At 38.7% G+C, this 144,179-nt stretch overlaps 1 protein-coding gene across 1 annotated transcript; it reads left to right on the forward strand.

Annotated features, from left to right (window-relative positions):
• The first annotated feature begins 24,316 nt into the window (after positions 1 to 24,316).
• On the forward strand, positions 24,317 to 114,057 carry MOXD1 (monooxygenase DBH like 1). Its single transcript, XM_066373212.1, has 12 exons — positions 24,317 to 24,624; positions 45,658 to 45,804; positions 47,821 to 47,988; positions 48,120 to 48,203; positions 90,326 to 90,505; positions 90,787 to 90,889; positions 92,318 to 92,484; positions 94,414 to 94,605; positions 96,585 to 96,644; positions 99,976 to 100,118; positions 111,821 to 111,989; positions 112,493 to 114,057. The coding sequence occupies exons 1-12, from the start codon at positions 24,364 to 24,366 to the stop codon at positions 112,658 to 112,660; spliced, it is 1,842 nt and encodes a 613-aa protein (XP_066229309.1). The 5' UTR covers positions 24,317 to 24,363; the 3' UTR covers positions 112,661 to 114,057.
• Positions 114,058 to 144,179: the final 30,122 nt, after the last annotated feature.

Raw genomic sequence — 144,179 nt, forward strand, 5'->3', positions numbered from 1 at the left:
GAGCATCCTTATAACCAATGTTTTGAACTCTGCATCTAACAGATTGCTTTCCTCCATTTTGTTTAGTTCTTTTTCTGGAGTTTTGTTCTGTTTTTTTATTTGGGACAACCCTCTGTATCAATCAGCCTCAATGTGCTCTGATTTTTGACAGAGAAGTTGAGGGGACTTCCCTTGCTGGCACTGGAGCCCTGGGCTGAGGGGCTGGTTTGGGGCTAGGAACCATCATTCTTCAGGGGAAACTTCCATAGCTGAGATACCCCTCCTGGTTTTTATCCACCACACACAATAATAGGACTAGCTGTTCTGGCCTGTACCCTTCCTACCAGTCTTAATGTGGCTTCTTGGCCCTGGCCAACTGGCTCAGTGGATAGAGCATTGGTTGGGGTTTGATTCCCGTTCAGGGCACACAGAAGTGACCATCTGCTTCTTTCCCCTTTCTCTCCTTCTTTCCCTCCTGCAGCCAGTGGCTCATTGGTTTGAGTGTTGGCCCTGGGCGCTGAGGACAGCTTGTTGGAGCATCAGCTTCAGGTACTAAAAATAGCTCGGTTGATTCAGGCATCAGCTCCACATGGGAGTTGCCGGGTGGATCTCAGTCAGAGGGCATCACTATCTCCCTTCTTTTCACTTGATGTGGCTTTCTTTTTATATCCTTAGTTGTGGCAGTTATGAATGATGTTTGGTCTGTAATTTAGCTGTAATTTTTATGGGGTTGTGAAAGGAGGTGAGTACCACATTTACCTACACTGCCATCTTGACTGGAATCTGAGCCATGCTATATATAAATTCTTGCATTAGCTCATGTAAAATAAATTTAGCTCTGATGTCCTGGAAGACAGTAGCCAGAGTAGCTACTGGAATGGAAGCATAAATGCACTGGGGAACCGTTTTCCAGGAATTTTGCAGACATTTAGGTTTTGTACCAACTCAGTGAAAGGTGTTCCATGTTCTAAAAAGATAGAAGCCTATCAACTTGATCTCAGGGCTTCAGGGAGGATAATAAATGAAAAGGGTGCCAGCCAGTTCTCCCTCCCTCTGTGTGTGTTCACATCCAAGCTTTCATTTGCTCTTTTGCACACCCTGAAAAACTGCCCTCTAGTGACCTCATTTCACTAAACTCATTTCAGAAAGAATCTGAACTCACTTCAGAAGGGGTGAGTTGGTCTCATTAAACAATATATGACTGTCTCAAGAAAAGGAAAATTTAGGATGTTTTATATGTAACTAAGAAGTATATTAAATCTTCCATCAAAATTGATAATAATAATCATCATCATTAGAGTGCACTGTGGGAAACTGGTCCATATTTTCCTTTCCAACATTATATATTCTTATGATAAAAACCTTGAGAACTATTCTTTTTTTCTGGTTTGATGGGAAGACTGTTTATTCCAAGTGATTCTTGTTTCTCTGGCATATTGCTCCACCACCTTGACAGCTGAATTAATCTGAAACCAACAAGAATTTTAGTGTAATTGGCTTGGTTCATTTGCCATGTGGAGATCTGACATTAGTCAGCCAAATAAATAACAGACTCATGGCTTATTTAAAACATCCATATGTACTAGAGATCAGGAATAACCTTCTTCTCCATACTTGAGTCAAGTAAATATTTTTTCCTAGTAGCATTTGTCAAGACAATATTGCTTAAGTTAAAAACCAACTGTTTCTTTGTTTTTTCTTTAATACAATAAAAGGACATGCTTTGATCAGTGTTCTTCTGGCATAACAAAATCTGTAAGAGGAAAGAAGGAGTAAGTCTAATTAGGTCTCATTTTTCTTATTTGGAAATAAACATTCTTCTCCACTTTAGTATTTAGTAAGAAACACCACTTTTCTTTTCTTTTTTTTTTTTTAGTAAAGAATAACCAAATAAATAATCTTTGTGTGTGTGTGTGTGTGTGTGTGTGTGTGTGTGTGTGTAACTTAAACTAACATAAAAAAGACCATTTTGCTTAAGTATTCAAGGAGAAATAAAATTCTTAAAAGCCTATGCAGTCAGATTTTTTTCTGGAGTTTTCTAATATTACTATGTGTAGGAGTCTGAATTTATTTAAATATTTTATGTATTGATTTTAAAAAGAGGAGAGAGGGAAAGAGAAAAAGAAAGGGGAATAGGAGCAGGAGCCATCAACTCGTAATAGTTGCTTCTCGTATGTGCCTTGACTGGGTAAGCCCGAGGTTTCGAACTGGTGACTTCAACATTCCAGGTCAACGCTTTATCCACTGTGCCGCCACAGGTTAGGCTAGGAGTTTGGTTTCTTAAATTTAATACTATGAGGAGCAGGGTTCAAATGTCTAAGTTAAAAAATTAGGTGAGGTGATGGAGGAAGTGCTAAACCCAGATAAATGGGTGTAGTTGTAAAATTTGCACCTCTTTCTCCATCTCAGAGATCTTAAAAGGGATTCTTTCCAATTGGAGGGTTTGTTTTATCTAAATAAGATTTAAGAAGTAGTTGAGAGCCCTGGCCGGATAGCTTGGCTGGTTAGAACATTGTCCTCATAAGCAAAGGTTGCCAGTTTGATCCCTGGTCAGGGCACATAAAGGAACAGATCGATGTTTCCGTCTTTCTCTTTCTCTCCCTTCTTCTCTCTCTAAAATCAATAACTAAATTCAAAAAATAAAGGCAAGGTCTCAGAGTCCTTGTGTTTTTAAAAAGAAGTATTTGAGAGATATTCAACTTGAACCAAAGCAAAACCTGTCTAGAAAAATCGGAAAGTTGGGGAATTTTACTAGCCCCAAATTTTCAGTGATGAATAGTCAGAAGCATGCTATCAACATTAAGAGGAATAGTAGTGAATGGTAAGAAGAGTGTGGTACACTCCATCTTGAAATCTGGAGACCTGGGACTCCATAGTTAATATAATTGGGACACATGGAAGTTTTAGGGAGATAGCAAAGTACAATAGAGGAAGGTTTAGTCAAGATAATATTGAAGGCTAAAATATCATCTATTTCTTTCCTAATTCTACAAATACTTGTCAGATACTATTTGCCAGCCACTGTTCTTGGGTCATAGGACACAACAGTGAACTAATGAGAACAAAATCATTGTTCTTAATAGAGTGTAGGTTATAGCTGGAAAATACACAATTTAAAAATAAATAAAATTATTAGTATGTTTAATAGTGATAAGTGCTAAGGGGGAAAAACAAGGAAGGGGGATACAAATATGAGAGAAAGGCTTGAAATTTTAGATAAGATGAAAAAAAGTTAGCAAGTGAAAAGAACTTGAGGCAGGAGGGTATCTGTGTGTGTATGTCCAGCTACTCATACGAGTCACCTTGCAAGCAAATCTCATTTATGCCACTTCTGAACTCCTGATCTACAAAAAAGTTTGCAAGACCATAAATGGAAAGTTGATGCTGGAAAGTTGATGCTGCTTGTAATAGAAAGCCTCAGTGTATCCCCACGTGGGCCTTTCCACAGGCCACTTGAATGTCCCTACATGATGCTGATTTCTCCTAGATCAAGCAACCCTTGAGAGAAGCCAAGAATGAAGCTGCGAAGTTTTAGGACCTACACATCATCAAGAGGCACATGGGTCGAGCATGATGCAGTGTGGGAGGGAACTACACAAGAATGTGAACACCAAGAAATGAATATCATTGGAGACCATCTTGGAAAATAGCTACAGCATGGCTCTATATACATAGGTGCATACTCAAGAAATAAAGAAAGGCAGAAGCTAAAAAGTCTTAGTGCTAAGCAGCATGGAATTAATAGATACCTCAAAAGGATTTGCTAATCTTCATCTTCCTGACTCTGAAGCACAATCTTCTAAGTTATTAATAGCAAGTATTAATAACTAAAGCTTAGATCCCCCCAATATATATGTATACCTCAACAAATTAGAAATAGGAAGAGACTCTCTCAACTTGATAAAGGGCATCTATAGAAAACCTACATCTATGACATCGGATCATTTACAACAACATGGATGGACCTTGATAACATTATACTAAGTGAAATAAGTAAATCAGAAAAAAAAACTAAGAACTATATGATTCCTTACATAGATGGGACATAAAAATGAGACTCAGAGACATGAACAAGAGGGTGGTGGTTACCAAGTGGGGGGGATGGGGAGGAGGGGCACAAAGAAAACCAGATAGAAGGTGACGGAAGACAATTTGTCTTTGGGTGAAGGGTATGCAATATAATCCAATGTCAAAATAACCTGGAGATGTTTTCTCTGAACATATATACCCTGATTTATCAATGTCACCCCATTAAAATTAATAATATATAAAAAGAAACCTATATCTACCATGGTACCTGATGAAAGACTGAATGTTTCTGCCCTAAACCCAGGGACAAGGCAAGGATATCCACTCTATTACTTCTTTCAACATTGTATTAGAGGTTTCAGCAGGAAGTAAAAGGTATCTAGTTTGAAAAGGAAGAATACAATTGTATTTATTTAGATGACATGATCTGGTATTCAGAAGACCCCCACGTGCCTTGGCTGGATGACTTGGTTGGTTAGAGCATCGTCTCAAACCTCAGAAAATCTCAATGATTCCATTAGAACTAATAAACAAGTTTAGCCACATTAAATGCAAGATTAGTATACAAAAATTAATTTTATTTCTGTGTACTACAATGATCTGAAAATAAAATTTAAAAAGTAAATTCCACTCACAATCTTATTATAAAGAATTAAATACTTAGAAACAAATTTAACAAAAGAAGTATAAGATATATACACAGAAAATAATAAAAACTTGCCTGAGAAAATTTATAGCTCTAAATAGGTAGAGGGGCATTTCATATTTATGAATTGGAAGAGTCAATATTAAGATAAAAATTCTCTCCAAATTCTTTATTGCATAATAATTACAGAAATGGACAAACTTACCCTAAAATATATATATGAAAATGCAGAAGTCCAGAATAACTAGAACAATTTTGAAAAGGAAAATAAAGTTGAAGAATTTAGAATTTCTGATTTCAAAAGTTAGTATATTGCCTGACCTGTGGTGGCGCAGTGGATAGAGCATCGACCTGGAAATGCTGAGGTCGCCGGTTCGAAACCCTGGGCTTGCCTGGTCAAGGCACATATGGGAGTTGATGCTTCCAGCTCCTCCCCACCTTCTCTCTCTGTCTCTCTCTCCTCTCTCCCTCTTCCTTTCTCTCTCCTCTCTAAAATGAATAAAAAAAAAAATAAAAAATTAAAAAAAAAAAAAGATTAAAAAAAAAAAAAAAAAAAGTTAGTATAAACCTACAGTAATTAAGACAATGTATCCCCCTCCCCTCCCTCTCCCCTCCTCTCTGTCTCTCTGGAAATCAATGCAAATTAAGTCCTGGCCAGACAGCTCAGTTGGTTGTTGTCCTGCAGTGAGGAAGTTGCAGGGTCAGGTCGATTCCCTGCCAGGGCATGTACAGGAACAGATTGATGGTCCTGTCTCTCTCTGTCTTCATCAAATTCTTGGGGGCAGCTCTTCCTTCTTGTCTTCTATCTCTGAGACCATGATTGACAGCGCCATAATCATCCTCTTTCTGGCTCTATTCCCTCCAGAAATGTCTGGGATACATAGGAGATTTTGCAAGCCTGGAAGTCTTTTATTTGTACCCTCACCCTTAACTGGTTATTTGATTGGGTTTAACTTTTTTAGGTTAGAAATAATTTCCCGTAGGAATTTGATGTCTGCTCTAATGATTTTAGGCTTACCGTGAGCTATCGGGAAGTTCAAGCCAATCTGATTCTCACATTAAAAAATATATATATATATTTTTGCAAATTTTTCTCCTCTGAAAATTTCCAGATTGTTTTCACAATGTATAGTGATTTCACCATGATGTTGTTTGGTGTAGCTTTATATTTCTCTTGGGCCCATTGAACCAACTTCTACATTTCTGGGAGTTTTTCTTGAATTTTTGGGTAACTTTCTCCTCCCCAAATTATTCTGCTTTCTTTTTCTGGAACTTCTGTTATTTGAATAGAAAGTTTTTATTTTATTTATTTATTTTAAGTGATTTGTTGTTATTAAAACTAATTATTTTGCATCTTATTTTTATCTGAGTATTTTTTTCAACATTATCTTCCCTGTTTTCTTTTAAGCTTTTTCATTTGTGGTATTTCAAATCTCCCAGACTCATTTTATTATCTGATTGCTCCTTTTTTTATGGAACCCTGCTATTATTTCACAGATTATATATTAATTATTAGCTCTCTGACCATGTTAATGATAGATTTTTGTTACATTTTATTTTTTCAAGGTAGTTTCCATTTCCTCAAGTTGCATTTAAAAATTTTCTGATAATTTGTTTCACTTTTGGGGACAAGTCTCTGACTTGTATTTTAGAACAGGAGAGGATTTCCTCAAATCCCTTGGGATTCTTTGCAGTTCATTTATTCTAAAGAATGTAATGGAAAGTTCTAGAGCCTTGTGGGACTTGTACACTGTAGTCTTCATGGTGGGGTGATCTGACATGCAGTTAGACTGGGGAGTCCCCAAGAACAATTATCTTTAAGCTGAATAGATAGTCCAGTGAATACTCTTTTGTCTGGAGGGTTAAAGTCAACTCTCAGGGTTCTAGAGCTAATAGAGAAGGAAGGACTGTAACCTGACGTTCTATATTTCACTTAGTCCCCTTCTTGCCTCCCAGGACTCCTGCCCTCAGTGCTGGCTGCCCCCTCACCCTTTCCCCAGTGAGAGTTTTTCTGTTACCCTTTCTGGACAATAATCCTTCAGTTTGAGGCGGGAACAGATGAAGATCATTGGCCCAGGTAAGTGGCATATAGGGGACTTTAGTTGCTACCTAAGTTTTCAACCAATCTTGCTATTTTCATTTGTCTTCCACACCAATCACTTTCACTAACAGCGGTATCTGGAGTCCTCAGTGCTGGGTCCTTTGGAGATGCTGTGACCTAAATCATTTTTCTCCTGCACTTTCTCTGTTACTAGGTTAGGATTTGGTTTTCTCAGGCTTCTTAAGTTGGTTACCATTATTGGTTTCCAAAAGTTTGCTGTTCTTGCCTCTCCTTAACATTTCCTTTTTCTTTGTGTGTTTAAGGCCTTGGAAAATTATCCAAGTGTAGTAGGTTTCAGGAGGAGCTAGATCAGGCAAACTAAGTGTTTGGCTGATCACCTTTACTCAGAAGTGTGTTATATTATTCTTTATATCTTTTTTGCGTGCCAAAAACTTTTCACAATTTACATTAATTAATTAGACTTTGTGCTTTAAAATGGATACTTTCTGGACAAAGCTGCTGGTTGACTATTGGTGGGGACAGTTCTGTACCCCAAGAATGATACTGTGGTGTCATCAAGGACCTATGAATGACTTTTCTCTACCACACCAAGAAATAACATTTCTCCCGATCTCAAGGGAAATTACTTACCTTTTTCTGATAAGTGTAAATAAAAATGTGTAGACATTATTTTCTTGCTACATATTTCACTTTTCCATTTTCTTTATTTTTGATTATAGATATTAAAGAGTAATTTAGTAAATCTAGCAATTAAGGATCAATAAAAATAACTCAAGACATTCACTTTTTAAATTTCCAAAATTAATGAGCAGTTCAAAATGATTCCTTAGGTCCACAGACTTGTACTCTAACTCTCTTACAAATGAACAGTTATCTCAGAGCTCTTTCGGGAACTAGAATTTGCCATTAGGTCAGAGGGCAACATGATGCAATGAGTGCTTTGCGAGTGATGTCAAAGCCTCTGGGGAGGCTGTGAGGAGCTTTATTCGTCTGAGCCAAACTCAAGTCAGCACTCAAAGAGACAAGGGAATGAAAGGTCTGTCTCTAATTTCAGTGTGTGCCTTGATCCCCAAGAGTAACTGCCTGTAACTGTACTTGCAGGAGTGTCTGCTAGAGTTGGGGAAAATTTACACTTAGGGTTAAAGCTGCTGGTTTGGTTAGTCTTCTGGAAACTGATGTTAAACCCAGCTCATCCAGGGAGGTTAGGTGGGGCCCCTTCTCCCCATCACACTTTCTCTTTGCCTTTCATGTTATTTGTCCTGGAACTCTTCACCTCTGTGTTTACGGTTAACGACACGCTGGAGTAGACTACTTCTCTTATTGGAGTCAGCCAAGGTCAACAGGACTCTGCATGCTTCTAATTACAGCGTTTGAAAATGTTTTCTTCTGCTGTTTTGTATGTCACTTATAGTCACTTCTTTACTTTTCTTTCTTTCCACTCCTCAACTGAGATCTAATTTCAGAAACTGTCCTGCTTTTTATTGAATTACCAATGGGATGCAAACAATCAATCAATACTTTTTGGAATTTTTATTTACAAATGTGAACTAAATGGACAAAAGGAATCAATTTCAATTTTGTTAAGTAGAATATATTAGTCATACAGGAACAGGTGCAATGAGAAAAACAGGATGATTTGACTAATGTCCATGATTTTGTTCTAGAAAAATTATTTCTAGGAGTAAAGAGCACTTTTATCTTTAGGCTTATTTATTTAAGTTATTTAACATGTACTTATACAGCACTTCCTAGTGCCAGGCTTTAAGGACTTTTATATGAGTTCATGTAATCTTAACAATCTTATGAGCTAACTGTTAATTATATTTATATCTTATAAGTGAGGAAAAAAATGAAACACAGAGAAGTTAAGTAACTTTCCAAAGTTTGCTTGACTGGCAAATGGCAGGGCTGGAATTCGTCTCCGGGTCATCCTCTGCTCCAAAGTCCATGTGCTAACTTTTCTAAAAATTTAAACCTGTATCCTGTTACCTATTGGTATACTCTGCAAGTAGAAAGTAAGCAGGATGGTAGGAGAGGAGAAGGCAGGAGAGAGAGAAAGAGAGAGAGGAAGAAAAAAGGAGAAGCGAAAGAGGAGGAATGATTGTGTGTGAAGCAATTTGAGTAAATATAAAACATGAGGAGATAAAAATATTTACATAAGAGAGCTAATTCAAAATGTCATACTCAACATTCATTTGGTTGACTGAATTTGCTTCTTAATAGATTAATTTGATAACTTGAAACTTAAGCTTCGGAGTATCACATAACAAAGTGCATCAACATTTCAGACCTCCGTGAACGTTATACTTTAGTCCTGCTTAGAAGGGAACATCTCCAGTTGTTTCTTTAGTGCTTGGACGCATTATTTCTTTATGGTGGTTTAAACTTTGTGTCTTGGCTCCATGAAAAGTATTTTGATGCAGTTGTCTCTTATATAAATACTCTTCCCCCAAATTTTTGCTTTGTTTTAGTTACTTTCCATGTTCCGATAATTCTTACCACATGGAACTAAACATTTCAACACTATTTATTTAGGAGAATGAGGGCCCTCCCTTACTGTGTTCTTTCTTTTCAAGGAAATCAAAATAAAGTGATAATATTTTGAAAATGGTCTTATATTAAAAATAAATGTGTTTTATAGCTAACTCAAAAGGGAAAAAAAAACCTGTCAGGCTTTGACTACATATAATTTGATTCTTCTTCTAATACCTGAGTCACTTAAATCACTAGAATGCAAGCTTCATGATTGAATAGATTTTTTTTTATAACTAAGTTTATTTAGCAAGATATCCCCAATGTCTAGAAGTATGGCACAAAAGTATCAAAAGTATTTGTGGGCCCTGGCCGGTTGGCTCAGCGGTAGAGCGTCGGCCTGGCGTGCGGGGGACCCAGGCTCGATTCCCGGCCAGGGCACATAGGAGAAGCGCCCATTTGCTTCTCCACCCCCCCCCCCCTTCTTCCTCTCTGTCTCTCTCTTCCCCTCCTGCAGCCAAGGCTCCATTGGAGCAGAGATAGCCCGGGCGCTGGGGATGGCTCCTTGGCCTCTGCCCTAGGCGCTAAAGTGGCTCTGGTCGCGGCAGAGCGACGCCCCGGAGGGGCAGAGCATCGCCCCCTGGTGGGCATGCCGGGTGGATCCCGGTCGGGCACATGCGGGAGTCTGTCTGACTGTCTCTCCCTGTTTCCAGCTTCAGAAAAATACAAAAAAAAAAAAAGTATTTGTGAACAGATGAATAAAACAATATCTTGGAATGCAATCTAAACGGAAAAACTCACAAATTTAAAACAAAAAATTTATTCTTATTTTTTTAGTGTGTGAGAGAGAAAGACAGACAGGGATAGACAGAAAAGGAGAGAGATGAAAAAGATCAACTCATCATTTCAGCGCTTTAGTTGTTCATTGCTTTCTCATACGTGACTTGACCGGGGGTCTCTAGCTAAACTAGTGGCCTCTTGTTCAAGCCAGTGACCTTGGGCTTCAAGCCAGTGACCTTTGGGCTCAAGCCAGCAACCATGGGGTCATGTCTATGATCCCACACTCAAGCCGGTGACCCCGTGCTCAAGCTGGTGAGACCACACTCAAGCCAGCCACCTCAGGATTTCAAACCTGGGCCCTGAGGATCTCAGGTCGACATTCCATCTGCTGTGCCATCACCTAGTCAGGCCAAACAAAAAAGTTTTTGAAGGGATTAATCCTAACAAGTTAAATAACTGTTCTTTTATAGGGCTGTGTAAGCATGATGGTTTCTTAGAAAGCTTTTGCTTCACAGTACATGTAAAATTTTTTTCCTGTTTTCTTGTTTGGAAGTTTTCATGTAAATCAACTGCTCTAATAATTTTTAATCATTGGTAAAAAAACAGAAGGTTATAAATATCTATAGCTATTCACAAAAGACTGAATGAAAAAATTATTCATTATAGAATGTATACTTGTGAACATTTCTATTAAACAGTTGAGTAGTTTTTCTTAATTGTAAACTGTCCTTTCTATAAAAATCACTAGACTTTCTAATGTTAAAGTTCTGGTATTCCTCAACCTAAAATTTGTCCCATAGATGGTGACCTTTCTTCTAAGCAAAACTACACAGAGGACTCCTCACAAATCAGACATCATATCTCATGCATTCATTAAATTTTCTTTTTAATTTTTAACTTTCTTTTCAGGATGAATCTTTAGATAAAATATAATACTATTATCTTTTTGTACTAGCTTGTCTTCTTTCTCATACATAATATCTATGCTAGTTGGGCAGAGCTGTCTCGGTTAATCAATTCAAGTTTCTGTTTTCTGTTGGAACACCTCAAGCTTCTGCTCTCTCTTGGTTTCAAAGCTCTATTGTGAAATACCACAAACGAACCAAGTGAAGGCAATGGCCATGATCAGGGGGGAGCTTCCTTGGACCAGGCTCTCTGGAGGAGGGAGAGCTAAGGTGGGCTGAGGCCATGTGCTTGGCATTCTGCTGTCACCCTTTTCCTTCCTTTTTCAGATCTCCTACTCTCCTGACTCATTCAGTGGGATTCAGTCTGTTGCTTTTTCTAGTTCTCTCTTTTCATTCTTGGCCACCAAAGGAACATACAGAACTCACACTAAATTAGAAAGTTTAAAATTGTTTTAAACAGTTTAAAATTTTAAAATACTGTTTAAATATTTAGTAGGAAGAGAGGTTTACAGTATGCATTCTATAATGAGGTTTGTTTTATTCTGCCTTTTGTGAATAGTTAACAGTTTATTACAAGCTTCTGTATTTTTTACCAATGATTAATATATTTTAGGTAATTTCTTCATATTAAAGGGGCATAGGGAATTCCGAATTAACAATAAATATACTTTTAAGAAATCATTATCATGTGGTTTATCAGATTGCCTAACTTTGCTACCCCCAAATGATGTGCATTTTTATCATACAGTGTTTACTCTCACAGGGAATTAGAAAATTAAAATTAATGTTCTTAGGAGAGAGGGTTGTCAGTACATGCGAGGAGAGTACTTATAATACAGGGGTTGAAATTTTTTTCTAATAAAATTAATGTTCTTTACTCAGCATGAGTAGTTATTTTCTTGGCAAATATATTGACCCAGAAATTTCTGCCAGACTGAAGTAAGGCATCATTTTTAAAGGGGAAGGAAGAAGAGGGCAAGAGATGGTTCTGATCACTGGACTCCTCTTTGTGGCAGGCAGATCAAAGTGATCCCACAGGTCAGTTCAGTCCCATCTTTGGAATATTTAGGCCTGCTATATGGATACATTTACCACACAACGGGTAATATTTTTGAAATATTTTTAAACCAAAACATTCATTATGCTAGTCAAAAACACTTTTTAACAATATTGGAGTTGCAAAAATAATATTTTTATTTCTTTGGTTTATAACCCAAATCATAATAATTTTAATATCCTAGCCTTTTTTTTTCTGACTTAATAGTCTAGCAATGTAAGTAGCAACAATTAAACATTATTTGTCAGTTTTTTTTAAAGAACATGTTTTCTTTTTTTAAATTATATTTTCAAAATATTTTGTACCCACTCACTGGTTAATGTTTGTAGTCATTGTGTGACTTATCTAAATGTCTTCACTCCACAATGTCACAAGAATCACAAAATAAATCTACAGTCTGAATAAATGTGATCATGGCAATTTTCTGCAGAACATTTTGCTGCTGTGTGTGAATTCTGAGCACTGATTATATACTCGAGAAAGAGAACTATTCACTTATATTTTTCTAAGTTCTTTACATCTACTCTAATTTTATGTTGCATGAAGTTTAAATTTTCAACATGTTCATGGTCAATAGACATATGAAAAGATGAATATATAGATGATGAATTGTAGAATTGTGCACCTAAAACTTCTATAATTTTATTAATCAATGCCACCACAACAAATTCAAAATTTTTAATCTTATTAAAAATTTTTAACATGTCTAGGTTCTCTTTTCCCTAATATCTGAAAAAAGAAGAATTAATAATTATTATTCCCCCTAATGAGAATAATTAACTCTAATATGTGTATATGAGAGAGAATAATAGAAAAATAAAAAGGTGACGCACTTTATTCAATTTCATTCAAACTCACTTCCCCTTTTCATATGATATCCTCAGTGGACTTCCTAACATTAAATTTTCATATGTCCCATTACCATATGAACAACTTTGGCACATAGCCACTTCTCTGGGAACTCAGTAACCACATAAAATTTTAGAAATTTGTATCAAGGAAAGGTCCCAACATCTGTAGCAAATTGGCTTCCTGAGGGGTTTTGTTCTGTTTATATGTATTCGATAAAAATACTACTAATAGTTGCGTGGTAGGAGATGTAAATTTTTTTCTAAAATATATGTTTATGGTATTCAAAATTTGATATTATAAGAAATGTTTTCCTTTGTAGTTGAGAGAAGATCTTGTTGTCTTTGCTCTTACGTAAATTGAAAAGCAATTTTCTTCTTGTGTCCTCCAAATGGGGAAAAGATAACACTGACTTCATAAAGTTATGATAAAGATTAAATGAGACAATTCAGGAAACATACTGCAGCACTCAATAAATTTATTCTTCTTTTTCTTCCGATTATTATTATGATTATTATTATGGTTTTACTACTTAAGATGACAAACATCTGGCTCCTTCCACGTCCTCCTTTTAACAGTCACCCTTTCTTTTGGTTTCTCAAGCTCTCTGTTGGAACTGATTTTGTTGAATATTAACTTCCACAAACAAGCTGGAAGAAGGAGTCAGGAGGAAGATGACATACAGTGAATACAATGATATTTTCCCAAGTTTAGGGCTTCCTAGAAATTACCCATCTTGTCATGCTCCTGTATTCTCATTTTTATTGATAAGTTTACTCTGAAGGCTAATTTTGTACTGGCCTGGGGCTTTGAGAGATTCTGTTTGGGCAAACTCTACTGCATGAGAGGTGATGGCAATTACCTGGTCAATTTTAGCAGTGACATTCAGTCTATTATTTGGTTTAAAATTTAGACTTTTGTTTAATTATCTAAGTAAGGTAAAAGATGTCTTTTAAAAACCAAATTGCATTATGCAAAGCTAAATTAATTCATCTTTAATTTCTGATTTGGATTTTTAAATGGAGAAATTTTCAAAGAGTGAAGACTAGAGCATAGATTTAAAAACAAGAAAAAATAGCCTTGGCTGGATAGCTTAGTTGGTTAGAGCACTGTTCCAAAGCACAGAGGTTGCTGGTTCGATCCCTGGTCAGGGCACATACAGGAACAGATCGATGTTCTTCTCTCTTTCTTGCTCTCTCCCTTCCTTGCTCTAAAATCAATAAAATAAACATTTTAAAAACTGGGAGGAAATAAAATCTTGCAGCATAAAAAATAAATACATATTTTTCTTTTTTATTCTAGTATTGATTAAAAAGTTTCCATGCTCTGTTTAACACTCATTCCCAAACTGTGTCTTTTATTTGTCAGTTCCTGTATGGAAAATAATTGCTAATTATTCCAGTTTTTCATCGAAGGGAACCTCTTTTTCATATGTATTATGCCTAGTAATAATTACAATGACTTTAATTAAATTTTTATATTTATATTTCTAATTTTATGGGGGTTTTTTGTTTGTTTTGTTTTTGTTTTTTTACAGGGACAGAGAGAGAGTCAGAGAGAGGGATAGACAGGGACAGACAGACAGGAACAGAGAGAGATGAGAAGCATCAATCATCAGTTTTTTGTTGTGGCACCTTAGTTGTTGATTGATTGCTTTCTCATATGTGCCTTGACCGCGGGCCTTCAGCAGACTTAACTCTTTGCTCGAGCCAGTGACCTTGGGTCCAAGCTGGTGAGCTTTTGCTCAAGCCAGATGAGCCTGCACTCAAGCTGGTAACCTCAGGGTCTCGAACCTGGGTCCTTCTGCATCCCAGTCCAACGCTCTATCCACTGCGCTACCGCCTGGTCAGGCTAATTTTATGTTTTTTAAAATTACAGTAGAAATTTCTTTAAATTTTTCCAAAACCACATGAGAAATTTTAGAATCAAGTAGTAGTGAATCATTTCATTATTCTCAGTGTGGAGTTAAATTTGTATTTGGTTTTGGTGACGGTTACTCATTTTAGTTAAGCACTTAGACTTTTCTTCAGATTGATTGAGAACCATAGAAGTATAAACTCATAGGAGCACATGTAGTTAAACATCTAATCGACTGCATAACCAGAATGATACTATTAAGGGAGCCCTACATTTGGGGAGACTATCATTGTATTCACAGTGCCTTCTTTTTTACTCTTTCTCCCAAAATGTTTATGTAAGTTAAAACTTGGTGTGACCTCATACCAGTGGTGAACAGGAGACATCCAAAAGAATAACTGTTAAGAGGAGGAAGTGACAAGAGCCAGACATTGTTGTTAATTGCACCAGGCAACCAACCTTCTTGCTTGTGTCTGTTTACATTGTAACCTTGAACAAGTCACTTCTCTCCAGGACTTGCTTTCATCATCTGCAAGGTGAAAGCAAGGACCAGAGAGCAGGTCCCTAAGGTTCCTTTCAAGGCTAACTTCCTTGGGACCAACTCAGCACACTTGATCAACTCTTGTTTCTTCTCCCATAATTACTGACAGCTTCAGTTGCTTCATCCTTACAGAAGTAAAACTGGATAAATTGTTGAAGACATGGTAACTTTTCACAAAGATCACTCTGATAAAGAGCACAATGCCGGGGCCTATTACTCTCATTGGTACCCAAGCAAGTTTATAAACGTGGCTTTACAATAATACACGCTGAATACTAGTATGAATCAATTTCTTTCTTATCATGTAATTCATATACATAATGGCTTGTTATAAAGGAAAATTCTAACAAATGATTATTAGCGATTGCTGGGCAAACGAATTTGTAAAATTTGTGTTATTTAAGTTTGCTCACTTTAATTGTTAAAAATGGCGCTAAGCAGTGCCAGGTATGTGGCCTGTAAAACTGCCAATTACCTTCCTGCTTGGGAAGTGCCATTATTATGCTAATGTTGCTGGAAGAGAGGTTTTCACGCCAGAAAATTTTAAAAGGATAAAGAAGGAGCAGAGGGAATACAGAGTGCTAAAGGAGAAGCCAAGATGGGATGGCAGAGAAAGAGAGAGAAGCCAGTTTTGAAGAGAAAGAAGCCATGTTGGCAGATGGGAAACCAGAGGTGAGGGCATTGGGACTGGTGAGGCCTTTGATTCTAGGAGAAACCGGAGAAGTTCTCCTGGTTGTGGAACCAGAGAATCTGTCAGTGGCTTTGTGAGCTCTGAATGAAGAGAGAAGTCTTTTCCTTGTGTGTTTTTTCGTCTGCCAGTACGAGATTTTTTTTTTATTATTTATTCATTATAGGGAGGGGAGAGAGAGAGAGAAGGGGGGAGGAGCAGGAAGCATCAACTCCCATATGTGCCTTGACCAGGCAAGCCCTGGTTTTTTTTTTTGTTTTTTTTTTTTTCCATTTTTCTGAAGCTGGAAACAGGGAGAGACAGTCAGACAGACTCCCGCATGCGCCCGACCGGGATCCACCCGGCACGCCCACCATGGGGCAACGCTCTGCCCACCAGGGGGCGATGCTCTGCCCATCCTGGGCGTCGCCATATTGCGACCAGAGCCACTCTAGCGCCTGAGGCAGAGGCCACAGAGCCATCCCCAGCGCCTGGGCCATCTTTGCTCCAATGGAGCCTTGGCTGCGGGAGGGGAAGAGAGAGACAGAGAGGAAAGCGCGGCGGAGGGGTGGAGAAGCAAATGGGCGCTTCTCCTATGTGCCCTGGCCGGGAATCGAACCCGGGTCCTCCGCACGCTAGGCCGACGCTCTACCGCTGAGCCAACCGGCCAGGGCCAAGCCCGGGGTTTTGAACCGGCAACCTCAGCGTTTCCAGGTTGACGCTTTATCCACTGCGCCACCACAGGTCAGGCCCAGTACGAGATTTGAATAAAGAAATGGCCCACCATTTTTTGGATACTCTGTTTCTTTTCTATCTGTCTAAATTTTTTTTTTTTTTTTTTTGTATTTTTCTGAAGCTGGAAACGGGGATAGACAGTCAGACAGACTCCCGCATGCGCCCGACCGGGATCCACCCGGCACGCCCACCAGGGGGCGACGCTCTGCCCACCAGGGGGCGATGCTCTGCCCCTCCGGGGCGTCACTCTGTCGCGACCAGAGCCACTCTAGCGCCTGGGGCAGAGGCCAAGGAGCCATCCCCAGCGCCCGGGCCGTCTTTGCTCCAATGGAGCCTCGCTGCAGGAGGGGAAGAGAGAGACAGAGAGGAAAGAGAGGGGGAGGGGTGGAGAAGCAGATGGGCGCCTCTCCTGTGTGCCCTGGCCGGGAATAGAACCCGGGACTTCTGCACGCCAGGCCAATGCTCTACCACTGAGCCAACCGGCCAGGGCCTATCTGTCTGAATTTAATGAGAACCTACATCTGTATCTGAATGGCCGTAATGGCAGTGGCCCTTGGCCATACAGCAATTTAAAAAAGTATTATTTTTTCTTTCCTAGACTTTAAGTTGAAACACTTTTATTTTAGAACATAGCTTACAAATAACATCAAAGTGCAGGTTTTGCACAGAGAAAGTGGTTTGCTTGCTGTTATTTTCGTATGGAAGAACCTAAGAGTAGTTTTCAATACCAACTGGCATTCAATTTCAAAGTAACTTCAAGAACTCAGTTCAGCTTGACCTCTGGTGGCACAGTGAGTAAGATGTTGTCCTAGAATACTTATTTTATTTTATTTTATTTTATTTTATTTTTACAGAGACAGAGTCAGAGTGCGGGATAGACAGGGACAGACAGAAACGGAGAGATGAGAAGCATCAATCATTAGTTTTTCATTGCGCGTTGCAACACCTTAGTTGTTCATTGATTGCTTTCTCATATGTGCCTTGACTGCGGGCCTTCAGCAGACCGAGTAACCCCTTGCTTGAGCCAGCGACCTTGGGTCCAAGCTAGTGAATTTTCGCTCAAACCAGATGAGCCCACGCTCAAGCTGGCGACCTCGGGGTCTCGAACCGGGGTCTTCCGCATCCCAGTCTGACGCTCTATCCACTGAGCCACTGCCTGGTCAGGCTGTTGTCCTAGAATGCTGAGGTCACTGGTTCAAAACCCTGGGCTTGCCTGGTCAAGGCACAGATGAAAAGCAACTACTATGAGTTGATGCTTCTTGCTCTTCCCCCACCTCTCTTTCTCTCTCTCTCTCTTCTCCTTAAAATTAATAGATAAAATCTAAAAAAAAAACCAAAAACCAAACAAACCCAAAAACACTCAGTTAAGCTCATCTTAGTTTCCTGCTAATAAAAAACAATGCACTATTGCCTCACCTTCTTTATGCATACTGCCATCATCATTAGTATCACCTGTTATTAAAATGAGGAGTATAATATTGGATCACAGCATCTTGCTCCTGGGAAAAAGTCAGCCCTACTGAGAAATTGTTTCATGGTGATGACCTGCTGGCTTTACAAATTATTATTTTTTATGGGAGATGAGGTGACAGCTAGAGAAAATATGCAGTTAAAAAAAAAATAAGAGGAAAGAAACCAAAGTTCTATTTTTGGCTTTTCTGCTGCTGACTCACAGTATTAACTTGAACCAGTCACTATCCACGCCAGACGTATAGTTAATAGAGGAGAAAGGGCGAAAATGCTTCAGCTTCCCTATTTTAATGTTGGAGACCTGCTGAGATCACTTATATAAATATTTCCTTTTTAGCTCCCTAAAGGACAGGAACTTTCTAAATGTTTAGTATTATTGTTACACCTTAGGTACAAGTAGACAGAAAATTATGGTACTCCCATACTTACATAAGAAGTAACTTATTGCAGACGATCCTAGCACTGGCCTGTTACTGTCTACTGGGCTTTCTTTATTTCCCCTTCCTCCCCTTGCAGTTGATGAGTGTAGAAATATAAATAAACCAAGGTGAGGAAGCTCAGCATGGGTGCAGTCATACTGGCTGATCTGAAACTGTGTATCACGAAGGGTAAAGATTACAAATAAACATTACATTTGAAAGTCCTGATTGAAAAGTGTGAGAAAATGATTCATTTTAAGAATGAGTCATTTGGTTGAATGTTCCGAACTTAAGTAAAAAAACCTCACTGAATACCTAGCTTTGCCTGCTCTGTTTCTGTTTTAGATGCGTGTGGAGAGAAGAAATCTAAAAAAAATATTGTAGCTGGAATGTTTAGAGTCCCTCACTCTGTTTCAAGTTGAGTCTTACAAAATTAATTCACCTGCTTTGTTGTAAATTTTTGTTCAACAGGCTGTTTGTTCCTCTATGGCTTTAATGGAACTGGATTCTGGAATGACATTCTTAGTTTTTAATTTTTTTTTTTTTTTAATTTTGGAATGACATTCTTAGAATACACCCTAGAGTTATTATTGGATGATGTAATTTCAGGTGGGTTTTTTTTTTAAGTTTAATTTCTTATTCATACTTTTTTTTTCTGTACATTTACACAAAGGAATAATACTCAGCCATAAAAGAGTATAGAGGCTCTGAATAAGAAAGTAGAACAGGAACAGAGTTCAGTGCCCCGAGGAAAGGCCACAGTGGCTTTACTGACAAAAATACTGAATGCAGTGCTCTGTTGAACACAGCACAATAGGGATAGAATTAGCAATTCTGATTAATCAATAGGTGAGGACATTTGAACTACTTCGCTTGCACCTTATTCTGCTCTAAAGAAGTTCCCCTTTCTGACTTTCTAATTCTCTTCTCTGCTTCCTGACTTCCTCATTCTGATCCCTGCTTCTATTTTGTGCGTATCAATAAATACCCATAAGGACTGGAGGTGATGGAGGCATTTCATGAAACCTGTATAGGGGGGATTGTGACATGGTCTCCCCTAGGTCCTTGGAGCACACCACGTGGTCTTCGAGTAGTCATTGCCTCCATGACAAAAGAGAAGGAAATCTTACCCTTCATAACAGGATGGACCTAGAGAGCATTATGCAAAATGAGATAAACCAGTCAGAGAAAGACAAATATTGTATGATATCACTCACATGTGGAATCTAATGAACAAAATGAACTAACAAGCAAAATAAAGACAGATTTATAGAGAGCAGGCTGATAGCTATCAGTGGGGAAGGGTTGAGGACTGGGGGTGGTGACAGAATTGAGAAAAAAAAAAGAGGAAAACCTCATAGACGTGGACAACAGTGTGGTGATTGCCAGGGGACGGGGTGGGGCAAAGTGGAAGAGGATATAGAAGTAATACATGGTGACGAACGAAGACTTGACCACACAGATGATGTGCTGTGGAATTGTATACCTGAAACCTGTATAATTTTGTTAGCCAGTGTCACCACAATAAATTCAATAAAAAGGAAAATAATAATACTAATATACTGTGTGTGTTTCAGCTTAAGGATAAATTTCTTGAAGTAGAAATTCTTTGTCAAAAAGCATACTCAACTGAGATTCATGGACTCATTTTAGATATTGAAAAATATTGTCAAATAAGGGGTATGATACTATTATTTTTTTGTGGCAGAGACAGAGAGAGTCAAAGAGAGAGACAAATAGGGACAGTCAGACAGGAAGGGAGAGAGATGAGAAACATCAATTCTTCATTGTTGTTCATTAGTTGTCCATTGATTTATTTCTCATATGTGCCTTGACGGGGGCGGGGGGGGGGGGGCTACAGCAGACCGAGTGATCCCTTGTTCGAGCCAGCAACCTTGGGCTCAAGCTGGTGAGCCTTGCTCAAACCCGATGAGCCCACGTTCAAGCTGGCGACCTTGGGGGTCTCAAACCTGGGTCTTCCACATCCCAGTCCGACGCTCTATCCACTGAGCCACCACCTGGTCAGGCGGTATGATACTTTTTGAAGCAGGAAAATCTATTGTTGAATATTTATAATTGCTATAAATTTTTTGTTATATAAGAATTGGCCTTATTATAAATTCTATCTACTAGTCCTGTTTTTTTTCTTTGGAAGAACAAAAAATAAATATTTTCCCTTGCCAATGTAAAAACAAAAGCAATGGTTTCTTAAAAAATATATTTAAAACCTCTTACCACTGATTTTATTCTTTTTTAAAAATTTCTATTAATTTTAATGTATTGTGTTTACATGGATTCAAGTGTCCCACTGAATATAACTCCCTCACCCCCACCCCTGTGTCCCTTTTTATATGCTTTTGCCCCACTTCCTCTAACTCCCTCCCCCCTTCCCTCTAGGATTTGCTGTCCTGTTATCTATATCTCTGTGTTATATATATATAATTTAATCCCTTTACCTTCTCTGATCCCATCCCCTCACCCCCATTTCCTCTGACTGCTGTCCCTCTGGTCCCTGTGACCCGCCCGGCCTCTGCCTCTATTCCATTCCTCATTTCACTTTGTTTATTAGATTCCACATACAGTAAAGTGAGATCAGATGATAGTTTTCTTTCTCTGCCTGGCTTATGTCACTTAGCATAATAATCTTCAATCTGCCATATACCCCAAACTTTTAATATCTATGCTCATTTCCTGCTTTTCTTACCGATTTAAGACAAAAAGTTACATAGTAATTAATTTCCAAATTGGGAAACTGAGCCTTCTATGCAACTGAGTGGGGAGTTGGCTTTCATCTAGGGAACTCAGGCAGCTTAAGAAGCACACTTAAATACAGTTTTCTTTTTTGTTTTCATTTCCTGTAGTAGTTCAAACCAAAGAAGAGTGGGTCTCTTGAGTATGAATTATGCTAATAAAATTCTGTTTGTTGACCAATTCTTTTTTTTTTTTTTCAGTGAGAGAGAGAGAGAGAGTGAGAGAGAGGGACAGACAGACAGGGAGGGAGAGAGATGGGAAGCACCAACTTTTCTTATTGCAATACTTTAGTTATCCATTGATTGCTTTCTCATATGTTCCTTGACCAGGGTGCTCCACTGAGCCTGTGACCCTTTGCTCAAGCCAGCAACCTTTGAGTTCAAATCAGCAACCTTTGGACTCAATCCAGCAACCATAGGGTTATATCTATGATCCCATGCTAACCCGGTGACCCCACGCTCAAGCTGGGGAGCCTTGCTCAAGCCAGATGAACCTGCGATCTCAGGATTTTAAACCTGGGTCCTCAGCGTCCCAGGTCGAGGCTCTATCTACTGCACTACCACCTGGTCAGGATGTTGATAATAATTATAGATACATAATATTAAAATTATATAATTTTAATATTTCTTGAGTACTAGATGCAATACCGGTGTTTTAGATGCAATTCCAGTCACAAACAAAAGACAAAACTTTCATACTCAACGATCTGATCTTACTTAAAGAAAGAAAAAAAAACATTATGAATTTTTTTTTTTTGTATCTGAATGAGCTGTCTTCTTTCATGGTTTTTCCTCATATGAATGCAGAGAATATTCCGTCTTAACTGGGGGCCAAGCTTTCCCTCCATAATCCAACTTTGTTAAGCGGACTCTTCCAAGAGGATCAGGAAATGCACTTACTCTTCCTACAACTATTTCTGAAGCCCCTCTTGCATGCTGGTCTATATTCTCAGCAACGGGGTTAAAACAAGGAACCAGAAGCTGCTCCTGACCTAACAAGGCTCCTGGAAGAAAACAAGCACACAGACAGTGAAGTGTAAGGGTCCATCACGAGGTCTGCGCAGACCGTCCCACAGGCACCTCTGTGAAGGGTGGGCAAGAGGACCGCAAAACACTCCAAGGAGCAGAGGGAAGGAAAGGCACCCTTTGCAGACTGCGCAGTCTGAAAAGGCTCATGCTGTGACTGAACCAGGAGGATACTGTTTGGAGAACTCTTGAGGTGATTATCATGTGTCTAGAGGGAAATGAGTGAGTGATAAAAAGTGATAGAAGGTGAACCTAGAACAATAAATAAGAGTAGATTCTAGATATGAATATTGATTTTACATAACTAACTTCAGGAAGCAGATCTAGCCAGGTGTTCCAGGCTCCCTTATGCTAAGAACAAAGGAAGTTTGCCTTTGACTACTCTGGAATAATTTAACTCCCCTGAAATCCTGTCCAGTGTGGTGAGTGTGCCTCACATGGTACCATAAACCATTCTTCTTGACTTCCATGTCCACTATTTGGTTTCTCTCTCCATAGTCTCCTCCTCATGGCTGGAGCCAGCAGCAGCAGCAGCAAAGCCTCTGATCTTTGTAGACACTCAGTTCGAAGGTACAGCTCTTAGATTGCTGCAGTTGATGCTGTTGTCCTAATGTCTGCCCAAGGGTCCTGTGGTTGTTGATAGTTCCTACTCTCAGTGCCTCAGTTCTTTTACGGCTTCCCAGATTCTTTTTTTTTTTTTCTTGCCTTTTCTCATCACTCTTCTTTTCATCATCACTCTTCTCTGTTAGCCTATTGTCTTTGGCTAAAACTGTGGACGCAACCCCCTCTCTCCTTGAGATGAATTCCTTCCTAGATAACTCCTTGAAATCCCTGGTAAACAGATTCACTGGCTGGCTTCCTTCTGGACACTGTCAAATATACCGGAAACTTTGGGAGAACAAAGTTTTGATGCATGCTGGTAACTTTGGAAAACTTATGGGGAGAGAAATGGGAGAAAAAACGGGCTGGAATATATCTTGAAGAGAGAGAATAAGAAGTATAGGTGACTTGTGTGGAACCTCTGAATCCAGAGTAAATAGTATACATTTGTAGTGCTCATCTAACTTATATTTTGATCTATTCTCTATTATATTTTTTTCTACTTTGTATTGTTTGTATTTCCATAAACTAGCTTAGAACTTTTTTTTTAAGTGGCAGAGTATAAGTAGGCTAATAAAAAGTAATTTAGAGTTGCCACGTTGAGTAATTAGTCTTCTTAAGACAGGAGTGAGATGATCAAAGGTAGAGAGAGGCAAAAACACTTTTTGATAAATATGACTATGGTCAGAACTTGATATAGCAAGAAGAGAGGATTTCAAGTTAAAAATCTAACTGCCAGGTGGTGCTTTAATCCCGACCTACTCTGCTGATTGCAAAGTAGTATGGCAGAATCGTCCCCTCAACACGAAACGGCACCCAGCCCAACCTAACCAAACCCAGACAGAAGGCAAGCATCAGGGTGCTGAGCCCTGAGGTCAAGAACAAGACTTTCCCACACTTGGGGACCCAGCAGGGTGCAAGGGTGACAGCAATGCGCTGGAGGTGAGCCACGTCCCTCCACAGGGCAGGACCGTCGCTGGGTGTACAACGGCTCTGGAAAATCAACAGCAATGGATAGAAAGACGTTCAACAGTTAGTTACCTGGGAAGGACTTTCTCCCGCTTTCCCTCCAGCAAACCCAGGATTATGCCCTTTCACACGCTCGACTCCTCCGCTCGTTGGCGAGGCTACACTCGCCCCCTCGCCCATTCTCCTTCTTTCCGCAGGGATCCCGCACACCCACGCCCTCCCCGCCCCGCACACCCACGCCCTCCCCGCCCCGACACGCTCCCTCCTCTTCCTCTGCTCCCCTTCCCCCCGAATCTAGACCTCCGGGACCCGGTCAGGGGTGCGCGGCAGCAGGTGGCTCGGCGGCCAGGGCGCGCCGAGGCGAGAGGGGACAGGACGCGGGCCGGACGGGCCGGGGCGGGACAGCGGGCCCTGCCCCTCCCGCAGGCGGCGGGCGGCGGGCGGGCGCAGGGGCGGTCCCAGGCCGGCGCTCGCGCCGCCGCCCCTCCTGTCTCCGCCTCGCTCCGCCAGGCGGCGGGAGCCCAGGTGCCCGCGGGCAGAGGCGCGGAGGATGAGCCGCTGGTGGCTGCTCGTGTGGGCGCTGCTGCCCTGCGCGGCCGCGGGGGGCTCGGGCCGGAGCTTCCCGCACCGCGCGCCCCTCGACCCGGAGGGCGCGTACTGGCTGAGCTGGGGCCCGCGGGACGGCCGGCTCGCCTTCCGCCTGGAGGTGCGCGCCGCCGGCTACGTGGGCTTCGGCTTCTCACCCACCGGGGCCATGGCCGAGGCCGACATCGTCGTGGGCGGCGTGGCCCGGGGGCGACCCTACCTCCAGGTAAGCGTGTCCCGTCTCGGAGCCGCGCGTCCCGTCCTGACCCGGGAGCGGGCGCCGTGCGGGGCCACCGGGGCCACCGCGGTCTCTGGCCGCGGGCGCACGCTCCGGGTTGCGCTCAGCTCCTGCGCCCCCGGAGCCCGAGTCCCCCGCTGTCCCTCTCCCCGCCTCCGAGTTTTCTCCAGGGAAGCTGGTCACGGGAGACTCCGGGCAGTGTTTCGTCTCTGAACACTTTCCTGTCCCCAGAGCCTCACTTGATAGACCCCCTCATACACACCTGCCGCGCGTCCCCCCTCATTCCTGATGGGGAGGGAGAAGGACCCGGTGTGGGGGACCTAACGGATCGCTTTCAGGGTTGGAAGGGGCAGAGGGTTTTAGACACTTGACTGACTTGCTGCCTAGGGTCGGGGTCTGCGACAGAACTGCACAAATCACGGTTATTTAGGAAGCCCCAGGCTCGCGGCTGGTGTGGTGTCAGTTGCTTCGGAGAGATGAAGGCAAGTTCCCTAAGAATCATTTGGGATCTTGGCTCTTAAGAAAACCGCTCAGGAAGCCGCTTTTAAAGATCTGCAAAACCTAGAGCCCCAGGCAAAATCCCCTATTAAGCGGCAAAACTTTTCACTTACTTTAATAGCTAACAAAGCTAATTTGACAACTGGCATTTTGTTTTGAAAGAGAGACTTTGCTTGTTCATAGATGTCTTTATGAATAGGAAAAAAGAATTGTGAGATGACCGGCATGATTAGGGAGGTTAAGTTTTATGGACCTCTTTGTTTTATTTGATCTTGACCAACATCTGGACACTTTTCCATGATGATATAACAACGTTGTTACTTATCAAAGTTCATCCAAAGATAATTCCCTTTGCTGAAAGTCTCTGGATTCAGATGAAATCTAGTTGTTTTGGCATTGGGTTAAGCCTTGATGGTATTAAAATCAATGTATCCCATAGATTTCAAAGTGCATTTCTCAACAATTTTATTCCTGGCTTGTAAGTTTGATTTCTACAACGTTCTGACAAGAGATGCCATCAAACTTAATTCTGAACCTTAATTCTGGAGCTGAGCTACTCACGTTGGCCGGAAAGAAAGAAAATGACAGCAATTAAAACTTCAAAATCACCCTCTTTATTTTTTTCTCATAAATGAATCCTTCCCTCCCAAACTAAGTACTCTACAACTCCAATGAAATAAAATTTTATGAGATTACACTTTGTTGAAGTCATTGATGTATAAATTTTTTTTGCTGCAGCGTTTCAGACATTAAATTTTGTAAGCCATGAATTTGACCCCAAACACAAGCCTCACCAGCTGAATGACTTAACTCTCTTGTGATATGAAATAGCATTACCCTATAGAAATACCTATTTGTGCCAAATCTTTTTGTTTGTTTGTTTCTTAGGGTGGGACTGGTAAATATGCTCCTTTACTATCCTTGCATGTTTTGTTGAAGGGGGCATGGGAAATCTTACTAAGTTAATGTCTTCAAACAGAGGATACTATCAAAGATAACTTGATATTGTTTTTCCCAAAAGAGTAATGTTTCAAGAAGACCCACACAATTTGATATGAAGTGAAAGGCCAAGAGTAGAATCCTGTTTCAACATGCCATAATGGGCCCACGACAAACGGTAGACTTTGTCAAACTAAAGGGTGTTTTCACACTGCTGGTGGTTCTTTATAAAGATTGCATAAGAATTAATTAAGTGCTATTTAGGTTGATTTTGAATCATAGAACTTTTGTTAAAATAATTAGCAAATACATATCACTATGAGATAAACCTTAGAATAGGCACTTTCCAATATATTTAGGAAATAGGATTTTCCCTCTATTTTTGTTCCTAAGGGAAAATCCTTATTTTTATATAAAAAGATAATCATTTTCTTAGTTGGCTGATATTCTTTAGTATTCCATTTTCTTAAACAACCTGATCATTTTAGAACATATAAGATACAATTAAATTATGCTAAATAATTAAGTTCAAAGGTCATTTGCTAAAATCTCTAATAAAATTAAAAACACTGAAAGACTAAAAATACAAAGAAATGTATCAGTTCCAGCTCATTTATCCAATTTAGCCGGGTGATTCCATTTTCCAGCAGTCGACATTGAATCTTCTCCCTAGAAACTATTTGAGAGTCTTCATGCAGTGGTGTGATAAGGGTATTCTCAGCAACTATACCCAAAGGTAAATAGCTTTCCTCATCATATAGCATATGCGATTCCAATAGTAGACTTTAAATTTTGTGTAATTTTACTTCCAAGAAGAACAAGCTTTACCTCAAATAATGAAACAAAAGCATTGGTTTCTGGGACATCTTTTCGTGTGCAGCAGCTCCTGAGATTTGGAGACAGCATCAGGCTGTAGGATAACCTACACTGCATCCCAGTCACCTCCTTTTGTGGCTTTTTCTCATTACTTGTATTCATCCTTTCTTAAGTTTTACAGGCTTGACTTTTCTTTTCTTTTATTATTCTAAATTGTATTTTTCTGATTATTAAAAATTTTTTTTTCAATAGGATGTTAACTTAAGAATAGGTCCCAACCAACCAGGTAGAGAATTGTTGGCTAAAAAGATATTACAAACCCAAATGCCTATGGAGGTCAGGCAGCAAATGTGAAAGAGGGTTGGGGCTTGAGTGGATCAAGCAGGATGGAATGCAACAGAGAGGAGAGGGGATGGAGGAAACCAGAGTTTCTGCAGGTGAATTACTGTAAGGTGCGAATGCAAATCAAGAACTGCCAGATCTCTTTTGTTTTGTTTTTTGAGACAAGACAGAAATTTAATTGTATGTGTGTGTATATATCAAAATCTGATTGCTAAATACTGGCCACAATTTAAGTTTGTACAAAGCACCATGTAATACACATATACACACATGTTTTCAGATCACCTAGATCCCCTGGACACCCTAATCTGGGACCAAGAGGTAAAAAGTTAATGTTAATGAAGAAACAGCCCCAATTATGAGAATCCATGAAAGGCAAAGAGGTGTGTTCCATTTCTTTTCCGGCCAGATTTATTCTGTTCCAGGAACATTCTGTCCAGTGTCTCCTTCATTGTTTTGGTTCTCTACTGTTGTGTAACAAGCTACCCCAAAATATAGTGTCATAATCCAAGGATAGCACTTTTGTTTATAAATCTGCAATTTGAGCATGGCATAGTGGGGACAAATATTCACTGTTCCACTTGATGTCAACTCCGAGGTGAGTGGTCGGGATCATCCGAAGCCTTGCTTCACTCACTTGCTTGACTGGCAGTTGATGTTGGCTGTTGTCTGGGACCTCAGCTGGTGCTGTGGTGAGAATATGGCCCCTGCATGTAGCTTCTGGGCTTCCTCACAGAAGAGTGCTTGGGCCCTAAGAGTGAACATCCAGAGAGGCCCTTGTGAGAACTATATCACTTTTTTCAAGTTAGCCTTTGAGTATTGTAGTTTGTCTTCTGCTGTAGTCACAGTCCCACTGTAAAGAAGTCACATGCTAATGAAATATACGTATGACCATCTTCAGAAAAAATATTCTACTACATCCATTCTCACAGACTTGCCACTGTCTCCTTTTGAGTATCTTTCTATAAGCATTCACTCTCTCCTGACACAGCCAAGATTTGGAGGCAATGTTTAAGTATTCACCTTTTCTCCCCCCCCCCCCACGTCTTATAAGAAGTTAATGAACAGTTGATAATTTTTTCGTTGTCCTCCTATTCTGTACTCTCTCCACTGCTCTCCACTCCCCAAAATGAATTCTGAACTTTTATAATCCATGTTGTTCAATGATTGCCCATCACCCAATGAGACTACCTCTAAGGGGCAGTATGACATTCATCTGTTGGTTCATGAAATGAAAAAAAAACAGATTTAGTAAGTTCCTTGAAGGGCAACAGACAGGAAGCATTATGGGAATTTGCCCTGCCCATTTTATAGCCTTCTGACCCTGTCTGAAGATATTCCTGAAAAGATGAATAACAGGTACTATCAAAATGGGACGAAGAAGAGAGAAACGTGGTTGTGAAGTGAAGCCTGTGCCAGTGTACTCTACCAGATAAACTGTTCTGGAAAGGCTTCCCCTCTGTCACTTTCTACACTGTCTTCCACAGAATTGCCAGGGGTAGGGATGGGAAGCCGTCCTTCCTTTGGCATTGGCTTTTGAAAACCTCACTATTTTGCCTCAATGAATCAATGCTCACTTCTCTGATGGATTGTGTCCTTTCCTTGTACTTTGCCCCTTTTTGACACAGAGCGATCCCACCCCCACCCAAGCCACTTAGCAACTCTGAGTCCCCATTTGAGGCAAGTGATCCGGGTTGATGAATGCCCAGTTTGTGTGAGTTAGAGAAGAGGGCAGCATTGTCGGATGTGCTGTTGAATTTGCACAAAAATTGGTTCCCTCTTCCTTTGGGGGTGTAAATCGCTGGTGAATGGAGACCGAAATATGTCATCATTTGTTACAGCCTCGCTCGTTGGCTGTCTGTCTAAAACTGAAGCCTCTCTGTGAGGAGAAGTATGTCTTCAGCAGCAGGGTAATTGCTGCCGGCCTGCTCGCGGAGGAGCTGAGGAAGTGCTTGGAACTGATTTGAAATCACAGAAAACAGTGAGCATTCTTTGTGGTTAACGATGTGCTTCTTTTAAGTGCACCCCAGCCAACGGCAACAAAGAAATGTTTGGAAAGCAAATTGAAAAGCTGTAAGGGAATGATGAAGAGAGTATGCAACCCTGACACAGCTCAGCTAGGGCTTTGTTAAGAGATATTTATAAGTCTTTGGATTATGCCCCCCCCCCCATTCACCAGATGACAAAGGGACTTCTCCAAGCATCATGCTTTGTGCATTAGTAATACAGACACATGACCAGTGTGATGCTCAACACACGGTGATAGTCTTCAGTGTGTGGCCCTCCTTGGCAGAGCAGATGATTTCATAATGCCAGCCTGGGGAACCGGTGGACCTCCGAGCCAAGGGAACAGTGCACCTGCATTGCCTGGCAGAGTTCAAGGCTTCAGGCGACCAAGGGCAATTTCCGAGTTCTTGAAGGAGAGGCAAGATTCCACTTCAAAGAAAGTGAATGGTGGTTTATTGATTCATCATTTGTAATAGAGCCCTATTAAAATAAAGTTGCTTGCAAAAGGAATGAATTCACTATACGTCATCATGTTTCTGGAAATGTTTGATCCATATGTTAAAAAAAAAACAACTGCATACAGATGCCTCACAAAGCTGTTTATGGTAACTTTGAAACAATAACTAATACAGGAATTTCAAAAAGAAAAATATTTCTCCAAGAAGCTTCTTCCAAATCTATGTCTTTCCAACTTGTAGAATTCTAGAGTAGACAAAGAAACAAAGGCTACACTCCTAGGACAGCATGCCACACATAAGCAGATACTTTTACAAAATAATTTCAAATAGATAATTTTGTTAACTGTAAAATTGGGATTATAAGTCTGAGTGCTACACAAATAAGAATAGACCAAATTTAGTTTACTATTGAGGTCTTCCTATTGGTCTAATGTAAACAAGAATTACGAAGAAAATCTTTAAACAGTTCTTGCTTTTACAGGTTAAATGTTGATGTTTTATGTATTCACTTGCTGCCTCTTAGGAGCTCAGAATTTGGTTGATTACCCTCAAATCTCCTAATTACCCCTCTCCCATTTTAAAGGTGAAGAAAGTGAATTTGGGGTAGCTATTAAATAAATGGCTTGTTGCCCATCTGAGTTGCAGTTTGATGTTCTTTCTTCTGCAGGCAAGTTGCAGCTTACAAAAAACATTCCAATTTTTCTTCCTCAATGGTGAAAGAATGATATAATAAAATGCATTTTAAAACAGACTGATAAAATAAAATCTCAGTATTTTTTACTACCTTTGTTTCACTATAAATGTCACAGATACACGTTTCTATGATATGATTTTTTTGTTTGAGTTCTTAATATAACCAACCATACATTATGGTAAGTCCTTAAAGCGTGCTATCTCATGTAATTTTCGCAATAACCCTATGATGTAAATATCTTACTTCTTCCATTCTGTAGATGTATGGTCTAGATCCCACAGCTTGGGGATCATTTGTGACTTTTACTACTTCAGTAAAGTATTCAGTTATAGAAAGAGAATGTTGGAATGTTGAATGAACCATTCATTCAATCAGTCAATTGTTTATTGAAGGTATATTGAACAGTTCTAGATGCTGGGGACACAGTATTAAGTGAGTTGAAGTTAGTGGTATTATGGAGCTCATATTTTTTTTTTTTTTTCATTTTTCTGAAGCTGGAAACAGGGAGAGACAGTCAGACAGACTCCCACATGCGCCCGACCGGGATCCACCCGGCACGCCCACCATGGGGCGATGCTCTGCCCACCAGGGGGCGATGCTCTGCCCATCCTGGGCGTCGCCATGTTGCGACCAGGGAGCTCATATTTTGATGGGAGCTAGGAGTAGACAAATAAATAAATGAGCAAGAAAAATATCAGACAGTGGTAAGTGTTGTGCTGAGAATTAAACTAGGGTGATGTGATGAGGGGCTACGTGGCTATTTTAGACTAGGATGCTTATAATCAAAACATGAAGGGATAGAAGAATCCCAAATTTTAAAGGTTGTTTTCAAGATTAACCATAGTGTTTACAATTTAAAATGTTATATACTATGAAGAAAATTACCTGGTTTGGGCATCAAAGAACTCTGTAGACCTTGAATATAGGAAACTGTCTACCTGGGGGAAATATAATTAATGCTTTTTCACATGTGTCTGAACCACATGGGCTCTCTCTTCTATTTCTGTGGCATTGTTACACAGATGTTTAGTAAGCTCAGCTAGAATCTTTCAAGCTTTGATCTAGAGACTTGATGATTTTATAGAAGTTTCTTAATACTAGGTGTGAATGTTTTTCTCTTATACTCTGTGTTCTTTCTCATCTTCGGTAATCTTAGAGAGCTCAAGGATTTTGAGAAGCTACATCAACAAAACCACATATGTCTGGGGAAGATTTCCATGTTTTAGGCAATTGTAAACTAAAACTTTCAAATCCTAGTTTCTTGGACAAAATTAAATTGCTACCTCCCCCTCAACCCCCACTCCCTGACAAAGTTCATGCATCGACACTCACTCATACAAAGACACTCATGGTCCATAAAACCCTATAGAAGCTAGGTCTCCTGGTACTTTGGACACCGTTGGTCAAGTTCGAGATGGATTTTTGTATGGCAGATTATAGTCTAGTGATGGGTAGACAGAGTTCATAGAGAACTGAGAACTGGGAAAATACTTCTTATGTCAGATGTTCCAAAATTTGTCTGCATCTTAGAATCACTTGGGTGTCTTTTAAAATTTTTTTGTGTCCAGGAAATGTTATCCCCATTATCAATTAAACCACAATCTCTGGACCTGGTTGGGGAGGAACACAAGCGTTAAGAAATTTTTAAGTTTCCCCAGTGATTCTAAAGTTCAGAAATGACTGACCTAAGGTGGTCAGGCTCTTTGATAGGAAGAAGGTGATCCCTTTGATGTTCGCATAGTGTAGCTTAGAAGAGCCCAGGCATAGGGCGTGGTGATACAAAGCAGGACTCCATACAAAGCAACTCATAGTCACCATTTGGTGCATTTGAAGCAAGGGCTAGCTTTTGGTATTTAAGATTATTTTGTAAAAAGAAAATTAAGTGCTTTCTAGAATGGAAACAATTGTGAGATAGGTTTAATGAATTCATTGATAATTCTGCATATTTTTTCAGATTTACATGAAACAAGAGCAGCAGTGAAAGAAATGTCGTAGTAATGTGTGTCAAAATACGCTGAACCAGAAACCTCTCTCCTCCTTCTAGCCCTCTACCATTCCTACACACTTTTCTTTTTTTCTGTTGGTACTAGCTGCTATACTTCTAAGCAACAAGATTATTTGCCCACACAGAGTTTAAATATGTGTTATATATGATCACAGGGCATCAACAGAACATTAATAAAGGAATGTCCCGGATAATTATCAGCTTGTATTTAAGCCAAGAAAAGTGTACTGCTCTAAAATCTTTTATTAGAATTAAGGATAACAAGATGGAATCCCTTTGTCTTTGGAAAGATTCTCAAGTGTTTCTTCAGTTATATAAATACATAGCCTATTCCTTTCCCTCCTGCATTCTCCAAGGTTATTAATAAGCAGTGAAATGCCCCACAGCCATAGTTGCAGAAGGGAGTTGGAGGAAAGTAGCAGAAGCAGTAGATAATTGGTATATTGTTACAAGTTGATGGCTGTGTCAGTGCTGCCACATCTTTTCATGGTGCCAAGAACAAGTCTATGTTCTTGGCAGGTGTACAAGACATACTTGCTGGGTAACTGCTGAGCAATGTACAGCAAGAAAGTCGCGGTGGAAATCCCAGCACTGCTTGCTGCTTATTCTTTGTGTCACCCTCAGCAAACTAACTTCACTAAGTGACAGTTAACTTTATGAAGAAGGGAGTAATGGTATGTAATGTATGGGTTTTTGTTGTTGTGTTTTAAACCTGACTCTCTGGCCTATTTTATTTATTAAAGTATAGTTGACGTACAATGTTATATTAGTTTCAGGTGTACAACATAATGATCCAACATTTATATACCTTATGATGTGATCACTATAGGTCTAGTGGCCATCAATTACCAAACAAAGTTATTACGATAAACTTGACTATATTCCCTGTGCTGTTTCAGTGATACAATAAATAAGTCACAGCGGAGGTAATGTAACATCACGCATGGGGTGTTTGTGAGGAATAAATTAAATAGGCATGTAAAGCTCTTAGCACAGTACGTGGCACATTGAAAGTTCTCAATAAATAGAAGATATATTATAATGAATCAATCAATTAGTGAAATGTTGTCAGAAGATTACATGGAGACTAATGTTCTAGCTTTCAACATGGGAAGGGGTGTCTGTTAAATGTATAGATGGGGGAGAAATTTTTGTGAAAATTTGAGGAAAAATTTTAAGCAATTGGTTTATGAATATTTTGCAATCCTTACTGACTAGAGGTCAGCATGGTTTTAATAATCATAGATTATACTGACAAGACTGCACTTTCTTTTGGATTTGATTTGCTGGGCCAGTAATTGGGGTATTAAATAAATGATGCATCTGAAGGATAGTAGGTAATTATCAGGGGTTTTCATAATGTCCTTATAAAAGATGGCCTAATGAAGTTGAATTAGTTATAATCATAGATATTGAAACATGCATACCCAAAATATGTTGATAACAAATTGACTACATTAGGTTGCAGAACAAGGAGTCAAAAGACAGTAATATATTAAAATAATGAAAGGAAACTATAAGTTAAAATTTAACCAGAATACAAATAAAGTTAAATACTTAGTTAAAAAATTAGTTGCATATGCACAAAAAGTGTAAAATTTGACTTAATTGGAATTCATATAATAATATAAGTATTAGTTCATTTTAATCTCAAAATATGTGCTTTCTATACATACAGGTGCAATATTATCCTGTAAACTCCACTGTTTTGCTATAGTACTCTGTTCTAGGCTAATTACACTGGAGGAAGATACCTTCTAGAATAGCAGTTTTAAAGGATGTGTGGGTGAACTGGAGCAGTGTGTAGGGGAGTTACAAAGATGGTTGACATCTCTGGAAATTGGTACCTGAGTAATGGGAAATGGCTAGCAATTGTTCTTGGAGGAAGAACGATTAGAAATGACATGGTGCCTGACCCGTGGTGGCGCAGTGGATAAAGCGTCGACCTGGAAATGCTGAGGTCGCCTGTTCGAAACCCTGGGCTTGCCTGGTCAAGGCACATATGGGAGTTGATGCTTCCAGCTCCTCCCCCCCTTCTCTCTCTCTGTCTCTCTCTTCTCTCTCTCTCTCCTCTCTGAAAAAAAATAAAAATTAAAAAAATTAAAAAAAAAAAAGAAATGACATGGTGATTGAAAGAGTGGACAGTATTCCTCAAGGAATATGGTTTAGAGGCTACCTATCAGACTCCAGAAGGAAGAAAAGAAAAGGCCCAATTAATATGCTTTAAAGGGTAGAAGACTTTAGCTTTATATAAGAAATGCATTTCTGACATTCAGAGATATTAAATTTAAGTGATTTGCTTTGTAAGGATTTAAGTTTACAAGCTTTGTCACTGGAGCCATTCAATATTGTGAAATATTTTTGAGAGAAATCCTCCTTTGGTGGGAGTTAGGATTTAGGTATCTTTCAGGCTGTCTTTCAACTTGAGTGTGATGCTGAAAATAATTTTACTCCACATTCATGCATTACATTATTGAAGAAATTAATAGGAAGGAAGACATTAGCAACTATGCAACTGTCTTATTTTTAACCTGCCCCCACTCTAGCTGGAACCACTGGGATGTCTGTCTTCCTGACCACCGCTCTTATACCATCTCCTCGTCCTTTTCTACACTGTAGCTACAGTAACACACACATACACACACACACACACACACACATTTTTCAAGTTGATCAGAATATGCCATTTGCTGCTTAAAGCTCCAATGAAGTTGGAAATGGGGAGGCAGTCAGACAGACTCCCGCATGCGCCCGACCAGGATCCACTGGCATGCCCACCAGGGGGCGATGCTCTGCCCATCTGGGGCATTGCTCTGTTGCAACCAGAGCCATTCTAGCACCTGAGGCAGAGGCTGTAGAGCCATCCTCAGCGCCCGGGCCAACTTTGCTCCAATGGAGCCTTGGTTGCGGGAGGGGAAGAGGGAGACAGAGAGGAAGGAGAGGGGGAGGGGTGGAGAAGCAGATGGGTGCCTCTCCTGTGTGCCCTGGCCGGGAATCAAACCCGGGACTTCCGCACGCCAGGCCAATGCTCTACCACTGAGCCAACCGGCCAGGGCCTCAAATGACTTTTATATAAACTTAGTATCTGACCTACAAGGGTCACCATATTTGGGGTCTCATCTGGTCCTTGTTCACTGCATTTACCCATCCTGAGCACTACAGTTCAGCCACACCAGCTTTCATTAGCTTCATCAAATTGGATAAACCAACCTTCACTTCATATTCTTCCCAATAGCTTCTCTGTCTTCCTGGAGTCTACTTCCCTCACATTTTTTGTGTATGTTTGGCTTCTAATTCTAGTTTATTTCTCAGAATAAGTATCATTGCCTCAGCAGTGACTTTTCTGATCATGCAACCTGAAGACACTCCACTCCCTCTCTATAATCTGTTCTATTTTCCTGTTAGCACTTACTATCCAAACATTTTTGGTTATATTGTTATTTAAATAAAAAGAAAAACCTGTCTGTACCTTCCACATTCATGCATTTACATTATTGAAGAAATTAATAGGAAGGAAGACATTAGCAACTATGCAACTGTCTTAACAAAGGGGGACTTTGTTAGTAGGGACTTTGTCACTCTCCTGTGCAGTCATGTGCCTTCAGCCTTACAAAAGGGACTGGGGAATAGTAGTCACTCAATAAAATACGTGTGGAAAGAAAGAAGAGACAAGAAGGAGGGAGGGTAGAAGAAAGGAATTTTCTTCTCAGAATTTATTCCTAGTCATAGACAGTTAAGAAACATCACCTAATTTTTTTTTTAAATAAGGTGATGAGATAGGATGAGAGTCAAATAATATCTTATTTCAATGGTAAGATCTGAAGTTGCTTTGTCCACTGAAGTTTATTGTTAATTTTACACTGTACCTCTAATACTTCTGAAATTAAAGCAAAGTATTAAATTACAATCAAATGGAGATGCAATGATGATCTGTGGTAGAAAACTAAGGATGCTTATTTTCAGAAGTGGCACTTACTAATGAACAGATTGCTCAGGTGGGCCCCTCAACAGAACGCAGGCTAACAGGGTTCATAGTTTGGCATTCTGGTAGCTGTTCAACAGTTACCTTTTTAGACCTTGAGTTTCTGTTTTATCCAAAGTGGTTTCTAGGACGTAGGCGCCTTCTGTCTTGACATATTGTTTAATTTGTATGAGTGAAGAAATAACTTATTAAAATGGGCTTATCTTGAAATTCTGAAGGTTATGTTTATATAGTTTTTTCCTGCAGTTTTATGATTTTTAGACTGAAAGATTCTCTTTAACACAAAAATATTTCTTATTTTACTATCAATATTATTTAACCATCATAACTCTTATTATAGAAATTGATATTACAAACAACTGTTTGAAGGAACAAGGCTTTCGAGATGTAGATGAAGAAAGAAAAACTACAAGCACCTGTTGAAGAAAATGATGACAGATGGCAGCGTTTTTCTCAAGGTTTCCCCTGCAGCTGTGCTTACATTCAGTTCTCCAGGCTGAACTGGAGTTTATTCATATCTTTTATTACACCCATAGAGTTTTCACTTTATCCTCTTTAACACAGCACCAGTCAAAGCCCTCTTCTGTTACAGAGATTTTATTCAAGAGAGAAAAAAAAAAGGCTGACAATGAGTGAAAACCAATTTAACATCTGTGTAATCGTGTTTTTTAACAAGAGGTCATAGGGACCTTGTCGAATATAAAGCTAGCTTTCGGGGTGTGTTTTCTTAGTTTGAAAGCGGCGCCAGCGTTATTGCTCTCACGCTTCACAATAAATGCCAGCTTCTGCTCACGCAGACTTTTCTGTTGCCACACAGCATTTTGAAACCTTAATGATATATTTCATAACTTTTTCAAAGCATAAAGTTGTTCAAAAGAAAAAAAATATCCTGTAAGAACATGTTTCAGGAGTAATTTTTTTTTAATGACACAACTGCAAATTCACTTTATTGCTGGAGTCTAATTATTAACTCAGATTTTCAAGGGTAATAGGTAATATTGTATCAAGAGTCCAAAAATCAAACCACATCTATATGGGCAAATAATCTTGGACAAAGGAGCCAGAAACACACGATGGAGAAAAAAAGAAAGCCTCTTCAATAAATGGTGCTGGGAAAACTGGAAAGCCATATGTGAAAGAATGAAACTTGACTACAGTTTGTCCCCATGCACAAAAATTATTTCAAAATGGATCAAAGGCTTAAATATAAGATCTGAAACAATAAATCACATAGAAGAAAACATACATACTATACTTATGAACCTTGGCTGTAGAGAATTTTTTATAAATTTGACCCCAAAAGCAAGGGAAGTAAAGGCAAAAATAAATGAACAGGACTATATTAAACAAAAAAGCTTCTGTACAGCAAAAGAAACCAACAACAAAACAAAAAGACAACCAATTAAATGGGAGTTGATAGTCACAAACAACAACTCTGACAAGGAGATTTAAAAAAAAAACACAAAAGTATAAACAAGTAAAATAAATAGTTAATATAATAATTCACAATAAAAATATCTAAATGTCAATTTATATTGAAGCTGATCTTAATGCAGATACTTGTATTAGAATGATTGAAATCTACATAAAGCTATTGATATAGGATAACAGTACATCACATTTCACTTTATAGAACATTAAATCTGAATAAGTACAAAGAAGAATGGCTTCTGCTTATCAGCTTTTATATTTATATAATTAAAACAGCTAACATTTTTATTTTATTTTTTTGTGACAGAGACAAAGAGAGAGACAGAGATGGACAGATAGGGAGAGACAGACAGAAAAAGAGAGATGAGAAGCATCAGTTCTTTATTGTGGCACCTTAGTTGTTCATTGTTTGCTTTCTCATATGTGCCTTGATGGGGGTGGGGGGCTACAGCAGACCTATTGACCTCTTGCTCAAGCCAGCAACCTCGGGCTTCAAGCCAGTGACCTTTGGGTTCGGGCCAGCAACCATGGGGTCATGTCTATTATCCCTTGCTCAAGCCAGCAACCCCCTGCTCAAGCTCATGAGCCCGTGCTCAAACCAGATAAGCCTGTGATCAAGCCAGCAACCTTTGGGTTTCAAACCTGGGTCCTCTGTTTCCCAGTCCAATGCTTTACCCACTGCACCACTGCCTGGTCAGGCTAACATTTTTATTTTTAAAGTCTTACAAAAATCTCTGCAGAATTATGAATCTTCAAATCCCCCTCAATGCTCTTACTTTCAGAGTTCATTTTTAATGATACTTAATTGGAGCCTACTTTTCTTTATCGATATTTTATATTTACAAAATATAAAACATATTTAAGACATACATCATACAGTTAGATTTTTATAATGGCTGGCTGTGCCATGACAATGAACATGCACTGTGATCAAATCCCCATTTTTATTTTTAAAGTCCTGGAATATCAAGCACTGGCCTTCTCCATGGATTTACAGTAGAGCTAAGCTGCACCTGGTCTATTTGCTAAAGGGGTCTGGGAGTGGGGGTGAGGGATGCCATTTGGTTCTAATTCTAAAGGTGAAAATCAGCAAAAATGATTTGGGGAAATTTCCTTAAATATTTCTTAAGTACTACAGTGTGGTTTGGCTAATATAACTTTCTAGGTGACATTATAGGTATTCAAACTCTTAGTTGGCTGATGTTTTACTGTCAATTTCATTCCACAATTTTTTCCACCTAGAGGATGATAGATACAAAATATTCTATTTAATTGTCCACTTGAATAACATTTATTCCTTTGTCACACTGTCAATAAACTCTTTAACTCAGTGAACATACTATTTTTAGGTTTAGCCAGTCTGCATGAAGGATTGATAGGTCTTCGAGTGACTTTGTGTTTGTTTGTTTTTAAGATTTTATTTATTGACTTTTTAGAGAGAGAATAGAAAGAGAAAGGCAGGGGGAGGAACAGGAAGCATCAACTCATAGTAGTTGCTTCTCATATGTGCCTTGATCAAGCAAGCCTGGGTTTTGAACCAGTGACCTTAGCATTCCAGGTCAATGCTTTATCCACTGTGCCACCACTGGTCAGGCAAATGGTTTGTTTTCTTTTTCTTTCTCTTTTCCTTTCTTCCCATATTTTTCTTCCTCTGAGCAAAAATACTTGAATGATAGACAATTTGGGACCCAGCTTTTTTTTTTTTTTTTTTCCTTATTCTCTCCTCTTGCCTTATTTAATTTTCTTTTAAGATTTGTTAATATGCTATTTTTATTATATAATATCAACACCATTAAGATTGTGTTTGATTATAGACCATGTATTTTATTTACATAAGATGAAGGAAGAAAAAATGGTGCTGCTGAGAAAGTTTTGCTTCCACCAAGTCAAACTATTCCTATACCACAAAACTGTGAATATGGGAAGATGGTTCTCGGATTCTTATCTTCCATTTTCATTTAGATTTAGCAAAAATAAAAGCATTATCCGATGCTCCATTTAATATTACCCATATTTTATGAACTTCTGCCCTGAGCAAGTCACTCTGTTAGACACTGAGGATATAAATTAACATTAGAAAACATTCTGAAACATGGTTTCTTTCTCTCAGGTCTGTTTTTTCTTTCCTTTAAAATAGGTAGAGAATGCCCTCCCAGTGTAAAAGGATTTCAAAGAGTGTTTGCATGTATAAACTTTTTCCCCGCTAAATGCTGATGTCAGTTTTGTAAGATTCATGTCTATTTAAGAGCTAAAAGGTTGTAACAACATCCCCAGAGCTCAGTGCCAGATGTGTTTGCATGGTAGATCATGCAGACCCAAACTCATTCTAGCATCTGGTTAAACACATTCCACATCCGATCTTAACCATATGTAAATACAATTGAGAGCAAGGGAGAAAATAATCTGTTGTCTCCCTCCTTTTGTTCTATTTACAATGTAAATGTAAATTAGTATTCTAAAGTTACAAAATTATAATGGATTAACAAGATTAGGTTTCTATTTTTAGGCAGTTACCACATGGTTGAGAAGATGATTCTGTGTCTAGAATATATTGCATGCTACATGGGAATACAGGTAGAGGAATAAGGACTCAGAGTGAATGATCACATCCATTCAGAATGAGGAAAGGAAACTGTGTAGAGGAGATAGAGTCATCATGAGTCTGGAAGAGAAGGAAGTGTTTCAATGGGTGGAGCTAGTGGAGAGGATATCTCAGTGGGGTGAGGAAAGCAGGGGAGATAAAGAGGCGCAACGTGAACAAAAGCAAAGAATTGGGAAAAGGCAGAGTATTTAAGGGGAATAGTAAATAGATAATGAGATCAATGAGAGACATCCTGGAAAACCAAGGCAAGCTAAATTTTAGAGAAACTTGAATCTAAATTATAGAACTCTGTACTGTATACTGTTGAATAAAATGTATTGACACAGAGTGATTTGAAGGACGAGCTTGACAGAAACATGTAGGTGATCAAGTCTGAACTGAGAGGAGAGAGGAGACATAATGCAGTAGAAGTCAAAGGTTTATTTTTTCAAAGTAAGACATAATAGGAACAGGGACTATCTGTGAAGTTGTGAATAATAGAGGAAGAAGTTCAAGACTGTGGTTTTAAATTTGGATGGCTGGGAGAATGGCAGTATAAGGAAAGAAAATCAAGAAAACTGGTCTTATTGATTAAAAGTGAACATGATTTTGGATAGATTGCTTTTGATATGACAGTGAGACTTCCATGAAGGTATCCAATAGACTTTTGGACATGTGATACTGAATAAGGCGATGATGAGAAACTCTTAGAGTAAATGAGATTCCCAAAGGAAGAAATAGGAAGACAGAGGAGTATAGTGTCATAGAGAAACTTTGATATTCATGTTAGGGGATGGGAATGACAGAGACCAATGATCAGAGACGGGCAATTAACAGTGGAGCCTTCTCCAAGTGAGGAATGTGGACATCCTTGTCTTGTTCCCAGGACTTGTTTCCAAATTTAGAGGGGAAGAATTCAGTCTTTCATCATTAAGAATGATGTTACCTGTAAGGTTTTTGGATGCCCTTTAGAAGTTTGAGGCAGGACCTTTCTATTGCCAGTTTACTGAGATATTTAACCATAAATGAATGTTTCAAATGGTTTTCTATATTTATCAAGATGATTGTACGGTTTTTCTTTTTTAGACTTTTGATGCAATGATTTGCATTGATAATTTTCTAATGTTAAACCAACTCTCCATGGTCATGATATATTATCCTCCTTTTTTTTTATATCACTCAGTTCTATACTGCTCACAAAAATGAGGGGATATTTGCCAATATAGATATTTAAGAAAATTTGCATGTAGACAGGCCCATGAGAGAGTGATCTGTAAATATTCTCGTAATGTCTTTTTTGGTATCATAAAATACTAGCATCAAAAAATGAGTTGAGAAGTGCCCTTTCTTTGTTTCTTTCCTAGAAGAATTTGTGAAGGATTGATACTATCTCTTCCTTAAATATTTGATAAAATCCCAAGTGAAAGTACTTTGGCTTAGAATTTTCCTTATAAGAAGGTTTTTGCCAATGATTATAAGGCTATTTAGAGCAGTGGATTTCAACTTTTTTAGTTTTGGGGACCAGTGAAAATAGAATTATTTGGGGAACCACTGTGGATGAAATAACCCTGACAGTAAGCAAATTTAACTAAGATCATTGGGTCTATAATCTTCATACAACATTAGGGTGGTTAACTTTTTCATGGGTGAACACAAAACTTCTGATGGACTGGTCCGTGTACTGATGATTGAAAAACACTGATTTAGAGTGTTTGTTTTTCTGAACAAGTTTCTGGCTTGTGTCTTTTGAGGAGTTTGCCTGTTTCTCATCTAAATTATCCAAGCTTTATGCATCAGGGTGTGCATAATATTATTAACCTTTTGATGTCTCTTTCATTTCATTTACATCTATTTGTTTTCTATTTGTTCCATCTGCACTTTGTTTCAATTTTCTCTTTAGACTTTCTTTTGGTTTGAATGCATTTTATGATTTCATAAAGTAGATATTATTTAGGACAGAAAGAAGGCAGGATGTGAGCTCTTCCAGATTATAACTGAAATCCTCTCAATAAAGTGAGAGGCAGCTTGTACAGGGAGGTATCCTGAGAAGAAAACAAGACAGTAATATGGATAGTCAAGCATTAATAAGGGCCCGGCTGAAGTAGACATGTAACTAATAATATTACTTGGATAGCTACTCTGAAGGTATGTTTCCAAATAGGCTTAAAAAATTGGAAAATTTGGAAAAAAACTGTAATAGAATTACTGTGGTGGTTAGGATGTTTCGCATTTCCATTTTAATTTTAATCAAATCCATTCAACTTTTCCCTCATGAAGGTTGAAGATAGCAACTTTTATAGACAATCACATTTTTCCAGGAGTCTAGAGCCTTAACATATTTGGCAGCTGTCTTTTCTCAATATTGAACACTCGGTGATTTACACAGAGCTGATAAATGCAAGAACTTTTAGTAAGACCTCAGTGAAGTTTCTCCCATTTTCTTTCTCATAGTGAAAAAAGCCAGAAGTAGAATAGCTGGAAGGAATTGGTATTGGTGACTGGAAATAGAATGAATGGAAAATTGGCAAGCCAGCTGGATATTTTGTGGGACTAATGGTTTTAGAGACATATTTGTAAGACTAAGATAATTATATTTCTCTTTGAACTGATTATATTTTGTATTGTATTCTTTTTGTTTGCAAAAACTGTGATTGCTTGATTCATGTAATGAAATGTGAGCTTAGTATAAAAGCATAGTTAGTTTATCTAAATTCCTTGTTGACCATAGACCCTGTTGTTTCATTTACATATTGAAAATCTATGTAATTAAAAGTGGGAGAATCATAGTTTTATAGTTTTCATTTGAATTGCTTTCACAGTTACAACTGATTGTCAGATTTCTTTTTCTTTTTTGACAAATCTTAACTTTAGCAGTAAGAAAAGTAATATTTTATGTGAAAAACCAATATATTTTCTGCAGACAGAAAAATGAACTAACCCATACTTTTCCAGAAGTGTAGAGCAGATGCCTGGATGTGAATATTGGCTTTCCGACTGCTGACCAGCTGTGTTCTCCTTGGCAAGATGCTTAACCTCTTTGTGCTTCAGTGTCTTCAGTTGTGATACAATTCTATCTTAGAGATTCCAGATGAAGATCAAATGAGTTAATACATGTTAAATGCTTAAGGAGGCTTGATGCATAGTATCTTCTCAATAAGATGTAGTTGTTACCAGGGTGAAACAGTTAGTTAGGCTCTGGGTATTGCCAATAACGTGGGGTTTGAACAATGTCTAGATCTGGGACCCCAGATGTCAAATTTGCATACATTTCATAACTACCTTAAAATGGTACTAAGAATAAAAATTTCAAATGTTGCCTGACCAGGCGGTGGCGCAGTGATTAGAGCATCGGACTGGGACGTGGAGAACCCAGGTTTGAGACCCTGAGGTCACCAGCTTGAGCTCAGGCTCATCTGGCTTGAGCAAAAAGCTCACCAGCTTGGACCCAAGGTCACTGGCTCGAGCAAGGTGTTACTCGGTCTGCTGAAGGCCTGCGGTCGAGGCACATATGAGAGAGAAAGCAATCAATGAACAACTAAGGTGTCATAACGAAAAACTGATGGTTGATGCTTCTCATCTTTCTCCTTTCCTGTCTGTCTATCCCTATCTATTCCTCCCCTGACTTTCTCTCTCTGACTCTGTTAAAAAAAAAAATTCAAATGTCATCCATTTGAGTGTGATCTTTATTGATGATTTAAGGTTCTTTTTTTTTTTTTTTTTTTTTAAGTGAGAGTAGGGGAGATCCAGAGACAGACTCCCACATGCACCCTGACCAGGATCCACCCAGCAATCCCTGTCTGGGGCTGATGCTCTGACTATGTGGGGCCATGCTCAGAACTGAGCTATTTTTAGTACCTGAGATAGAGGCTGGATGGAGCCATCCTCAGTGCCCGGGGCCAACGTGCTTGAATTAATCAAGCCATGGCTGTGGGAGGAGAAGAGAAAGAGAGAGAGAAGGGGGAGGTAAGGGAAAGAGAAGCATATGATCACTTCTCCTGTATTCTCTGACCAGAAATCGAACCTGGGACATCCACACACCAGGTAGACACTCTATTACTGAGCCAATTGGCCAGGGCTTAAGGTTTTCTTTTTCTTATGTACTGTATTTTCTTTCCCAAGCACAGCAATTATTTCTTCAAATGTAATTTTAGTGTAAGTTATGTTTTACTAACTATTCACACGTTTCAGTATGCATATTCTGAATCAATGCCGTAATTTATCAAAAATGAAGTATCATCATATACTGAAAAATTAGTATGATTAAGGCAAAATTAGAGTCTATAAATGGTGAAAATTAACAACATGATTTTTATAACTCTCAGCATAATAAACTAATGGTAAAAAGCATAGGGAAATATTTTGGAAAAAACAAACAAACTATATTTTATTTATTTATTTTTTTTCTGTTGAAATGTTTATTATTATGTTACTATATTATATTTAGCCATACAAACTATATTTTAGACAAGAGAAGAAAATAATATTAAATGGACACTAACCATGATAGGCATTTTTGCCCCGTATATGCTATTTCATTGATTTATTTTTCAAAAATCCATAAAAGAGGGTACATTAGATATTATCTCTGTTTTGCTCATGTTAGAACAAAAGCTCACAGTTTGAACAGTTCTTCAGGGCATTTAAGGAGAGCTGGGTGTCAGCTCCTAGTCATTTGAAAAAGTTATAGCTGATCAACAAAAACAAACCTTCCCTCATTTTTCAATACCTTGTAAATCAGCTAGTTTCATTTATCTTCTTATTTTTTATGCATCTCATAATAAGCATATGCATTAAAGCTCATACTGACACAACCTATCATCTTAACAATGGGGCTTAAGTCCAGCTGGAGAAATAGTAGAAAAGGTGCCAACCTTAGGGCTGGTTCTTGCTTTGCCACAAACTAGTTATTTCATTCGGGACAAGCAATTTCACAGTGGAAGTTCCTCTTCATTTGCATAAAAATGAAAAGTACTCAGTGAACTCAAATGTTTCATCTTTTTTGATGCTTTATAGTATTATAAATACCATCTTTTCCTGAGGGGCCAGAAGTTGAAAGACAGAGCAGTTTCCTAGGGAATTGATTCTCCATTTGGGATCCTCTAGCCCCTGAGAAATTGTCAGGACTTAAAAAATGATTGCTGAGACAGGATTTTGTAAGAGGCAAACCCAGAGTCAGTTTTTTAAGGTCTTATAAATACTCTTAATTTAAATTCTTTTTCTTCTGAATTTGGGATATCCTGATTTTTCTTCTTTTCATATTTTCCACAGGATTATTTTACTAATGAAGATAGAGAGTTGAAAAAAGACGATCAGCAAGACTACCACCTAGAATACGCCATGGAAAATAGCACACACACCGTAATTGAATTTACCAGAAAACTGCACACATGTGACATACATGACAAGACCATAACGGTGAGGAGCCTCTCAGTGAATGTGTGCATGAGTAACTTGTACAGTTACAGTTGTGAAACCCTTTACAGAATAAAACAAACACATATTTACAAATAACATTTGGTAACAAAATGACATGGTCTTTGGGCGAGTGTTTTTGAATTTTATTTATCACCCACACAAAAAATTCTAAGATTGTAAGGATCCATAAAGGCAATATTTGTGTGAATCTAAACTTTTGAAGAGCTGTTTAAAGTGTGTATGATTTGACTTATACAAAATGTTTTAAAATAGATAATAGATAAAGATTGGAAGAAATGTGTTACAGCAAAGAAAAGTACGGTACCTGATATAATTCATCTGATTTGTAATTGATTCATCTTTGCAAACCTCTAAAATCAAAATGAATAGTAAACTGATTAAAATGGCCTATCAACATGTTATACAACATTTCTTATCTTCGGACCTCATGCAAAAAGTAATTATCTTTATGCATATGCAAATTAAATAGAGACTACATATTCATATGGCACTTCGGAAGTTTTCACTTGTATGGGCCAATAAAATTATTTCTTTTATTTGGTAAATCAAAGCTTTAAAAATAGAACTGCAAAAATCTGAAGCTATTTTGATTAACGTGCAACTTAAAGCGTAAAAGAAGAAAAAAATCACATGCAAAGACCTGGATCACTTTTTATGTAACATACAGTGCAATTATACTTTAATTGGAATAATAATTATAGTCATTTGACCTATTAAGAAAGAATATAGCTTTTAAAATAAGTAACTTTTGCTTTATTATTCGTTTTCAAAGTTCTTATTACAAAGATCTGGCAAAGACACCTTTACCTGTGGAAGGACTGAACAAATCCTTATACCACAGCAAACCCTCACGCTGCGTGGCCGCTCTTTGGGCAATTTCTCTTGGTTGCTTAATGGAACCCAGTTTCATCTGACAGTGCTGCCTCCAGTTGGAATACAGCAAGCAGTTCACCTGATTTGTAACTCACTCATCTTGGTGAACTTCTAAAATCAAGATGTATAGCAGGCTAACTCCTTAGAAAGTTCTAAGATTCATAAAATGACTGTTAGCTTGACTCAAGCTTAGAAAACAAACCCAGAATCAGAAGTTCCTCCTGTATTTGCATTTTATTTACATTCATACATGTAACTGGGCTCGTATCTGTGAAAGTAAAAACTCTGACCTGGAAAGTAATTTTAATTTTCATTCTAATTCTATTGCCCTGGCCGGTTGGCTCAGTGGTAGAGCGTCGGCCTGGCGTGCGGGGGACCCGGGTTCGATTCCCGGCCAGGGCACATAGGAGAAGCGCCCATTTGCTTCTCCACCCCCCCCTCCTTCCTCTCTGTCTCTCTCTTCCCCTCCCGCAGCCAAAGCTCCATTGGAGCAAAGATGGCCCAGGCACTGGGGATGGCTCCTTGGCCTCTGCCCCAGGCGCTAGAGTGGCTCTGGTCACGGCAGAGCGAAGCCCCGGAGGGGCAGAGCGTCGCCCCTGATGGGCATGCCGGTGGATCCCGGTGGGGCGCATGCGGGAGTCTGTCTGACTGTCTCTCCCCGTTTCCAGCTTCAGAAAAATACAAAAAAAAATTCATTCTATTTATTTTCCATAAAATGTCCATGGCATTAAAACACGTTTGTATTTTTCAAACTCCCTGCTGCTTAACAACAATATTTGCTTGGGAACCTCCAGTCGCTAGTTTGGAGGGATAGAATGACAGTGATTTGCTGTCCCTGTGTGCAGGAAGGTGGTAGCACCTCAGTCATCCCTCACTCTGTGTAGGGATACATTCTCTTGCCTGCTGAGAGAGACAACTCCCCCCCCCCCCCAACTCTTGTCTATTTGGTACTTAACAATTTAATCAGATTTACACAGTGTTAGAGAGCATATTGAGAATTGCAAAGGTTATTATTCTTTTTTCTTCACTTCTATATCTTGCTTTAAATAGAGTTCTTTAAACTCAACTCAGTGGTAAGATAAGTGCTCTCCTGACATATCTGTGCCCATGTCTGCCTACCAGGAGAGCACTGTGAGAGTGATCTGGGCCTATTCCCATGAAGATGTGGGAGAGGATGGTCCCAAGTACCACAACTCCAATCGTGGCACCAAGAGTCTGCGGTTGTTGAATCCTGAGAAAACCAGTGTGTTATCCACAGCCATATCGTACTTTGACCTGGTAAATCAAGACGTAAGTTTTTTCAGGTTTTCTCATTGTAGGGATGGGTTTATTGAAAGTATATAAGAGTTGTTACTTTTTGTATTTAATTATTTGTTAAGAGAATGTGACTTTGTGTTCTCCTCCCCTTTTTATTAAGACAGGTCCCCATCCCAAACAAAGGTACAACATACTGGTGCCAAATGTTTAAGATTCCCATGTTCCAAGAAAAGCATCATGTAATAAAGGTACGTGATTCACTCATATGCCAAACTTAATTTGTATAAGTGGAGAAATTGTTCTTAAAATGACAGTGATAAAATATACATAGAAATCATTTTTCATTCTATGAAATTTGTTTAGAGAACAAAGAACTGACTTATCTGACACACACAGTCTTGAGTTACTGAATTTAGGGAGAAAGCTTGGATTGTAGCTAGTATTTGGGGTTTTGTCTCCTAATTTTACGTGTTAAAGGTAAACGTTTTAGGATGCATTTGAACACTTCCAGTTATTTTTCAGACAACACTTATACAATTGGAATTTATGCATAGATAAATTATATCGATACCAAAATTGTTTGAGAATATCTGCTGCATTGAGAATAATGAATATTGTAAAAAAAAAATAGTTACAGTATTTTTTGAAACTAGGGAAACAAGAAAATTAGTGAATTTCTGCAGAATTTAAAAAATACAGAATTGTGGGCCTGACCTGTGGTAGCGTAGTAGATAAAGCATTGACCTGGAACGCTGAGGTTGCTGGTTAGAAACCTTGGGCTTGCTGGGTCAAGGTGCATATGGGAGTTGATGCTTCCTGCTCCCCCCTTCTCTCTGGCTCTCTTTTCTCTAAAATTAATAAATAAAATCTTTAAAAAAAATACAGAATTGTGTAGTAAATAAACCCAGTTTACTTGTGGCATGTAATTCTCTCCTACTCCCTCAGGGATAGAGCTCCCAAAATTTTGGCCTCGAGTTAGTGAATGAACAAGTATTTTAAAGCATGGGTCCTTGGCTCTGGGCTAGGAATTGTTGACAGTCCCACCAGTAGCTGAAGATTTCCAAGGTCCTCAACCTACAGAGTGAGATTGTAGGAGTCAGGACTAAGATAGAAGAAAATAAGATAGACTTAAAGGGTACATATTAAATACTGTAAACATTCAGGAGACCAAGCATTGCCAACTTTCTGTCAGCCCTCATACTGTGGAATGAAGCAGTGTACATGTGAGAAAGGATCAAACTTGTAGAACGTGGAATCAAGAAGAAAATATGTGGGTTCGATTCACAGGTTGACTGTTTAATTAACGATGTTTCTCAGGGAAGTCGCTCTGGGGTAACAGTCGCCGTAGGCCCTGATTTCCTCTCATAACACTTTCCCTACCAGCTTCAAAGCATTTTGGCAGAGATGCAAACACTAACTACATTCTATGAAGTGACTTAAATTTGTTAATTTCTAGTATATTTGCCCAGTGACACAGATCTGCTTTCTCATTTACAGAATGTTTCATAACTACTTAGGCAAGAGGAGCAGGTTGAGAACATGTTTATTGAATTAGTAAGTTACCCTAAATATTTGTGGAATATTTTTGGAATCAGAAGACACCAACAGTATGACTGCAGATGAGTCATTTACCTCCGTGCAATGTAATTTTCTGTTTCTTACCTGTGAAAGGGGAATGCAAATTCTAGCTTTACATATTAATGCAGTGCCTAAATCCTTTCCTATGCCAAGGAAAACTCTCAGAAATAAGTGTTACAGTTATGCAGGGTGAGGCAAAAGTAGGTTTACAGTTGTGAATATGTGAAACAGTTTATCTTGTATTATTATTTATTAATTATTGTACTATTTTCCATATGAACAACTGTAAACCTACTTTTGCCCCATCCTGTATATACTGTGAGTCATATATCACTGTGTGTCATCTGCAGTAGATTTAACTGGAATGTTGCTCAAGGGACATATATAAAACCGTATGTTCAGAAATAAAAACAAATATCTCACAAAATAGGTCCTTTATTCATTTTTCAGCAAATGTTAGTTGATGGAATGCAAAGTCTTTAATCACCTACACTAATACATTTTTATTCTTGCTGTTATTAATGCTAACAACTAAAATGAATGAAATAAAGATAATTGTCTACATGTAAGGGAAGGCAGTACATATTCGGACCCTCCACATAGGCATTTGTTTGGCATCTCATCTAAGAATTCTTTTTTTTTTTTTTCCTGAAGCTGGAAACGGGGAGAGAGAGTCAGACAGACTCCCGCATGTGCCCGACCGGGATCCACCCAGCACGCCCACAGGGGGCAATGCTCTGCCCACCAGGGGGCGATGCTCTGCCCCTCTGGGGCGACCAGAGCCACTCTAGCACCTGGGGCAGAGGCCAAGGAGCCATCCCCAGTGCCCGAGCCATCTTTGCTCCAATGGAGCCTCAGCTGTGGGAGGGGAAGAGAGACAGAGAGGAAGGAGAGGGGGAGGGGTGGAGAAGCAGATGGGCGCCTCTCCTGTGTGCCCTGGCTGGGAATCGAACCCGGGACTTCCACACGCCAGGCCGACGCTCTACCACTGAGCCAACCGGCCAGGGCCTCATCTAAGAATTCTTAGCTAGATTTCTCATCACAAGTATGCCCGAGTAATAGTCAGCTATGTGGGCATCTATTATCTAAGGGTGTGCTTAGAATTAGGTGTCTTTGGGTCCTCATTGCTGTCTGCGCTAAGTATCAAGAGGGATCTCAATGACTTGAAAGGCTTTGGAGCATTTTTTTTTTTTTGCAGTGTTTGGAGGTCTACACAAGGGTAGAAGTTCTTTACCCCAGCAAAGGGGATTTGAGGGAAAGGCAGCAGGTTGGAAACCAAAAAAGGATAGAGCATCATGCTTAAAAGTTTGACCGTTGCTGAGATTTAAGAGAGGATTATTTTTACCTGTTGTGACCTCAGAAAATAGTTTACTTACTTGTATCTCAGATCTCTCATCTGGAAAATGGGCATAATAGTTCACACCTATTAGAATCAAAGAAATTTAATATTTGCTAGTATTTAGAACAGTTCCTGGCACACGGTGTTTGTTAAAGTAATTAAATAAAATTAGGTAAATCTTTAGCAATACACAATCATTAACCTGTTAATCATCTTGTTAGATTTCTGAGTTGCTAAGGAATCCCAAACCAGCCAACACTTGGCACAGAGTGTCAAATAAAATGTGGATTGTCACTCATGTCATTCAAGGAGGCCATCTTGAGAACTCACTGCTGTGGAGAAATCTGAAGTTGAGGTGAACAAAAAATTGTCAATCATTCTCTTCATCAATTGATACAGGAAGGAAAGAAAACGCTATGCTTTATGCTTGCTACTAAACAGAACATCTTTCTTGCCAGGAAATTAGATACTGCTATGTTTTTCTGTTGGTGGCATTGGTAGATCTGAATGATTTAATTTGGGGAATGTTTTCTAGGACAAGAAAATCTAAACATAATCGTCATTGAATAACCATGAAATGTCCTTGAAACCAGAATACTGTAGACTCATGAAATAGTCATTCAAATATTGATTTTCCTGTACCAGACACATAGCATGAACATTTGGCTGTAGATACTAAATTAAATGGACATTGCAGCCCAGCCTAGTTTCATTATATTTATCCCCCCACCCATTCTTTTTACTAAAAGGACACCATCAAATGCAGAACTTGAGCATTGACACATTCTGAAATGTCAAGTGTGATAGAGGGTTTTTCTAAAAATTGTGTGAGATTTTAAGGTTAAACTTAGTAAGTTGTGGGAATTCTTAATTTCATACTACATGACTTGACAATAGAATGATCTCTTCTCTGTCAATATATCTTCTTCCATATTTTTTTCTCTGAAATATTTCAAAATGTATTTTAATTGATGTGATTTCTTTCCCCTGATGGAAATAGCATTTTCACAGACTCTCCTCTTCAGTTCTCATTCTTTTTTCATGTGTCATCTTCTGTTCCACTTTATTATGTGGCAGGCTAGGAGGTGCTTGCTATTGACTGTTGACTGAGTGGTTGTATTTTTACCCATTTCCATATTTCCATTCTAACTTTGTATAACTGTATTTGGCTTACTGATATTTCCTATTTATTTTTTTAGTAATATAGTATTTCTTAAAGGCAAACAAACCTGTGTATCTTTTGGCAGATTTATTTAGTATATTGAAAGAAATTAATTTTCAAAGAAATCCTCATGTAAAAATACTTTCCATTTCTTTTAAATATTTTGTAACAGTATATTTGGTTATTACATTCTTAATACCAATGCATTACCACTGACGCCTGTGATTTTGACATTCACTGACAAAACAGATGATTTATAGAAAAGTTATGCTATAAATTCAAAAGAATCCTTTTCTTTGGGATTTGTCACCATTGTTTAGAAATACCAAAATTATTATACCTTTATATGCAAGCATGTTTGAATTATTATTATTATTATTATTATTATTATTATTATTTTTAGTGAGAGGAAGAGAGATAGTGGGACAGATTCCCGTGGGGATCCACCCAGAAATCTGGTTTGTGGCCAAGACTCAAGTATGGAGCTATTTTTTTATTTTTTTTTGTATTTTTCTGAAGCTGGAAACGGGGAGAGACAGCTGGCACGCCCACCAGGGGCGACGCTCTGCCCACCAGGGGGCGACACTCTGCCCCTCCAGGGCGTTGCTCTGCCGCGACCAGAGCCACTCTAGCGCCTGGGGCAGAGGCCAAGGAGCCATCCCCAGTGCCTGGGCCATCTTTGCTCCAATGGAGCCTTGGCTGCGGGAGGGGAAGAGAGAGACAGAGAGGAAGGAGGGAGGGGTGGAGAAGCAAATGGGTGCTTCTCCTATGTGCTCTGGCCGGGAATCGAACCCAGGTCCCCCACACGCCAGGCTGACGCTCTACCACTGAGCCAACCGGCCAGGGCCTGGAGCTATTTTTAATGCCTAAGGCTAATGAGCTGGGACCAACCAAACTCTCCTCAGTGCTGGGGGCAGTGCTCGAACTAATCAAGCCACTGGCTGTGGGAGAGGAAAAGGGAGTGAAGGGGGAGAGAGAGGGAGAGAGAAGAAGATGGTCATTTCTCCTGTGTGCCCTGACCGGGAATCAAACCTGGGACATCCATAGGCCAGGAAGATGCTCTATCCACTGAGCCACCAGCCAGGGCCTGATACCTTATATATCTTTTATCTACTAGAGAAGAGATAAAAATATTTGGGCATTTTCCTGGTTGATAATGTAACTTCGGGCAAAGAAAGTTGGTAGAACACTGCCCCTAACAATAATGAGTTGACTCAAAATAGCACATTTTAAAGATTGTTGACTTTGGTTGCTCAGTGTTGCAAAGTCCTTTTTAGATCCTCTTGGATTACATCTACTTCACAGAAATACTGGAGATTGTCTAGCTACATGGGTGTTCTTAATAGCCACTTGAGGGTAGAGGTAATTGAATTCACTTTGAAAGCATGTCTTTTCACGGAAGTGATTTATTGTTAACTGTCACTAATTAGCTTTCTGACCCTAGAGAAAGTACTTAACCTCACGCTTGTTCTCAAATTCCTTGTCTGTAAAATAAAGGGATTGAACCAGATAATTTTAGTTGACTCTTTTTACTTATAAAATCTATGACCTGCTAAAAACAAAACTAGGAGTGAAATTTGTGCTAAGGTTTGGATGCCCTGTGGTCTGAGTTCCTGATACGCTTGCTTCTCACTACCCCTGGGCAAGGCAGAGAGAAATGCTTGGGACCCCACTGCCTCCCTTGAAGTGAAAAGGACCCTTCCTTTAGTCCTTTGGGCGTGGATTTTCTTAGCATATATTCCAAGGTTTAGGTTTTTATCTGTAAATGGGAATAATAATAATAGTACTTGTCTCAAATGGTAGCTGTCATTATTAAATGAGATTGTAGCTGTAAAGTTCTATGTGTTTGACATATATTATTAGATAACTCAATAAGTACTAGTTGTATTTCCAATTTATGGTGGTTTTAGGTACCTCTAACTCTTGAAGATCATCTAAATAACATAAATATAAATAAATAAATAAATAATGTATATGTAGGAAATTGCGTGGTTTTTATAAAGAATAGAAATTAAGAGTGCCAGGGTGAGCAAGGCTGATTGATAGGTTGGTACATCGTACAGGATGGGCTCTGGAGATAGGTAGGCTTTGTGTTCTAATTTTGCTTTTCATTATTTCAATGTTGTTGGCTCAACATCTTCTCTTGTGAAGTAGGAAAAATAATTTCCAGTAGCGATGAAATGAATACAAGTGAAAACACCTGTTGCATAATAGGCTTGTAATCGCTTGTTTTCTTCTCTTGATGGGGATTATAGAGATGGACGACTTGAACTTCATCTAGTATTTTCTCATACGTCAAGTAGGACCACATTGGTAGGCAATAAGTCTGTATTTTATGTTGAAGGAAAGATTCCCTGGGAGTTAGATTTCATAGCTTGCTTCCATTGTTCTAAACCAAATGAAATTTAAGCTAATTTCCTCCTGTTCTTGTCTAAGTAAGGATAAAACCCAGCTGGTGATTATCCTCTGGGAAATATTCTTTTGCATTCCAAGGTCACCCATTAGACTTCCACTCTATGGGCTTAAATAGTGGCATTTTCAGCAGACATAAAAATATCTTTACTTTCATTTGTTCTACTACTGAACTCTCTCCCCAGCTAAGTGCATCCTTTTAAAGTAGTCCAAAATTGGATGATAAAATGGAAAAGCATTAGCACATTTATTAATTTTTTACTATAAAAATTGGTAAATAATTCAATTAACAACACTTTTATTGAAAGAGTGCTAAGACATTTACATTGAATTCTAGTCATTGATGGCATAATAGGATTAAGAAGTGTGGTAACATTAAGATATGAATGACTTTTACTTTTGTATAGGGAAGTATGAAGGTAAAATACTTACCTATTCTTTTGATACTTTAATTTATTATCTTGTTAGATTTTCACAACCTCCCAGGAGGTAAGCTGAATTACCACCACTTCCCAGATGAACACACTGAGGCATGGAATGAATAAGTGACTTTCTTAATATACTTCTCACAAAAATTAGGGGATATTTCAAAATGACTACGAAACAATAAAATATCCCCTAATTTTTGTGAGCAGAATTAGGGGATATTTCAAAATGAATATGAAGCGATAATACATGCCCCACTTTTTGTGAGCAGTGTATTATACAAATTATGTGAAGCAGAGCTAAGAGTGAATAGAGATTTTCTTAGCAAAACAGGTAGATCTTTCCCTATACAATTTCTACTAGCTCAGGCCTTATGATTTTCTTAGATGGTATATGCTAAAATGAAAAATAATCTGTGTGAGAAATGTCTGGTAGCTTATAACCCTAGCCCTTTGAATATGTTTCTCAGAATCCAGACTACTGGTGTATCCTACAGAATCAGTGTATAGTCCAAGAGCTACGTGAACAGATTTCACCAGAACCTTCCAAAGATATACTTTACATACTGGGAATTAACTAAAATCTAGTCAGATGGCATTTAAGTACATAGAGTCCTGCTGTTTTTACTCTTGGGGGGTTGAAAATGATTGTTAATAAGGGCTGACACATACAAAGTTTCATTTGTGATTTAGGAAGTCACTTGAATAAAATTAGAAATAGGATGATTAGGTGACAGATTATACAGATGGCTACAGAATGTTAAATCTCAGAGATGATGGGAGAGCAGAAAGAGCTGGAAATCATTTCAGTGGCAAGTAGATAGCCTGCTAATCTTATTGGAGTCTAATGATCATTGGAAAAAGAAAGAAATCCCATGGACTTCTTTTTTTTCTAAAATTTTTATTAAATGTATTGTGGTGATACTGACTAATAAAATCATACAGTTTCAGGTATACAATTCTATAATACATCATCTGTATATTGCATTGTGTGTTCACCACCCCAAGCCAAGTCCCCCTCTGTCACCATCTATCCCCTCCACCCTCCTCCTCCTCTCCTACCCCCTTTTCCGCCTGCAATCCGCAAACTATTGTCTGTGTCTGTAAATTTATTTTTCCTTTTCTTAATCCCTTTACCTTTTACCCAGTCCCCAAACTCCCATCCCTTCTGACACAGTCTTCCTTGGAGTTAAGTGAAAATAATAGTGATGACCTATTTAATTCTCCTTTATTACAACTGTCTCTAAAAAAAAAAAAAAAAAAAAAAAGGAACTTGTTAGAAGAAATACTAACACTTTCATTTGGAAGTTAAATATTGGCAAAAATTCCTAGAGAAAAGTACCCTAAAACCAAAACCATGTTGTTGAAAAGGGAGCTAGAAGTGTTGACATCTCAGAGTGACCTAAGAACCAAACTGAGGGGGTGGGTTCTAATCCTGCACTAACCATTGGTCTGCTGAACATGAACTTGGCAACTCCACAGTGCTTCTCAAAGGGTTGATTCAATTCACGTTAATAACACGGTTCAAAGACTCTAAATCTATGTCGCTGAGAGGTTGTTCTAAGTGGCCTTTAACTTTTACAATTCCATGACTTTAGTTAAATATTGGAATTGACAAAACTGGAAATGTATACAGGAGATGTATAAGTGTGATAAATTTATAACATTTATAAAATAAACTATAAAAAAGGCTGCTCTAAAAATTTGTAAAAGAAATGAAGGTAATTTTTGCATGTGTTCCCATAGTATATAATATGCCAATTATATTTTGATGTCTTTTCAAAGTAAAAATTATATACTTATTAAAACAGAATGACATTCATTGCTTTGTTTTTGATGCAACAATGAAATAGTTAATAGTTTTTATGAATAGATCTTTTAATAAGTGGCAGAAAATGTATGTGTAGTGGAAATTTACTTCAATAAATGAGATATTTACTATTCAAGTTTATAAAACTCATAAATCATAAAAAAATTTTATACAACCCTTATCAAGTTATAAAAGGCTGCATGGTTGTAGTTTTTAGAATATCATGCCTCTCTTGGTGCATTTAAAATGAATATATTTCTATATAAAAATACAGATTACATATGAACTTAATAATATATCTATTTTATGGAGGAAAAATATTACACTCACATGTCTAAAATGTTATGGTTGAGTCTTGCTTTTTTGAGTGATTGTATTTTTTTTTCTGAAGTTGGAAATGGGGAGGCAGTCAGACAGACTCCCGCATGCGCCCGACCGGGATCCACCTGGCATGCCCACCAGGGGGCGATGCTCTGCCCATCTGCGCTGTTGCTCTGTTGCAACCAGAGCCATTCTAGCACCTGAGGCAAAGGCCACAGAACCATTCTCAGTGCCCAGGCCAACTTTGCTCCAATGGAGCCTTGGTTGCGGGAGGGAAAGAGAGAGACAGAGAGGAAGGAGAGGGGGAGGAGTGGAGAAGCAGATGGGCGCCTCTCCTGTGTGCCCTGGCCGGGAATCGAACCTGGGACTCCTGCACACCAGGCTGACGCTCTACCACTGAGCCAATCGCCCAGGGATTTTTCTTGATTCTTAACCTAGGGTGCAGAATCATCTGATTTTTCATATTTTTCAGAATCATCTGAAAATAATCTTTAGGTATATATGGCGTTGGTTGTTGCTGTCTTTTGCAAAAGTTTCCCATGGGATTTTGATACAAACTCCTGGCTGCAAATCACTGTTTTATATTTACTAAAATTTCCCAGGAACTTATTTAAGTCCTATTTTATAGCACCTAGTAAAACACCTTGTATATTAAGTAGCATCATACACATTTTTCAAATAACACACTGTGTTCTTTAATATTGAACACATATTCAATATCAACTGTAAGACATGCTGTTTAGTTGTCTGTACATAAAGAAGATTTAAGCAATTTATGGTTTTGAGATAGTTTATTTCTTGATGCATTGCATATTTCTTTGTGGAAGTGGAGAGGCAAAAACACCAGCTGTTTCCTGGAGCCACAGCTGACTCTCATTATAAAATTTCAACATGAACTAATTCAGATATAAGGGATACTTTCTTTTATGAAGGGAAAAAGAATTATGTTTTAGTGAAATATATACATCAAAGCTAACTCTATATGTTAATGTTTGTATTGTAATGGACCCATTTTAGAAATTGTATACTTAAGGCCACCTTGCTCACTTTAAATTCATTTTGTTACCAAAACAAAGAAATCTTTCATTACTGAAATTTCACCAAATTGCTCTCTGTTGAATTTTAAATATTAAGTGAAGACTGGGCCATGTAAATAACTGTTGGTAAGTATGCAAATGCTATCCATATTTTCTCAGCCTTTAGCTTAGTGTGAGGCAGTCCTGAGAATATAAGAAAAATACTTGGTTTGTGATATGTTTTGGAAATCAGATGTATACTTAATACACTGTATATCTTATTTTTAGTTTGTGTGTGAGAGAGAGGGAGAAACAGACAGGAAGGGAGAAAGATGAGAAGCATCAACTTCTTGTTGTGGTATTTTAACTGTTCACTGATTGCTTTCTCATATGTGTCTTGACCAGGGGGCTCCAGCTGAGCCAGTGACCCCTTGCTCAAGTCAGCAATCATAGGGTCATGTCTATGATCCAACAGTCAAGCCAGTGACTCCACACTCAAGCCAGTGACCCCATGCTCAAGCTGGTTAGCCCACAATGAAGCTGATGAGCCTGTGCTCAAGCTGGTGACCTTGGGGTTTTAAACCTGGGTCCTCTGTGTCCCAGGTTGATGCTCTATCCACTGTGCCACTGCCTGGTCAGGCAACACACTATATGTCTTAAACAGCTGGAAATATCCCTTCATACTACATCTAAATCACAACAAAGAATGAATCAATGGGTGTCTAGTGAGTATCGGCTTTGGACAGCGCTCAGTGCTATGTCTCTTGTCAGAAATAAGACAATATAAGACATAGCCTTTCACTCTCAAAGACCTCTCAATCTAGATGGGGAGAGGAGCACACATGAATAATAAATAAACCCTAAAGCTAGAAGCAAACATTGGTATCAAAGCACATGGTAAAGACAAAAAGAAAGGAGAGAGCAGTGAAGGGCAGTCCCATCCACATGGGAAGTTCAATTTGGGAAAAGTACAACTAGGTGGACCTTGGAGATGTGTGGTAAGGATGGCTAGGAGGCAGACTCTCTATTTATGTGCGTAAGCACCAAAGTAAGATTAGATAAGACAACATTTACTGAGAGACCTGTGCATTTTGTGCATTGTCAATCTTCATATAAAAACCAAGGAAGGAGGTGGTATTATCCTTATTTTAGAAATGAGGACACTGAAGCCCAGGGCAGTTAAGTAACTTGCCCAGTGCTGATACATTTCTTGTTTGTATACTTTTCCCTGAAGAAGATAGAATACTTTAAAAATAAAGATGAATGAACATTTTTTTCTGATTTAACCACAACATATGAACGACTTTTACGTCTGTGGAAAACATAAAAAAAAAAAAATCAATCTGGCTTCATTGTTAAAGTTCTCATGTATTACTCATTGGTTTGTGCAGAAGCTCCATCTGGTTCCCCCATGTGGCAAAGAATACTTGATGCTACAACCAGCATCTGCTCCTACAAGAGCCAACTAGCAGCTGCTGGCTGAACTTTAAATCCATAGTCTAGTTATGTCAGATTAGAATGCAGAATCCCTGCAGTGACCTGTTGTCAGGGTAACTGCATTTTTTGATCAGAGAATGCCTTATCCATCCCAAAGCCCCTAGTGTGAAATATTGAAAGGGACTGCAGCATTTAGTACCTAAACGGGGTCACTGAGTTTTATCTTGAAAGATACCATTGTGTAGCTTTGTTCCCAGACATGAATTTACCAGTTTTACTTAATGTTAATACTCTGGCAAGTTGCATCATACTCTCTGAAACAGAAATCAAGGCTACCTCTTAATTGCACACATATGCATATAACCATTTAGTTCTTTAAAAGAAAAGCTGCAGACAGTTCCTAGGAAAAGAGTGATGGCCTTACAGTTCTTGTGAATATAAAGACATCTTCTCTAGAGCTCTAGTCACTATTGAGTGACTTGATTGCTGAGTTTGGTGGATGCCCATTGCCATTGTCAATGTTAGTTATATTCTCTTAATAATTTACATGTATGTCATATAGGTGGGATTCTTTATAGAACAGGCTCATTATCATTTAGCTTTTTGTTTTATTGAATCATGGCCCTAATACAGGTCTATCTCAAGAGATAATTTATGTTTTATGGTCCAAGATTTGAAAAAAATAATACTGCTTTAAAACCACCCTCCAAAGATGGGCTTCTTATAATTATAAAAAAATTGTAGGCTTTCTAAAATAATATTTTTTAATAAAATTGAATATTTTCTTCATTATACCTGATTTTAACTTCATGACTTAGAGGCAAATTAGGTTTTTTTTTCAATAGAAACTGACCACAGGTTTTTTATCATGGGCATATTCAATTAACAGGTCATAGTATTGATTGTTGTGATCTTGATATCAGTATATACCCATATAAAATGAAAATAACAGTTTCTGTCAAAATTACCCTGAAAGTGCTTTAAAAAGATCAAATTTGTCCTGGCCAGAAAGCTGGGTTGGGTAGAGCATTGTCTGGATACGCAAAGATTGCTGGTTCAATCTCCGGTCAGGGAACATACAAGAACAGATTGACATTTCTGTCTCTCTCTTTCTCCCTTCCTCACTCTGAAATCAATAAAAATTATTTAAAATTATTGAATTTTAGAAAACAAACATTTGTTGATTGCTCATTATGTATGTGCTTCACTTACTACTTACGCTATTTTGCAGATGAGGAAACGGAAGCTTAGAAAGTTAGATGTCTTTCCTAATGTCATAGAGTATTTGGTATTATAAGACATCATTTACCTAGTCAAGCAGTAGAGACTTGCACAATTGTTTTAATTTCTATGAGCCTAAGTTTGGAAAGCTCTCCTTCCTGGTTTTAAATTCTGACTCTCTCATGTACCACTTATATGACCTTGGGTAAGTAACTTAAATACAACTTCTTGGGATCTCTATTTTCTTACTGGTAAAATGGAGATACTATCTATTCTATTCATGAGATTACTGTGAAAATTATATGAAAATGGTTACAAAGCACCTGAAGCATGATAGAAGTGAAATATTATCATTCCATAGAAACTTTGTTTTTTACTCTGGTACTCTAAATCAGGCATCAGGAACCAATGTCTCATGAGCCAGATGTGGCTCTTTTGATGGCTGCATCTGGCTCGCAGACAAATCTTTAATAAAAAAAATAATAATGTTTAAAATATAAAACATTCTCATGTATTACAATCCATTCATTTCCTACCGCTCATGTTCTTGGTTGTGGGTGGCTGGAGCCAATCACAGCTGTCCTCTAGGCAACACGAAATTTTTATTGGATAATATGTAATGTACACAGGTCATTGTGAGGTCAGGAAGTAAACTTCCCTCCTTTTAATCAAGTAGACAGCTAGCTAATTGCAGACATCATTTTGACAAAGAAGATGCCTAAAAGAAAAAAAGATGAGGAGTACCATACTTTTCAGCAGGAATGGACAGAGGAATTCACCTTTGTGGAGAGAGCAGGTTTTTCAGTGTGTCTAATATGCAATAATAAAATTGCATCAATGAAACGGTCAAATATAAAGCGGCACTTTGTCACACGCCATACTACATTTGCATTGAAATATCCAGCTGGGACAGCAGGAAGAAAGCATGTCAAGAGCTACTGTGAAGAGTGCAAGCTACTCAGCAACAACTCCGTGTTCAGACCCAACAAGGTGACTGGAATTCGGCTAGCTTTGCTGGTGCTTTAGCAATTGTGAGAAATGGAAAGCCATTCACAGATGGGGAGTATGCCAAAACATCCATGCTTAATGTTGCCAATGAACTTTTTGATGACTTTTCGGATAAAGACAAGATAATCAAATGAATAAAAGACATGCCTCTGTCAGCAATAACTGTTCACGATCGTACCATCATGATGGCAAGTCAAATTGAGGCAAGACAAGTGAAGGACATAAAATGTAGCACCATTCTTTTCTCTCACTTTGGATGAGTCAACAGACATAAGCCATTTATCCTAGTTCAGTGTGATTGCAATATATGCTGTCTATGACACACTACGTGAGGAAAGTCTTGCTGTTTTGCCTATGAAAAAGACAACAAGAGGGGAAGATTTATTTGTCTTTCACTGAGTTCGCTAAAGAAAAAAATCTACCAATGGATGAACTTATTTTGGTGTGTACTAATGGTGCTCCGTGCATGGTGGGGAAAAACAGGATTCTTAGTGCTTCTTCATGAACACAAAAAGAGACCCATCCTAAGTTTTCACTGCATCCTACATCCGGAGGCGCTTTGTGCTCAGATGTGTGGCGAGCAGCTTGGTGAGGTGATGTCGCTGGTCATTTGAGTGGTCAACTTTATTGTTGCCCAAGCTTTAAATGATCACTAGTTTAAAACACTGCTGGATAAAGTTGGGAATAAGTATCCTGGTCTGCTTCTGCACAGCAATGTGCGTTGGTTTTCAAGAGGGAAGGCGCTCAGCCGTTTCGCTGCTTGTCTGAGCGAAATCCGGATTTTTCTTGAAATGTAAAACGTCGAGCATCCTGAGTTAGCTAACACTGAGTGACTCCTGAAGTTCTACTATCTCATGGACATGACTGAACATCTGAACCAGCTCAATGTGAAAATGCAAGGCCTTGGAAATACAGTCTTATCCCTTCAATAGGCAGTGTTTGCATTTGAAAACAAGCTGGAACTCTTCATTGCCGACATTGAAACAGGTTGTTTACTACACTTTGAAAAACTGGGAGAGTTTAAAGATGCATGCACAGCCAGCGACCCTGCTCAACATCTTGATCTCCAGCAGTTAGCAGGCTTCACATCTAATCTCCTGCAGTCATTCAAAGTGCGCTTTGGAGAATTTTGTGAGCGCGCTGTCTTTTTAAGTTCATCACCCATCCACACAAGTGTGCAGTGGACAGCTCTGACCTGAGTTACATCCCCGGTGTCTCCGTCAGAGATTTTTTTATTTTTTTTATTTTTCTGAAGCTGGAAACGGGGAGAAACAGTCAGACAGACTCCCGCATGCGCCCGACCTGGATCCACCTGGCACGCCCACCAGGGGGCGATGCTCTGCCCCTCCGGGGCGTCGCTCTGTTGCGACCAGAGCCACTCTAGCGCCTGGGGCCATCTTTGCTCCAATGGAGCCTCGGCTGTGGGAGGGGAAGAGAGAGACAGAGAGGAAGGAGAGGGGGAGGGGTGGAGAAGCAGATGGGCGCTTCTCCTGTGTGCCCTAGCTGGGAATCAAACCCCGGACTTCCGCACACCAGGCTGACACTCTACCACTGAGTCAACAGGCCAGGGCCTCCATCAGAGATTTTGAGCTATAAGCTGCTGACCTGAAGGCCTCAAACATGGGGGTGAATAAGTTCAAGTCACTGAATGAAGATTTGGAAAGACTTGCACAACAGCAAGCAGAGTTGGCGAGCAAACACAAGTGAGGGGAAATGAGAAAACTTCAACCCAGGGACCAGCTGATTGTCAAAACTTGGAACATGCTTTCTGTCACATACCACACACTGCAGCGTGTGAGTATTGCTGTACTGACAATGTTTGGCTCTACGTATGCACATGAGCAGTCTTTCTCACATCTAAAGAACGTTAAGACCAACCTACAATCACGTTTAACATATGAAACTCTCAACACCTGCATGAAGCTTAACCTCACCACGTATCAACCAGACTACAAAGCCGTCAGCAAAACCATGCAGCACCAGAAGTCGCATTAATGATAAGGAGTACTTTATTCATCATTGGTTAGCTACAGCATAACAATGTTATTAAAAAGAATTCAGAGACTTATAGTACTTTAACAGTGTTGGTCTTACATAAAATGCACACATTTACTTGTATTTGGTGTTAAACATATTGTATGGCTCTCATGGAATTACATTTTAAAATATGTGGCGTTCATGGCTCTCTCAGCCAAAAAGGTTCCCGACCCCTGCTCTAAATCTTTTGTTTTCTGTTTTCAACTGTTTATTCCATGATTACAAAAACTGTAGAGTGGTGAAAAAAATTGCCTTTCTCATCCAGTTAATTAATTGAAACTGGAATTCAAATTTAGGTCATTAATTTAGCTGTTAACTATCTGTACCTCTCTTTCAACATATGAAGTAAAAAACAATATCAAGACAAAATTTTATCCAAGATTTATATCTCTTTCTACTCTGTGATCTTATAATAATCTATGTTGAAAGAATTTTTGGAGTTTTTGAAAAATCTCTAAATTACTTATATGTAATTAGTAATTCAGAGCAGTAATAAAACTCATTTTGATTTCATTGATATTTTTGAGACATTAAAAAAAAGGAAAACGTTGGAATATATTTGTTTATATCCAACTGAATTTTATATAGTATATTAGTTTCTTTATAACTTAACTATTGTCACTATATTAGCTTTCTGTTTCTACATTCACTTTTAAGGTAAAGTTTAGTTCTTTTAAGAGCTGGCCTGCCAAACATATCTTATTTGTTATGTAAGGCAAGCTCTCATCGCAGTCAGAAGAGTCACAACTGAATTAGATTTACAAGGTTGGAGAACTTAGGTCTTTTTTCAATGATAAACAGGAAATGTCAGTACTCTGAGTAATATTTTCCACTCATATAGCAAATAAAATTTTCCAACACATTGTTGGTTTGGTCACATTATTACAAAGTATATTTATTCCAAGTGCTAAAAAATACTTTATGGAATCATTAATTTCTTTTTCAGCTTGAATTTATTGTCATATGAAATTCACATGTGATATGATAAGCTCCTGACTGGCCTTTAACAATTTTGAAAGATCACAATGGTCAAATGTTTCTCCCTTGTCGTTTGTTCTGTACATTATTTCTCAAGAAGACATTTAGTTTTTTTCTCCTTTTCGCCTTTTCTTTGGTCTATTTTGTATAATGTCTGTATCCACCTGTGCTGATTTGACAAAATAATTGAAAACTGCATTTAATCTAGTGATTTGATGTTCTTATTTTTGTGCTAATTAAAACACTAGCAATTTTTTTCTACACCAATGCTTGGAATATAACTTTTTTAATGAGCTTTCACGATTTATTATTATTATTACCTTTAATTAATGCTGCCTTTTTTTAGATTTTATTTACTGATTTTTAGAGAGAGGAGAGAGAAAGAAGGGAGAGAAGCAGAGAGCATCAACTCATAGTAGTTACTTCTTTTTTGTGCCTTACTCAGGCAGGCTGGGGTTTCGAACCAGCAACCTTGGTATTCCAGGCCAACACTTTATTCACTGCACCACCATAGGTCAGGCTGGAATATAAATTCCAGTAAAGATTCTTCTATTTTATTTTTCTCATCCCCTGAAAATACAGGTATTTGTTCATATGTAATATGTTTCATTTTCAATAAAATATTTGTTGTTACAAGAAAAAAGGTGTAAAGTCTATAAAAGAAATCATAGCGATGGCCCCCCTCAAATATTACTTCCCTGAGGTAACCAGTGTTAATAGATTTATTTTATCCTTTTATAACTTTATTCTCAAGAGAACATTTGTAAAATTATACATGATTTTATTAAGTCTCCCTTTTTTTTTTTTAGAAAACGAAAGTAGGATTACTACATATATTACTTTGAAATTTGCTTTTTAAAATTACCACTCCCATCATTACAGGTCAAAATATAGTAACACATTTTTAAAATATTTACATAATTTAATCCTTTATTATGTATAAACCACAATTTTTACAGCCATCCACACTGATACACATTCAAGGTGATTTCATTTTTTTTTCTGCTGTAAACAATGTTTCATTAAATATTCTTGTAGGCCCTGGCCGGTTGGCTCCGTGGTAGAGCGTTGGCCTGGCGTGCGGAAGTCCCGGGTTCGATTCCCAGCCAGGGCACACAGGAGAGGCCCCCATCTGCTTCTCCACCCCTCCCCCTCTCCTTCCTCTCTGTCTCTCTTTTCCCCTCCTGCAGCCGAGGCTCCATTGGAGCAAAGATGGCCTGGGCGCTGGGGATGGCTCCACGGCCTCTGCCTCAGGCGCTAGAATGGCTCTGGTAGCAACAGAGCAATGCCCCGGATGGGCAGAGCATCGCCCCCTAGTGGGCGTGTCGGGTGGATCCCTGTCGGGCACATGCGGGAGTCTGTCTTACTGCCTCCCCGTTTCCAGCTTCGGAAAAATACAATATATATATATATATATATATATTCTTATGTGTTAGTGGTTTCATGTGTGTAGGACAGATTTCTAAATGCATTGAGTAAAGATTGTGTACAATTCAGATTTAATGTAGTCATCATATTACTTTCTAAAATTCACATACTAACAATGTGTAATTATTTCCTCATTCCTTCTCACATACTGAATATTTCAGCCTTTTCAATTTATTACCTGCTGATGAAAACAAATATTTATAATTTTTTTTAACTTGGTTTTATCAGACTACCAAGTTACACTGAGACTCCTTTTATTTATATTTCCCCATTGGCGAATTTGCTATTCCATCCTCTACCAATTCTTTTCTTAAAAAATCCTTTTACTAATCTTGCCAGTTGTGAACTTTATGTGGAGTGAATCAGACAGTAGCAATCTGTGTGTCTGGCTTCTTTTGCTCAACATGATGTATGATTCAGCCATGCTGGTGTGTGTAGAGAATAATGTGTTCATTTTTATCTTTGTATAGTGTTTGTTTGACCATACCAGAATTCTTTATTCATTTGTATCAGTTAGCTATTGCTGTTCCAAAGCACCCCTAATTTAAAGGCTGTAAATAAATGCACATTTAAAGTAGTTTGCAGAGTGACCAGCAGGTTCTGTTTATTACTTTGCTTACTCATAGGTCTATAATCAGCTTGGACTGTGTAGGGAGTTCTTCACTCGTGGCTGAGCTCTACCATATTGTTGTATGGGAATAGAGGGAATAAAGGAGTGCTTTTTGTCACTATAGATTAGTTTTCTAGAATTTTACATAATGGAATCATGATATGCTGTTTTTGGTCTGCTTACTTTAACTCAATATAATTGTTCTGAGATTTATTCATGTTGTTGCATGCTTATATGTTTTAATAGTTTATTTTTTTAGTGCTGAGTAACATTCCATTATATTTATATAGAACGATTTGTTTATACACTCACTTGATGGATATTTGTGTCATTTTTACTTTAGAGTTATTATAAATAAAAGCTGCCAAACTGTTTTCCAAAGTAGTTGCACCATTTTACATTCCCAGTGATGTAGGACTGCTTCAGGTGTTTATCGCCTTATCAATACTTGAAATAATCAGTCTTAAATTTTTAGTTATATTGCTAGTTGTATCTCATTGTGGTTTTAATATGTATTTCCCTAATGATCAAAGATGTTGAACACTCTTTTACGTGTTTATTTGCCATTTGTTTATCTTCTTTGGTAAAGTGATTATTCAAATACTTATCTTTTTTTAAAAAAAATTGATATTTGTTATTTTATTACTGAGTCGAGTATTCTTTAATATGCTGGATACAATTTTATTTTTTTAAGTGAGAGAGGTGAGATAGTAAGACAGACTCTTGCATGCGCCCTGATTGGGATCCACGCAGCAACCCCTGTCTTGGGTTGATGCTCGAATCCACCAAGCTATTTTTATTGCCTCAGGGTGAAGCTCCAAACATCCAAGCTATCCATCCTCAGTGCCTGGGGAACGCTGGAACCAATCCAGCCACTGGCTGCAGGAGGGGAAGAGAAAGAGAAGGAGGAGAGTGAGGGGGAGAGAAGCAGATGGTCACTTCTCTTATGTGCCCTGACTGAAAACAACCCAGGATGTCTATATACCAGGCTGATGCTCGATCCACTGAGCAAAGTGGCCAGGGCCTGGATACAATTTTTTTAAACACATATTTCACTTATAAATATTTTGTCTTACTGTTTTTTCACCTACTTAACAGTGTTGCTGAGAATAGAATTGCTTAATTTTTGTAGCCTAGTTTATTTTATTCTTTTTATGAATTGTGCTTTTGGTGTTGTAACTAGGAAGTTTTTGCTTAATTCAAGGTCATGAATATCTTGTGATTTAATTGCTCTAAGCATAATATTTTTGGTTTTTAGTGTAGAGGTCTTGTAAAATTTTTGTCAGATTTATTCTTAAGTATTTCACTCTTTTTTTTTTTTTTTTTAATCTTTCTAAAGCTGGAAACGGGGAGGCAGTCAGACAGACTCCTGCATGCGCCCGACCGGGATGCGCCCGACCGGGATCCACCTGGCACGCCCACCAGGGGGTGATGCTCTGCCCATCTGGGGCATCGCTCTGCTGCGACCAGAGCCATTCTAGCACCTGAGGCAGAGGCCATGGAGCCATCCCCAGGCATTATAGTTATCTCAGGCATTATAGTTTTAATTTCTAAAAATTAGATTTGAGTACCTAAAAAAATATCTTCCATGTCTGTACTTACTATTTTTAATCTTTTCTTTATATTCTGAAACATATGGAATACAAATAATAACTATTTTAATGTTCTTGTCTACTCCTCTATCACTTGCATAATTTCTGGGTTCATTCGGGTTGAGTTTTGTCAATGGGTTTTATTTTCCTAATTATTTGTATGACTAATAATTTTGGTTGGGTGCTAGACATTTTTATTTACCTACTGGATGCTGGATATGTTTGTATTCTTATAAATAATATTGAGCTTTGTCTGAGATATAGTTTATATACTTAGAATCAGACCTTTTAGATCTTATTTTTAAGCTTTGTTAGTTGCTAATTTCACCCACTGCTAGGCAAAACTCTTCTGAGTACTTTACCTATTGCTGTATGAATTAGAAGATTTTCCACTCTGTTGGGAAAAGGCTCTGTTCCCTGCGTTGTGCTATTTCTTTAGTGTGATTTTTACTAGGTATTGGGTAGAAATCTTTAGGGTAATTTTTAGTTGCATGAGAGGACCAGTACTCAGTAAAATACTTGAGGTGGACCCTATGCAGATGTCCTGAATATTCTCTCTATGAATCTCTCTCCTCTCCCAATTTTATTCTGTGAACTGTAACCTACTTGGTATTTGTGAATTTTTAGCTCTATCTCCTCAATTCAGGGAAAATGCAGGTTCTGCCTGGGTTTCCCCTTCCTGTGCATCAGCCTGGAAACTCTCTCTATGTGGTAAGCTGTGGAAATCATACAATTAATCTCATTCATTTCTCATTTTTCAGAGATCACTGTCTTTTTGTTCCATGTCCACTCTCTTGAGACACTGCTCAACATCATTACTCATTAAGGAAGTACAAATTAAAATCATGCTGGGATGCCACCTATATAATTTCAATTAGATAAAAATTAAAGGGTTGGCGAGATGTGGAGTAAATGAAACTATAACATACTGTGGATGGGAATATCAAGTGGTACAACCACTATAAAAATCATTTGGCAGTTTTTAAAAATAATTAAACATACACTACCATATGTTCTAGCAATTTTACTATTAGCTATGTAGCCAAGAGTAATGAAAGTATATGTTTATACAAAGACATGTAAAAGAATATTCATAACAGCTTTATTGGCAATAACCAAGAAATGGCAATAACCCAAATATCTATTAATCAGTGAATGAATAAACATGGTGGTATATCCATACAATGAAACACTATTCAACAATTAAAAAAATTAAATAGTGGTACATAAAATCAACATGGATGATTCTGAAAAAAATTTCTCTTAAATAAAACTAGCCCAACAAAACAAAGTATGTGTAATATGATTCCATTTTAAAAATAAATTTCTGGAAAATGTAAATAATCTATAGGAAAGAAAAAAGCCTTTGAGTGGTTTCCTGAGGATGATGATGGATCAAGGAGGGCACCCAATGAGTTATTGCCAAGGAGCACAATGAACTTTTTTGGATAATGAATATATTAATTATTTTTATTGTGGAGATGGTTTTATGTGTATGCACATATGTCAAAACATATTTTACATTTTAAATATGTGTCAATTATAAAAGTGAAAAATAAGTTGTATTGGAGAAGTATGATGCCAAAGAGTGATATTTTCACATTCAGTAATTCTTAAATTGCTTTTAATGTGATATTCAACTCACAAAATTATAAATTTCAATGTTTTTTTCCCTATTGATTTGAGAAAGAGAGAGAGAGAGAGAGAGCTAGGTAGATAGATAAGCACCAACTTGCTGTTCCATTTAGTTGTATACTCATTAGTTGCTTCTTGTATGTGCCCTGACTAGGGATCGAACTCACAACCTTAACGTGACAGGATGACATTCTATCCACCGAGCCATGGGCAAGGGCCAGATTTCAATTATTTTTTTTTAGAAAATATATATATATATATATATATATATATATATATATATATATATATAAAATCTGCTAAGTCATTCTTCATATTTCTTGCTCATCTTCTCGTCCACCTTTTATTTTTAAACATTAAAATTAAATAGCATTTAAAATATATGCATATTTATTTTTTTAATTGATTTTTAAAGAGAGGAGAGAGAGGGGTAGAGAAGGAGAGAGAAAAAAAGTAGGGAGAAGCGAAAGCATCAACTTGTAGCAGTGGCTTCCCATATGTGCCTTGACCAGGGAAGCCCAGGGTTTCGAACTGGCAACCTCAGCATTCCAGGTTGTCACTTTATCCCCTGTGCCGCCACAGGTCAGGCCACATAGTTATTTTCTGTTTTATGTCTTATAATTCCAATAACTCAAGGCCTTGGGAACCTAAATATGCTGTGAATAGTTTCTTGTTTCTCCAAGTTTTGTTAAATTTTACCAAGTTAACCCATTTTATGAAAATCACAAGGTACTGGACTGAGGATGCTTCTTCCAGGAAGTATTATATGTGCTTTTGTCAGAAGCCAGGGAAACAATCCATGAGAGATTCTTTATTTTCTTGGTTTGGAATTTCCCAGCCATTCAGGGCTGTAAATTCAAATGTTACCATCACATGAGGGTGGACCTATGTTTACACATCTCCAGAGGGCATGTTGTGTTATTATTTTTCCTACTTATGTCTTAGTCAGCTTGGCTACCATAACAAAATACCATAGATTGGTAAACAACAGAAATTTATTTCTTACGGTTTTGGAGGCCAGGAAACCAAGCTCAAGGTGCTGACTAGATAGGTTTCATTCTGAGACATCTTCTCTTGGCTCGTAGGTGGCTGCAAACTGTCTGGCTTCCTATTAGGGCATTAATTCCCTCATAAGTGCCACGCCCTCGTGATCTCATCTAACCTTAATTACCTCTGAAGGGAATCATCTTCAAATACTATCACAATGAAAGTTAGGGCTTCAGCATATGCATTTGGGAGGACATAAATAGTCCACAATAACTGTGGTAGAGAAAGACTGGCTTTTGCATTGGCTGCCTTTACTAGCAGTTATAATTTTTTAGTCCACCACTTCACTGGAGTTGCATGAACTTTGGAGGGTTCAGGTTCTGTATCTAGATGAACGGTGAAGGGGGAAGTGGTGTGTGTCATGTTTAGTCCGTCTCTGTCATCGGATTAACCTATCCTTGTGACCATTTTTCCTGGAGACTCTAGGATTGGGTAGATACATATTCTCACAGGGGCCTGAGTTTCTGTGTTGGTTATCACTCTGATTTCAATTTTATATTCTTTTTATTTAAACTTTGGGAAATTTGTCTTAATTTCTCATTGAACTTATCCATACATTTCAAGACGTATTTGTTTTAAGTTTTGAGAATCCAGATGTTTTCCAAGTAAGGAGCATTCAGAACATGTATGACAGCTTCAATTCTGACAGATACAGTTCAGTTTTGCTGCATTCGGAATTGAAAAGCCTGGAATTCCATGGTCAAAGGCACAGAGAACAGATATTCTTGATAATTTGGTGGTGTTGGAGGGTGTGGGGGTGGATCTTGGGACAGGATTGCTGAGAGCATGGACAGGAGGTCAAGAAGAGAGTTTCTCTTGAAGCTAAGTGGAACTCGTGGGTTTTGATGGGAGGAAAGGCATGATTCAGGATGCAGAAGATTAGAGCCAAAATTAGCCTGAACACATTAGGACAGGGTAGGCGAGAGGAAAAGGCAGCTTCAACTGGGAAAGTGTCCTTGGAAGGCAGGAGAGAATGCACACAGGCTTGTGATGGAGGTAGAACTAGAAACATTTGGCAAAACATTTGATATTAAGGGTCCAGACTTCAGTAAAAATCTGGAAGAAGTGGCAGTTCATGGAGTAGAGAAGATAATGGAGTCTCTCTTGGAACCATTATCATAATGCAATTTATCAGATCTTTTTTAGGACTAGGAGATTGACCACATTTTGGAAACTGCAAATTTCTCTTTGGATACCTTTGCATGTTGAAAATCATGCAAAGTTTAGATTGAGTGTGGCTTTTATCTCATGGAGGAAAATCTGGAATAAATCACCCATACTTTTTATGTTTTCTTCATACGTACATCCATTTTTAAAATGTGATATCTGTGACTGCAGACCTGAGAAATATTTAAATTCTGATAAAAAAGTATTAATTGCAAAGGTTATTTTAGGTTTAATTTGAAGGAGATGGCTGACACGTGTAGGGAAGAAAAATAGATTATACCTGTTAAGACTGATGATCCCTGAGTTTGTCCTTGAGACCCACTTTCATGCACGAGTTTGGCATTTCTGGTCACCATTGAGTACCTGGTGGGGACAGAGAAGTGTGCTGGATTAGAGGGTAAGATGAATGACAAAGTAAAAATGACAAGATGTTAAGTAATTCTGTATGATTGATATATGACATTATTTTATCTAGATATAAACTTCAAATTAAATAAAAAGAAAACAAATAACCCCAAAGCTTAATAAGACATTTGATTTGCTCTCCAGAAACGTACATCTACAGAAGACTTGTTTATTCCAGTGGCTGGAAGGTGGTAGGAGACATAAGGGCTGGGGAAGGTGGAATAGATGTGAACCCATTTATTAAGCTAAGCAAAGGCTCTGTGGACTGAGGTTATCGACTCAGAGTGAGATTCACCCGCAGAAGACCAGTGTTTCACTCAGCCACAGCCTGAGACAGAGTTCCACGTATTGTTTTCCCTTTCTCGTGGAGTTGTTTTATAAATGAGGACTTCTTTTTATGGCGGCCGCATGTATAAATACACAGATAATAAACAGAGAGGAGCCAGAGTTAACAAAAGCCATCCACGGGTATTCATTTATTTATTTAACTTTCCTGAAGTATAAAAGACAGTCTTTTTAAATTGTAGTAATGGTTAGTCACAAATTCTGTGAGACCAAGCATAGTCTTTTTCATGTCTTTTCCAACCAGAGGGCAAAATTCCATGAAAAACTTGAGTGGCTCTTTGAAACAGCATTGTAATATTAAAGTACCAAATTATTTTGAGCCTCGTCTAATTCCTTCTCTAGGCAGGTCTCCCTTCACACTTCTACTGTAGCTTGTACAGATAAGAAAGAGAGACAAGCACAGTCGCCCAGAGAAGGGGACTTAGCCTCCGGTACAAATTCAAGCCTGCTACTCACCAGCTTGTGAGTTTGTTCGATATACTTAACTGTGCCTCTATTTTCTTGTCTGTAAAAACAAGACAGTGATACCTGTCTCAGGAATGTAGAAGATGAAATGAAATTAAATGTGATAATATGTGTAAATGGGCTTGGTATGTATAAATACAAATGGTAGCTATTATCGATACCATAACACCTATACATTTTCTATGGGGCTCATCTTTTACATGACCAGAAAACTTAAGTCCAGTGACAGTTGTGTCCTGCTCAGCTTAGCCTTGGGTCTTCAGCCCTGGGCCCTGTTCCTGACAGTGATGCTCAATGAGTGTTTGTTGAATGAATAACTCAAATCTAGACTCAAGTCAGTAATGGTGAGTTGTAAACAATGTTCATAAAATCTATATTATCCCTGGGACAAATAAACTTTGAACTTGTGGCACTGTGGCTTATGTATCTAATTTGAGGACTAAACTGAATAGTTCTGCTGTCCTACTTGTAGACACTTCACAGAAGGATATAAAATTCAATGAAGTAAATTCTGATTCGAAGACCTGGATTTATTACTAGCTCTAAAGCAATGCAATGTTGTATCTTAAAGAAAGACACTTAACATTAGTCTCTTCTATTTTTATTGTAGGGTAAAACAGAATATACTTTAAATTTAGAGAGCAGTGAATTCTAGATCTCTGGATAAAAGCCAATAGAATTATGCATGAGGCAATGTTATTAATTTGTTTTGCTTACAATTAGTTCCAATCTTTAAACTATCCCTGAAGGAATAAAAAAATGCTATGCAATAATTAGTTCCTTTCTCTCAGAGAAAAAAAAAAGAATGGCCCATTTATTAAATATCTTCAGGAAATACAATCTTTAAATTATGATGAATAAATGCTAAAATAATATGCTTTATTTAAAGTTGCCAAAATTATTATGATAAATTATATATAAACACAGGTACTAGAAGTTTCAGGATATGAAAACAAATTTTAAAAAGTTAGTTTTAAAATATGCAGAATTAAATTGGCTATTTTTATATGCAAGTGGTATTGGACTAAATGACAAACTTTTTTTTTCTTTCCTCTAATTTGGGGCTGTGGAGTTTTATCTGAGGATCATCTGTTAGTAATTGAGTTCTGTCTTTTCATGGATAGAATCATTAGGCCTTGAAACCATAAAAAAAGAAATAAAAACCCCATATATAACAACAACAACAACAAAAGCAGATGAACAACTGTAACTTCAAAGGAGGCCAAAATGCAAAAAACAATCCAGAGAGATAGAAAATGTTTGATGCAGAATCAAGTAAAGGTCTTGGTGTCATTGCGGGGACCCTCCCAGAAGGAGCTGTGCTTGCTCAGGGGTAGAGCCACATGTGGTGACATCAGCCAATGGGCGGTGAAATCTTGAGAGCAGGTTTGGAGAACGAAATTTTAAAAATTACTCTAAGGCCCTAAAAACTCAAAGGATGTAACTGAATTTTCAGAGTAACAATATGTTGTTCTGGAAACTTAATCCCAAATCCATTTTGGTCAATTAGTGCTCTAAATAACAAATTTTAATTTAAAAGATTATGAAAGACAATAGATTATGTTGCTCTGTATACGGAAATAAACATTTTCTAAGGTTTTTGGAGACTATTATTATAAAATTAAGAATAATAGTCTAACATAAATACCATACAAATGTAACATCCTTATGGATGGGAAATATAAAGAACTAATATTTGATAAGTGCTGTGTGGTGTTTTCCAATATTTCGTATAATTCTCACAATAACATTGTGAGGTAGAAAATAGAGACTTACTGTAAAAAACCTCAAATATAAAAATCCATAAAATGATAAGCAGAAATCTCAAACTTTTACCACTCATGTTTCACTTTCCATAGACATCATTAGTGTATATTTTTTATTTTTCTGAAAATTTTTATATATACGCTATCACATACCTTTATGTTTATTTCTGTTTACTCCTTGTTTTGATTTTTTAGACCCTAATGGGATTACACTATATATATCAACATTTCAATTTTTCCTTTTTTTGTTTTTGTTTTTTAGTATTTTTCCGTTAGAAGCGGGAGACAGGCAGGCTAACAGACTCCCTCATGTGCCCACCAGAATCCACCCTGCATGCCCACCAGGGGGCGATGTTCTGCCCATCTGCATTGCTCCGTTGCAATCAGAGCCATTCTAGTGCCTGAGGCGGAGGCCATGGAACCATCCTCAGCACCCAGGCCACTTTGCTCCAATGGAGCCTTGGCTGTGGGAGGGGAAGAGAGAGAGACAGAGAGGAAAGAGAGGGGGAATGGTGAAGAAGCAGATGGGCACTTCTCCTGTGTGCCCTAACCGGGAATCAAACCTGAGACTTCCACATGCCGGGATGACGCTCTACTGCTGAGCCAACTGACCAGGGCAACACTTCTTTTTATCTTTAGCAGTATCTCTTGGAGAATGTTCCACTTTAGTATGTATAGATCTATCTTATTCTTCTATGATCATGTGGTAGGCTGTTATGTGAATTTAAATATAATTTAATCAGAAGCATTTAATTATTTCCAGTTTTATGCCAGTACATACTTTCACTCTGTGTTAGTTTGCTAGGGCTACCTTAACAAAATTCCAAAGACTGGGTGGCTCTAAAGAACAGAAATTCTTTATCACAGTTCTAGTGGCTGAGAAGTCCAAGATCAAGGTGCCAGCAAGAACCATATCTATTCTGAAGCCTCTTTTTTTTGGCTTGTAGATGGTTGGGACTTTAATGTATGAATTTGGGAGGGTTACAAAATTTAGTTCATTACATTCTCCAAAATTACTGATTAACTTTTTTTTTTTTTTCAGAGACAGAGAGAGTGAGAGAGAGGGATAGATAGGGACAGACAGACAGGAATGGAGAGAGATGAGAAGCATCAATCATTAGTTTTTCTTTGTGACACCTTAATTATTCATTAATTGCTTTCTCATATGTGCCTTGACCATGGGGCTACAGCAGACCGAGTAACCCCTTGCTCAAGCCAGCGTCCTCGGGTCCAAGCTGGTGAGCTTTGCTCAAACCAGATGAGCCCGCGCTCAAGCTGGCAACCTCGGAGTCTCGAACCTGGGTCCTCGCATCCCAGTTTGACACTCTATCCACTGCGCCACTGCCTGGTCAGGTCTGATTAACTTTTAAAATGTCAATCTGATAAGTGAAAAAAGTATGTTGTTTTCATTTCCATTTATTTAATTTTAATGTCTTTTTCTCAGTAATCTCTTTGTTACGATCGTTTTGTTCACGTACTTTGCCCATTTTCACTGGGTTTTTGATTTGTTTTTACAGAAGTTTTTTGTTCTGAAGTATTAAACAAAGGGTATTTGCCTTTTTCTTGACATAAGTTTTGCAAATATTTCCTGTGTTGTTTTGGTAATTTAGTGTTTATTTTTCTTAGCTCAGCAGAATGTTGTTTCTAATTCTTAATAAATTGTAGTTTCTCTTCTCTGGAATAGGAGAATGGGTCACATAAAATGAGGTTGGAAGTCTATGCATTATTGCATAGTTCTGTCTTGCCTGTCATTCTGAGTGTGAACTATAATCCTATAAGATAGGGGTCCCCAAACTTTTTACACAGGGGGCCAGTTCACTGTCCCTCAGACCATTGGAGGGCCAAACTATAAAAAAAAACTATGAACAAATCCCTATGCACACTGCACATATTTTAAAGTAAAAAAACAAAACGGGAACAAATACAATATTTAAAATAAAGAACAAGTAAATTTAAATCAACAAACTGACCAATATTTCAATGGGAACTATGCTCCTCTCACTGACCACCAATGAAAGAGGTGCCCCTTCTGGAAGTGCGGTGGGGGCCGGATAAACGGCCTCAGGGGGCCGCATGAGGCCCGCAGGCCGTAGTTTGGGGACCCCTGCTATAAGATGTTCCCCATTTCTGCAGTTTCTTTCCCATAAAACATGTTGGTCCATGCAGTCTCTCTGCCTTGCATAGGATTGGCAGAAATCCAGATATACTCATGTTTTTGATGTATATGTCATTGCAAAAAAAGAGCTTGTGTGGATCAGTAAAACTGTTGGAAAGTTCTTTGAACTGTTTTTCTACAGTATGAAATAGCAAAGTTATAGGTACCTTATATGAGTTTGAACTGTGCATACTTTCTTTTTTCTTTTTTTCCAAGTGAGAGGAAGGGAGATAGACAAATTCCTATCTGTACCCCAACCGGGGTCCACCCAGAAGTGCCCCTTTGGGGCCGTTACTCTGCCCATCTTGGGCCAATGCTCATAACCTCACTATTTTTAGCACCTGAGGTGGAGGCTCCACAGAGCCATCCTCAGTCCCTGGGGCTGATGCATTTGAATCAATCAAGCCATAGCTGCAGGGAGAGAGAGAGAGAGAAGGGGGAAGGGGAGGGATGGAGAAGCAGATAGTCGCTTCTCCTGTGTGCTCTGACCAGGAAATGAACTCAGGACTTCCATATGCCAGGCCAACTCTCTACCACTGAGTCAACCAGCTCAGGCCTATGTGTACTTTTAATTCCATAAATTACTAGATTTTGACATGCAAATTAATTTTAAAATAATTTATTTTTTCATTTAAAAACAGCTTACATCTATAAAGATGTAAGCAATAGCATGTCAGAATAACTAGCAAGATTCTAGTCTTGATATTATATTTTCCTAATTATAACACACACAAGTAACAAAGGCTTTGAAGAAGTCTGCTTCATATAATGAAGTGTAAGCAACTGGTGAAACAATGAATTGCTACTCTAATTAAGGGAAAAAAATTCACATATGAAATAATTGCATTCAATTAAAAATGATATCTGTGCTAGGTTATATAGAACTGAGTATACTTTTCAACTGGTTACTATAAATTATTATGTGCTAGACATATTTTTTTCTTTATTTTTTATAATGAATTAGGAGTTGATTAGTACTTTTATCTTATAAATAAAAACACTGAGTTTCGGTAAGGTTAAGCAATTTGCCTCAGGTCACACAGCTTAGTAAGTGCCAGAGGTTGGATTGCAAAGCAAGTCTTTGGCTTCAATCTACCACTTAGTACTGCCTCCTGAGAACAGTTCAGAGAAACAAGGCAGATGTGAGCCAGAAATATCAGAGAGGGCATCCAGCAAAAACAAAACCTGGGCTTTCAAGAAAGAGTAGGATTTTAAGAAGTGAAGTTGTATAAGGGAGTATAGTGGATGGAGAAAACAGTGTGAGAGGAATCGTGGAGGTCAGACTGAACATGGTGTAGAAAGGAAAGACATCCTTGTGACCGAGACTCCATGCATAGGGGACTGTGTGGGTAACACACAGCCAATGACAGAGGCCCTGAATCTCAGAAGAAGTGTGGACTCGATCCAGCACAGGATGGGTGATCTGGAGCCATGGAATATTACCAGTCAGATTAACAAGATTAAAAAGTACTGATTTGGGAAAATGGTCTGGCTGGATTATGGAGAGCTGTCCAGAGGGAAAGCACCTAACCACAAAGAAGGTTAGTATGTGTATATTAGTACGATTCAAGTAGGATGGACAGGAGGTGTGGACTCGTGGATTGCTGTCACTAGAAAGTCACTTGAGAACATTTTGAAGATGAGAAATATGAAATAAAGTGAGTCACATTGCTTTGGCATGTTCCAAATAGTATTCTCATGCTGAAATAACAAAGCTTAATTGAAATTTGGATATTCGTCTCAATTTTCATTGTTTGTCCAAAGAGAGGAGAGAAACAAAGGGGGACTGAAGAAAGTGATTGTTGATGATTACTATCAGCATCAAAGCCATTTTTGTTTTGTTTTGTTCTTTCTTCTTTTTTCCAAGTGAGAGTAGGGAAGATACAGAGACAGACTCCCACATACGCCCTGACCAGGATCCACGCAGTGACATCTGTCTGGGGCCGATGCTCTGCCCATTTTGGACCATGCTCACAACTGAGCTATTTTTAGCACCTGAGGTGGAGGCTCCATGGAGACATCCTCAATGCCCAGGGCCCATGCACTTGAATCAATTGAGCTGCAGGAGGAGAAGAGAGAGAGAGAAGGGGGGACGGAGAGGGGTGGAGAAGCAAATGGTCTCTTCTCCTGTGTGCCTGGACCAGGAATTGAACCTGGGATATCCATACCAGACCCATGCTCTACCACTGGGCCACCTGGCCAGGGAAAACCCATGTTTATTTCAACTGAATGTTGCTTGGGTATATTTCAAGCAAATCCCTTTGTCCAGAGGTTTAGATGTTTCAGGAGCTGCAGCATCATTTTCAGCTTTGCTCTTAACACTGTGTTGTCATCATCCTTAGGCTGTCTTCCCTCATGGTAGAGAAATGGCAGGCTCAACTCTCTTTCACATCCAGGGGACAGGAGAAGATAACTATTCTGTCAGCCACCATGTGAAAGTCCTGTGATTGGACCAGTTTAAGTTCATGTCAAGGATGGACTCACATGAATGGGTTTAGGCCACTCAAGAGAAGTGGGAATCATTCTTAATCAAATGGTGTGACTGAGGAATTTATGATCCTGGTAGGAAGACCTGCTGGGGGTATTGATGCTGGAAGGTGACCAAAATCTATCATTCTCTGGCTTTAACTTTGTTACTATTCTGAAATATGAATGGTATGACTGTTGATGCATCTTTTTTTCCTCCCTCGACACCTAACAAAGAACACACAGTAGGCCCTGGATGATTTGCTCAATGTTAGAGCATTGGCCCGGCATGTAGAATTCCTGGGCTTGATTTTTGATCAGCCACCCATTTGCTTCCCCACCTCTCCCCCTCTCACTTCTCTCTCTCTTTCTCTCTTTCCCTCCTGCCGCCATGGCTTAATTGGAGTGAGTTGGCCCTAGGCACTGAGGATGGCTCTATGTCCTCTGCCTAGGTGCTAAGAAGAGCTCAGTTGCTGAGCAACAGAGCAATGCCCCAGATGAGCAGAGCATTGCTTCCCTAGTGGGCTTGCTGAGTGGATCCCTGTTGGGGCACATGCAGGAGTCTGTTTCTGCCTACCCTCCTCTCACTTAATAATAATAATAGAAAAGAACACATGCTAGGTAGATATAGATGTTATTGATTTTCTTTTTGAGGGGGAGGTTAGTTAGTGCATGAATGAATGACATTTATTGAGAGAAGATTTTCAGATCAAAATAGCAAGGAAAGTTTACATTCAGAACTGTACACAAACACACATAAGAAGTGTCAATGTAGCTAAATTTCTTTTGGAGTAAAGGTGGGGGAGGTCATATTTCAGAAAAAAGGTTTCTGGAGAAAATACATCTCAGTCTTATCCATACAAGTTTGAAAACCAAATCTGAAATAAATTGACATGGTATACGTAAATATAGATTTCACATGATTATATAGTTTGCAATAAAATACTTAATCTTGCCAATATTGTTTGAATATTTGTAACATACTATCTTCAAATTAGATTTTTAAACACTGGAGATTGTAAATAGATTACTTGTATAGACTTGTTTGTGATCTATCTGCAGACAATGTTAAAAAATCCAGCTTATAATAATTCTTGTATCATTTGGTGTCTATTTCTTTACACATGCCGGGCACTTAGCCCTCAAATACACTTGTCAGCCAGCCTCACTATCACTGATGCACTGCAAAGGAACCAGAGAGAAGTGAAGCAACCAGCAAAGAGAGATAGAAAATCACATAATCGTCATTTCTTTGTTGCTGGATTAAGATCAAGACTTTTAGCAATTTTGATGATTATAACAATGGTAATGATATTGCAATATATAAATGTATCAAATCAACTTGTACATCCTAAATTTATATTATTGTAGGTCAAATGTGTTTAAATAAATAAATGAATGAAGAAGGTAAAGGAGCAGGATTGAAACCAAAGGAAATGTCCAAAAAAATGCTTTTCCATGATGTTACTTGTCTTAGGTTGGGTTCTTAGAAGCAGCCCCTCAAGACAAGGATTTGTGTATAAATAATTAGTTAAGGAAATGCTAGGAGAAGACTCTAGGGCAGTGGTCCCGAACCTTTTTTGGGCCATGGACCGGTTTAATGTCAGAAAATATTTTCACAGACCGGCCTTTAGGGTGGGACAGATAAATGTGCCACGTGACCGAGACAAGCGTCAAGAGTGAGTCTTCGACGGATGTAACAGAGGGAATCTGGTCATTTTTTAAAAAATAAAACATTGTTCAGACTTAAATATAAATAAAACAGAGCCCTGGCCGGTTGGCTCAGCGGTAGAGCCTCGGCCTAGCGTGCGGGGGACCCGGGTTCAATTCCCGGCCAGGGCACACAGGAGAAGCGCCCATTTGCTTCTCCACCCCCCACCTCCTCCTTCCTCTCTGTCTCTCTCTTCCCCTCCCCCAGTGAGGCTCCATTGGAGCAAAGATGGCCCAGGCGCTGGGGATGGCTCCTTGGCCTCTGCCCCAGGCTCTAGAGTAGCTCTGGTCGCGGCAGAGCGATGCCCCAGAGGGGCAGAGCATCGCCCCCTGGTGGGCAGAGTGGAGCCCCTGGTGGGCATGCCGGGTGGATCCCGGTCAGGCGCATGCGGGAGTCTGTCTGACTGTCTCTCCCCGTTTCCAGCTTCAGAAAGAAAAATAAATAAATAAATAAATAAATAAATAAATAAATAAATAAATAAAATAAAACAGAAATAATGTAAGTTATTTATTCTTTCTCTGCGGACCGGTACCAAATGGCCCACGGACTGGTACTGGTCTGTGGCCCGGGGGTTGGGGACCACTGCTCTAGGAGGAGGAGAAGGCTTGGGAAGGAGTGGAGCAATGGTGTGCTGGCGTTGTGGTTCCAGCTTCAGTCTAATCCCATGGTCCCTGCCTGCTCAGGCTGCTAAAACTGAATAGCACAGACTGGGTGGTTTATAAACAATAGTCCTGGAGACTGGAAAGTCTAAGATCAAGGCCTCTGGTGTCATTGATGGTGTCTTCACACTGGGTCCTTACATGGTAAAAAGAGTAAAGGAAGCTCTCTGGGGTCTCTTTTACAAGGATACTGTAAATCCCCCTGTTTATGAGGGATCTGCCCTCATGACTTCCCAAAGGTCTCATTCTCTAATACCATCACCTCGAGGGTTAGGGTTTCAACATAAAATCTTTTGGAAGGAGACAAATATTCAGTCCGTAATTCCCATGGAGAACATAAAATGTATTTAGAATTTGTCTCCTCTGACACAAGATTGCTGGATATTTGTGCTGTTAACTTTTCCTCTTTTCCAAAAGTATATACATTTTTCTGATGCTTCTTGCTCTCTACAAAGTGAGCCCGAGATGGAGTTTCTGAGGAAAGTCACAGGTGCAAGTGATTAGAAATAAGGCAGCCATGTGTGTGGGTGATGGATACACAGAAAAGGTTAAAAGGACCTGAAATGATCTTGGTGGAGCACTGAACTGTCCCACCTACAACCCTGTCAATAAGTATACGAGTGTGTCAGTGTGGTGCTTAGGGGCACACTGACTCCTGATCCAGTGCCACCAGAGGTCAGAATCTGGGCTCACATACCGGGGCAAGTTTCTTAACTTACGTGTGTTTTACTTTTTACATCTATAAAATATATGATAAATCTACTATAAGTTCATCAGGTTGTTGTTTGGATTAAAGTCTATATAGAGACCAGAGCATCAGAGACTGATGGAGTGAAAGCTAGTGTTCTGTGATTTGCTTGAGGTCACATCCCACATCTAGTTAGTTACAGAGGTAAGAAGTGAACCTGGTCTCCTGGCTGCCAGCTGTTTCCGCTACCCCTTCTGGCCTTCTAGGCATTAATCCAAAATTTCTTAAGAGTAGCTAGGTGATCTCTAGTTTATTGAATATCTCATTAACTGAAAAGTAATATATAAGTTAATATAGCCCCAGAAGCTACTTTAGAGTTCATTAATAATCTATTAAAAATTCAAAGGAAATATATACACTAAGCCTATTATGTTATGAAGTTTCTTAAACGTAATTTTTTGTTTTGTTTTTATATTCTTGACATGTTTGGCAAAGGAAACTAATTCATATTTTGAAATAAATGAATGTAAATTATAATGTTTTTACCTCCCTCAAAGGTTCTTGCATATTCATCAAGAAAACAGCCTTAGTACTAAGTGCTTTTGTGGAATTTCTGGCGTCAGTAAACAAGGGAGAGAGACATTTGTGTTATGGGGGTGATTTCCCCCATATTGCTTTTCAAGGGCATTTATTGAAGTAACTTTATTATTAACTTACCAAGATCCAGTTAAGATGAAAGAGTAAAACAAAAGCAAAGTAGTTTTATAAGGCAAGTTTCCTAAGAGAAAAAAAAGGGTAATTTCAGATGGCACATACATAAATGCATATACATCTTAATGAATTGATCATATTCAGTTACTGGTGTTTGGTTATTAATGAGGACTCTTGGTTACAAGTAACAGAAACCCAACCTGAACTAACTTAGGAGATAGAAAGGAATATATTGATCATGAAGTAAGTGGAAAAGTTGAATGAATAAGCCACAGACTTCCAGAAACAACTTGTTCAGTATTCAAACCCTGCCAGGACTGTCTTGTCTCATCTTCGGAATTTTTCTGTGAGCTGACTTGTATCTCACTACACACTCTCCCTTCCTCCCTTCCCTTCCCTTCCCTTCCCTTCCCTTCCCTTCCCTTCCCTTCCCTTCCCTTCCCTTCCCTTCCCTTCCCTTCCCTTCCCTTCCCTTCCCTTCCCTTCCCTCCCTCCCTTCCCTTCTCTCCCTCCCTCCCTCCCTCCCTCCCTCCTTCCTTCCTTCCTTCCTTCCTTCCTTCCTTCCTTCCTTCCTTCCTTCCTTCCTTCCTTCCTTCCTGGCAAGAGACAGAGAGAGCCAGAGAGAGAGAGATAGGAAGGGAGAGAGATAAACATCAACTCTGTAGTTGTGGCACTTTAGTTGTTCATTTATTGCTTTCTATATATACCTTAACTGGGGGACTCCAGCTGAGCCAGTGACCCCTTACTTAAGCCACTGACCTTGAGATTCAAGCCAGTGACCTTTGGGCTCAAGCTGGTGAGCCTGTGCTCAAGCCGACAACCTCGGGGTTTCGAACCTGAGACTTCAGCATCCCAGGTTGACGCTCTATCCACTGTACCACTACCGGTCTGAACTTGACCTTTTTCAGAGTGGACTACCTGTGAGACAGTCATTCCCTTACTCAGTTTGATTGCCTCTTACAAATTGGATACCCCTGCCCTGCCTTAATCACATGAACATATCAGCATGATTGTATAATCATCTATCTACACTGCTAGTTCGGGCTGAAATGTCCTCAGAAGCAGCATCTTTTTATGATGCATCTGCTCTTTGGATAACCTTTGTCAGAGATGGTTTGCTGGCTTTCACATTAGGATAACAACATGTGCCTGGGGTGAATGTAGAAAGCAAGGTGCCAAGAACAAGAACAGGCAGGAAGAAAAGTGATGGGAATTTACCAAGTTTCCAGCTCATTATAGAGTCTACCCATCACCTCTCTCCTTCTGTGTTCATTTTAATTTATTGAATTGCAAGTTGTTTGTGGAGAGCTATGCTCCACTCATGTTTCAACAAGCAACGTCTTAAATGGGGAGACTTGGAAGAGTTATTGTTCATAAGGCCTCTAATAGCCTCCTGTTTTTCTCACACTGAGCTCAGTGTACCTTAGACAAGTCAAGAAGAGCCACTTCTCCCCTTTTCTTACCCCACAAAATAATAACTAAAGCAAGATATACGTATATTTAACTGTGGATAATGAATCCTATTTAACCTCAGTCATATAAAGGGGAGTGGGTATATGTGTGGTAAGTTCAAGTCACAAACAGAGGGACAGTTATGACCTCAGTCTACATCTACACATCTGCAAAGTGTTAGCTTATGATAAAAAACAAATTGAGAGTGGTGGATATATTAGCTTTGTACAGCCTCATAAGAAGTAACCACAAGCTGGGTAATTTGAAATAGCAGAAGTTTACTCTCACAGCTCTGGAGGCCCGAGTTCTGACTCAAGGCATCAGCAAGGTGGGACAGTGGGTTTTTGATATAATGCAGGGTAGGTCAGTGGAATTGAGAAAATTAAGAAATTAGAAGGCAATGAATTTGAATTTGATGGCTCAGCCTTACTGATGATGGCTTCAGAGAAAGGGAAGTGTGTACTCATTTTCATTGTGTTATTAAGCAGTTTGTGCATTGCAGGGACTGTGCTAGACACATTCGACCTGATAAAGAGAGTAAGAGAAGATATCGGATCACAGGGAACAGTGTAAATACTTGGGGCTTCTCACTTTTTGGGCTCAGTTTTGTGGTCAACGCTGATTTCCACCTTGGTCTTGGCTGCACTTGGCAGCTCTTTTTTTTCTCCTCTTTTCATCTGTGTTTTGGTCCCTGGGCCGTTGCTTTGCTACGCACTGTGGTTAATTGATAACCTCTGTGCCAAGCCATCCTTGCCTGATTTCTACTGCATTTGACGGTGGGTCTGTAAATCCCACTTGTGCAATGAAGAACACAGTGATCAATAACACGGGTTACTGTGTCATCGGGTGACTGTGTCATTGCCACCCACCTCCATATGCACTGCTTTATATCCCTTTATATTTATTGCTTCTGCAATCATAACAGCCAGCCTCAAACAAAATTTAAATGTTCATTTCAGTCTCAGAAATACCAATTTATCTATATTTATATACTTTATTTTGCCCTGCTCTCTTTGACAATTTCTGTCTAAGCTGAGTATTTTTTTAATTAAGGCAACCCTTGGCGTTCCCATTTGTTTGGGATAACAATGTGATATCTGTGAAGTGATGGGCCACCCTCTTCAAGTGCTGCTCTTCAGAGCACCAATTCAATACAAACTTACTTGTCTCAGAAATATTTTTCATACCAAAATGTATATAACTGCACCATGGGTTCAAACACGGCGCACAAAGAAAAGTCGTTTCACCAGGGACAGTTACCGAATAGACAGAAAGAGTGGTGTTAATGCTCGCATTCAGCCAACGAGGAGGATGTGTCGTGCAGCATGGGGTGCCACCCTCTCCTTTCTTGGGCAGTGCTCTCAGATCTCTGCCTCAGTGTTACTTGGAGTAAAGAAGGTTATCACAACAGGGTATGAAACACAAGTGCTGCAACTGCTTCAGATGTTGGTGGAACTGGTTGAGGAGGCAGAAGGTAATGGGCAGCTGTCATTTGGGGATTGGTGGCAATGCACTGGCATCCCTAGGCTCTGTAAGCATGGCAGGAAGATTTGTGGGAAATTCTGTCCCATGGAGGGCACTGTGAGCCGATGGCCCTGACTCACACTGGTCAGGTGCTCCCATTCCCTGGAAGTTGTACCGTGCAATTAATTAAATGGTTTCTCACTTAATAATTCCACATGATCATCTTAAAATTCCTTCTCCAAAAATTCTCCCATTTGGGGGGAATTTGATATCCCATATTTTCTTTCCCATATCAATGGTCCCCTTAATTCAGGAGTTATTCTTGCATATAATTCTAAGACCTTTCTCTTAGTTTGTCCTTGTCACCTCTCTCATGCATTCTGTTTTGCCAAGGAATTGCTGCTTCCAGGTCTTCTTGCCTTTTCCTAGGATCAGTGCTGAGATTTGCATTCAGAACATGCCCTAGCTGTCTTATGAATGTATGTTTCTCTTAGGAAATCCTCATTGTCTAGCCTCTACCCTCCGTTTCTAATCTGGAGGCCAGATTACAATTTAATTTTCCTCAAAGCCCTCATCAGGTTCTAAGAAGAGACTTTGTTATTGGCTCTCCTTATGAAAGAACACATTGAAAGACCGTGGGTCTGTTTCCTATCCTTAAGGGTCAAGGGGTGCTTGGACTGGGGTGGCCAGAATGGCAGGCCACCCTACTCCCCCCAAGCCATAGGGCTCCCAGTCTGGCATCGCTCCTCTGCTGGCAGGGTTGTGTGGTCGTTCTTGGCAGTGGCTCCCAAAGCACCAGCTGGCGTTGATGAGGTGTCTCACCCTCCTTATTGACACCTATCGGCAATGTGACTCACTGAAACCTTTCATCCTCCCTCTTATTTGGCAGCATCTTCCAAGGTCCTTGGTGCATCTCCAACATGTTTTCCTGCAATAAGGCATTGCAGTTAGGAATACTGACTTCGGAGTGAGATCAGCCTGGTTATAAATCCCCATCTAACACTTCCTAGCTATGGTACTTTGGACTTGTTGCCTAATCCTCTGGGTCTCAGTCTTCCCATGGTAAAATGGACTAACATTTACTCTGTAGATTTGTTGTAAGTATTAAATGAAGTACTAGTCGAATGACGAATAAAGTGGCTAGCAAATAGCGGTGCTGAAAAAAAGAAGTTACTATTATTATTCCTAGAAGTCATCGGTAACATGGAAGCTTGGTGTTGGTTTCAGCACTTCCTACATTTAAAAGAAAAAGCATTTATTTTTATTTTTTAAAATTTATTGATTGATTTTTAGACAGAGGAAGGGGGATAAAGACCTAGAGATAGAAACATCTACCTGTTCCGGTATGAGCCCTGACCAGAAATCGTACCCAAACCTTCACGTTTTAAGACAACATTCTAACCAACCAAGCTATCCAGCTAGGGCAAAAGCATTATTAGTGCGTAAAAGCTTTTTTGAAGAAGTTCATTTGAAGCATCTTAATAGCAGACACTATGCAGCCTCCCGTCTGCGCATGCACACCCTTAGCTCACTCTTCCTGTATCTCAGTGAAGGCCACTGGTGCCTGTAGCTGCCTTGGCAACAGCTAACCCTCTAACAACTCCTTTCCAGGATTTGCCTTATGGAGTTCGGTACAACCTGTAGGTCGCTCCTGAACTTAACACGACACTTAGCAAAAATCTCCCCCGTGCCTAAATATTTTACTGGGGATATATTAGCAGTGTCCTGTTCCCCTTGGAGTACTCAGGTGCCCAAATACATCAAGTCTCACAAGAAAACTCAAACTAGATGTGGAACCCAAAATCTAGTAGAAAGCCTAGGTTACCCTTTTGTGTAATCATTGTATATTATGCAACCATGGTTGAATAATAACTATCATTTCCAAACAAAATAGAAAACAGTTTCTGCCTTCAGGGCACACGATGTGTTAGAGACAAGGCAAGTGCAGACAGAGCCATGTGCAATGTCATTTCTGTGTATCTGATGTTAAAAATGTACATACGGTAAGTAAGGCGTGACTCACTGTGCAACACAAAATAAAGCTGGATTAAAGGCTCAAATCCTGGCTGCTTAGTCAGAGCTCTACCTACTATGTGCTATATCTTTCTTCGGCTGCTTAGATCTTTCTTTCTTTCTTTCTTTCTTTCTTTCTTTCTTTCTTTCTTTCTTTCTTTCTTTCTTTCTTTCTTTTTTTTTTCAGAGACAGAGAGAGAGAGTCAGAGAGAGGGACAGACAGACAGGAATGGAGAGAGATGAGAAGTATCAATCATCAGTTTTTCGTTGCGACACCTTAGTTGTTCATTGATTTCTTTCTCATATGTGCTTGACTGTGGGCCTTCAGCAGAGGGGAGTAACCCCTTGCTTGAGCCAGTGACCTTGGGCTCAAGTCGGTGAGCCTTGCTCAAACCAGATGAGCCCATGATCAAGCTGGTGACCTCAGGGTCTCGAACCTGGGTCCTCCGCATCCCAGTCTGATGCTCTATCCACTGCGCCACTGTCTGGTCAGGCTCTTTCTTTTTTTTTTTTTTTTTTAAGCAAAACTATATAGAAAAACAAAATGGAAATACCTTAGGAGAAAAGATCTGAAAACACGTTGGAAGCAGAGAACAAAGAACTATTTTTAAGTACGTAGCCTGCATTTGAAAATGCAGAAATATGGATGAGCTCTAAGACAGCTCAACTTTTGGAAGTTTAGAGACACACCAGGGCCCCTTTGTCGGATAAATGGAAACGTTGAAGAACCATGAAACTGATGCCACCACCAATAACCCAGTGAGGCCAAGTGCAGGACTCATGCATTTGCTCTGGACAGAAGGCCCTTTGGGATGTGAGGGTGTGCCTAGCGCCTTCTGAGCTCCTGGACTGAAGTGGGGGAGTGTTGTGGAGGGAACTCATGGAAGGGCCAATGGAAGGAGCATGCTTACTGGGCCGAGCTTTCACTCTGAGGACTAACTCCACTGGTTCTTCCATTTTCACTGGTTTCTGCTTCCCCTCTCCTAATCTGAGGGGTGTCACAGGAGCACATCGCTACAATGTTTTCTTTTTTCTTTCCCAAATTCTTATAGTAAAATTCTTCATGGAATTTGTTTTTAAATCCTAAAATAAAAATATCCATTTTTGAGTCCTAGTTTGTGCCCAGCTAGCTCTATGCTCTGCATCAGAAAGATAGACCCCTAGATGGATGATAGATGAATGAGACATCATCTGTCACCTCCAGTAGGAATTAGTAAAGGTAACATTTTGAGGTGAAACAGAGGGAGTTTATGCCTGTAGAGACCTGATTTTTTTTCTATTTGAGAAAAAGAAAAGAGGCCTGGCCTGTGGTGGCACAGCGGATAAAGCTTTGTCGTGAAATGCCGAGGTTGAAGGTTCAAAACCCTGGGCTTCCCTGGTCAAGGCACATACAACAAGCAAGCAATGAACAACTAAAATGAAGCAACTCTGAGTCGATACTTCCCATTCCATGCTCCCCTTTCTCTTATGTCTCTGTAAAATCAATAAATAAAGTGTTTAAACAGAAAAGAAAAGAGGAAAGGGAAGCAAGGGACCAATAAAGACTGGAAGAGGGCAAGTGTTTTGAAACACAGGATGCAGAACGGTAAAGGAAACAGAAGCAAGTTGAAAATAAACAACAGATTAGTAGAGTGCTTGATTCTTGGAGTAAAGTTATCTTTTCTTTGTTGTTGCCATGGTCATTGTCTTCACAACAAATTATACTTGAGCCACATAACCTTTACAGGATTGAGAAACTCCGATAATCTTTGAAAAACTGTTCGTCATTGATGCTGTTTCCTGCTTACTGTGTGGGGTGGTCGGGTGATTGAACTGACGGCGTCCTCCCTCTGCTTTGTGTTGGTCAGGTTGACCCAGTGATACAGAGAGGCCACGAGAGTCTGGTCCATCACATCCTGCTCTATCAGTGCAGCAGCAACTTTAATGACAGCGTCCTGGACTACGGCCACGAGTGCTACCACCCTAACATGCCCGACGCGTTCCTCACCTGTGAGACTGTTATTTTTGCCTGGGCCATTGGTGGAGAGGTGAGGCGAATGATTACTGAGATGTAGCACACGGTTAATTGATCATGCTTTCCCCCCCATGATTCTCATTCTTCTAGAGTTCTATACACTACCTTGGATAGGAGGGTGGCTTTTTTTCCCCAAAGAAAATCATTCTTTTCTTAAGCCATTTTATTTTATCAACTGTAGATGAATGGCTTTCCAATATGTTGAAATCTCTTTGAGAATGGTTGGTTTTTTAGTGTAATAGCGCTGTCAGGGCCTTTCCTAGGACACTGTCTCATGAAATTCTCCTCATTTAGGGCTTTTCCTACCCACCTCATGTTGGATTATCCCTCGGCACTCCGTTAGATGCTCGCTATGTGCTCCTGGAAGTTCATTATGACAATCCCACCTACGAGGAAGGTGAGTTTACTCTTCATGTATTCTACCTATGACTTTAAAAAGGTTTGTAATGTCTGTCTTAAGTTGAAATAAAATGGCGTTCGATGTTAGAAAGAATTAACTTATGCATTTGTGATCTAAATTAGAATACTTTTAGAGTAGAAGAGAGTACTATTAATAATAACATTGGAACAAGAGTCATTACCAGCAACAAACAAGGCAAATGGTCCTTGTCAGTCACTAATCTTAAAAAAATAACAACTTGCAAACTACTTACCAGAAAGTAGAAGAATAGACTCCCCCTTTTGTTATCTAAATTAACCCCAAATACAAGGTGCTTATGAAATATCTTTTAACTACCCATGAAAACTACCATTTGTCATACTAGAAAATATTAAGCATTTTGTTGTATGATCAGAAAATCATAAATATACTAAAAATTTTTTATACAGAAGCACTGTGTGATATATTGAAATTAAGAGGGGTGTTTACATTAGATTTCTGAATTTATCTATGCAGTATTCCAAAACCAAAAAATTAAAAAGATTCAAATATGAAATTATGAGCAGAAGCAACTTAAAATTATCATTTTATATATATTGATTCATGCAATTATTTAGCAAAAACTGAACACCAACTATGTTCTGGGTTTATGCTTAAAAATATAATGTTTGTGAAAAAAAGACACCATTTTCACTCTTGTGGACATTATAGTATAGTGGGAAAGAGAAACAATAAAATCATCACACTAATTAATATAAAATGATGTATATCTAATTGATCCAAAAGGTGAATTTGGTATTCATAAATTGGTAAGTCGCCACTACAAAAAGGAGTCAACTAATTTCATAATTAGTGGAACAGATTTTTGAAACTTGGGATTTCTACTTTCCTTCCTTGTAAGTATGTCCATAGCAAGGAATGTGTCTTATCCATCTTTCATTGCACAATGCCTATTGTAGTGCTTTTCACATAATAAAGTCTTAATTAGTGTTGATCGAACAACTGTTAAATCATTCAAAAAATGGTGACAAACCATAAAGAAAGTTAGTCACTCACAGTTTTCTACATCAGCAGATGGTTTGTCGACTAAGCGGTTTTCACCTCTGTGAAAATGTTACTAAACATCATCTGAAAACAATATAATAATTTTGTTGAATTCTACATTCTAATGAAGGACTTTCAGATTTCATTCTGTCTTCCTGTTAGATAATTGTGAAATACATCAGCCAGACAACACAAACATTTCTTCTGTGGTATACAGACAATATGGCCATTGGCCTTTTAATTCCTCTGTGTGAGTCTGAATGTTGTCTTCCATTAATCTTTGCTTGTATTCTTTTTTCCTTGTGAGATTTTAGGGAAACGTAATGAACTACTTCAACTGAATCTAGGGATTTTTTTTTTAAAGAATGCAAACTCACTTCTAATCATATGCTCTTGTTCCAGGCTTAATAGATAATTCTGGACTGAGGTTATTTCACACAACAGATATAAGGAAATACGATGCCGGGGTGATTGAGGCGGGCCTCTGGGTGAGCCTCTTCCACACCATCCCTCCAGGCATGCCCGAGTTCCAGTCCGAGGGCCACTGCACTCTGGAATGCCTAGAAGAGGTATGCTGAGTCTCAAGCTCTGTGTGGCTATCGACAGGTTAACCAACACTCTTAGAAAACTGTGTTTGGAAAATTCCATGTTTGATCATTGTTCATGTTTTTTCTTTTTGTTGTCACACTGTAAGAGCCTTATGTATAATTTTAGCAAGACCTTTGATTGCTTTTTTAAATCTTGAAGGCTACAGGCCTGACCTGTGGTGGCGCAGTGGCTAAAGCGTCGACCTGGAAATGCTGAGGTCACTGGTTCGAAACCCTGGGCTTGCCTGGTCAAGGCACATATGGGAGTTGATGCTTCCAGCTCCTCCCCCCTTCTCTCTCTCTGTTTCTCTCTCTCCCTCTCTCTCTCCTCTCTGAAAATGAATAAATTAAAAAAAAAATTAAAAAATAAATAAATAAATAAAATAAATCTTAAAGGCTACAGAAGTAGAATTCTGAAGAAAAGACTGACTTTTCAGTCTGTTGTCCTTTCTAGCGCCATCTCCCTTGTTTTATATTGGACAGTTTATTTTACCTTTTAAAACTTTTCTGTAAGTAGTTTCCTTTCTCAACTTTACCATTCATCTTTGTTTTTTTTTCTTTATTCATTTTTATTTTTCTCTCCTTTTCTTCGCTTCATAGTTTTCTCCTCTTCTTTAACCAAAGAGCAATAATAACTAATGTTTCACAATGGCTGCTTCCATGTATAGTTCTTGTCTCTTGAATGAAAGTATTTCAACATGGATCGTATATATTTTATTTTTTGCAAGAAAGAAAGACAGACAGACTGGAAAGGAGAGAGATGAGAAGCTTAAACTCATAGTGGCAGCCCCTTAGTTAGTTGTTCATTGATTGCTTTCTCTTACGTGCCTTGACTAGGGGCCTCCAGCTGAGCCAGTGACCCCTTGTTCAAGCCAGCCACCTCCTGGTTTCAAACCTGAGCCCTCAGTTTCCCAGGCCTCCACTCTTTCCACAGCGCCACCACGTGGTCAGGCTGGAACATATTCTTTTTTTTTTTTTTGTATTTTTCTGAAGCTGGAAACAGGGAGAGACAGTCAGACAGACTCCCGCATGCACCAGACCGGGATCCACCCAGCACACCCACCAGGGGCGACGCTCTGCCCACCAGGGGGCGATGCTCTGCCCCTCCGGAGCATTGCTCTGCACGACCAGAGCCACTCTAGCACCTGGGGCAGAGGCCAAGAAGCCATCCCCAGCGCCCGGGCCATCTTTGCTCCAATGGAGCCTTGGCTGCGGGAGGGGAAGAGAGAGACAGAGAGGAAGGAGAGGGGGAGGGGTGGAGAAGCAGATGGGCGCTTCTCCTACGTGCCCGGCCGGGAATCGAACCCAGGACTTCTGCACGCCAGGCCAATGCTCTACCACTGAGCCAACCGGCCAGGGCCTGGAACATATTCTTTATGAATTAAAATATAGTGTGATGGTAGGCACTCCAGCCAGCTGGTGAAGTGAAAACATGCTCTTCTGAGTTAGTTAGACCATGACTCAAATTGCCATGGCATCACTTACTAGCTGTAGGGCTATGGACAAGTAATTGAATTCCTCTCTCCTGCTTAGTTTTCTTATCAGTAGATGTGGGAATAATTTCTCCTTTTAAGAGTTTTAATTTTCAGGTTAGTAATATACTGGAATATTTTGGCCTGGAGCTTTGACTACCTGTGTACCTCCTAAAAGAAGGAAAAGGAAAGCTAACATGTAGAAGTGGTCAGTAGGTCCGCAGTCAGCATACGTTCCCTGTCTTTTCTTCCAGCAATGACACTGCTAGGAATGTCATGGGAAGCCAAATTCAAGATGTTTGGGGATTCAAGCATTCATTTAAGTTGCTTTAGTTTTTCTTCTCAGTTGTTCTTCCGAGTGTCTTTTAACAAGAACTGTCTGAGTATGCACTTGGTTGGGCTAATCGAGTCTTCCACTCTCCCCACCCCCAACCCCTAGGCTCTGGAGGCTGAAAAACCGGGTGGAATCCACGTGTTTGCTGTTCTTCTCCACGCTCACCTGGCTGGCAGAGGCATCAGGCTGCGTCATTTTCGCAAAGGGGAAGAAATGGGATTAGTCGCTTATGATGACAGTTTTGACTTCAATTTCCAGGAGTTTCAGTATCTAAAGGAAGAACGAACCATCTTACCAGTATGAGTGCTTTGTTCTTTTTTACTGGATGTAAAGTTATCAGACATATATCTGCTGAGAATTAGCATGGTTTCTACTGGTACAATGAACTGCTCATGGTATTCTTATTCTTAAAGCCACCCACCACGGTGTTGCACAACCCAGACGGAATGTGTTTGATCTGTTTTTCAAAAATCAAAACTCATTTTTCTTACTATTCCCAGGGGCACTACAAGTTGTTGATTTAAAAAGAAAATAAAAATCAAGCACCGAGCACTAACATTACTCCTTTTTTATTTGACGCCTCAGTTGAAGGCTTTGGCTGCAATTATAGCAATGATAAAATCAGGGGTTTCCTGATTCCTTAAGATACTTTTTTAGAAGTTTCATTTCAGTAACCATGATTATAAGGATGATTCTTTCATTTGGCAGAGGTGTTCGGACACAGCTAATTACACTGTGCTGAGTAATCCAATTTGCAACAACACTTGGGGTCATGGCAGAAGGACAGAGAAGAAAATCTATGCCGTACAGTAATGAAAGCTTTAAAAAGACTTTTTGTGTGTGTGATATTTCATTTTGTCTAATTTTTTTTAACCTATGGTCATCGAGATCAAGTCATATAATTTTTACTCTTTTTTTTATTTATTATTATTATTTTTTTTTGTATTTTTCTGAAGCTGGAAACGGGGAGAGACAGTCAGACAGACTCCTGCATGCGCCCGACCGGGATCCACCCGGCACGCCCACCAGGGGCGAAGCTCTGCCCACCAGGGGGCAATGCTCTGCCCCTCGGGGCGTCGCTCTGCTGTGACCAGAGCCACTCTAGTGCCTGGGGCAGAGGCCAAGGAGCCATCCCCAGCGCCCGGGCCATCTTTGCTCCAATGGAGCCTTTGCTGCGGGAGGGGAAGAGAGAGACAGAGAGGAAGGAGGGGGGTGGAGGTGGAGAAGCAAATGGGCGCTTCTCCTATGTGCCCTGGCCGGGAATCGAACCCGAGTCCCCCGCACGCCAGGCCGATGCTCTACCACTGAACCAACCGGCCAGGGCCAATTTTTACACTTATCTCAGCCTTAACAGTTTTATTCTTACATACTATTTTAGAAATGAGAGAAATAGTAATTTCTTTTCTGTGTGCAAAAATTCCTCGATACAGCCTGAGAATAGAAAAATGAAGTGTGAGAAGCAATGATCTTGTCAAGATTCGACAGTTTTCTTTTATTGTTTTGTCTGGTCTCAGAGCGTGCGTGCGTGCACGTGTGTGTGTGTGTGTGTGTGTGTGTGTGTGTGTGTGATCTCATTTGCTGAGATTAGGGTAAAATGTGTTGAAATACTGTTCCCTGGCCCCTCCAGTAGCAAAGCAAGGAGAGAAGATCTAAAGACTAGCCCCCCAGAACTAGCTGTATCTGGTCCAAAAATAACCTGTTTACTTACTTGAGTCAACAGCCTAAAAAAATATTTTCTATGTGTGCTTAATTGTCCAAAAGATTGGGAAACAGGAAGAATAAATTATTATTAATTTGCCTCACAATTCTGTTGTAAGGAAATAAAGATATGACTATAGAGCTTTAAATAAAATATTGTAAATGAAGAGATAAACATGCTATTTAGTATCTATGGCTAACATTTATGAAGTATTTAATGTCCACTAAGGAGTACAGTAAATGTGGTTTTTGTCATTTAATTCCTTCACCATAGCAGTGCAATATAAGTGCTATTTTTGTCATTATTTTTTAGATGAACACATTTTGCCCAGATGATGCATTTCCCTACCCAAGGTCATGCAGGTAGAACATGGTAGAGTCTGGCCTTAGCCCAGAGAGCCTTACTTGTTTGTTGGCTTGCTTATTATCCTAGAATTGAATAGATCCAGGGTCTTCTCTGGAATCAGATTACCTCATGCATCCCTTCAGATAGCAAATTAAACTGTTAGCCAACAAATGTGTGAGACAGATGAAACAGTGTAAACTCTAATCTGAAAGCTCATACTTTTGTGTTTTAGGGAGATAATCTCATTACTGAGTGTCGCTACAACACAAAGGACAGAGCTCGGATGACTTGGGTAAGAACATTTTTATTATTGAAATTTATCTGTTGAGAGAGAGGAATTAACTTCTGCTTTTAGAAGAGAAATAATAAAAAGACATTTCCATTAAGGATGAATGTCTTAAACATGAAACATCATAAAAGTGAAATCAGACCTGTGTTAGCATTTTATCAAATTAACTAATGATACTATGGTAATATTTGCTATGTAATTTATTGACTCTTTCATGCAAAGCCATTCCTAGTCTTTTAGTTTTCCTCACAAAATATTATTAATAAAAGACCTGTGGTTGCTAATGACCATCTACATGAGTCTGGACTTAGATGAATCAAGACTTCAAAAAGGAGAATGAATTACATGGCCTTAGGGTTTGACCCAAAGAGAAATTTCATCCAAACAGATTTACTGGGGGGGTTCTGCCAAACATTCAAGAATTACATTATTTATACCTTATGTATCCCAGGGAACACATCTCCCACCAACTCATTTCATGAAGTTATCATAATCTTAAACTAAAACTTGATAATGGCAATATGAGAGAGGTAAACATTATGCACATGATGGAAATATCTTTGACAAAGTATTGTCAAATTCTGCACTATATAAAAATTAATGTTAGGACCAATTTAGGTTTCACTAAGAAATATTAAATTGGTTTAAATTAGAAAATACATTAATGCCATTCTTCAACTAAGAGATTGAAGGAAAAAAATGTATGATTACCTCAACTGAGGAAGAAAAGATATTCATAAAATGTAAGTCAGTCATGAGGGGGAAAAAAGAATATTTAGAGAACCAGGAAGAAGAGAATTTTCTTAAGATAAAAATTGGCAATGAAAAATCTATAGCAAATATCAAACTAAAATACTAGAAGCATTTATTGAAAATCAAGACTACAAGGATATTTATTAATACTATTTCTATTTAACATTGTGCTGAAAAAGAAACAAAGAAGATACAAGGTCAGGAAGGAAGAAGCAAAAAAGCAAAACACATTATTCACAGATACATAATTTTCTATATCAAAATCTTCTCAGAATTGGTAATCTCTAAAATTAATTGTAGTTTAGTATATAAGAAACTATCTCAAGAAAATACAAATAAAAACTAAATTCTATAGAAATAATATCTAACATTAGCTATGTTTGATCTCTAGGGGCAAAATTGTAAATCTGTCCTGTAAGACATCAAAGAAACACTTAAAGAAATTAGGAGATACTATGTTCATGAATAGAAAAGCTCAGCGAAATGAAGATAATTCTTCTATTTAATTGGTCCATAAATCTGATATAATTTCAGTAAAATATTCAGAGATTTTATGATTTGGGATATTGGTATTAAGAAATCTTTGCCTAGCCATAGCTGCAAAGGTATTCTCCTATATTTCAATAACCTAAAATTTTTACAATTTTAGCTTTCACACAGATAAAGTTTATTCTAAAATCTATATAAAAGAGCAAAGTGTTAATAGGAAGGCTACTACTAAAAAGAAACAAACTGCTGGAGATAAAGGTTTATTTTAAAGTTCTGATGATTAATAGTATGTTTGGGATCCAAAGTTAGAACAGTGGAACAGAGTAGGGGCCTGGAAACAGACCTACAAATCCTTTATATAGAAACTTTGTTTAGGATAGACATGGCATTCAGATAAGTGAAAAAAAAATACTCACACAATTAGTGTCCAGATGAAAAAAATAAAATTATATTTTTATCTTGCACAATACACAGAAAATCAGACTAAATATTTAAATGTGAAAAGAAAAAATTTAAAACCTTTAGTAGAAAAATATATGACTATATCTTTATGACTTTGGGGTAGGTAAGAACTCTTTAACAAAACATAAAAAGCACAAACTGTGAATTAAAAGATTGATGAATTTGACTACATTAAAGTTTTTGATTATAAAAACAATGGTTAAGTAAATGAAAAGAACTTTTAAACTGAAAAAGATATTTGTAATATATAGATTAAAACATTACTATTCAGCATTTAAAAGAAATTTCATTATTCAGTAATGTAAGAAAAACATACAATAGAAAAAGAACAAAAATAGAAATATTTCATAGAAATAAAAGCTCAGACAAATAATAAACATATGAAAGGATCCTCAATTTCATTTGAAACCAGGGTCATGCAAATGTAAACCAGGATGAGATATTTTATACTTACCAGTTTGGCAATATTTAAAATTGTAATTCCAATGTACTGAAACTGGACCCTTTATATGCTTCTGAATATAAATTTATAAAAACCTCTTTAGGGAAAAACATGGTGTTCTCTATTGAAGTTGGGGACTGATATATGTTTTACCACATTCTATTTCTATGTGGATTTAACCTTGAGGTTACTTTTGCAGGAAGTGTTCTAGGAAAAGAATATATAAAATATTCATAGTAAGATGTAACAAGGCAGGAGTAAAAACCTGGGAAAAGCTCAATTATTTATCAAAAGCAGAACAAACATATGTCCATATAGTATATAAATAATATATATTCGTGAAACAATGAACTAAAGATACTCATATTAACACAGGTGTATCTGAAGAACAGAATGTTAATTGAGAAAACAAATTTGCAGCGAGCGGACTATATATAGTTATGATGGCATGTATCTGAAGTTCAAGAATGTACAAAAATCAAACAAGATATTGTTTAGGGATTCATATATCTGTGAACTGAATGTACAGCATGAGGAAAAGCAATAGAAAGAGAAATGAAATACTAAGGTCATCATCCTCTTTGGTTAGGGAGGGGAAGAGGAGCGTGGAAGATGAGCACACACAGGGGAGTCAAGACACTGGTGTGTGCTTTATTTTTCTCATGCCCAATGTGTAATTTTGCTTGCATGGAATATTTTTATTAAATATCTAATAAATTACTATTCTAGTGTATATTTTGGTGCTCTGCTTGGATACTTTCCCTTTTCAGGGCCAAGACAGCTAAACCTTAGCTACCAAAAATATCAGATAATAGCAACTGTGCAAATATTTATTAAACTGACTGATTGGTATTATGTTAACCAAATACTCCCCCCCCCCAAATCCTCTGAAATGTTCCCTGTGGTTAGAAGTTAACATAATATAAACATAAATACAGAAATTTAAGATGATTAGGACATTATTTAAGAAAGGCAACTTTTAAAGAGATGGGGAATCTATTAAGTTTAAAAGTATCACTACTTTTTTAAAAACTAAATTGTCATTTCAATTATTTTTTAGTTTTAAGATTTATTACCTTTTAATAGCTGGAAGGAACTGTATGACATTGCTGGCTTGTGTGCTATAAGAGTCACAGTTAGTGGACTTTTCTAAATAAACTTTTCTAAATAAAACGTCTCTATTTTCAGGGAGGACTAAGCACCAGGAATGAAATGTGTCTCTCATACCTTCTTTATTACCCAAGAATTAATCTCACTCGGTGTGCAAGTATTCCAGACATTATGGAGCAACTTCAGTTCATTGGGGTTAAGGAGATCTATAGGCCAGTCACGTAAGTAATAAGTGAATTTTATGACAGGGGTAATATACTTCAGAAAAGGATGGACATTATTTTCATATTGGACTTATTACCATGTTATGGAATTTCTTTATGTGCTGTTCTATTTGATTCTTTTCAACTGGGAGGAACAGATGAGCTTCTTGGTTGCTTTATCCAGGGTCCACAAGACTACACCAGGTTCAGGGGTTTCTCTAAAAGGACCTAAAGGATTCAGCATATAGTTGTACTCATGGCTAATTTTAATTACAGTGAAAAAATATAAATAAAAAGGAAAAGGCATATGGAGCAAAGTCAACATGAAAACAGGTGCAAACTTCTAATAAACCTCTCCCAATGGAATTACACAGAATGTGCTTAATTCTACCAGCATCAAATTATGATAACATATACAAAATGTTGTGAACTACAGAAGCTCATTAGAGACTCAGTGTCCAGAGTTTTTACTGGGAGCTGGTCACATAAGTGCCCTCTGCTTAGCAAATACCTAAATTCCAGACTCCCAGGAGGAAAACAAGTATTCAGTATAAACTACACTGTATAAACAGTCTAGGCACAATAATTAACTCATCATTTAAAGAAAGTTTTATATTAATACAGGAAATTGGGCCCTGGCCGGTTGGCTCAGTGGTAGAGCGTCGGCCTAGCGTGCGGAGGACCCGGGTTCGATTCCCGGCCAGGGCACACAGGAGAAGCGCCCATTTGCTTCTCCACCCCTCCGCCGCGCTTTCCTCTCTGTCTCTCTCTTCCCCTCCCGCAGCCAAGGCTCCATTGGAGCAAAGATGGCCCGGGCGCTGGGGATGGCTCTGTGGCCTCTGCCTCAGGCGCTAGAGTGGCTCTGGTCGCAACATGGCGACACCCAGGATGGGCAGAGCATCGCCCCCTGGTGGGCAGAGCGCCGCCCCATGGTGGGCGTGCCGGGTGGATCCCGGTCGGGCGCATGCGGGAGTCTGTCTGACTGTCTCTCCCTGTTTCCAGCTTCAGAAAAATTAAAAAAAAAAAAAAAAAAAAATACAGGAAATTGGTTACTATTGAAATTCTCTGATGCCAGCCAAATGTCACCCATCCAAGCAGAGATCTCTAAGAATACTCTTAGGTGGGCTGTGTTAACTCTTTCTGCGTAATTGCAAATCATACGAACTACTTAAGATAAAACAATAAACATGAAAAATATTACTCTTGCAGACATAAAATTATATTATAGAATGGGAAAGTGGCAATAAACAAATAAACAATATAAATATAAAATTTCTGACATTAGATGTTATGAAAATAATTGAGACATAAAGACATGTGTAGCTGTTATCAATAGGGTAGTGAAAGCCTCTTTGGGGAGGTGTCTTAGCCAGGGCTGCTGTATCCTAAATACGATCAACAGGTTGGCTTATAAACTCCAGAAATTTATTTCTCACAGTTTGGGAGGCTGGGACGTTCAAGATCAAGGCTTGGGCAGATTTAGTGTCTGGTGAACCCCATTTCCTCGTAGATGGTCATCTTCTCATGGTAACCTCACATGGCAGAAGGAACAAGGGAGGTTTCTAAAGTTGTTTCTATAGGGGCACTAATCCCATAAATGAGGGCAGAGATTCTCCAAAGCCCATCTCTTAATAATGTCAACTTGTGTATTAGGATTCCAACATGTGGGTTTTGGTAGGACATACACATTCAATCCATGGCAGGAGGAGATATTCAAGCAGAGATCTGAGTGATAAGCTAACCATATAAAGATGTCTGAGTATACTCTCTGTAGAGCAGGGGTCCCCAAACTTTTTACACAGGGGGCCAGTTCACTGTCCCTCAGACCATTGGAGGGCTGGACTTTAAAAAAATCTATGAACAAATCCCTATGCACACTGCACATATCTTATTTTAAAGTAAAAAAACAAAATGGGAACAAATACAATATTTAAAATAAAGAACAAGTAAATTTAAATCAACAAACTGACCAATATTTTAATGGGAACTATGCTCCTCTCACTGACCACCAATGAAAGAGGTGCCCCTTCCGGAAGTGCGGTGGGGGCCGGATAAACGGCCTCAGGGGGCCGCATGTGGCCCGTGGGCCCGAAGTTTGGGGACCCCTGCTGTAGAGAGAAGAGTCAGTGTAATGACTCCGGAGTGGGTGGGAAGCGCGTATTCAAAGAGCAAGAAGAAGGAGAGTTTGGCTCGACTAGAGCAGAGTGGAATATGATAGGGAATGAGTATGGAGATCTGACAGCAAATGGGACCAGATCATGTGGAACTTTGTAGGCAACATAAGGACTTTGGGTTTTAAGTACAAAGTAAAACCATTGTAATGTATTTTTAAAAAGCCAGTTTGGCTACTGTGTTGAGAAAAGACTCTAGAAGGGTCAGATTGGAAAGAATAAAACCGACCAGGAGACTATTGTGCTTGTTTAGGTGAGAAGCGAGGGTGCCTTGGACCAAGGTGATGGCTGAAGAGTTAATGAGAAATGGTTATTACATCAGGTTACCTTTTGAAGATAGCATTCGCTGCATTTGTTGATTGATTGCATTTCAGGGAGTTGGTCAGAAAAAAAGAGAAAAGTAAAGGAAAAATGATGATGTGTGAATTGAATGGTGTAATAGTATAGAAAACTTGTTTGAACAAGAAATTGAAATTTTGGTTATATTAAGGTTGCTATAGAAAAATAACATCACAGCCTTACCTGTGGTGGCACAGTGGATAAAACATAGACCTGGAATGCTAAGGTTGCTGGTTCAATACCCTGGGCTTGCCTGGTCAAGGCACATATGGGAGTTGATGTTTCCTGCTCCTCTTTCCTTCTCTCTCTCTCTCTAAAAAGTGTATAAATAAAAAAAATAACATCACAAAGAAAAATTAGGGTGCTCAGTGGAAATTTTGGAGTGTATATTTTGTTTTAATAGAAAGAAAATTTTTCTACTGATTAGGACTTTTCAAAATGAAATAGACTCATGTAATTATGAAAAAGTTACACATAGATTTTTGGTATTTAAGGAAAAGATAAACAAGTAATGAGGATGTGGTAAAATTCAGATGCTGAAGGAGAATATAATTTATGTTCTACTTTTGTTTCTAAATATTATAGAGTTATAAATTATGAACTAAAAACATTCCTTTTTAAAAAAAATTAAACTTATTCTTCAAAGACATGTTCTACTGAGTTCCTATCCAGACAACCCAATGGCCACTAAATCTACTAAAATGCTTATGTAAATTAGTTTGCAGTTAATGAAGTATTTTCAAATGCAGTATTTCATGTAAGTTATTTTCACACAATTCCAATAGGTAGGCCAGGACTTGCAATCTTAGTTTTATAGAGGAGGAAATAGAAACTGCAAAATTAAGAAATTGCTCAACATTCTGTTATTCACAATAATTAACAGAGGCAGGGTTTGTATTGTGATTTTATATATTTGTATATCTGTCTTTTATTAAAAATAAATGATTATATATAAATAAAATATTAATAAACAACAGCACATAAAATACTCTAAACATGCTGATATAGTCTTGTTTTTGAAATACTGCTATCATATTATTTCATATTAAGACTTAAGTAGCCTTTTATTTCTTATATATTTACTTGAAATTTTTCATAATCAGGCTAATTTGAGAGAATGTTGAAAACAAATGGACATTCAAAGCTGTGTGTTTACAAGATGGTGATTCATTCAGAATGCCTTCTATTTCAAACACATTCTGAGGTCCAGTCATTTTCTTTTGTGTTCACCTTGTGTAAAGCCTCTGGCAATGCTCAGTGTCCACATCCCGGCGAGCTCTGTCAGTGCCCATGCCTTTGGTCTCTACCAGAACATACTGAAGTTGGGGTTTTCATCACTTAAAAGAACAGGAGAACTGCTTCACAGAACAAGACCAGTTTTGAGATGTCACTGTCCACATAAAACCACTTAACTACAGGTTAAATATATTTATTCTTCAAAAAATATGAGTGAAAAGAAGCCTCTGTTCTAAAATACATGTTTGGACTTTAAATCACATGTTCAGGTCTAGTTCACCATCACAGCGACATAAATATTACTGAAGGCCAAACTAACAAGATATCGGTTAAAAGATCAGAAAGAAAAATCGTTTGGGTGCTTTTTCTGTTTTGCTTAAAAGGAAATTGCAAATTTGGTTTCAGGATGCAATACTAAAAAGGAATATCATATAACATATAACCCCCAATCTCCTATTTTGTGATTTTAATATAATTATTTAGGTGCCCCATTTCATTTTATACATTCCATAGCGACCCTAAGATTAGAGGATGACTCGGTAGAAAAATAGAGACAACTGCATCCTGTTTCAGGATTTGTCTGTTCTGGGGGATGCAATCTTCTTTGCCTCCCACAGATCTGGCAAGGCTTACAGAAGAACAAAAACTCACAAAGATGAGATAACAGAATAGATAACGAGTTTATATGAATTCTCTATTCTCTGCAACACCACACATCAACTCAGTTCCAGGGAGGTTCATGTGATGGAATGTTCCTGTCTTATTTGTTCTGTTTCTAAAAAGGAATCAAGAGGGGTGATTCTTTTTCTTTACAGGAAAAATCGCTTAATGGTTATAATGTGTAAAAATCACAAATTCTTATTATAAAGAGTTTGAGTAATGTAGAAAAAAATTTTAAAAAGAAAATAAAAGCCATCACTTCAAATTCTGTTACAAAAAAATACAAATATTAATTGAAAGTTATTACAGGCATCCTTCTGTGTAGATATTGCTATAAAAATGAATACATTATTATTATCAAGATGATAATGTATTCATTGTTTTAAACAAAAGCATTAAAATTAAATTTTGTTTTAATTTATCAGAAGAAAAATCAACTGAACAGTTGAACTTCAAATAAATGTTGCACTTTTTCTCTTTTTGGTGAGAGGAGGGGAGATAGTGAAGCAAACTCTCACATGAGCCCTGACTGGGCTCCACCCAGCGACCCCATCTGGGGTTGATGCTTGAGTACTGAGCCATTTTTAGCACCTGAGGCAGATTTGTTCAGACCATCCAAACTATCCTCAGTGCTCAGGGCCATGCTCGAACCAGTTGAGCCACTGATTACAGGAGGGAAAGAGGGAAAAAAGTGGGAGAGGGAGGAGAACAGAAGCAGATGATCACTTCTCTTGTGTGCCCTGACCAGGAATTGAACTCTGGACATTCATATGCTGGGCCAATGCTCTATCATGGCCAGGGATATCTTTTTTTTTTAACCATAAGAGACAATATTTAATAAAGAGACTTACAAATCTTGAGAAAATAGACTGTGAAAAGCACTGAGATTTTATACTCACTTTTTAAAAAACTACTTATTTGGGGGGGGGGTCTTTGTTTTTTTTTTTTTTTTTCTTTACTTTTAAAATTTGGATGTTTTCTTATTGATTACTTTCTTATTTTTGTTTTGTTATTTTTTTCCTTTCTGCTTTCTTTTTTTTCTTAAATTACATGTTTCAATTTTAGATCATAAAAGATGAAGAGGACACTCATACTCTCACATTGTCTCCAACCTCCCTTTTCTATACCTTCAAATATTCATTATTTATATTACAATTATTGTATTGTCAAGATTTTAAATTTTTACATTTAACTTTGAAACTTAATTCTAAGGATATTTAATGCAAATTTAATTTTTAAATACAGTAAATAGTAATCCTGAATTTTATATGATTTCTACATTTTTGAGTTCTTTCATTTGATCATCAAGATTTTATTCTCAAGTTATTTAATCACAAAGGGCTTCCAGGTGCTTTATGCCCTGTGTTCTTTTATATTTGAGAATTGCTACAAACTTTTTTCTAATCTTCTTGTGATTTTTCTCTTATAATTTTTCAGAAGTGTTCCGTTTTTTTCTAACTTATTTGCTGCTAAAGTTGTTTTGTCTTTAATTTATTTGTTTTTGTCTACTATCTCCTGTTTCATCTCATTCTGTTGTTTCATCATCTTATATTTGAGCTTTTGTTTAATCGAATTCATGTTCTTATTAAATAGTTTATAACATGAAACACTTGTGGGAATTCTCTCCTGTATAATTGGTTTATATTTTCTTCTAGAGTCAGTTTGTTTCTGTCTCTTTACATGAAATGTGATATATAATTTCCTTTTCAGCCTGTGTTTGTGTGGTTGTTATGTCGTTTCTTGCTTCTGCGGAGTCAGTTCCCTCTAAAACTTCCCTTTGCTAAAATGTAGGTGAATTCTTGACTTCCTTCTAAGCAAATCTGCGAGTAGTTTTCTTTCTTGCTATATCACAGTTTGAGGTTGGGGTGGTGTATTTTATGTACATATTTTTTAATATTTTGATAGTAAAAAGCTGTGGATATAGAGCTGGACCTACATACTGTCTATTGGATTACATGGGTTAATCCTTCTTTATATTTTGTTAAAAATCTATCCGAGGCAGTTTTCTAAGTGGCAAGGGCTGAATCCCTGTCCAAGGAGGATTGTCCCAGTCTGACGTCGTGCTGGCAAATCTGTTGCAGCCTTGAGCCTTCACTTCTTACTACTGAGACTCAACCTCACTATGTACTTCCAATTCCCATGCCTTAGAGCAGGGGTCTCAAACTCAACTCAGCATGTGGGCCGCAGAGCAAGATCACAGCCGTTCAGCGGGCCGCACTAGGTCTACAAAAAGCAACTGTTATGCAACACTTTTCTCACTGCAGTTGAAAACAAAAAAAAAATCAGTACAAAATTGTTCGGCAGGCCGCGAGTTTGAGACCCCTGCCTTAGAGTGTGTCACGAGAATTAGAGGTTGTAGCTTGTTAAGTAAGATACCCTGGTTTCCTTCTTTAATAATTAGATTGTAAAGTTGGTGGCATTATGTCGTGTCTTTTTTCATCATTTCATTGATAAGCTTTTAATTCTCTTTTATTATTTTATTTTAAAAGTCAAATTGCTTGGGGTAGAACTTACGTACAATAAAATGCACCCATTTTTGTTAGAAAGTTTTCTCAGATGTGTACATCTATTTAACACCATCACAAACAAGATACAGGTGGTCCTGGGTTATGACAGTCTCGACATATTACATTTTGAGTTTATGATGCTCACTCCCATAAAAACTTTAAAGAAATTGAGATGTGAGTGTTTCGGCTTATGTCGTTAGCGTTGTACTTCCAGACTACGTGGGTGAACTAGTTTGGTTGTGCACGGCAGAAGAATATGCAGTATACAGTATAGTATATTTATGTTCTTTTCCTTTTTCTGTGGCTTAGTTCTGTTTTTTTTTGTTCTGGATTACAATTTTACAACTGTGTTAGGATAGGTAAGTGACTTAGGCTAGAGTGTGTTTTGACTTACACCAAAATTCGGGTTACTCCATTATCATAGAAACGGAACTGCTCGTAAGGCGAGGACCCCCCCGGTATAGAGCATTTCCATCACACCCTAAAGTTCTCTTGGGCCTATGTGGAGACAGTCTCACCTCGCACACAAAGTCTCATGAAACTGAATCTGCTTTACGTTACTGTACTACATTACTAGTACTGTACTGTACTAGTTTGGTCTTTCCTAGATTTTATATAAAATGGGGTCATGTAAGATGTGCTCTTTTGTGTCCGGTTTCTCTGACTTAGAGGTTTCTGAGATTCCTCTGAGGTGCGGCGTGTATCAGCAGGCCATTCCTTTTTTATTGCTGAGTAGCATTCCCCTGTGGATACACCCAAGTTCATTCATCTATTCACTGGTTAAAAGACATTTGGATTGTTTGCAGTTTCTGACTATTATGAAGAAAGCTGCTATAAATATTATTGTATCAATATAAGTCTTTGAATGAACATTTGTCTTCAATTTTCTGGGTTAATACCTAGTGGTGGAATCACTGGATTGTATGCTTAGTTTATGTTTATTTCATAAGACTCAAAATTTTCTCCAAAATGGTGGATGTTTTACATTCCTGAAGTAATGGGGAAGAGTACCCTATTGTTTAACATTTTTATTGTTGTTTTGTATTTTCAATATTTTAAATTTTTATCTATTTTAATGTATAGTGTGATATCTTATTGCATTTTTATTTTCCATTTTCCTTAGGATTTAACAATCTTGAGCCTCTTTTCACATGATTATTTGTCACTAGCTGTACCCGGCCATGCATTGCTGTGGCTCAGTCTGGTTAAATGGAAAAGAAAAAAAAGAGAAAGCACACGTTCTAAAATGTTTAATTTCACAATGCTTGTGGGTATACAATATTTTTTGTTGTTCCATTGTCTGTGCAGATATAGAGATTGTCTGGTTTGCCGACTCTAGAACATGCAACATATAATCATAAAATATTTAGTATAGCGTCTGTTGCTTTTACGTCCAACAGATGGCGCTGTTTTTCAAAAAAAAGCATGTTTTTACCTGTCACAGGTATGACATCTATATAATAGTAGGTATATAAAAATACATGCATACTTGTAGGTATATAAAAACATGCGCATATTTGAATGCAACGTTGTATCAAAATTTCAAAGCAATTGGTGAAGAACTTTCAGAGATTTAAGATTTTGAACAAACGAACATTTACATTTTTATTTATATAGACTTATGTATGTTCCTCTTTAGCTGTTTAAACTTTTGCCCATTGTTTAATTATGTTATTTGTTTTATTATTGACTTGTAAGAGTGCTTTATATTTTTTAAGATTCTTTTTTTACACTTTGACTATAAGACCTTTTTCAGATATATTTTTACAGATAGTTTTTCTCAGTCCATGGTTTGATTTTTATTATTTAACTGTACTTTTTGAAGTCCATTTTATCATTTATAGTTTGTTTTGTGCTTTTGATATCCTGTGTAAGAAATCTTTGTCTCCCCAACATCAGGAAGATTCTTTTCTTGTTTTTTTCCCCCTAAGAAGTTTATAGTTATAAGTTTTACATTTTCATTGATGATGCATTTTGAATAAGTTTTTGTGTGTGGTATGAGATAAATGCTGAGATTCACTGTTTTTCATAGAGATATCAAGTTGTTCAAGAACATTTGATAAAGAAAACTACCCTTTTCCTATTGAACTTGACTAGAATGTTGAAAATTATTTGACCATGTATTGACTATTTCTGGACTCTGAATTCTGTATCATTGTTGTACATGTTTATCCTTAATATAATGCCACATTCAGTTATTATAGTTTTATAAGATGTCTTTAAATAAGAGGGTGTAAGTCCCAAAACATTGGCATTTTTTATTTTCCCAAAATTATTTTGGATAATCTAAATTTATTTCATTTTTTATATATTTTTAAATCAACTTGCCAATTAGATTAAACTTACAAAGAAAAATTACTCATCAATATTAAATAATATTAATGTGATTTATTTTTATCAACTACAGTGACATATAAATAATATTCTTTTTAAAATGTTTATTTGGGTAGACATTTATATACTGCCTAGATGTGCAGAAATTTCACTATTTTAATTTCTAGGACATTTCCAATCTTCTTAATTCTTAGTCCCAGTGATAGCAGAAGAACTTACTACTTCAGGGTTACTTATTTCTAATTTAAAGCTTAGTCTTATAAGGAAAAATACTCGGGTTAAATATTCACTGTTTCAGAATTTCTCCTCTTTCTGTTCTGTCTGTTTTCTCCAGGGGTAGCCTGGACATGTGGTGTAGGATAGGCAGAAATGATTGTATGATATTATAGAGTAGGGGCCTGAACAAAGCTAGTAAGACTGGAAAGGAAATAATAAACATGAAACAATGATGCCATCTTAGAGAGGTTGGTGACTATATCCCCAAGTTACTCTGTCATGTTATGCTGTCTCCAATGTATGAACCATTGTTTTTCTTTTCCTTTTTACATTCTTTCCACATATTTATGGTAAGTTAACAAGTGTTTATACCTCATGTCAATCTAGCAGCAAAGCTTTTTAAAATTTTTATATATGCACAGTAGTAGAGTATTAATTCTTATTAGCAAGCCTGCAGAAAATTCAGATTAAGCTGCCTCAGATCACTAGTAGAGATTCTAGTGCCACCTTGTGGTATGTGTGGTGGTTACAGGCTAATAATTCCCTGTCCCGGACCCCAGCATTTCCTTAGTTATGAAGTTGATTTTTTCTTTCTTTTTTTTTTTTTGAGGTAGGTAGGTACATTACCTCTTTGAAAAGTAAATTTCATTTTTAATATTTGATTCAAAAAATTATTTTAATAAAACCTTAACGTAGTTTTATTGTATTTAAAAGGATATTGTATATAAACATAATACCCTCCCTTTTTTCTTTTTTGTCAAGATTTTATTTATTGATTTTAGGGGGAGGAGAGAGAAGGAGAAAGGGGGATAGGAGCAAGAACACGAACTCATAATAGTTATTTCTCATATATGCCTTGACCAGACAAGCCTGGGGTTTTGAACTGGCAACCTCAGCATTCCAAGTTAATTAAGGCTTTATCCATTCAGCCACCACAGGTCAGGCATAACAAGCCCCTTTCAAGTCAAGTTTTGATTTTATACTATTCCTGATTTGCATCTCTACAAGTGCTCACAACATGTTTAATTTTAAAATGCAATAGATTCTAAGTCATTGATAGCTGTGCTTAATATACTGTGAAGCTGATCACACTTTCTTTACTACATTTAACTTTAAAGTCTGTACAAAATAATGCATTTAAAACAAAGTAAAGATATATTGCCTTTAATGAAAGGAAAAAAGGAAGGTAGGACTGAAGAATAGAAATGTCATCATATAATATGCATTGCTTTTTTGTGGTATTGTTTCAGTATGGAGGAAATAATTTTAATTTAGAAATTAAAGATTTATCTTTATAATTAAAAAACTAATAAATGATATTTAATTTACTTTAAAAATAATACTCAATGTGCCTGAGTAAGTTATGTGTGTAAGAGAAGAAAGTGTGAAGTTCAATTATTAAAATGTAGGTTCCTCGGCTGGAGGTTAATTATTTGGTAATTACTGGAACATCTTCTTGGGACGTAGTGGGAGCCAGCTACCTACTGGTTACCTGTGATAATGTTCTGGAAGATCCATGTATTAGTTCATGTAGATTTTTGTTATGTGTCAACACTTATCTTTTTCCTTTCAGGAATCAATAATATAAACCTATATTTAATAAAGAATATCTTTTCAAGCAGGGCTTGTCATTCTTCTGTGATTTGTTCTGTCTTTGTTGGACATTTAGCAAATTGTGTGTGTGCAGCAAGTAGATGCAAAACATATCGTCTGGAGATTTTTTTTTTTTCTCTCAGTAAAAATTTTAAAACACTGGTTCAATTTCAAATCTTTTTATCTCCATGTAAGCAAGCCACCAGGGCAGCCACCAGGGGTCAGGCTTTTCAACTATATGGAATTGAAATTTCCATCTCTGTTACAGCACCTTTTAAGATCCTACACATTTCTTTATTACTCCATTAGCATTACACTATTTAGAACTCTTTGCTTACCAATTACATTGGTAATTAGAGCCGAAACAAATACATGAGGAATTATGAGACTCTGGGGAAGCGTTCTGAGCCAGAATTATTTGTCTAAAAGTAATACCCTTCTGCTATTAAAACAAGCAATTTCGTTTTTCAAAAGGACTCCTCCTTATCATTTAGTATGTATTTCCTCTAGTAAATGCTATGAGTTCATTATTGTGTTGCATTAGGTCATCTGTGTTTGTAAAAACGAACAAGAATGAGGTCAACTTTAGAATGTCGAAAATAATAGAAACTGGAATGCTTTTATTCTGAATATGACTAATTGTGGTTTTTTATTTTAAATTCAGGACCTGGCCTTTCATTATCAAAAGCCCCAAGCAATATAAGAACCTTTCTTTCATGGATGCAATGAATAAGTTTAAATGGACTCTAAAAGAAGGTCTGTCCTTCAATAAGCTGGTCCTCAGCCTGCCCGTGAACGTGAGATGCTCCAAGACAGACAATGCGGAGTGGTCGGTGAGCCCCACTTTGTTTTCATCTTTGGGGAAACCACACGTCACATTTTTCCCTGATGCCACCACATGTAAAATCCGAGGGACAGACAAATATCCATCAATCCAACAAACCAGTAGAAAATTTATTTGCTTAATGATTACTTGGGTTGACCAAAAACTCCTTATTCCATGCCCTTTGACGAGGGAAATTTATTCTAAATCTTAACGTTGTAGTGAAGCGGGACTAGGATGAGGTGAGAGTTTCAGTAAGTAAAGGAGCCTGATTTGTATCTCTTCAGTCCCAGGTGCAAGTCTAGCCGTCCGCTCCATTTCCCGTGGAATCCCTAAGCTTGTGACTCTCCTGATGTTTGACAACTTCAGCAGCCGTCTGCCCCGCCCCCACCCCCACCCCCGCCGCCATCTTCCATCTCTTACACTGCAGAAGTGTAAGGACTGAGCGAGCGTGGCCACAGTCTTGCTCTGAAATCATACACTCAGTGGCATTGTCTGCTCTTTCATTTTCAGATCCAAGGGATGACAGCGTTACCTCCAGATATAGAAAGACCGTACAGAGCAGAGCCTGTGCTGTGCGTCTCTCCGTCCCCCTCTCTGCACCGGAGCTCCTCCCCCACGCTGCTGAGCTGCTTCATAGCCCTGGGCAGCATGCTGAGCAGCCTACCCTCGTGGTCTTAATTCTGTCGTCCTTGGTGATGATGTTTTCTGTGATCTGAAACTGTCATTTAATGTGAAGGTCAAAGACACTTTGGGCATGAGGAGTGAGCGTGGAGATCATGCAGATGGACCTTTCGTGTACTCCCTTCCTCCCCGTGCTCCCAGTCTCCCTGAGGGATGTCATGGCTTCTTTTATTTTCTTCTCCCTAGAAATGTCTGATGAAATGTATCAATTCCCAATAAAGCAAAACTGGCCTGATAATGTAACCTTTATAAAAAGTTTGGACAAAGTCAAGTGAAAGTAATAGAATTCTTTATTTCCTTTTGCATTACATTTTATTTAAACACTCAAAATTGCTATTTTACTTTTTATTTTTATTTTTTGGTTTGGCTTCTACATTCCTTTTTAAAAATGCTTTCATCTTTAAAATGTCAGAGGAAGTACTCTCCATTCCAGTTTTCTTCCTGTTTATTGTTCTTTGAGTGTGACTTCCCAAGTGTAATGACGGTGCCACCTTTCTTTCGATGTTATCCAGTTCTGTCCTTTTCTGTGAGTTACCCGTGGATCCCATACCTCAGTGCTTTTTGATGATGCCCGTTCTAATCTCTTCATTTACCTGAGTCTATTGGGACTCTCCAACTCCCTTTAACCCACCTAAGAGTGAGTACTTTTGTATCCTTCCCTGCTCAGCACTGGCCAGGAGAGTGTTTTCTTGAGTTCCGTCCCTATTTAAAAAGAAAGAGGCTGTAAGAAATAGACATGATACCTAACTGATTGTTGGCTGAGGAGAAAATGTAATTGGCTGCAAACCTGTGTTGTGAGGGGTCTTTTTGGGGGTTCAGGTCAAAGGGCAGACAGTGTGAGCCAGCCCAGGAGGGGGTGAGGTTCACATAGCACCTTGCCGACCGCTGCTGGGTGTCACACGTGCCGCATACTGGCTCAATTTGAGTCACAGTTGCTATTGTAGATTTATTTTTATATTAGTTGATAGACGAACTTTCCATAAGAAAATTGTTACCGATTGAAAAACTCCTGTGACTTTTTTGGTTCTTTTTGTATAGTTCTGCTAAATCTTGTATTGTGTCCTTTCCTCATTTCTTAACTTTGGATCATATTAATAAACTAAATAAAATGAAACTTTTGTGTGGTATTTTGTACACTCCTTGAGAGGAGCAAGTGATTTCGTACTGATGTTTCCAGCCAAGTGCATTAAGTACCTTGCATTTTTCTATTCCATTTTTAAGCCCTTTCTCCCTGGCAAACAATGTCCTCAACACTAACTATATTGTCTTTCAAATAAATGTTATCTTTTGGTGTGTTTCTTTCCTGATTCTAAGAATTTTGTTCATATCATGAAATGTCTGTAATATTTATGAGGCATATTTTATAGTTAAATTTTCTTCTTTTTATTCCATAACTGCTATATCAGACTCTATGATTTTTCTGTCTAAATGTTTATAGAAGAAATATGATAATCCCAAACATTCTGTATCTGAAATTTTATGTTTGTTTTTACTTCAGAACATCTGAATCTGAAATGTCAAAGTAAAATGATTTCCTTTGGAAATTGTGTAATATTATATTGTTTTCATTGTTCTGGTAAGGAAGGTAAACATACTGGCTAGAAAAAGACATGCAGCTTTTGGAAGTTTGCAATTTTTGGAACCACAGGGATCTATTTTTCCAGTTGATGCTACTAAGAATAAAGCTGACATTCTTCTTCATAGGAGAATTCATATTCTTACAAATATCTATAATTTGGAAGAATTGTTTCTTTATTGAAAATTAAGACAGGTTATCTATTGAAATTTCGGTAAAATTCTGACTGTATTTTAAGTCAGTTTGCTCTTACATGAACAGCCCAGGCTTTTTTTTTTTTTTTTTTTTTTTGTATTTTTCTGAAGCTGGAAACGGGGAGAGACAGTCAGACAGACTCCCGCATGCGCCCGACCGGGATCCACCTGGCACGCCCACCAGGGGCAATGCTCTTCCCACCAGGGGGCGATGCTCTACCCCTCGGGGGCATCGCTCTGTCATGACCAGAGCCACTCTAGCACCTGGGGCAGAGGCCAAGGAGCCATCCCCAGCGCCTGGGCCATCTCTGCTCCAGTGGAGCCTCGGCTGCGGGAGGGGAAGAGAGAGACAGAGAGAAAGGAGAGGGGGAGGGGTGGGGAAGCAGATGGGTGCCTCTCCTGTGTGCCCTGGCCGGGAATCGAACCCGGGACCCCTGCACGCCAGGCCGACGCTCTACCACTGAGCCAACTGGCCAGGGCCAGCCCAGGCTTTTTATTGCTGCCCTGGATCAAATCACATTATGTGCCTTCAGCTATCAGGAAGGACTGCCTGAGACCTGAGGGAAGATGGAATCTTCATGTACAGTGGTCCCTAGTTTGATCCTTAGTGCAGGGAAGCTGGAAGAGCCATATAATGATGAAACCAATATTCATCAAGGCCATGTGAGGTTGAGGGTGTCTTGCATGATCAGTTTCTCTGAAGAAGTATCAAACAGAATCAAAGGAGTCCCGGTGAGAAGAGTGATATAGTCAACAGCAGCAGGCATATTAGGAGCTGTGAACTTCCTCCTAATGACTACAGAGGCCAATGATAAGTGATAGGTAAGAGGATATTTACTAGCAGTGTATAGTTGGATCGTATAATTTGCTCACCCAAATGCTTATTTTTGAATATACTGGCCGTTTCTAGTTTTTCAATGTGATAAACACTCCATTATTCTTCTTCCTCTCCTCCTCCTCCTCCTCCTCCTCCTCCTCCTCCTCCTCCTCCTCCTCCTCCTCCTTCTCCTTCTCCTTCTTCTTCCTCTGCTCCAAATGAGAGGAGGGGAGCTAGAGAGACAGATTCTTGCATGTGCCCTTAACGGATCCACCCAGCAACACCTGTCGGGTTGGTGCTGTGCCCATCTGGGGCCATGCTTGCAACTGAGCTATTTTTAGCACCTGAGGTGGAGGCTCCACTGAGCCATCTTCAACACAAAGGAGGGTGAACTTGAACTAATTGAGCCATGGCTGCTGGAGGGGAAGAGAGAGAGAAGGAGAAAGGAGGGGAAAGGGGAGGGGGATGAATAAGCACATGTTTGCTTCTCCTGTATGCCCTGACCAGAAATTGAAACTGGAACATCCACACGCCAGGCCAACACTACCACTGAGCAAACTGGCCAGGGATACATTTTTATAATTAAAACTTTTTAATATCTATAAATATTTCCTTACAATCAGTTACTATAAGTGAAATGACAGACAGTTGTATATTTTTGAGCATTTTAATTTAGTAATTATAAATATTTCAGTATTATGAATATTTGCAAGATATCTTTGACTTGTTCAAATTATTTTCAAATGGCTTAGAAGAGAATTCAGTCTATATTATTTATTGTCTGTCTACAAAGAGTATGATCATTCAAAAATGGTAAAAAAATAACAATTGAGGCTTTGAATGAAGAATATAGGAGTTTTGAAATACTATTCTTGCTACATTTTAGCTTTGTGAAAAGCTTATTCATTATCATGCAGCATCACTTCTTCACAGACTACTTGTCCCACAAACCTAGGATACACGTTAATTTGCTCATCTTAGTCTCGCAAGACCTTGATTGACAGTTGTATCCAAATCCAACAGACTCCAATTGGCACTTTCTGAGCAAAAAATGGTCAATTGAATAGATTCATGGCAGCATCCCTAGCTCCCTTGGCCAGAGCAGCAGTTCCATAAAAATATAGAGTCACGGAAAATCGTTACAAAGTTAAACATGTTTCCTGCAGAACTTCTCAGTCTTTAATACATAAATGTGCATTTGAAAGCTCAAGGGAAGTTATGTAATATGAAACATCACCCCAGCTCATTGAGGAACACTCCCTAAGGAACAAGCTTTGGGGCATACAAGTTTCCCAGCAAAGCGTATTCCGGTTTCTCCAATGAGTTTTCTGAAGATTCCAAGCTGTTCAAGGGCAACTGTTAAACAGCCCAACAAACATGGGCTTTCACTTGTGTTCTCTGTTTCATTCTGCATTTGTTCTTTTTCAAACCAGTAAAATTTACAGAGCGCAAAGAAAAGAGAATTTGCCTTTTTAAAAAACAAAGAATATATTAAAATGAATTACATGGCATGAATAAGGTATTTGAGAAATGTTGACAAATAAAGCTATATATCTTTGGAAAGTTTGAAACTATAGACACAGGCTAACAGAGTAAAACTTATGTAATGCAAAAAAAATGGGAATTAGGGAGAATAATCTATAAATATGGGATGAAAGCCTGCATGGAACCAATCTACCCCTTAATATTTTTAAATAACCCCATTAAATATTGACAACCAAAAATAATGACATACATTCATGTAATGCTTTGAAATTTGCATAGTGCCTTCATAATATTTTCTATTTAATGTTTCGAGCTGCATTTACAAATGAATACCCACATTTAGAAAAGCTAAGTAAACAGCATATTGCATTGCAATAATCATGGGAGACCTAAGTTTCAATCACTTTACAAATTACATGTGTAAAAACCACATGTAGATCCAAATTACATGGACTTATTTAACTAAGCTTCTGTTTTCCCATCAGTTACATAGTGATAATAATTTCTAACCTTACGAAGTTGCTTGCAGGTTAAAGGTGATAATATTGATATAGTTAGTGCCTGGCACATGGAGCTGTTAATATTAGTTTTCTTCTTCCCTTTGCAAGATCTGACATTTAAGGGGCTCAATATCTGACAAAAAAAATGCAGATTTTTCTCTCCTACCTTTTAAATACAATCAACTGAAATTTGACATTAACCAAACCACTTTTGCTGATCCAATTTTTTTAAATTTTTTTTAGCAAGAGAGACGGGGGGGGGGATAGATAGGAAGTTGAGACAGATGAGAATCATCAATTTTTTATTGTGGCTCCTTAGTTGTTCATTAATTGCTTTCTCATATGTCCCTTGACCCAGAGAAGCTACAGCAGAACAATTAACCCATTGCTTAAGCCAGCAGCCTTTTGGTTCAAGCCAGCAACCATGGGATCATGACTGTGATCCCACGCTCAAGTCAGTGACCTCACACTCAAGCTGGTGAGCCCAGGCTCAAGCCGACAACCTTAGGGCTTTGAACCCATGTCCTCTGCATATCAGGCCAACACTCTTGTCCACTGCGCCACTGTCTGGTCAGGCTGATTCTTAATCAAATGAATGTTAAGCAATCACTCATTCAAAAATTATCTTTAATGACTACGCTATGTTTCTGAAGAGGAAAAACACTGTATTTTACTGTTTTTTTTTTTCCTGTGAACAATAATCTGTTCTTATTGAAGATAATGCTACTTCAAAGTTAAAATGAACCAGTTTCTTTTTATTTCCTTTTATAGTATTAGTTTTTTTTTATGTGAATAGCTTTAAAATTCTGCTCCATTTTTTACTGCTTCATGAGGCTTTTTCTTCCACGTATGACTAGGGTATCTTCAAATCACTTTGAGAAATTATTCCATAAGTTGTCTTTTTAAATTAGTATTATGTTTGGAGAAAACAGACTCTTTCAAATAGTCTTATTAAATATGATAATATTGTGTTAGCGAATTAATATATAAGGAAAGACATAGGAAATAAAACGGAATGGGGTGGGAGAGATTATCGTCTGTACTAAATAAGGAAAGTGTTTCTCTCCATTAGCCAGCAGAGGGCGCTTTGTATATATGGTTGTAAATCCAGCCAGAGCAGGGGCAGGGCTTGGAGAGCTGGTCTCCTCTAACCACCTGCCCTGACCCTTCTCATCTCGAACTCTACTTCCGTCCTTTTCTATTATGTTATTGGTGCTAATTTTAAGTTCAATTGCTTGCAGTTAAAATTTTCTTTTTGAGGATTTAGCTCTGAGATCAATCTGACATCTCTTAAACCTTAACTGGGATTATTCTAAGCCTCTTTTTAAAATTTCCAAATTATTTTACTGTAGCTTAATGGGCTAAACTTCATCTCCTACTTTAAGATTATTTAACTCTTTAGCTTCTCTTATCTTTTATCTTCTCTTTTACTTCTTTTGTTTTTTAATTTAATTTCCCCTTTTAATTCAGATCTATCTTAATCACTACTTCCGAATATATTGTTTAGTCCATTAGTTTTCTATTTTTATTTTTTTTAATTTATTTACTCTAATAAAAGTTTGAAACACTTAAGCAAAATCACGGGCAGTGGTGAGCACGTATTTTGCAAACAAAGAAAAGTGGAGGATTTTTTTTTTCCCTTGGCACTCTCTGTACCTACAGCACTAGCTCCTTGGAAGGCACTGCCCAGGACAGGTGAGGACAATTTTCCAGTGCTCAAAGTCACTTGTTAATCTTGCTCGAGTTGTAAACCCCATCATTCCAACAGCACATTGGGTTTGCAAAAATTGTGTTGCCTTCCACAGACCACTCAGCCTTCCTATGAAATCTCTCTTCTTTGAAAATCCATAGTCTCCAAATTATAAAATCATAGGACATGGAGTTAAGTATGACAATTTCACCTCCTACCCAGAAGCTATATCTTACTACTGAGGTTACCAGATATCTTCTGCTGCTTTTGGGATTTCTCTAATTAGCTAGAGAATTTTTCTCCTATTTTTATGGTTAACAGAGATCTGCTGTTTGCCCTTTGCTTCACTGAGATGTGGCTGTGCATATGGGCTCTGCGGGAGGTCCGTATGCAGCTTTTAAACAATTTTAATTTTTCATCAATCATTCATCCTTGAGCCAAACACTGTTACGAACTTGAAATACAGTGGTAAATAAAAAAGCTGAGGTTCAAATTTAGGAAGAAAGATAGAGTCTGTAGGTACAATTTTTAAAAAATCTCTTATTTTTGAGTTCTCTTTGTATAGTTAATAGAGCATCAATTCCGATGGTCATAGGTCATGGTTTCTTCTCACCTGTAGTGTATACATTTTCACTTGTAATACTTGACATACATATTATATCCAGCTAAGTGTTATATTTACCCTCAATCTTAGTAGTAGTCTTAGCATAATTAACTTATTTTTTATATTAGCTACAGATAAATTTATTTAAATGAATAGTTTAAATTATCTTTCTTTAAATAAGGTATGCCTTCATCTCCAATAAGAATATTAATTTTTATGTGATTTGGATCCATGCAACTCTATCAAATTTATCATTTAATTTGTTACATTTTTTAACACTCTGACTGGAAGAATAAAAGGTGAACTGAGAGATGGGATGTGTGAGCAGAGAGCGTACAGAGGAGGGGAGCTTGGTTATGTCCTGTGGTTAGCATTGCACATCCACAGAAAAACACTTTTGCCTGGAACTGTTATAGAGTACTTAGTCTCTGGGTCATAGTAGCTTTGAGTATCTATTCTGATATGAAGAATTGACATGAAATCTTTGCCTTATATCATTACAATGAATAAAAGATTGACAAAGTTGACTTAGGTACAGTGAAGAAATTAGAATAAAATATTAATATTTTAAAATATTCTTAAAATAGTTATATAAAAATCCATGTCTACTAGATTGTCTAATGTGATTTAACAGAAAAGTTTTCATCATCTGCCTTGGTAACTGCTAGACTTCAGCACAATGAATTGCCTATAGTAATGTTATTATAAATATATTACTTGAATAATTCTGAAATATGTAGTTTGAGAAGCTCTAAACTATGTGTTTCAAATTATTTAAGTAGGTTGCCAAATCCCAATAGGCTCGATATATTTAGGGTTTAAAACTCTGAAAATTCTGAATTTAGCATGTACCAAATGTGATGGAAAGCATGCAATGTCAGACTCAATAAAGTGTTCTTTCATGGGCTAGCTTATGGATGGTAGAAAACAGGTCTGCAACACTAGTTTAAGGCCGTGTCTTGCAGCCCAGGCTCCCTTTGTAAACAGGCAAAATGGATAACCAGTCGCGTGACCTAGCTTCATGAACTCAGAAGCTTGTGAGACAAATGAAAAAACTCTGCCTGGTGGCCGGCTTCTAAAATTCCCAAAGTAGAACATTATTATTTGGTAATTGGAAAGATAATACATTAAATCTTATTATTCCATCCTTAAAGAGAAGGGATTTAATGGAATCTTGTGTGGAAAAGAGGGTCGGAGGAAATGAATTGTGTGGAGCATTCAGGTGAATGAGTGGACTACCTACCAAAGGTAATGGACATTGCAAAGAAGTCTAAGACAACTCCTCTCCAACTTTCTTAGTGAACACTGTATATGTGCACAAACCACACTCATATTTTGTCAAGATAATTTGCATTTAATGTATTCTCTCCTGTCATCCACAAAGGTGGCTAATATTTATTCCAGTGTGACACAAGAGCCTGTGGTTTAACACTTAGCGGACAAGTCTAATGTAAAGTTTAAAACAGGTCCCCTTTATGTGACAGGTGCATTTCCCTTCAGTCTTCTGCAAGTAGAAATGGGCCTGGTTAATCAAGAACAAGGTTATGAGGTGAGGGGTCAAGAGAAAAGAGGAGTTTCTGCTCCCCTCTTGGTGGTAGGTGTGACTTTACCAAGGAATAGAAGGTGTAGCACATGACTGAAGTTTGCATTTGGTATTGAAGGATGTGGGTGCCATTGTGAGGGCAGGTGCTCAGGCAGCTGCCGAAGTATTCTCATTACTAGAGGGCCCAGCAGTCCGTCTGTCTTGCGGACAGAACAGCAACTTGGCATTTGAACCAGCACTGTGGTTCCACAGATTCCTCATCTTTTCTTTCATGTTTTCTTCCCACTCTCCTTCCACCTTCCAATTCTCCCTTCCTTTCTTTGTTCTTTCTTTCATCTTCTCAGTTAAACAGCAGGTATTTACTGAGCACCAAACTTAGGCCATAAACACAATAGGTTTCCTGACATTCTAGAATTGACAGCCCAGGAAAAGAGAAACACAATGAACAATAATCACACAGATGTCACTATACACATGTTAGAATGGCTAAAATAAAAAATATTGAAAAAATGCCAATGAAGCTTTAATGCAAAAAGATATAAATACTTTACATATAGCTTTTGGGAATGTAAAATGGTACAAGCAGTTAGATAAAAAGCTTGCAAATTCTTTATAAAGTGAAACATTCATTTAGTGTATAACTCAGCCACCACATTATCGGGTATTGATACTAGAGAAAGAAAACCTTATGTTCACACAAAAACCAACATGAATGTTCACAACAGCTTTATAACAAAAACCTGGAAACAACCTAAATGTTCTCATATGGAAAAATGAAAAAAACAAGCAGGTACAGGCAACAGTGAAATACCACTCAGCACTGAAAGGAATGAACTATCGATCCAAGAATGTCATTATGTGAAGTGAAAAGTCAATCTCGGAAGGCTACATAATGTACGATTTTATTTATATAAAATTATAAAAATGACACAATTATGGCAATGGAAAATAGATCAGTGGTTGCCAGGAATTTGGGTGGGGTGTAGGATATGCCTCCAAAGGGGTAAAACAAAGAAATATCTTTGTGATGATGAAACAGTTCTGTTTCCCAATTGTGATACATACATATATATATAATATATATAACATATATACACACATATACATATATATGTATATATATACATATCAGATAAGATTTCATAGAACTGTGCACCCCTGTCCTCCTCCAAAATAAAAAGAAACAGTACATGCAAAGACAGATAAAATAAAAACATTGTAGTTCAGGTAATTGCTTTATATCAATGTTCTTTTACTACATTTGACAATGTCCTATGATTATATAAGATGTTATAATTGAGGGAAGCTGGGTGCATGGTACACAAACTATCTATACTAATTTTTCAACTTCTTGTAAAAAGGTTAAAAAGTATAAATGAAAAAGTGAAAACCCACAGAAAAGTATGCAGGTACATATACCTCTATCTATATCACTAGTTTTGAGCAACTTGATGTGATTTTCTTCAAATTTTTTTTTGTGCTTGGGGTTTGTTGAGGTTCCTGCATCAGGGATAATAGTTTCAACCATATTTGAAAATATTCCGGCTGTTTCTTTAAATAGTTTTTCTGTTTCCCATCTTCCTCTTTCAGGAATGCCTATTATTTGTGTAGTTGGCCTCTTAAGATCGTCCCAGTTATTGGTGCTTTATTTATTATTTGAGTGTAGTCTTTTTTTCTCACTGTATTTTATTTTTTAATTTCTATTGCTGTCTTTTCAACAATATCTTGTACACTGCTATTACCACCCAGTGTATTTTTCCAAAAAGATGTAGTTTTCATAAACATTTGAACCGAGTATTTCCTGTTTCTACTTAACATGCTCAAGCTTTACTCTAGTTTCTTTCTTTTTCTTTCTTCCTCCTTTCTTTTTAGAGAGACAGAGAGGAAGGAAGAGAGAGAGAAAAGTATTTGTTCTTCCTCTTAGTTATGCATTCATTGGTCACTTCCAGTATGTGCCCAGACTGGGGATCAAACCCACAACTTTTGTGTTTCTGTATGATGCTCTAAGTGACTGAGCTGCGTGGCTGGGGCACTTACTCTAGTTTCTTGACCATATGGAATACAGGTCTAGTAACTACTGTAATGTCCTCAGCTGCTAATCTCATCACCTTCTCATGTCTAGATCAGTTTCAACTGATAAACTTTTTTTCTCCATTACAAACTGTATTTTCAAACTGTATTTTCCTGCTTCTTTGCAGTATTTTTTTTTTTTTTTTACAGTGACAGAGAGAAAGTTAGAGAGAGGGATAGATAGGGACAGACAGACTGGAACGGAGAGAGATGAGAAGCATCAATCATCAGTTTTTTGTTGTGGCACTTTAGTTGTTCATTGATTGCTTTCTCATATGTGCCTTGACTGCGGGCCTTCAGCAGACTGAGTAACCCCTTGCTCAAGCCAGCAACCCAGGGTCCAAATTGGTGAGCTTTTGTTCAAACCAGATGAGCCCACACTCAAGCTGGCAACCTCGGGGTCTCGAACCTGAGTCTTCCGCGTCCCAGTCCAATGCTCTATCCACTGCGCCACCGCCTGGTCAGGCTTCTTTGCAGTAATTTTTGATTGCATAGCAGACATTTTAAAACTTACCCTGTTGGTTGTTGGGCATTTTTGAATTACTACAACTATTCTTGAATATTGTATGGAACACTCTTAAATTACTTAGAAGCAGTATAATCCCCAGATCTTGCTTTTGTTTTGTTTTTAAATCCCCAGATTTAAGTTCTGTGGGTGGAAACAAAACAGCATTTAGTCTAGGGTTAATTTTCCCACTACTGAAACAAATTATTTTTCAGTATTTTAACCAGTATCCCATGAATTATGAGTTTCCCACGCTGGTTGCTGGCAACAGGCACTAGCATTATTCTCAGTGTTGAGTGACCTCCAGGAACTATTCCCTCAAATCCTTTCCGGTGATTTTCCCCTTGGCTTCAACATGAGCTGATTAATAGTCAACTGAATATTTAATGGGACCCCTGCATCTTCTTGGAGTTTTCTCTCTGTGTATTTCTCTCCTCTCTTATACTCACCCTGCAAAGTCAAGCATCATTGGCTTTCCTGTAACCCTCATTCTGTCTCTTCAACTCAGAGAGATTGCTGGGTTTCTTTCATATAAATGGACAGTGGCCTAGCCTGACCAGGTGGTGGCACAGTAGTTACAGTGTCAGACTGGGATGCAGAGGACCCAGGTTTGAAACACTGAGGTCACCAGCTTGAGCGTAGACTCATCCAGCTTGAACACGGGCTCACCTGAATGAGTGCAGGGTCGCTGGCTTGGGTGTGGGATCATAGACATGACACCATGGTCCCTCGCTTGGGCTCAAAGGTCGCTAACTTGAAGCCCAAGGTAGCTGGCTTGAGCAAGAGGTCACTCACTCTGCTGTACCCTCCCAGTCAAGGTACATATGAGAAAGCAATCAATGAACAACTAAAGAGCTGCAATGAAGAATTGATGCTTCTCATCTTTCTCCCTTCCTGTTTTTCTGTTCCTATTTGTCCCTCTCTCACTGTCTCTGTCTCACACACATACACACACAAATTTGACAAAAACCTAGATTAATACTCATGAAACTGATAAGCATATATGTCAACAAGTATCTCTATGAGTTGATACCTGCAATGACTTGCTTTCTCTCTTCTTCATACTACTCTTCCTTGCTGATACAATTACAATCCACTTTTGCTCAATATTTCTTTTCTTAAACCTTTCCCACTTCTTGAATTTGGGATGACAAATTTAATAACCATAGTGGCCAAATAGGTAATATAAATAAACATTCTTATCAAGTATAAGAAAATTTGGAATAAAGAGGTGTCTGAACAAACTGAAGAATACAAACCTCAACTAATGATTTCAAGCTTTATAAATTATAAAACAATGTTTAGCAAACCCTACAAAATGTGTTTCAGCAACTCACAGACTTCAATGCTGGTGCTCACCAGGGTTCTGTCTTCTCCATGGGATTTCTTGTTATTTGTATCATGATAATTCTTGGTCTCTAAACCTATTGGACTAGAAATAGCAACATGGACATACATATGCATAAATTATATGTTATATATGATATTATTACATTATATATATAACAAATAAATATATACATTGCAATTATCTGTATATTCATTTTAAAAGATATTATATCCCAAATAGAAGTCATCTCACTCCAAAAAGTCTATGTTCTTATCTATTTTCCTCTTGTAAACTGGCACCACAGTCTTCTCATTCACCTGAACTGAAATTTGAACTCAATGTAGATTTCATCCATTTCTTTAATCCTCATTGTCTGTCTGTCCCTATGTCTTGTAGACCCTTGAATGCTTTCTGCTAGCCTCATCATTATGAGTTTTACTCAAGTTCTTATTTTCTCTCAACAGTACTTTTGCCATAGTTTTCTCGTCAGTGATTCCAAAACCTGAATGTGAGTCAGAATCACTTGGGGCATTTTGTAAAAATAAAGATTCCCCAGCCTCAGTCCCCACATCATAACTACTGAGACACAATCTCAGGAAATAGGACCAGAACACTCACAATTGGCAAAAGCCATGTAGTGGCTTCTTAACAATGCTCATCAATATTCTGATCGTTACATTATATCAGTCCACATTTCTTATATCAGCCCATTCTCACTTGTCCTGCTCTCCTCTTTCCTCTTTCCAAAGGGGAGGGGCTATCACCCTAATGTGATGATGAGAAGAAACCGCAGTTCAAGCTGCTGCAATGCAGCCCAGAAATGCCTCAAGCTTGAGAACTTTAATAATGGGCTGTGCAAGTCAAAAGGCAAAATGAGATCATTCTAAGTTAGAAAATTATCTAGCTAATCTTAGCATAATTTAAAACCTTAATTGCAACACTAAGTCATGAAATCATATTCCTCAAAATATCATTTATCTTCATGGTTTTTGAGGATAAATTGTTACTGGCTGTTTAAAACAAGAATTTCTGTCACTTTTGTTGAGAGAGTTTGAACCTGACACTGGAAACGAGAGACATGAGAGGCTCAGAATTAGAGTAAATGACCACCTGCTCAGGCACTGGTGAAAATCCTTTAGACATAGTGAACATAGCTATTTCATTGTTCTCACATTTGACCATCTTTAACAAAATCACATTCTCGAAAGAGATGAGAACATGTTAAAAGTTCCTTAATAAGCTTCTACTAATCAGAAATATATATATATATTTTTTTTTAATGACCATCAAGACAAAGTTTTACAAAAGGAATTTACAACAGCTGGCTCAGTGGTACAGCACAGCTATCATCGAAGAAGAAGGGTGCCCCTTGTGGACAAATGAAAAATGACTTGTGCTAACAAACCAATAATTCTCATCACATTTGTTTTCTTGCCTCTGGAAAAATTGAGCTCATAATGGCTTCTCTGTTTCATCTTCATCCAAGTACAGTAGACGTGTGCAAACTCTGGAATTTACGATAAGCCAGGACAGAGTGGTGTTTCTAATTTTAGCTTCTCTTGGAGCGAATGGGGAGTGCAGTGCCTTCTCATGGTAGATCTGCCACTCTGCAAAGAGAGTGCTAATTTTCTCTGGAAGGTCCAAAGCAAGAATTTAAGAAAGATTTGAATATTGTTGAACAGTTGGGTTGTCACATTTGAGGATCTGCATAAAAGTCTTAATGCAACCATATTAGAATCTCAAATTTTCCATTAGTATTATGCAAGGAGAACAAGAAAGCTTATCTTAATACAGCCTTTAAAAGACATTTGTTGTAAGGTATTGGTTTGACCCTAAATAGTTTTTCCTCCACAGTCTTTTTTGTGTACAGGAGTGGAACCCATTGACCATAATGACATGACCAAATGTTTCTAGCCACTTCAAATTGAAACAATTAAACAAACAATAAAACATCTTCAAATTTATTGTTAATGTCCATTTATGACAAATACTTCTAAATTCAAATTTTCTATCTCAAGAATCTGAATGTTTTGCAAGTGTCTCGCATAATAATATGTTTCACTGAATTTTGTTGAATGAATAGGAAGTTTCACATTATATTACCTGTCTGCAAGACTTTATAATCCTTCCTACGAAACAGATGAGTTAAGTAATAAAAGCCATGCAAATTAATTTTTATATTTTAAATGTACTTGAAAAGATAATAATATATTAAAAATGTATTAAGTGTCTGCTAAATACATTAGTGTCAGGTACAGCACTGCATACACACTGTCTAGAGCAGGGGTCCCCAAACTTTTTACACAGGGGGCCAGTTCACTGTCCCTCAGACCATTGGAGGGCCGGACTATAAAAAAAAACTATGAACAAATCCCTATGCACACTGCACATATCTTATTTTAAAGTAAAAAAACAAAACGGGAACAAATATAACATTTAAAATAAAGAACAAGTAAATTTAAATCAACAAACTGACCAGTATTTCAATGGAAACTATGCTCCTCTCACTGACCACCAATGAAAGAGGTGCCCCTTCCGGAAGTGTGGTGGGGGCCGGATAAATGGCCTCAGGGGGCCGCATGTGGCCCGCGGGCTGTAGTTTGGGGACCCCTGGTAGAGAGAAAAGATAAAGGCCTTACTTTAGAACTCCACTCACTTATAGTTGATGTATTATAGAATTGTACACCTGAAACCTATATAACTTTATTAGCCAGTGTGACCCCAATAAATTCAATTAAAAAGTGCACTTATGAATGAAGCAAAAGCTACCTACTATGTTTTACTTTTTTTAAAAGTGAACTTCATAGATTTGTCCCAGTACAGCCCAAGCTCTACGTCGATCAGGTGTCCTGATTCGACTTCCCTGTGCAGTGGGACACTCCGGCTTATTAGCAGGGCTGGCAGCCTCTTCGAGACTACTCTTGAGGCGGCTATGAGGATGCTACTGTTAAATGCCACCGGAGGAAAGACACGACCGACACACAAATTAGTTGCAATAATCACACAGGCAATTTATTACTCACAAATCCTTTTGGCGTGCCTGGGTACAGCTTAAGGGGGTCTCGTCAGCGTGCTCCTCTCGGCTGGCTTTGGTCAGAGTTCAGAGCAGTGTGGAGACAGTCCACATCAACATTGGAGTCTGGGCGACTACTGCAGCAGGGGGCCCCTCAGCTTTAGTACCTTTTCTGGTCAATGCCTTATAACAGGTGTCAATCAACAGGATTATCACCTCAAACCACCTTTTTGGGAGTTCCTTGCAGGGAACCCCCTTTATGTCAATCTACTGAAATGTTTACATTAAACCACTTTTTAAGATGTTCTTATTTTTATTAATTTACAAAGTTAATGTAAATAACACCAAGCCACTTATCTATGTATAACTTCACGCACACATACTAACTGGGCTCTGCTTGAAAGTCAGAGTCTGTTTATCACATTACAGAGTTATGGCACTAAGCCATTATATTAATTCCTATCCAAATGGCATAACTTTACTTAATTTTAATAATTATTTTTAATATCCTTTTAATTACTTTTACATATCTTCCATATTTTTATATTTCTATATATTTAATTACTATAACCTTATATTACTACAACAAGATTATAGACTTATTTAAGAATAAACTATATATTAATTTAGTGTCTCTCAAAAGGGGGTATACTGTTATGGCTAATTTTCTTATTTTTTCAACTTTGGCAAATAAATCGTAAACAAAATTTTAAGTTAACACAAAAGTGTTTGAAGCATGGCTATCCTATGAGTTGTGTATTAATTAAAACACTGCAGGGCAACAGAAACAATAGGGTACATTAGAGATTTCTAGGAGGAAATTGATTATGGCTCACAGGGCAAGACTGTCTGCACACAGGAGAAGCAGGTGAGCTGGTGGTATAATTCAGCTTGAATCGAACCAGGAGTTGACTGTGTAAGTCCTGACCTGAACCCCAGGCCCAGGAACCAGGGGAACCCAGGGCCAAGGGCAGGAGAAGAGGGATGTCTCAGCTCAAGCACAGAGAGAGAGCACTAATTCACATCTCCTCTGCCTTTTTTTTCATTTCAGGCCCTCAATGCACTGGACGAGGTCCACACATTGGTGAGGACAATTTACTTTACTCAGTTCTCCAATCCAAATGCCAATGTCTTCCCTAGACACCTTCACGGACACTCCGGGAAATAGCTCTCCACTAGCTATCTGGGCGTCCCACAGCTAGTCAAGTATTATTTCTGCCATCTGAGCAGTTATAGAAGGTAGAGATTTGCGATCATGACACTTCCAAATATAAGAGGTTTTCTTTTTCGCCTGACCAGGCAGTTGCTCAATGGATAGAATGTCAAACTGGGATGTGGAGGAGCCAGGTTCGAGAACCTGAGGTCACCAGCTTGAGTGTGGGATCATCTGGTTTGAGCAAAACTCACCAGCTTGGACCCAAGGTCGCTGGCTCGAGCAAGGGGTTACTCAGTCTGCTGAAGGCCCGTGGTCAAGGCACACATGAGAAAGCAATCAATGAACAACTAAGGTCTCGCAAAGAAAAGCTGATGATTTATGCTTCTCATATCTCTCTGCCCCTACCTATCCCTCTCTCTGACTCTCTCTCTCTGTCTCTGTAAAAAAAAAAAAAAAGAGGTTTTCTTTTTCACATTATTGTCTTAGCACAAAATCTTCAGAACAAAGTAGGTGACATTGATTTATGCTTTGTGGGCTGTGGTTAACCATTCTGTAGCTTTTTAGAAGCTACTGAAGGCCTGGAGATTAGCAGACTATCTGGAGAGACAGGATTCTGCACAATAACATACTCATCGCTATTGCTTCCTCTACTCAGGACTCTGTGACCGAACTCAAGGCATATTCAACGTAAGCATGCTTTAATTCAGGAAGACAAAAGCATGCCAAGAGTTATATTTGCCCTTTTCTACAGGAGGGGTGGTGTCTCTTCAACATGGGAACACAAAACTAAAAGGGGTATTTCTCTTCGGTTTCGATCTGCAGGGTTCCAGGAAGATGCCAGGTTGAACATTTCTCGCACACTGGTCTGATCGAATACCTGCCGTCTACTACCCCTTTCACACAGGGAATCACAGACACTGTCCCCCGTGCTCAGCACAGTCCGGGTAATTAGCGAAAGAGTAGAGCAAAGGGAGAGAATTTACAACCTGCTTCTCAGGATTTACAGTCTGGTTGGAAAAAAAAAAAAAGTGTCAATGTATGAAACAGTGGGGACCAGCAGAAAATGGGATAAAATCAATGTCAGCAGAGGGTACCAGCCAGGAAAGGATGTGAGTCCTAGTGAGCATGTTCCCGGGGCCCCCCTAGGCCTCCCTCCTCACGAGCATTTTCTCATTTAACCCTCAAAGGTGTGTCCGGAGTTTCCAAACCTAGAAGCAGAGCATGCCAAAGGCCATAAACTAAGTATGCAAATATTCTGGAACACAAATCACAAAGATAATAATAAAAATACAATTATAATAACTAAGATGTAATAATTGTCTGAAGTTCAGTTAGATGTCATTTACTGTATCAGATAACAATCGTAGAAAGCAGACATAAGACACTATCATTCTTATTTTGTGGATGAGAAGACAGAAGAAGTTCAGAAAGATTAAATAATTCCCCTTCATTTCCCAATTAAAGAATAACAATTCTTAGCAAGGACTCAGATCCAGTTCCGTCTGAGTCATAGACCCAGGCTCTCTGTGCTCTGCGAGGAGGCCCTCGTGTCTAGACTCTGAGACTCAGGACTTTGCCCCTGCTCTTAAATATTTCTTCTCCCACAGCACGAACCATTTGACAAGTACTGCCACAGCCTGGAAAGTTCTTTGGTGAAGACACATCATCTCCAGAAGCTTTTTGTTAAAAACTATGCATCTTTAAAGGGTTTAATTCTTTAGCTGGTATTTTCCACCACTAATCAGCAGACAGAAGATCCATGGTCACAGACGTTTGGGAAACACCTCATTCAGCAACATTTATATATATATATATATATATATAAATATATTTATTTATTTTTTAATTTTAGGAGTCATCATGGTAGTGCTAGTAATACTCCTTGTTAGCATGTTTTGGGCACATATGCTAGGCCAGATATTTTGCTAACTATTTAGTATATGGCACCCGAGTTCATGCACACAAAACAATAGGAGGGAGAGACTATTTTGTTCCCATTTGATGGATGAGAAAGTGGAAAGAGAGCAGTGTGGAAGAACCCTGAACTTGACACATCTCCATGCAGCCTCGGGCAAGCGACCGGTAATCGCATTCCCCTGGTATATTTCAACTTGGGAAGCTTTTGGTTTGGTGAGCCGTGAGATTTGTTTCTCCAGGAGAGATGCTGGTGAATGCCAGTGTAATAATAAAATGACTACCGAGTAGCATATCTGCTGGCTAAAAGTCTTGGAGAGAATATTTAACTCATCCTTGGGTATTTGTGTTATCTCCTTTTTAGGATCATAATTAAAAAAAAGCCTCAGAGCGGGTATCACTTGACAGGGTCAGGCAGCAGATGAGTACAGGGCCCCCTGGCTGCGCCGATCACCCCAGCACTGCCCAGCTCCAGCTGCAGCACCAGCCACGTGGCAGCGCAGGTGGCCCTTGTGTGTGCTGTGTTCCAACCTCCTGCTTCCTGGGAGGCTGAACCGAGCTTTGAAGTTCCTAGAAAAGCGCTAGAGACTTAAAGAGAAAGGACCCCAGAGCACAAGTATATTTTATCAGCAGGGCTGTTGGGGACACAGAAGGCTCACCATGGTGAGGTGGCGTACCAGGGCCAGACATGGCTGGGCGGTGAGAAGTCACTGCAGGCTAAAAGGAGAGTGGGAGGGGGCAGGGCAGGGGGTGATGTGAGCTGATCCAAAGTCAAATGTTTGTGTTCAGGCTCAGGGGTCAGCCCCGGCTGGTAGCCTCACATGGCCTTGACGACCTCTGTGAGCACAGAGACAAGGTGCCACTTACTCAGAGTGTCTGGGGAGCTGGCCGGACCATGACTGCTTTTGCAAGGCACAGCGGCCCCAGTGGGGCGAGGCTGCCTGTGTGGGATGCCATGCACTGGCCTCAGAGCACCAGGCCCCTGCGTTCCCGTCCCTGAGATGGCTGCGGGCACAGGAGGGCTGCTTTGCCTAGAAGTGGCCATACTGAATAACAGACCCTACAGATAACAGACGTGAACACCGGGAGGCTTCATTCCATTAAGGAGGTTTCCTGAGACTCAGGTTTGCAAACGCCAGATGGGACCTGTGCAAGAAAAAAATTCACAGAAAAGATCTTTCTGTTTGTAGCTCATGGCTGGATGTAGCAGAGTGAAAAAAGAAAACTCTATTCACTGAAATTTCCACTGTTTGGTCATTACTCGAGCGTTAGAGGTTTAAGACACAACAATTATAAATCCTCCATAATGCCAAGGATAACTTGCTCCAGAGATAGCAAGAAAACCAATATGCGGAAGGAGGGCGCGGAGCCACGCCCCTGCGATAGCCCCCGGGCCAGCACTTGAGGAACTTCTGGTTAATTTTAGCACTTTCCCCAGTAGGAAATACCATGTGTCGGGGGCACCTCTCCAGTCCACGCTGGAATGCAGCTCCAGAGGTTAGGGGAGCCCCGTTCGTATTTAGTCTGGCTGTACCATCAAGAAAAGGAACAAAATGTGCTTCTTCCACAGCTGCAGAAACCTCCTGTCCTGGCTCGAGCGGTACAAGAGCAGGTCTTGTTCAGTACTATTAATATTCTGGAAAGTTCTCTGACTCATAAAACTGCAGAGGTTAAAAAATTTTTTTTTCTTTCTATTACAGAACTGGGGAAAAGGAGTAGCCACCACATTTCTCAATCTGGCCACAATGAGCCCGCAGAGGGATTGTGATAGATATGAGACCACAATGACAAGACACTGAGCGGGACTTTAAATAACTGTACTGATTACCTGACCAGGCTGTGGCACAGTGGATAGAGTGTCAGACTGGGATGCAGAAGGACTCAGGTTCAAGACCCCAAGGTCTCCAGCTTGAGTGTGGGCTCATCTGGTTTGAGCAAAAAGCTCACCACCTTGGACCCAAGGTCGCTGGCTCGAGCAAGGGGTTACTCGGTCTGCTGAAGGCCTGCGGTCAAGGCACATATGAGAAAGCAATTAATGAACAGCTGAGGTGTCGCAACGAAAAACTGATGATTGATGCTTCTCATCTCTCTCTGTTCCTGTCTGTCTGTCCCTATCTATCCCTCTCTCTGACTCTCTCTGTCCATGTAAAAAAACAAACAAACAAAAACTGTACTGACTTCCTCCAGCTCTATAACCAATTCCAGTGGTAGGTTTCTCTAGCTGTCTGGGGCTTCATATTTGGTAGGTTTGAGTCTAGTCTACTCTCCACAAGAGAAAAAACCCTGCTTATTAGTGATGTCTGCTAAGGGGGTTGGGCCAGGGGAGTCATATCAACTGCACTGCAGAACAAACCTGGTTTTACACCTGCTTGTTAACTGCTTAGGTAAACTTTGAGACTATAGGGATGGTGTAAAGCCAGTTGTAAAGCCAGTAGCCAGGGTCACCATCACAGCTGCCTGGCCCATACAAGTTCGCATTGGATTCGGACAGACGGTAATGAAACAACAGAGCCAAGAACTGGTGGGCCATCGTCTTTAATCCTAGCTTGCACCCAGCGGGCAAGTAAAAAAACACACTGGGCTCCAAAACCCACTCATTCAGTGCTCACAAAGCTACTGACTTATCCGAGTTTCCTAGAATCAAAGGTTTCTAGCTCACCAGATTTATTCACTTCTGTTTCCCATCTTCTTCCCTCTTCCTGCACAAACTCTGCACAAACTGGCTTCTCACTCAGCACTCCATCATCTTGGCTGCTTCTCCTGGCCTCCTCCATGTGGCCTTTCTTTGCTCTCTGCTCTCTCCTCTAATGCCAATCTCAGGAATGGAGAGAGCAAGTTCCCGGTCTGCCTCACTTTATAGGGCAGAAATCAAAACCTTTAATCTAATATACAAAATAGGGAAGTCTCTAATACAAAGTCACTTATCTGAGGCATGATGGGATTGCACCACCCCACATCAAAAAGGGTGGGAAAGGCTTAGTCCTAAAACCAAGCTCCAGGCTACAAGGATCCTGCCTGCCCACAGCCTGCCCCCAACACACATTAATATCACCTGGGTGATGGGCTTCCACATGGGGAGCGCCATCTTTAACAAAGTGAGCATAATATATTTCATCTGCCCAACAATCTACCCCTAGGCTCTCTTTACTACCCACAATCTACCACCGGCATCCCTGTGCAAGGAAATTAGGTACATTACACAAATTACAACAACATGACAAATCATACAATTTCAACAATTACAAAGGTACACTTCACCAGTCTCTGAGCACTTTGCCAAAAGCGCAAAATGTCCTCAGCCTTTCTAGCAATGGGAAAAGATTCCCGGGGCAGGGGTGTGCTTCTAGCAAAGCTGCCCCCACCCCCATCAGGATATTTCACATTGTCCAAAATCCGTAAGTCCATCCAACAAAGGGGCCCACTCCGGTCATAGTCCATGAAATCAGTCCATGCACATGGGGCGTCAGCCACCACCCTCATTCCTGCCATCCTGGCAGGTCTTACACTTTCCCAAAGAGGAGCATGTGGCAATGGCAGTCAGCATTTCCATCTCTGCTCCAGAGAGCATGATGGTATCCACCCCTATTGGGCAGATAAAATATATTATGCTCACTTTGTTAAAGATGGGGCTGCCCACATGAATGCCCACCACCCAGGTGATATTAATGTTTTTTGGGAGCAGGCTGTGGGCAGGCAGGATTCTTGTAGCCTGGGGCTTGGTTTTAGGACTAAGCCTTTCCCACCCTTTTTGATGTGGGGTGGACTTTGTATCAAAGACTTCCCTATTTTGTATATTGGATTAAAGGTTTTGATTTCTGCACTATAAAGTGGGGCAGACGGGAAGCTTGCTCTCTTGGTTCCTGAGATTAGCATTAGAGGAGAGAGCAGAGAGCAGAGAAAGGCCACATGGAGGAGGCCAGGAGAGGCAGCCAAGATGATGGAGTGGTGAAAGAGAAGCCAGTTTGTGCAGAGTTTGTGTAGAGAGAAGGAGATGGGGAACAAAGGAGAATAAATCTGGTGAGCTAGAAACCTTTGATTCTAGGAAACTTGGATAAGTCAGTAGCTTTGTGAGCACTGAATGAGTGGGTTTTGGAGCCCAGTGTGTGTTTTTACTTCCCCGCCGGGTGCAAGCTAGGATTAAAGATGATGGCCCACCATCATGGCTCTGTTGTTTCATTACCATCTCTCCGAATCCAATGAGAACCTGCATGGGCCAGGCGTCTGTGATGGTGGCCATGTATACTGACTTCACAACCCCTATGTCCCAAAATTGCAGATCTACCAGGAACATAGTAAGTATTCCTTGCTGCTGGGCTCTCACCTTCTGGAGACTGAAGATCATCACTCTAGCCCGATACTCTTATCCTCCAAAGAGGAGCTGGAAACATCAGCTCCTGCTGCCAGGCTCAAGCCCCAGGCTGCCACTGCCATCTGCTCAGCAGGCCTTGCAGCCCCAGCTCTAGCCTCATCCCCAGCCTCCTGCCGCTGCTGGCTCTCCACATTGTCCAGGGCAAGCTGCAACTCATGAACCCGTGATTCCTTCTCCAGCATCTGCTCCATTTCCAGGTGAATCTCGCAAACCTGGTTGGTCTCCTCCTCCAGTGCTTCCTCCAGCTCCAGGGTCAGCATCTGTTTCTCCCATGTTTCCTCCAGCTTCTTCCACTGCTCAGTTTGCAGGTCCCGGGCAGCCTCTTCCACAGAGCTATTGGTTTCCTCATGCATGGCTGTAAAAGTCAGCCAGCCTATAGCCCCCAAAAAGACAGCCATGGGGAACCATAATAACAGCCAGTCCTCTACTCCACCAATCAAAGGAGGTGGTGGCTCCTTGCCGATCTGTATCAAATCCTGCCACAGACTATGCCAAATGTAAAGCCAGTAGCCAGGGCCACCATCACAGCCGACTGGCCCATGCAGGTTCACATTGGATTTGGACAGATGGTAATGAAACAACAGAGCCAAGAACTGGTGGGCCATCATCTTTAATCCTAGTTTGCACCTGGCAGGCAAGTAAAAACATACACTGGGCTCCAAAACCCACTCATTCAGTGCTCACAAAGCTACTGACTTATCCAAGTTTCCTAGAATCAAAGGTTTCTAGCTTACCAGACTTATTCACCTCTGTTCCCCATCTCCTTCCTTATCCCTGCACAAACTGGCTTCTCACTCAGCACTCCACTATCTTGGCTGCTTCTCCTGGCCTCCTCCACGTGGCCTTTCTCTGCTCTCTGCTTTCTCCTCTAATGCTAATCTCAGGAACCAAGAGAGCAAGCTCCTGGACTGCCTCATTTTATAGTGCAGAAATCAAAACCTTTAATCCAATATACAAAATAAGGAAGTCTCTAATACAAAGATACTTATCTGAGGCATAATGGGATTGCACCACCCCACATCAAAAAGGGTGGGAAAGGCTTAGTCCTAAAACCAAGCCCCAGGTTACAAGGATCCTGCCTGCCCACAGCCCGCCCCCAACACACATTAATATAATCATGTCCATCCCAAGCAAGAAGGGCAACCGATACCATCACCTGGGTGACAGGCTTCCATGTGAACAGTGCCATCTTTAACAAAGTGAGCATAATATATTTTATCTGCCTAACAGATGGGCTCTTAGATAACTTTATAGCTCTGAACACACATTCACAGCAAATTTCTAAGAAGTATGAACAGGAGAAAATAAAGGTGAAGAGGTTTTTTACATTTATTCCCATATAATACATATATGAAAAAGAAAATACAGTACTAATAAACTCTTTTAGAAGGTGATATAGTCTGAATTTTATTCAAAACTCTTTACATCCACACATTTTTTTCACAGCTATACAGTGACAATCATATGTATTACAGTTTACAGATTTGTTCAAAATAGAAAACTGGTTTTTGTTTTGTTTTTTGTATTTTTCTGAAGCTGGAAACGGGGAGGCAGTCAGACAGACTCCCACATGCGCCTGACCGAGATCCACCCAGCATGCCCACCAGGGGGTGATGCTCTGCCCATCTGGGGCGTGCTCTGCCGCAATCAGAGCCATTCTAGTGCCTGAGACAGAGGCCACAGAGCCATTCTCAGGGCCCGGACAAACTTTGCTCCAATGGAGCCTTGGCTGCGGGAGGGGAAGAGAGAGAAGAGAGGAAGGAGAGTGGGAGGAGTGGAGAAGAAGATGGGTGCTTCTCCTGTATGCCCTGGCCGGGAATCGAACCCAGGACTCCCGCACGCCAGGCCGACGCTCTACCACTGAGCCAACCTGCCAGGGCCAGAAAACTGTTTTTAACAGTAGTATTTTATTTAAGAAATTAGATTCACTTCTGAACATTATGTAAACTTCTTCAGCAAAGCGGTTGCTTATCATTAAACGGTGACAAATGTTATAGCAGAGTTGGCTTACTCTAATATTACATTGTTTTAGGGAGTGGCTTACCTTCATTCTGGTTGACCTCCTTTATTAGTACAAGTAAAATTTGCTATGACTATGTGTTCAGAGCCATAAGGTGATCTAAGAGCCTATCCCTATCATTTCATTTTTAGGAAAAATGACATATGACCAAAGTTCTCATACAGTGTGATTTTTGAAAGCTAATACATCTAATTTTTTTTTTACCTTAAAATATATTTATACTATAAAACAAACCAACTTTGCTTCCTCAAATCCTCCTTCCTTTCTGAAAAAGCCAAGAGAGAAACAAAACAATAAGCAAAACATTGGTTTCCTGCACATGGGTGTGCCTGTGTGTCTGCATTAGAAGAAATATCAAGCCCAGGCCTGGTAACTGTTGGTTAGAGCATCATCCCAAAGCCCAGAGGTTGCTGGTTCAATTCCCTAGTCAGTGCATATACAGAAACAGATCAATGCTTTTGTTTCTCTCGCTCTGTCTCCCTACCCCCTCCTCTCTCAAGAAATTAATCAATAAAAGTTAAACATAAAAAAAAGAATAACAGAAACTATTAATTTCCAGTAACTATTCAGTAACAACAATAACAAAAAAATGTATAAGCCTGTGAGTGGGAACTTTGAGAAATGCCAAAGGAGTAATATTATTCTGGAAACCATATCTTATGTTATTTTTTAAATGTCCGGACAGATATTGCATTATTGTACTGCCTGATCCTCTCGTTTGCATAGTGTTCTGAAAACAGCCACAGGTAGGCAGCTTCAGGTGGGCAGCTGGCCCCTGTACTTGGAAAGGGAAAGAAAAGGGCTGAACCAGGAAAGGGGACTGGTGGCCACTGACCAGCTGTGTTTATCTGCACTGAGCTAATAAATAAGTGCCTCCTGACTTTAGACAGTTGCCAGGTGCATGTGGATAGAGGAAAACTCAGGGACACAGGAAGAAGAAGGGCCAGTGTTTGCTCTTGGTGTCTGGCTGCTAAAACAATTGACGCAGATCACACCAGGTGAATAAGGAGAGGCCAGTGGGCTGAGTAGCGGTTTAGGAGGGAATTGCCTCAAGACATGGAAGGAGTTTTCACATCCTGTTAAACTTGAGGATAGTGTTATTTTTTGCAGTAAAGCTATGGAAAATACTGGAAGATTTGGGCAGGCAGTCTGAAAACAAAAAATCGTGCTCCTTGTAATCATATGCCCGCCTCTTTGCCAGCAGAGGAGAAACAGACCAGCTGAAGATCATTTCCTTTTGCTCTGATGCCCGTTTGCAATGATTGATTCTTAAAGGTCACCGATGGCTTGCCAGAACATTCTTGTACGAGGAGTCCAGCTTTCTGTTTGGACGTTAGTCACATACGCATGTGGCACCTGAGCAACAAAGAGGAGATTAGGAAGAATAGATGTTCTTTTGGCTTAATCGCTGTCAGCCTGGAAACTCTTATATTCTGAGTGCTTTATTGGGCCAAGCACCTCCAATCCCATTAAAGAAAATCTTTCGGAATATTTTTATACCACAGTCTTAAATTTTTACCCTTTGCTCCCCTGTCCACTCTTTTATAGTTTTTCTCTTTCTTTTCTTCCCTTTTCTTCTTCCTTCTCAAACTTTTTCCCGAAACCCTTCCTCTGTTTGTCAGGTACCATATGGCTATGGGAGATTTATTCAGGAATACAAAAAGGTCTTGGCAATGGGGCGTTTGCAGTTTAGTGGGGGAACTGGAAACAATGAAAAGGCCCCTGACTTAAAATAGTTCATAGCCTATGGATGAAACTTTTTCAAAACAATACTGTAATTCACATAGGTAAGTTCTAGAAGCTACGTATACAATACTATAAGAATACAGAACAAGAAGAGATTACTTTTCTCTGATGGACTTTCTAAGAGGTGAGTGGGTTGGTGGAGTCAGATTGAAGGGATAACATTTGAGCTAATGCTTAAGAATGATGTCTGACCAGGCGATGGTGCGGGTAGATATATCGAGCATTGGCCTGGGACGCTGAGAACCCAGGTTTGAAAACTTGAGGTTGCCAATTTGAGCGTAGGCTCAGCAGCTGAGCGTGAGATTGCTGGCTTGAGCATGAGATTATAGACATGACCACACGGTCACTGGCTTGAAGCCCAAGGTTGCTGGCTTGAGCCCAGGGTCACTGGTTTGAGCAAAAGTCATTCACTCTGCTGTAGCCCCCCTTAAGGCACATATGAGAAAGCAATCAATGAACAACTAAGGTGCCGCAATGAAGAATTAATGCTTCTCATTTCCTGTTCGTCTGTCTCTCTTTCTTACTAAAAAAAAAAAAAAAAAAAGATTCATGGTTTACCAGACCAACTGGTGACACTGAATTTATTTCATATTTTTACCTAAGAGTAGGTGCAATGCAGTGAGTTTTTATAGCTATGGAGTGCAAATATTTCAAAATTAATTATTTCCCATCATGTTTTGGAGATGTATTTGGTTGCCTTTACTACTCTGGTATGTTACTCAGTCCCATCCCTTTCTCAAGGTCCCTCCTACCCACCCTGCTCCTCCATTTCTCTGGCTCAGTGTCTTTCAGCTTAACTCTTTACCATCCCGTCACCTCTGAGCCTACCTCTCATCACCAAAAAACTCATTAATATGAACTGCTCAACAAAGGATCTCCTACTCTGGGTCTCATCACATGGCATAGGCGTTAAAGTTTCAGCCTTTCCCCTTTAGCTTCTGTGAGTAGAAAAAAAATAGAATATTTATTTTTTTCACTATTAATCTGCAAAAAACTAAAAGCACTGGATTTCTTTTACCTGAAGAGAATATATATTACAAAAACATAGCAACTCTCTTTCCTCACCTCTTTCTATTTCAAAAATAAAAGAGAAACAAAGATATAAGCAAATAAAACATAACTTCCTAGAAAGTCAAAATCACCAAAGTTTTTATTTTTTAGTAATTTTCATCTCTGCGAATAATACTTGACTCCTGCACTCACGCTTTCCAATGCATTTTAAACTAGTATTGTTGTTCTTATTTATTTGTGACTCATTATATCATGTATTACATTATCTTACACCCTTATATTATATCATTATATCATTCTATCATTATATCACATCCCTATAATAAAAACATCAGTGTAATTACTGCATACTTTACCAGACCATGACATGTTGGTCAGATATAATTCTCCTGCTTAGCTCCCAATGATCATAAACAGAAAAACTGAAGAAAGCAATGGAGTCTGTGAGAACTAAAAAAATAATGCTTTTCCTCCCACTTTCTAAATTCTTCCAGCTAAGCTAAGTAGTCAAATTTACAGAGACAGATTAATAGAAGAAAATAAAATTGTAATACTTATGACCATAAATTCATATAAGCATGAAAAGTCCCAAAACCAGTGAGAGAAAATTGAGTGTACTGTATATGTCATTTTGGATAAAGAAGAAAGGGGGGGGGTGTCTTAGATTTTAAAAGTAAAAATGGGCAATTCTCAGGTAATTGAGGAAGAGCAAAAATACGGGCCGGCAAATTCTCACTTCAGTGGGACAGAGAGAGTGATCTACCTACCAGGACCCTGTATGGAGCCTTCCTATATACCATGCTTCATTCAAATCAGGCAAATATACTATGATTTTCTTCCTGGAGCAGACCTTTCCATCAGGAAAGCACAAGGACAAGGGTTAAAAGTACTATGAGTCTTTTGTTTCTTAATAACCAGCCTGGCCGATTGGCTCAGTGGCTGAGTGTTGGCCTGGAGTGTAGATGTCCTGGGTTTGACTCCCAGTCCGGGCACACAGGAAAAGTGCCCATCTGCTTCTCCTCTTCTCTTCTCTTCTCTTCTCTTCTCTTCTCTTCTCTTCTCTCTGTCTCTCTCTCTCTTCCTGTAGCCATGACTCAATTGAAGAGAGTGGGACCTGGGCACTGAGAATGGCTCCATGGCCTCTGCCTCAGGTGCTAAGAAGAGCTTGGTTGCTGAGCAACAGAGCAACTCCCCAGATGGGCAGAGCATCTCCCCCTAATGGGTTTGCCAGGCAGACCCAGCTCAGGGCACATGCAAAAGTCTATCTCTCTGTCTCCCTCCTTCTTATTGAATAATAATAATAATAATAATAATAATAATAATCAGCTTCAAATCAATATTCCCAAAAAAAGTTTTGGGGTGGCAAAACTTTGGTCCTCGTCCAGTTTTTTGGGCTAATATTTTCTAGATTTTCAAGACCAGTCTTAACTGTGAGAATCAATGAAAATTGGGACCAACTACAAAATAAAGTAAGTGAATTAACAGTAGGGACAAAAGTGGTTTGAAGAGACTGATGTCTAAGTTTGGTAGCTTATTATTGGTTCAGTTATATACATAGTTATGACAATGGATTTTGCTCTTGCCTTTGTTTTTCTGAGTGACTGCACTGAAAAAACCCAATTGCTTTTAAGTTCTGAGGAGAAGCAGGCCAAGTACAATTTTAGGGAGTCTGCATTTTCTAAACGTTTCCTAAATTTTCTCTTTGAAGGTGGAGAAAATATTACTTTCTGAGAAAAGGTATGTACTTGGAATAACTGTAAAGCTAAAAATAGTGAAAATTGAAAATAAGAATGCCTGGAGAGAAGAGAGCCAAACTGTAGATTTTGGTTACTATTTTTGACTTACAATGTCTCCAAAAAAAAGAGAAGAAAACAGAATTCTAAAAGGTTATATTAAAAATCCAGTTAATGTTATTTGAAAAGCAGCTGTCTTTTATGGTGTAAGAGTTACTTCCCTTAAAATAACTCATTTCGTTTCATTTATTTTTATGAAAACTTAGTATCAATTGAGTTAGCCTAGGATACTGGGCATTATTGGTCGGATAGCTAAATATAGTCTTGTAATTGTAGACAAAAAAAGGGGCCACATGCTGAACCTGACCAGGGAGGCCTGCATGGTGGCCTTACAAACTTAGACCTACAGTAACCACACAGGATGGCCTGAAATTAAAACTTTCTAACTAAAAGCAGTTCATGGTGGGTAGTCCTGTCCTAGGGTGGTATTATTTCCTAACAAAGGTCAATGCTTACCCTAATAGAGCCTGTCTGGTGTCTTTTGCATTTACAATAAATACTTGATAATAATGCCTTTGAAATGTAAGAGTCATCTTTTTCTTGCTGCCCTCAGGGCACGTGTTCCAACAGAGCAAAACCCAACAAATAACTTCATCGTTATTATTGTCATGTAAATTAACTATCATATGTAAAAGAATTATCCAGTTTCAGAGGGTTCCTTGCTTTGCTTTCTCCCACCTCCCTAATCTACCGCCAATCAATTCCATGGAACCCCCTTACATCTTCCCAGTTTGATTCTAATGTATAAAATAAGCAGTAAAACCACCATTTTCTCAATCCATTGAGACTTTGCTTCCTGGCAGTTGTTGACAGTTTGGCTCAAATCAACTCATAAAAATTCTTAAAGGTTTAGAAATTTCTTACTTTGACATAATCATAGAATAAAACTCAGAGCATTCTACTACAAAATGTAGATTAACTTTCTTCATAATTGTGAAGAATGCCAGGTTTCCTTTCAATTAAAACATATCAACCTCTTCATAAAGCACCTAAAGTTTCAAATGAGGATGTGAGAACTACCAACTGAGAATGGTGAAATGATCCATCTAAAAATCCAGTGTCATGTGCCTTTGGAACTACTATTTGGATATTTTTTAAAAAAGCAACAACAACATTTTTATGTATCTGATGGGGGAAAAAAACCCAGCTATGAAGCCATATATTCTAGGGATGAAATCAGATATATATTGTTTTAATCTCTTATCTAATCCTATATCCTTTAAATTTGATAGTAAGCAGCACTGTGACAACACCAGCTCCAAATAGCCAATTTTATCAATAGGTTAATGCAGTGGATACCATTGATCTTTGTACAGTAGCATTTTCTTTGCTATGGAAACAGTTTCTGAAACACTAAGGAAATGAAGCGTGATAGTTGTCCCGGGAGTTCAAGATTTATTTCATGCATTGTTGATGACATGGACCTTTTATCGAGATCATTGATTGAGTTACTTTGTGAAAATTCATAAAATCATCGTTCATGTTTTCTTCCTTTTTTTTTTTAATCCTTCCCCACCCAACACCTGCCCACTAATTTGGGCCATCTTATTTCCTGAAAAAATACAACCTTTAAATTTTGAGTGAGGCTTTAAAGCTGGTTATAAATACGATGTCAGACAAGACGTTACACTGGCAGAGAGCCATGTGTGAAACTTTTGGGGGATCAGTGATTGATAATGTACTTGAAAACCTGGGCTTCAGGTAAAAAGCCCACTTGTAAAATATTTAATGGAATAGCTCAGAGGGTTTGTGGATGTTGGAAGTATGGCTTCATAAACAGAATGAATGATTTTTGGTCAGTGTTTAAATAATGTAGATATAAATATTGTCAAAGGCTTACTTTATTTCCTTGAGGAATGTTAATTTCATTGGTGGAAATATTTTCTTTATTTATTAACTATAGTTGTTCCTAAAACATACCCTATTTCTCAAATATTTAAAAAAAAAAATCTCTGTGGTTCTAAATCAGGGGCATGCCTGTTATCCAACAGGATTAAAAAATAAATCCTGATTCTCATTACATTCCTATGGAAGAGGCAGACAACATATACCATTACCTTATTTTAACCAGTTATGAATGTAACCATTAACCCAGTAGATACACATTAATTGAGGACCTAACAGGTGTTAGAAGAATTCCAGATGTTGAAGATATTTTAAGTGTATTGTATACACTTAAA

Source organism: Saccopteryx leptura, chromosome 3 (genome assembly GCF_036850995.1).
Source record: "Saccopteryx leptura isolate mSacLep1 chromosome 3, mSacLep1_pri_phased_curated, whole genome shotgun sequence".
Taxonomy (NCBI): Eukaryota; Metazoa; Chordata; class Mammalia; order Chiroptera; family Emballonuridae; genus Saccopteryx; species Saccopteryx leptura.

Bases quoted from the DNA above. Each gene is read 5' to 3' on its own strand.
- MOXD1 (XM_066373212.1), top strand. From the start codon at position 24,364: ATGAGCCGCTGGTGGCTGCTCGTGTGGGCGCTGCTGCCCTGCGCGGCC. The intron at 24,625-45,657 runs GTAAGCGTGTCC...TATTTTCCACAG, and splicing joins GGGGGCGACCCTACCTCCAG to GATTATTTTACTAATGAAGA. The intron at 45,805-47,820 runs GTGAGGAGCCTC...TCTGCCTACCAG, and splicing joins TACATGACAAGACCATAACG to GAGAGCACTGTGAGAGTGAT.